We start from the raw sequence: 144,179 nt of genomic DNA, 5'->3' as shown, positions 1-144,179 counted from the left end.
TGAAGAAAACATGCTCAAATGTTTTCCAAATTGAAAAAATCTGTATGAAAGCTTCATTACTTATTGAAGATAAAAGCGTAGTGTGACTTGCAAAGTGACCTTTTCTTATCCAGCAAACTGATTTGCCATTGGGAGTTACAATTTTTAAACAGCTTTACTGAGATATAATTGACAAAATCAACTACATGTGAAGCGTACAATTTGATACATCTTGACTTATCAGTAAGCCCCCCAATTTTTCTTATGCCCGTTTATAATTTCTCTCTCGGATCTTCCTGGTCTCCAGACACCTAGCCATCTGAGTTCCATCACTAAAGATTTGTTTTCATTTTCTAGAATTGTATGTAAATGGAATAATATGGTAGGTACTTCTTTTTTGCTTGATTACTTTCACTCATCATAATTATTTGAAGGTTCATCGATGTTGTTGTGCCTATTAATAGTTCATTTCTTTTTATTGCTAAGTAATCTAATTGGTTATAGCCAATTACTAGAACGGATAAAACGAAGCTATGGTGATAGAAATCCGGAAAATGATTACCTCTGCAGGAGGGGTGAGGAAATTGATTGTAAAGAGCCATGAAGGAAGTTTCTTTGGTATGGGCACTGCTGATATGGATGCACACATTTGTTGCAACCCACTGAACTGTAAACTTAAGATGTGCGCTTTTCACTGTAAATAATTTATACCTTGATAAAAATAAAAGAAGAGGCAGGGTATGAAAAAAAATCACCAGATGTGGTTTTAGTTCACCTAATTGACAAAATACTTGTGGATATTTTCATGTGCTTGAGTCAGTGATTTATTTTTCATATATCTGGTTACTCTGAGTACCATCTTTGACATAACTTTAAAGCATTTCCCTATGATTTAACTCTTTTGTGAGGGCAAATTTATGAAAAGTTTACTGTAGGACAAGCTTTCTCAAAACATTCCAACTAAATCAATCATTACCGTCTCCAAATTATCTTTATAAAAGTAAAATCTATGCCCCAAACTGAGTATACCTATGATATTGCCCAATATATCATGTATTAAAATGGAGTAATGGAGTTGTTCATGATAAGGCTTCATTTGTATATATAATTTTTCCTTTATCAATAAAATATAATATGTACCCTTCATACTAGACATAATTAAATTTTATCATAAAAACTAAGAAAAGTTATTCAAATGAACTTATAGCTCAAATAATTTCAATAAAATAACATTTTTATTGAACGACAAATGATTAGAGTCTAGGTATTAACTTATTTGTTCAAACATTTATTGACTACCTATAACATTTCTGATTTATATGCTTTTCCACTTCTAAATATCTTTGGTATTTTCATAACATAATGAAACACATAAGCTACATTATAAATGGTAGCTTATATGGAAAAGTGGTTACTTTTTTTGGTGTGTTTTGGTATACACAATGCAATATGAAACTATGTATAATTAAGCCATACTCAATATTGAAGCATTATTGAATATTCAATATTACACTTAATATTTACCTCTATATAACCTAACTAGAGGATGCTGGGGTCAGAGCCCACTGGCACATGAACCACCACTTGTAACATTCTTTTCACAGTATGTTCAGTCTTCCATTTTGTTTCGGTACCATTCATTATAGCAGAGCAAAAATGTACAATTTGGTGTCTGAGTGTCTTTGAAAAATAATTATTCAGACAGACAAATGTAGCATTACCGGTTTGGGTTTGCTTCTGTATGGTTTGGATTGTAATTTTTCAATTAGAACCTCAATGAAATAATCATCATTCAATTATAGTTTATCTCCCCTACTTGCTCTTCTTATCTTCAGATCCCATCATCTGAGGCTCTGAATCATCCAGGACAAAACAGGAGCACCCACGCTGGGCTGCTTTTGTGCTACATGAGACTCCAACATCATTCTCCTGATTGGAAGGGACTCTCCAGGGGCTTCCTTTTGTCCTTAGAAAGATGTCAAACTCCTTGGCTTGTCAGCCCCTCTGAAGAGTGGCCCCTCTCTTACCTGTGTCCTTCTTTGACCCACCCTGCCCTTCCTGGGCTCAGCACTCAGTTGCTCAGGTCTTCTCTCTGATCCCAGTGGCTGCCAGGCTCATCTTGTGTTTGCATCTTTAGAATGTTCTTCCTCAGATCTTCACAAGGCGAGATCTTCCTTATCATTCCAATCTCAGCTTAAATGTTACTTCTTAGCAAGACTGTTCTTAAAATCCCTTATGACGTGGCCCCTCTTCTTATCCTTATCCTTTATAGTGCTACCTGTGGGTTTTTATTTTCTACATTGAATTCTTACTCTTATCTAATTTCCTGTTAGTTTACTTGTACATTTTCTGTTAGACCACAGGCAGGGCTGTGCATTGCCCAACTCCAGGCAGACCCCTCACATTGTTGTCTATGTGGATGTTCTTCCTGGAGTGACACAGGGTAAACTTGCCAGCCTCACACAGCGGGCTTGGTAACAGAAGCTCCTGGTAAATGCTGTTATTCCTAGTACCTAAAACAGTGCCTGACACACAGCAGGTGCTCCAAAAATATTGCTAGAAAATGAACTCTTAAATTTAATGGTTTCTAGAGGCCTAGGGGAGCTAGAGAATTTATTTTAGCTGTAATCTTTTCCATTTCTATTGCTCTGGTGAGTTCCTCCAAAGAAAACCTATATTTAAAATAGTAAATATGACTACATTTCTGATATAAATTACAAAGAAAGGAATCAATCATTTACCTGAATTGCTTAAGAAATTGCTTAAGGCTAATATGCTTATGTTACTGATAGTTTAATTTTAATGATTATAGGCAGAATTTTTAAAAAAATCTTTTTCATTAACATTTGTATTTGTATATTAATCATAAATAACTAATGTGCTACCAGTATGGGATATTACCCATCTCTATAAATCTTTTGGGATAAGACCACTTTGCTAGGTAGACTAGATTTCACAATAATTTATATGAGTCTTTGAACTAAAAAATATTCCTCATTCTCAAACATTAAATATGCTGATGAGAAGTCATAACACATTTTATTTAAAAGGAAATATAACATTTTCTTCCAAAAATTCAAGCAAATGCAATCATATAGATAAATGAAGAAAATCTGAATTTGTGAACTAAAAATTAAGATGACCAGGATTATAAAATTTAAAATAGATTCTCCATCATGTATCATACATTTATTCAGTTTTAGTATAAAGATCCTGCCTAGGAAGTATTTAAACACTGCAGGGTTAGGTTTTCCTCACTGTGACTCATCTTTGGACTCAAGGATGAATGTACACGAGAGCTTTGGTCAGATTAGGTGAACGTGGTCTATTTGATTAGTAATTGATCCTGCGTGCATGTTACATTCCCTGGAATTGACAGCAACCACAAAAAAGCCAACCGCTTTGCCTTCAAACCCACCTATGAAATAAAAATGCTGCAGCTAGTGTGTTTTTTAAAAATAGACATTTTATTACACTGCAGCGTTTCCTCCTTTTTCTCTGTGGTATCATTTGAAGTCTGTTTTTTAAAACAGAAGTTGAACAAATGAATCCTTCTGTCCTCACTTTCAGTTGTCAGCAGTGCTTCAGTGTGAGATGAAATAAATTGCCAAGCCCTTTCATCTTCTATAATCAGCTCTGCACAGCTGAGTACACCCACAGCCCTGCACGCCGCCTCTGCCAGCACTGATTCTATGCGGAACAGGAAGTCTTTGTTAGTGCCACATTTCCAACGCTCTACACAGGAGTGGGTTTATTTTGCTTCCCTCCTTCCGTTCTTGCTCCCTTGCCTCTTCCACCTCCTTTCTCCCTGCCTGCACAGCTGATGTGCAGTTCATTTCCTGTAGGAAAGAAGTTTGGGGGGATTGACATTTTTTTTTTAAAAGATATGTCTGAGGTAGGTTTTTTCCATCCTGCAACACAATCATGCGTATCATTCCTTTAGTCATGTACAAATTGACGAGCTTTACAAATGGGAAGTTATTTGGAGAAGTCCTAAACAATGCCTTTACTAGGTCAAGATGTTATTTTATTTTGTTTTGTTTTATTTTATTTTACTTATTTTATTTTATTTTACTTATTTTATTTTATTTTTTAGAGACAGAGTCTCACTCTGTCACCCAGGCTGGAGTGCAGTGGTGCGATCTTGGCTCAGTCTCCCAAGTAGCTGGGATTACAGGCTCATGCCACCACTTGTGGCTAATTTTTGTATTTTTAGTAGAGATGGGGTTTCACCATGTTGGCCAGGCTGGTCTCCATCTCCTGGCCTCATGTGATCCGCTCACCTTGGCCTCCCAAAATGCTGGGATTACAGGTGTGAGCCGCCGTGCCTGGCCCAAATGCTTTATTTTTAAAAGCAGAGAAGCAGCACATTTATAACACCAAGGATATCCACAGAGATTTACTTATCACAGTCCAGGTTTTATATTTCTAGCACCCAAACTATGTGGACTTCTATTAGGGAACAGAGCAGAGCATAACAGGTTGGTGTAGGGGCTACAAACAAATATCTGCTAGTTATTGTGGGTTTTCATTGTTGTTGTTTTCTGCCATGAACCCGAGTTCCTTTCAAGATCGTCCTTCTTTTAGTCCATGTAGTTCTGGTGGGGCTACCAGTCCCTGACTGCTCCTTCTTTTCTGCATCTTCTTCCTTCTTATCCCTACCACCATCATTCTGCTCTTCATCATAGTTGTCAGCACGGTGGTTATTAGGTGTCAGGTGCTATTCTTAATGCCTTACATGTATAAACTCAGTTTAATCCGTTTGGCACAGTTTGGCTAAATGATTTGCCTAATGTCACACAGCTAGTTAAGTGGTGAAAGTGAGATCCAAACCTGGCTATTGTGTCTCCAGACTTCTGTTCTTATCTAGTTCCCAATAGTGCTGCTCTAAGGGTGGGTAGATGACTTAATTGTACCCTACCTGCCTGGACACAAAGATTAGCTCAAGGCTGGGCACATGGTCCAAGAGAAGGGAGATGGTATGGGTAGAAGTTGCACATTTTGTCTTTCTGCAGGCTTTACAAAGCCAGCAGGATGGGACTCTGGGGCTGTTAGGGGATATACCCGTCATGTGCAGAGATGGAGCCTTGATATTTACTGAGTTCTGTCTGGTCCAGCTGCTGCTGAATGCAGTTTATCCAGATTTTTTTTTTCTTTTTTGTAATGTGAGCCAGTAAGTTCTCTTTGTTTGCTCAAGCCAGCTACCTTGGAATGTCTACCACTGTTAGAAGAAGGGTTATCGAGTGACAGAGGAAAAAAGCAAAATGTCAACAATTCCCAAAGAATGCCAGATGTCCCCCATCTACCTGTGCCTACCGTAGCCCACCACTCCCCTCCCCCAGGGCCCTATCCAAATGCAATTAGCCCTGTAAAAATGATAGTGTCTACTCAGTTAAGCCACTGGCTTCTTATACATAAAAAACAAACCCATTTTAAGATGAGAGGATATGCTGGCCTGGAAGTGTGTATTGATCTTTTAAGGCTGAATTTATAAACTCAAATTCTGTCTCAAGTGGGAAAGGACTAGAAATGAATTATTGTTTTCCAGCCACTTTCTGGTGAGAAGGATCGGTAACACTTGGAAACCAATTATAACAATAACAGACCAGAAAAGTAATTCCTGGGGAATGTCTTTCTCTGGGGTGCTGCTGAACACCAATAGAAGGAAAGTTATTTCTTCTTAAGATTCAAATTAGCTCTTTCCTCAAGACTAAGTTCTTTAGGAACTTATGATATAAGGGAAGTATGTAAGTTGGAAGTACAAAGTCATCATTTCCTCTTAGAGTGGTCCTGTAGTGTGCTCCCAGGTGGCTTTATGAAGACCAAGTTGATGTCCATTTGCCTGAGGTTTGCAGAATTGCCTTGTTTTATGGAAGGAGATTGTGTTGTATTTATCCTGTAAGCCCAGCACCAAACACAGTGCCTTTCACATTACAACAGCTGACATTTATCAAGCACTCCTACATCAAAACTTTTTAAAGAAGCTCATGTACTTTTTTTTAAACTTACTTTGTCTGCTGATATGGGTACTGTAATGACCAGCATCCCTATTTTACAGATAAGGAAACTGAGGCACAGAGTTGTTAAGTAACTTTGGCAATCAACCAGGTTCCAAGTGGGTAAAGCAAGGGTCTGAGCAGGCAGTTAGCTCCTGAGGCCATATTGTTAACCATTGTGCTGTACTGACTTCTCTTGTAGAAGGTGCCTAATACGTATTTCTTGACTGGAACTGAAATTGTTGAATTTCCCACGTGGCCCAGCTAGCAAGAAAACAGGCTTTTTATGTTGTAAAAAAAATAAATAGCTACTCTGAGTTAAAAGAGCCAGCCACAATCAAAATTCCTTCATTTTCCTGAGGCTTTGATTACCCCAAGATAATTCTAGTCTGTAGAATTACTTTGCTGTCATCAGCATACATAACTAAATATTTAGTAGGAAAATTAATATATTTAAATTTGTTTAAAATTAAGCTGACCACTAATAGCTCTGCTTATCAGTAGAAACTTTATATTTTTATATGACAACTTAAGAACATTTTAATGGCCAATAAAATTGCTCCCTAGATCCTAGCAGTTTTCAGATTCCAAAATTGTAGCTGAAGATACTGTTAGTCATTCCTAAATTACTAACTGCTCATTACTGACTTCTAAATTGTCTAGTTTATCTTTACATATGAGAAAAATAAAAAAAATGACTTCCCTAGAGGTAGATTACATACAAGGTAGGTATACTTTATAAACGTATGTATACATTTAAGACATAGGTTGCTATAGAATAAAAACACACTGCACTATATTTGTATAAATATATCTGAATATAACTAAGTCTATGTATTATCTAATTTGGGGAGAAGGGATCAAAAGATCATACCATTATAAAGTTGATTACAATAATGGTATGATTCAATTGTTTCCATAAATAAATGGATTTTTTTACCAAGTTTAAAAAATACTTACATTAATTTCTATTTTATTTACTTACTGTACATTATCTATTTAGGGACAGATGTTTAATTATGCATTTCTGCCACTAAAATGTCTAGAGTAGTAGACTTTTGAATAGATCTGATCACTTGGAGATTAGACATCAATTAAGACTATTTATCTAACTCAAGTTATTTCATCAAAAACTTTCTAGCTATAAGTAAAAATGAAAGCAGGGCAAAAAACCACAGTGATGGTAAAAAGATGTATGGCCGCTACATATAAATATAAAGTACTATATTTTGAACTCTCAGGATGGAGAGGATGATGATCTTGAATTATGCTTTTCAAATACATTTAAATATACTGACAGCACTGTGCAGATCTGGGCTTCTGATCTAGGTAAATCCTGGCTGAAACTGAGTAACTCTAACATCCTCTTTGGGAACTATTTCTATGACTTTTTAAAAGCAGACTAAATACACCTTATTTTATCTGGCTAAATGTATTTACTCTGAAAATTCCATGATCATTTTTATGACTTCTTTAAATTCAGTCAACTAAATAATATCAAATGCCAATTCTGTGCAAGGTAATGTCCTTTGTGCTGTGGAAGATACAAAGATAATCAGACATGGACTTTGTCTTTCAGTTTAATTAAGGGGGACAGACAGGCAATAACTTCATCATGAAATGTGTATGTGCTATGAAAGAGTTGCAAAGTCTATAAGGAAAAAAGCAGAGGCTTCAAGAAAATAATTCTGATAGAGCGAAGGCAGGGTGGCTTCAGGGAAGTAGCAGTATTTGAGGTAGACAGAAAGACTTTGACATGGGAAGAGGTGGTGGGGAGGACTTCCCATGAATGTGATCTCTTTTCACCTGAACCCCAATAATCTAGAGATGAGGAGGGGGTACATAATGTACAAATTAAGAGTCCAGTCTAATATGGAGGGCTCATACAGCAACAATTTCTATTTGTGTGACCTTAATTTCCAACATCTACTAATTGGGTACTTCCTATGACTTCTTTAAATCACAATAAATACACATTATTTTATTCTGCTTATTAATGTTGTTTCTAAGCCTCCTCTTCTCATGTACAGTTGAAGGTGAAGTATCACACAGAAACAGCCTGCCACTATTAACTCATGGTTTAGGCCTTGCACTCCCACCAAAAGCTGGCTCACCATTCTGTGCAGACTTGACTTGGCAAGGCGGGGCAACATAAATTTCCAAATGTCAGGTAGAGACCCTCACACCTAGGGACTCCAGCAGGACACAGTCTAAGCTCCCAAGTCCAGGGTTATTCCCTTAAAACTCACCAACTGTCCTCTCCTACCTGACTCTGGTATACTAGTGAGTCAGTGGATGAAGAGGTGCTGGGGGAACCTACCATATACCCAAAGGAAGAGGCACATTTAACCCAATCTGTTTTCTCCTTGTGCTGATGATGTGTTCCATTTAAAACAATATATTTTATTCTGTTGTTTTTTTAGACCTAGCCTTTTTCTTTTTGTAGCATCTACACTATCAGTCGCTTAGCTCAGTGAGCTCAAAGTTTGTATTTAACCTATAGCTGTTGATGTACAGACATAAATGCCTATTAGGTTATCATAGTGCTAATTTTGTTTCTTATGATTGAGAAATTTTAGGTATAAAAATATAAGTAATTTCTAAAGCCTTGGCCAGGAGCAGCCAGGTTCTTTTCTGTTGGTCACTGTGACCTCCCTGGCCCTTTAGTTTTGACAGTTTTAGGTCCATAAAGGCTTAGTAGCCTGTAGGAACCTTTCTGTGTAATTTATTCTGCTACGGTTTTGTTCTTAAGTTTCTCACATTTAAAAAATTAGATTATAAAAATAATTGTTTCAATGAGGGCTTTAGGCTTAAGATCATTAGATTTTTTTCCATTGTAAAGCATTCAATAGTACATTTTCCAATATATTTTTTATTGAGGTAAAATATACATATAACATTTACCATCTTTATGATTTTTAAGTATACAGTTCGCTGGTAATAAATACATATATCTATATATATTTCTCCCCCTTCATGCGCACTCCTCCCTCCCCTTCCCAGGCTTTAGTAACTGCCAATCTACTCTCAATCTTCATGAGATCCACTTTTTTAGCTCCCACATGTGAGTGAGAAAATGCAATATTTATCTTTCTGTGCCTGGTTACTTTCACTTTGATTCATCAAAACCTGGTAAAACAGATGCCTGGCTGCTTCCTCATTCACTCTTCAAACCACTTCTCAGAAGTCTTTTGGTTTTCTTGATCATCTTTGAATGTGACCTTATAATTCTGATTGTAGCTCAGTTCACCACACCAAAGATAAACAGAAGAATGAAAGAGGTTGTTACCAACAATGCAGTCCACAGTCAAGCAACACACTAGTGTGTTCTTAATTTTATGAAATATATTTTACTGTCCAGGTAAAAATCCATCCAGAGGGGCAAAGACGTAGCATTCAAATCTTGGTATACATAAGAATCACTAGTCTGTTTAAGTTAGATTTCTGGCCTCTTCCTTAAATAATCCAATATAGATTTGGGGTGGGAAGCAGGAATCCGCCTTTTAAGTTTTTATAACTTTTTCAGATACTTCTGGGGCAGCTGGTTTGCAGAACACTTTAAGGAAAAAAAATGCAAAAGTGGCTACTCATAGTTAGCCCCTTTATATCTAGTTTGAATGGTTTTTTTAAAATCAAAATTAATGCTATAAGAGAAGAACAATGATGATTGTTGTGACTTTTAATGCTGCTCTAAATCTGAAATGGAGAAAAACACTAAAGTGCCCAGAGTTTCCTGTGATTTGTGCCTTTAATGAATTCATGAACCACGTGGAAGACCTTTAAAGATTACCAATAGGCTGTGGCCCACACTTTAGGAATTACTTTTCTCAGCTGTCTTAAAATTATGGCAGAATGCCCAGAAGCTGATATTTAACATCCAAAGAAATATATCTACTTGCAATCTTACAAGTGAAAACAACTTTGAGAAGCCAGTTCCCACTTCAGTATTTGGCACTGGATAAAAGTTTCACATGCATAGTAGAGATCCACATCCAAAGACAGAGACACTTCAATATTCGCAATAATTTCATTTACTAAAAATGCCAGCAAAGGAATGTGCAGCTGATGTTGATCCCCGGCGGCATTTAGTTTGTTTATACTCTGTCTTAGCTGTGCCCATAATCATGTCTGCAACCTTTGGATATACCTAGAAGAGCCACACAAGGTTCTCATCTATTATAGAGAAGTATAAAAGCAAAAATTTCTTCAAACAAATACTTAAATATTTAAAAATGAACCAAAAGTCTATTTGCTCAAATTTAAAAGCAGCAAGTAGATAAACAAATACATATAAAATTATAAAATTATCTGACCTCAGGTGGTTTCAGTATGTTTCATTTTTATGCTTTGTTTGCTTGTTTTAGAGACAAGCAAGTGCTCAAGGCTGAGCACTCTGTTGCTCAGGCTGGAGTGCAGTGGCACAGTCATAACTCACTGTAGCCTCAAACTGCTGGCCTCAAGCAATCCTCCTCCCTCAGCTTCCTGAATAGCTATGGCTACAGGCATGTGCCACTAAGCCTGGCTAATTTTTTTGTAGAAATGGGGTCTCTCCATGTTGCCTAGGCTGGTCTCAAACACCTGCCCTCAAGCTATCCTCCTGCCGTGGCCTCCTAAAGTGCATGAGCCCTGAACCTGGCCACATTTTTATGTTTAAAAAATATTTTTACTGTAGAATAATTTATGTACAACAAACTGTACAAATTTAAAATACACAGTTTTATAAGTTGTAACTGTGACATGAATGCCACTGATATGGTTTGGCTGTGTCCCTACTCAAATCTCGTCTTGAATTGTAACTCCCACAATTTCCACATGTCATGAGAAGAACCCAGTAGGAGTTAATTGAATCATGGAGGTGGGTCTTTCCCATGCTGTTCTCATGATAGTGAATAAGTCTCATGAGATCTGATGGTTTTAAAAACAGGAGTTTCCCTGCACAAGTTCTCTCTCTCTTTGCCTGCTGCCATCCATGTAAGATGTGACTTGCTCCTCCTTGCCTTCCACCATGATTGTGAGGCCTCCACAGCCATGTGGAACTGTATAAATTTTTCCTGTATGAATTACCCAGTCTCAGGTATGTCTTTATCAGCAGTGTGAAAATGAACTAATGTAGTAAATATATATGTTTCCTTCCCAGCCCTTTGGTACTCTTTCCCTCTCCTCCTTATCTTCTACCTCTCTGCTCATCTTCAAGCAACCACTAATTTGCTTTCTATTTTTCTGTCTCTATATGTTAATTTATACTTTCTACAATTTCATATGAATTGACCATATACTATGTATTTTTTTGGTCTCCTTTCACTCAACATAATTATTTTGAGATTCATCCAGGTTGTTATACATTTGCTTGTATGCAGTAGTAGGCTTTTTCCAAGTTTTGGGCTATTTTACTTTTACATATGTTATAAATGACAAATTATGTTGTCTTTATTATTGTTTAAACAATTACCTGCTACAGAAGTTTAAAAGATAAGAAAAAAGTTTATATTTATCATTTCCAGTGCTCAGCATTTGTGTAAACCTATATTTCCATCTAGCATCATCTTCCTTGTGCCTGAATGGCTTCCTTTAAAATTTCTTGGAATGTAGGTTGACTAGTGACGAAGTCTTTCAGCTAAATTCTGTCTTAAAAAAGTCTTTATGTTACCTTTGTTTCAGCCTCATGAAAGATACTTTTCTGAATAAAGAATTTTAGGTTGACAGGTTTTTTTTTTTCCCTTCTCTTTTGAATACTTTAATTATGTTGTTCTACTATCTTCTCACTTGCATTGTTTCTGCTGAGAAGTCTGCTGTCATCCTTATCTTTGTTCTGTCTGTAATGTAATGTGTCATTTTCTTTCCTTTTTTTAAAAAAAAAATATACACTTTTTTACTGCATTTGAGAATTATGCTTTTAATTTGCCTTGGCATTGTTTTCATCATGTGTATATTGCTCAGAGATTGTTGAGTTCCTTAGATCTATGGGCTTATAGTTATCCTTGAATTTGGAAAATGTTCAGGCATTACTTTTACAAAATGTTTCCTGTCTTCTTCCTCTCCCTTCTTTTGGGCACTCCAATTACATACATATTCAGCCTCTGAAATTTGTCTCACATCTCATTGATACTCAGTTTATTTTTTAAATATCCCCTTTTTCTCTGGGTTTCATTTTAGATGGTTTCTATTACTTGGTTTCAAGTTCACTAGTCTTCTTTCCTTCAATGTCTTATCTGACATTAGTCCCCTCAAAAGCATTTTTTAATGTCATACATTGCAGTTTTAATACGTAGAAGTTAGTTATAGGTCTGTTATTAAAATATTAAATATGGTATTTTGAGATAACTGTAGATTCACATGCAGTTGTATGAATTAATACAGACAGACCTGTGTACTCATTATCCAGTTTCCTCTAATGATAACAGCTTGCGAAATTATGGTACAATATCACAACCAAAATATTGACATTGTATAGTCAAGACACAGAACATTTCCATCACCACAAGAATCTCTCACATAGTCCTTTTATAGCCGCAACAACTTCCCTCTCATCTCCTCTTTAACTTCTGGTAGCCAGTAATTTATTCTCCATTTCTATAATATTGTTATTTCAAGCATGTTACATAAATGGAATCATATAGTATATAACTTTTTAGGTAGGCTTATTTCACTCAGCATATTTCTCCAGAGATTTATACAGATTGTTGCATGTATCAGTAGCTCTTTCTATTTCTTTCTGAGTAGTGTCCCATCATGTAGACATACCACAGTTTAACCATTTACCCACTGAAGGACATCTGGGTTGTCTCCAGGTTTGGGCTATTATAAATAAGGCTGGTATAAATGTTTGGGTAAATGTTTTTGTGTGTGTGAACATAAGTTTCTGTTTCTCTGGGATAAATTCCCAGGAGTGCAATTGCTGGGTCTTCTGGTAATTGCATGTTTAGTTTTTTTGAGAAACTGCCAAACTATTTCACAGAGTAGCTGTACCATTTCACATTTCATCCAGCTATGTATGAATGATCCAGTTTCTCTGCATCCTTTCCAGAATTTGATGTTGTTACTATTTTTTAACATTGTGATAGATTCTGGTGTTATCTCATTGTTGTTAATTTGCATTTCTTTAACGGCTAATGATGTTAAACATCTTTTTATGATACATAAATATATTTGAAATCTATATATCTTCTTTGATAAAATGCCATTAGTGTTCATGTCTTTTGCCCATGTTCTAATTGGATTTATTTATTTCCCAGATAATAGTTCTTTGTCACATATGTGGCTAACAAATATTTCTTTTCACTCTGTAGTTTGTCTTTTAAAATTTTTATTAGTTTTTGCAGAACAAACATTTTTAATTCTGAAGTGCAATTTATCAATTTTTCTTTATATGGATCATGCTTTTGGTATCAAGTGTAAGAATTCTTTGTCCACTTAGGTCCAGAAGAATTTCTCCTATGTTAATTTTCTAAAAGTTTTATACTTTTGCATTTTACATTTAAGTCTCTGGTCCATTTTGAATTAATTTTTGTAAAAGATTGTGACACTTAGGTTAATGGATGTTCATGCTTTTGCTTATGGATGTTTTATTGCTCCTAAACTACTTGAAAAGGCTATCTGCTCTCCATTGAATTACTTTTGCACTTTTGTCAAAAATCAGTTGGATCTATTTATGGTTTTAAGTTCTGTTCAATTAACCTATGATCTATATCTATCCCTCTGCAAATACCATATGATCTTGATTACAGTAACTGTATAATAAATAGCAAATTTCTCACACTTTATTCTTCCTTAAAAATTGTTTTAGCTATTCTAAATATTTTACCTTTCCATATCAATTTTAGAATTTTTTTCTATATCTACAAAAAGTTTTACTGTGATTTTTATAGTTACTGCAAAAAAATCCATATATCAATTTAGGGAGAATTGACATCTTTACTATGTTTAGTTTTTCAATCCATGAATGGAATGACTTTCTTTTTAGTTAGACATCCTTTGATTTCTTTTATCAGTGTTGTGCAGTTTTCTTTTTTTACCCAAGAATTCGAGTAGCTTTTATTTGAATATATTCTTCTGATAAACATTTCATATTTTATTATTTTATTTCAATAGTTTTTTTTGGTGAATGGGTAGGTTTGGTTACATGGATACTTTCTTTAGTGGTGATTTCTGAGATTTTGGTGCGCCTCTCACTTAGGCAGTGTTTACTGTACACAATATGTGGTCTCTTACCCCTCATCCCCCTCCCACCCTTTCCCCTAAGTCCACAAAGTCCATTCATTATATCATTCTTATGCCTTTGTATCCTCATAGCTTAGCTCCCACTTATGAGTGAAAACATATAATGTTGGTTTTCCATTGCTGAGTTAATCCAGTTAGAATAATGGTCTCCAATTCCATCGAGATTGCTGCAAATGCCATTATGTCATTCCTTTTTATGGGCGAGTAGTATTCCATGTTATATATGCATATATACACACACACCATATTTTCTCTCTCTCTCTCTCTCTCTCTCTCTCTCTATATATATATATATATATATACACCATATTTTCTATTTCCACTCATTGATTGACAGACATTTGAGCTGGTTCCATATTTTTGCAATTGTGAATTGTGCTGCTATAAACCTTCATATGCAAGTGTCTTTTTCATATAATGACTGTTTTTCCTCTGGGCAGATACCCAGTAGTGGGACTGCTGGAACAAATGGTAGATCTACTTTTAGTTCTTTAAAGAATTTCCACACTATTTCCTATATGGTTGTACTAGTTCACATTCCCACTAGCAGTTTAAAAGTGTTCCCTTTTTACCATATCCATGCCAACATCTATTTTTTTTAAGTGTTTTGATTATGGCCATTCCTGCAAGAATAAGAAGGTATTGCATTGTGGTTTTGATTTGCATTTTCCTGATAAATAGTGATGTTGAGTATTTTTTATATGTTTGTTGGCCATTTGTATATCTCCTTTTTTAATTTTTTTACTTTAAGTTCCAGGATACATGTGCAGAATGTGCAGGTTTGTTACATATAAATGTGCCATGGTGGTTTGCTGCATCTATCAACCCATCACCTAGTTTTAAGCATTAGCTATTTGTCCTGATGCTCTCCCTCCCCTTTCCCCTGACTCCAACAGGACCCAGTGTGTGTTGTTCCTTTCCCCATGTCCATGTGTCCTCATTATTCAACTCCCACTTATGAGGGAGAATATGCAGTTTGTTTTGTTTTCTGTTCCTGAGTTAGGTTGCTGAGGATAATGGTGTCCAGCTTCATCCATGTCCCTTCAAAGGATGTGATCTCCTTCATCTGTATGGCTGCATAGTATTCCATGGTGTATATGTACCACATTTTCCTTATCCAGTCTATCATTGATGGGCATTTGGGTTGGTTCCATGTCTTTGCTATTGTGAATAGTGCTGCAATAAACATGCATGTGCATGTATCTTTAAAATAAAATGATTTATATTCCTTGGGGTATATACCCAGTAATGAGATTGCTGGGTCAAATGGTATTTCTGGTTCTAGATCCTTGAGGAATTGCCATACTGCCTTCCACAATGGTTGAACTAATTTACATTCTCACCAACAGTGTAAAAGTGTTCCTATTACTCTGCAGATGTGCCAGCATCTGTTGTCTCTTGACTTTTTAATAATCACCATTCTGACTGGTGTGAAATGGTATCTTGTGGTTTTGATTTGCATTTCTCTAATGATCAGTGATGCTGACCTTTTTTCCATGGTTGTTGGCCGCATAAATATCTTCTTTTGCAAAGTGTCTGTTCATATCATTTGCCCACTTTGTGATGGGGTTGTTCTTTTTTTCTTGTAAATTCGTTTAAGTTCCTTGTAAATTCTGGATATTAGACCTTTGTCAGATGAGTACATCAGAATTGTCTATTCATGTCCTTAGCCCACTTTTTCATAGGATTGTTTGTTTTGTTCTTGCTGATTTGAGTTCCTTGTAGATTCTGGATATTTGTCCTTTGTCAGATGCATAGTTTGCAAAGATTTTCTCTCACTCTATGAGTTGTCTGTTTACTCTGGGTTCTGGGTCCTGAAGTCTTTGCCTAAGCCAATGTCTAGGAGGATTTTTCCAGTGTTGTCTTCTAGAATTTTTATGGTTTCAGGCTTTAGATTTAAGTCTTTGATCCATTTTGAGTTGATTTTTTTATAAGGTGACTGATGAGAATCCAGTTTCATACATCTACATGTGGTTTGCCAATTATCCCAGCACCATTTGGTGAATAGGATGTCCTTTCCCCCACTTGATGTTCCCCAAAGATCAGTTGGCTGTAAGTATTTGGGTTTATTTCTGGGTTCTCTATTCTGTTCCATTGGTCTATGTGCAATTTTTATACCAGTACCATGCTGCTTTGATGACTATAGCCTTATATTATAGTTTGAAGTGGGTGATGTGATGCCTCCAGATTTGTTCTTTTTGCTTAATCTTACATTGGTTGTGTGGGCTCTTTTTGGGTTCCATATGAATGTTAAGACTGTTTTTTCTAGTTCTGTGAAGAATGTTGATAATATTTTGATGTGAATTGCATTGAATCTGTAGATTGCTTTTGGAAGTATGGTCATTTTCACAATATTGATTCTACCCTTCATGAGGATGGGATGCGTTTCCTTTTATTTGTGTCATCTATGAGTTCTTTCAGCAATGTTTTGTAGTTTTCCATGTAAAGGTATTTCACCTCCTTGGTTAGGCATATTCACAAGTATTTTATTTTATTTTTTGCAGCTATTGTAAAAGAGTTTGAGTTCTTTATTTGATTCTCAGCTTGGTCATTGTTGGTGTATAGCTGTGCTACTGATTTGTATATGTTAGTTTTGTACCCAGCAACTACTGAATTCATTTATCAGTTCTAGGAGCTTTTTGGATGAGTCTTTATGGATTTCTAGGTACATAATCACATCATAAGCAAACAGCAACAGTTTGACTTCCTCTTTACTGATTTGGATGCCCTTTATCTCCTTCTCTTGTCTGATTGCTCTAGCTAGGACTTCCAGTATTATGTTGAATAGAAGTGGTGAAAGTGGACATCCTTGTCTTGTTCTGGTTCTCAGGGGGACTCCTTTCAACTTTTACCTGTTCAGTATAATGTTGCCTTGCCGTAAATAGCTTTTATTACCTTGAGGTGTATCCCTTGTATGCTAATTTTGCTGAGGGTTTTAATCATAAAGAGATGCTGGAATATGGAGAAAAGATGACAGATAGGAGGCAGGACTAACTTGCAGCTTCTACTCAGACAGACAGAGCAGTGTGTGGAGACTCACGTTGTGAACTTTTGCTTCAGGAACTACCACAGGGACATACCAGGAAAGCCAAGACAATCCAAGGAACCTTGGAAGGAAGTGGTTTACCACTGCAGGGTCCATGAATCTGCTGAAAAACTATGAGTGCCCAAAATGTGAGGGGGAACATCTGTCCCTGAACACACATCCCCGTTCAAGAACCTATAGGTTCAGTTCATGGGAGAAGCATTTGAACTTACCTGGATCTGAGAAAAATTTAGAAAGCTGAGCAAAATATAGGGATAGAGAAAGCAGCAGAAAGTAAGTTCCCTGTGGACACTCTTGGTCCCCAGGGAAGTCATTCCTGACTGTCTCATAGGTGTTCTTGGGGAGGGCTGCCAGTGGGTTAGGGAAAGACCACAGGGAGAAGGAAACTTCCAGCTGAAATTTGTAATAATTTCAACCAAATGTGAAGTTTCCTGGACAGAATCCAAGGGAGGAGGCAAACAGGGAGTGCAGATATGAGTATGGAAGCCAAGACAGGTGGGGAGGACTGAGACCTGAAAGCCCTGCTTGCTTTCTCAGTGGGGAGGCTTGTAGCCTGGAACATGTTCTCAGCCCTGCTCACTGGTTGCCTGGAAATAAACTCTGGGCTGTTGAAGGGGGCACCCTGGGAATGAGACTGGCCTTTAGTGCTCCGTGGGAGCTGGGTGAGGCCTGTCACTGCCAGCTTTCCCCCATTTCCCTGGCAACCTGTATAACACAGCAGAGTTAGCCATAATCCCTCTGGGAACATAACTCCATTGGCCTGAGAACCATACACCCATCTCATACAGTGACCACAGCAAGCCCTGCTCAGACACGCCTAACTCTGACCCCATCTGATGATCTTTCTCTACCTGCCTTAGTAGCTGAAAACAAAGGACATAATCTCTTGGAAGCTCTATGGCTCTGCCCACCACCTGAGAAATGCAAATACTTATCCAGATAACCCTAGAGCAAGCTGTATCCTCCCTATACTACATCAGCTGATGCTCTCTTGAAAGTGCCACCTCCTGGCTGGAGGCCAACCAACATAAAACCAGTGCACTAAACAAAACTATAACCAAGGACCCTCGTAGGATCCACTTCACTCTCCTGCTACCTGCATTGGAGCAGGTGCTGGTATCCACAGCTGAGAGATCTGAAGGTGGATCACATCATAGGACTCTACAGACACTCCTCAGTACCAGCCTGGAGCCCAGTGACCCCCACTGGCAGCTAGACCCAGAAAAGCAATAACAATTACTGCAGTCCAGCTCTCAGGAAGGCTCATCCCTAGAGGAAGGGGGAGAGCATCACATCAAGGGAGCACTCCATGGGACAAAATAATCTGAACAATAGCTGTTGAGGCCCAGATCTTCCATCTGACATATTCTACCCAAATGGGAAGAAACCAGAAAAACAATTCTGGTAATGACAATACAAGGTTCCTTAATACCCCCAAGAGATCACACTAGCTCACCAGCAATGGATCCAAACCATGAAGAAATCTTCGAACTGCCAGAAAAAGAATTCAGAAGTTCAAATTATTACACTACTTAGGGAGACACGAGAGAAAGGTGAATACCAACTTTAAGAAATAAAAAAAAATGTTACAGAATATAGACGGAAAAATCACCAGAGAAATAGGTAGCATAAATAAAAAAGACAATCACATCTTCTGGAAATGAAGGACATACTTAGGGAAATGCAAAATACACTAGAATGTCTCAGTAATAGGATTAAACAAGTAGAAGAAAGATCTTCAGGGCTCAACAACAAGGCTTTCGAGTTAACCCAATCCAACAAGGACAAAGCAAAAAGAATTTTAAAAAATGAACAAAATCTTCAAGAACTTTGGGATTATGTTGAATAACCAAACCTAGGAATAATTGGTGTTCCCAAGGAAGAAGAGAAATCTAAAAGTCTGGAGAATCTATTTGAGGCAATAAATAAGGAAAACTTCCCTGGCCTTGCTAGAGATCTAGACATCCAAATACAGGAAACACAAAGAACACTTGGGAAATTCATTTGCACAAAAAGTCATCACCTAGGGACACAATCATCAGGCTATTTAAAGTCAAGACGAAGGAAAGACTCTTAAGACCTGTGATGCAAAAGCTTCTAGTAACCTATAAATGAAAGCTTTTCAGATTAAGAGCAGATTCCTCAGCAAAAGCCCTACAAGCTAGAAGAAACTGGGGTCCTATCTTAGCCTCCTTAAACAAAACAATCATCAGCTAAGAATTTTGTATCCAGCAAAACTAAGCTTCATAAATGAAGGAAAGATAAAGTGTTTTTTAGACAAATACTGAGTGAATTCACCACTACCACTACCAAGCCAGTACTATAAGAACTGCTAAAAGGAGCTCTAAATTGAAACAAATCCTCAAAATACAGCAAAATAGAATGCCCTTAAGGCATAAATCTCATAGGACCTATAAAACAATAACACAATGAATTAAAAAATAAGGTATTCAGGCAGCAACTAGCATAATGGACAGAATAGTACCTCACTTCTCAATACTATCATGGAATGTAAATGGCCTAAAGGTTCCACTTAAATGATACAGAATGGCAGAATGGATAAGAATTAACCAAGTATCTGCTGTCTTCAAGAGACTCACCTAACACATAAGGACACACATAAACTTAAGGTAAAGGTGTGTAAAAAGATATTCCCTGCAAATGGGCACCAAAAGCAAGCAGGCCTAGCTATTGTTATATCAGACAAAACAGACTTTAAAGCAACAACAGTTAAAAAAGACAAAGAGGGATGCTATATAATGATAAAAGGGCTAATTCAACAGTAAAATATGAGAATTCTAAATATACATGCACCCCTAACATTGGCGCTCCCAAATTTATAAAACAATTACTACTAGACCTACAAAATGAGATAGATGCCAACACAGTAATAGTGGGGGACTTTAATACTCCACTGACAGCACTAGACAGATCATCAAGACAGAAACTCAACAAAGAAACAATGGACCTCAACTATACCCTACAGCAAATGGACTTAACAGATATTTACAGAACATTCTACCCAACAATTGCAGAATATACATTCTATTTATCAGCACTTGGAACATTCTTCAAGATAGACCATATGATAGGCCACAAAACAAGTCTCAAAAAATTTAAGAAAATTGAAATTATATCAAGTACTCTCTCAGACCACAGTGGAATAAAATTGGAAATCAACTCCAAAGAGAACCTTCAAAACCATAAAAATACATGGAAATTAAATAACCTGCTCTAGAATGATCATTGAGTCAACAATAAACATCAAGATGAAATTAAAAAATTATTTACACTGAATGATAATAGTGACACATCCTATCAAAACCTCTGAGATATAGCAAAAGCAGTGCTAAGAACAAAGTTCGCACCATTAAATGCCTACATCAAAAAGTCTGAAAGAGCACAAATAGACAAACTAAAGTAACACCTCAAGGAACTAGAGGAACAAGAACAAACCAAACCCAAACACAGCAGAAGAAAACAAATAACAAAGATTAGAGCAGAACTAAATGAAATTGAAACAAACAATATAAAAGATAAATTAAATAAAAAGCTAGTTCTTTGAAAAGATAAACAAAATTGATAAACCATTAGCAAGATTAACCAAGAAAAGAAAAGATCCAATAAGCTCAATTAGAACAAAACAAGAGATATTACAACTAATACCATAGAAATACAAAAGATCATTCAAGCCTATTGTCAATACTGTTATGCGAACAAACTAGAAAACCCAGAGGAGATAGATAAATTCCTGGAAATATACAACTCTCCTATATTAAACCAGGAAGAAACAGGAACTCTGAACAGACCAATAACAAGTAGCAAGATTGAAATGGTACTAAAAAAAATTGCCAACAGAAAAAAGTCCAGGACTAGATGGATTCACAGCAGAATTCTACCAGACATTCAAAGAAGGATTGGTACCAATCCTATTGACATTATTCCACAAGGTAGAGGGAACCCTTCTTAAATCATTCCATGAAGCCAATATCACTCTAATACCAACATCAGGAAAGAACATAACAAACAAAGAAAACTACAGGCCAGCATCCCTGATGAACACAGACGCAAAAATCCTCAACAAAATGCTAGCTAACCAAATCCAACAGCACATCAAAAAGATAATCCACTATGATCAAATGGGTTTTGTATCAGGGATGCAGTGATGGTTTAACACATGCAAATCAGTAAATGTGATACACCACATAAACAGAATTAAAATAAAAAATCACAATCATCTCAATAGATGCAGAAAAAGCATTTGACAAAATCCAGAATCCCTTTATGATTAAAACCCTCAGTGTTGTGCGGTTTTCTGCATACAAGTCCTGTACATATTTTGTAAGATTTACACCTAGGTATTGTATTTGTTTGAATAATTTTATACAGTGTTGTATGTTCATTTTTGGTGCCCACATGTTTATTGCTAGTATATAAAAATTCAATTGATGTTTATATGTGTATCTTGTATTCTGAGATCTGCTGAACTACCTTATTAGTTCTTGGAGTTTTGTTTTTATAGATTCCTTAGCATTTTCTATATAGATAAATCATGTCATCTACAAATAGGAACAGTTTAATATCTTTCATTTCAATTGATGCCTTATGTTTCCTCTTCTCATCTTCTTTCACTGGCTAGAATGTCTAACATTGTCTTGAATATGACTTCTGAAAGAAGACTTTTTTTTTTTTTTTTTGAGACAGGGTAACCTGGATTTGAACTTCTGGGCTCAAGTAATCTGCCTCAGCCTCCCAAGTGGCTAAAGTAGCTAGGACTAAAGGTGTGTGTGCCACTAGCCCAACTCTCATATGTGCTTTTGGCCTGATTTAGGGAGAAAGCATTTAGTCTTTCACCATTAAGTGTAATATTAACTCTAAGTTTTTTGTAGATGTTATTATCAAGTTGAGGAAGATTTCCTCCATTTCCATTTCTTTCCTGAGAATTTTAAAAATCATGAATAGGTGTTAAATTTTGTAAAATGCTTTTCTGCTGACTGATACCAGCATGTGATTTTGTTTAGCCTGTTAATAGGGTGAATTACATTTATTTATTGACTTCTGAGTATTTAGCCACCTGTCTCTGGAATAAACCCTACTTGGTAATGGTGTATAATTTTTTATGTGTTGCTGAATTCTATTTGCTAAAAGTTTTATTAAAGGCTTTTGCCTCTTATTCATGAGGGACATTGGTCTGTAGTTTTCTGTTACTTGTACCATCATTGTTTATTTTTGACAATAGAGTAAAACTAATGTCATAAAATGGGAAGTATTTTCTCCTTTTCTATTTTCTAGAGGAGATTTTATAATGCTGTTGTGAATTATTCTTTACACATTTGGTAAAATCCTTTAGTAAAAGTATCTGGGTCTGGAGATTTCCTTTTTGGGATAGTTTTAAATCAATATTGAATTCTTTAATAGTTTTAGGGCTCTTCAGTCTACCTGTTTCATGTTAGGTGAATTGCGGTAGTTGTTCATAGTGTTCTTTTATTCTTCACTTGAAGTCTGCAGGGTCTGTAGTAATATGTCCTGCTTCATTTCTGAAATTAACCATCATTTGTTTTTTCTCTTCTTTTTTCTTAGTCTTGCCAAAGGTCTGTCAATTTTGTTGATCTTTTCAAAGAACCATCTCATTGTTTCATTGATTTTCTCTGTTGTTTTTCTGTTTTCGATTTCACTGATTTCTCTTGTTTATTATTTTCCTCCTACTGCTTGGTTTGTGTTTATTTTATTCCTTTTTTTTCAGGTTCTTTAGGTGGGAATTCAGATTATTTTTGTTATTTCTTCTCTATCTAATGTATATATTTTATGCTATACATTTCCCACTCAGCAGTGCTTTAGCTGTGCCCCACAAATTTTGATACATTGTATTTTCACTTTTATTTCTCAGTGTATTTTTAAAATTTCCCTTGAGTTTTTGTATTTGACCCTCAGACTATTTTAAAATGTATTGTTTAGTTTTCAAGTACTTAGAGATTTTTCTGTTATCTTTCTGTTACTGATTTCCAGTTTATTCCATTGTGGTCAGAGAACACAATCTGGATAATTTCTTTTACATTCATGATTCAGGATATGGCATATCTTGGAATATATTATGTGGACACTTGAAAATAATGTATTCTGCTCTTGTAGGGTGTGTGTTTCATAAATGTTGATTAGATTCTGTTGGTTGGTGGTGTTATTGAATTCCATATAACTGCTGATTTTCCATGTAGCTGTTATATCAATTTTGAGAGAAAGTTATTGAAATCTTCAAATATAATTTTGGATTTGTTTATTTCTTCTTTCAGCTTTGTCAGTTTTATTTCATGTATTTTGCAGCTCTATTGTTTGGTGTAAATACATTTAAGATTGCTATACCTTCTTGGTGAATTGACACTTTCATCATTACATATAATCTTCTCTGCAGCTGGTAATTTTCTTTGCTCTACAGGGTACTTTGTTTGATATTACTATAACCACTCTTGCTTTTCTCTTGTTTGCATGATATGTCTTTTCCACCCTTTTATTTTCAACTGGTCAATATCATTATATTTGAAGGGGTTTCTTGTAGCATATAGTTGGGGGGAGTTGTTTTTAAAATCAGTTCTGCCTATCTCTGTCTTCTATTGATGTAGTAACCATTTAAATTTGATGTAATTATTGATATGTTAAGGCTCGATTCTGCCATTTTATATTTTGTTTTTTTGTTTATTCTCTGCGTTTCACTTCTTTGCTTTCTTGTTTCTGTTTTTATGTGGATTATATGCACATTTCTAAAGATTTTGATTTATTTATGCTTTTGAGTGCTTTTTTTAATAGCTTTTGTAGTGGTTGTTCTAGGTGTTACAATATACATAACTTATTGAGGTCTACTGGTGTTGTCATTTTAACATTTCTAGTGAAGTATAGAATTATCACTGACCTTTATGCTCTTCTACCATCCCCTACTTATAATTGTCTTAAATATTTTCTTTACATACATTTAGGACCACATCAGACACTGTTATGATTTTTGTTTCAACCATAAAGCAAACTTTAGAAAACTCAAGAAAAGCAAAATCTCTTCTATTTACCCATATTTTTATCACGTTCTCTCTTTCTTTCTGATGTTCCAAGCTTCCTTTTTTATGATTTCTTTTCTGTTTATTGAATTTTCTTTAGTCATTTTAGGGTAGGTCTGCTAGTGACAAATTATCTTAGTTTTCTTTCATGTGAGAACACTTGATTTTTCTCTTCTTTCCTATAGGATATTTTTTACTGGGTATAGGATTCTATGTTGACAGTTCTATTTTTTTCTCTTTCATCACTTGAAAATTGTTGTGCCACTTCTTTCTGGTTTCCATAAGTTCTAATGAGGAATCTGTTGTCATTTGAATATTTGCCCCTATAGGTAAGATGTCAATTTTTTTTCTGGCTGTTTTCAAAAATTTCTTCTTTAATTTTCAGAAGTTGTTTTGGAACATATTTCTTTGGGTTATCATGCTTGCCATTCACTTTGCATCTTGCAACTGTATGTTCAAATGTCTTGCTAGATTTGGTAAGTTTTCAGCCATTTTTAATTTGAGCACTTTTTCAGCCCTGCCTTTTTTTCTCCTTTCTTTCTGGGACTCAATGACAGAAATGTTAGATCTTTTGTTATAGTCCCACAGGTCACCAAGGCCCTCTTTATTTTTGTGTTTTAGTCCATTTCCTCTCTGCTGTCCAGATTGGGCAGTCTCTATAGTTCTATCTTCCATTTCACAAATTCATTTTTATGTTCCCTTCATTATGCTGTTGAGCCCATTAACAGAGCTTTTCTTTCAGTTACTGTAATTTTCAGTACCAAAATTCTAATTTTTAAATATATCTCCTATTTCTTTACTGAAACTTTCTATATATTGGGTGAAGCTTTCTATTTTTTCATTTTTTTCAAGTCTGTTTTCTCAGGAAAAGGACTCTTGTCAGGGCTGCTTTAAAATATTTGCCAGATAATTTTAGCATTTCTGTAATTTCAGCATAGTATTTATTGATTTTTTTTTCATTCATTTTGAGATTGTTTTGGTTCTTGGCATGATGAATAATCTTCAATTGAAATCTGAATATTTTCATATTATTAGATTCTAGAAATTATTTAAACCTTCTGTTTTCAGTAGGTTTCTTTGACACCACTCTGGCAGGGGAAGGGGCAATGCTGCTTAATTAGGATGGGGGGCGGGTATCTTGCTTCCCCCACTGGTCTTCACGACACTTCAGGGAAATGAGGACTTGCTGCCAGTTTGCAGTGTTAAAAGACCTGGCTCCAGTCTTGACCTTCTCTGATACTACCCCAACAAAGATCTTGTGATACCCCATTAAAACCTCACAAAGGAAAAAATACTCACTGGTCCTTTGCTGGAATGGAAGGGGTGGGAATGCTGTTTTTTTCTGTGATCTCTGATTGAAGACAGCGATTGTTTTCTAAAAGTTTTTTGTCTTGCTATGCTGCCCTCATAGACCTTTGGTTAGAGACAGAAGGCTTCTGTTAAGGCTGATATTTTGGCTTTCCCATTTGTATAGCACCAAATCTGGGCTATCTGAGGGAAACAGAAAACCCAGGGAACTCACCAACATATTCCTTGAGTCTTGAGTTCCCTAGCTGGTTTGCCTTCTTCTCTCCACCTTCAGAGTCTTACGTTTGTTTTATCTATAATGTCCAGGGTTTTTAGTTGTATTTAGTGAGAGGAATTGAGAAAAATCTGTGTCAGTTTTGATTGACTATGTTTCCTGTTATGGGTCATATTTTCCTGCTTCTTTGTATGCTTGGTCCTTTTTTATTGTATCCCAGACTTTGTGGTTTTCACGTTATTGGCTGCTGAATATTTTATATTCCTATACGTATTCTTAAGTTTTGTTCTGGGACTCATTTAAGTTATTTAGAAACAGTCTCAGCCTTGTGCGTTCTGCTTTTAAGATATTTTAGGCAGAACCAGAATAGTATTCAGTCTAGGGCTACTTATTCTCCATGAGTCAGAAAAGATCCTTTTGTGTACTCTACCCCAATGCACCATAAATCTTGTTTTTTGTTTTTTTTTTTTTCTTTTCATTCTGGCTCATGGGAACAGGAGGCACAACTCCCAGTCCTGTGTAAGCACTGGGTACTTTTCCTTTTCATTCTTTTGAGTGTTTCTTTTCCCAGCCTCAGGCAGTTTCTTCACATGCATGTATAGATAGCACCCAACTGTACACTCCAGGGGATGCTCTGCCGATCTCCAAAGTCCCATCTCTATGTATGTCTCTTCTGTCTAGCTCTCTGACTTGCAAACTCTATCCACTTTGGTCACTCTGTCCTCTTATCTTCCTATCCACAACTCAAGGACTTTACCAAGCTCTGTCTGTATTTCCCGTCCTTGCCTGGAAACTTTCTCAAGTCAGTTAACTATGGCAATCATAGGGCTTACCTTTTTGTATTCCATCTCCTTGATATCACTGTTCTTCATTGACTGATGTCCTAGTGAAAACTGTTTTATAATATATTTTTTGGTTATTTCAGGTGGTAGGGTAAATCTGGACCCTGTTACTCCTTTATGGCCAGAATCTTAGTATCTGTTTTTGATATCTACAAAATGTGTGACTGGAAAAAATCATCTCTCAGCCTGTTCCTAGCTCTATTATCCTATGATTCTGTAACTTGAAGTTTATGGAGCAGATAGGGTCACTGATCTCCCTTTCTGTACGTGGAACACTTAGTGAGAGGACAGTCTTTTAAAAGCTAACACTTAAATAGACTTGCTAAGTGCTAGTTACTGTTCTAAGTCTACAATTCCTTATCTGCAACCCTAGGAGCCAATTTTGTATTTTCCTATTTTAGAAAGGTGTGTATACCAAATATAACCTTATATCTCAAGCTGAGTCTGAGGCAGCACTCTGTAATCAAATACATTTTCATATTTCTGTAGCAAAATATGAATATTAACACTAAGTGGGATGAATAAGGATTATACATAGTCTAATTTCAGACCAAACCAAGCTTTCCTGCCAAATAAGTTTGTCAGTTTTTGTCTCTAAAGGGGCACAAAAATCTTTTAGGTTTTCACTGCTTTGGTTTGAGAATTTTAAATAAGTGATAATATATGTGTACTCATTTATTTAATCCTCACAATCAATCTGAAATAGGTAATATAATTATGGCCATTTTTAAAATGAGAGAAATGAAGCATAGAATGTTAAGTAACTTGGCCAAGGTCATACAGCCATCACAGGGTAGATCTAGGATTCAAATCCAGACAACCTGGCCTCAGAACCTGGCATCTTATCCATTGTACAACACTGGTTCTCCTTAAGGAGCCTCCAGCCAGGGCAATCCAGGGGGTCAAGCCTGACCTCTGGTACTTTTCATGAATGAAGTCTTCTCAGGGACTAGGTTGATTTTTATTAGAAGCTGCTCTCTGTGCTATCATGATCTAAATATATAGATGTACTTAGTTTGGATCCCAGGTAGATTTCTGCTTGTGTTATGGATGCTCCTATGTTTTCCTCAGGTATGCATCAGGGTGCTTGGGGGTGTATTCTGATCTAAACCTGAGTCTGGTGGAATCTAATTTCTATGTCTGGCATGCTGGATTATCTAGTAACTGTCCAACATGGAAGTTAGATATTTTAGGATAGGTTTTTATTGTACCAATATTTGAAAGTTGGCCTCTGGTTATCTCTGCTGAAGGCTCTTTTTGTCATTATTGATGTCCAAAGTTGCCCAAGACTCCTCTTTGGATTCTTCAAATTCACTTTTGGTTGAACAAGTTGTACCCTGCAAAGAACTTATGACTAACAGGGTAATTAGGGGCCAGAATCAAATCTGTAGCTGTCCACCCTAATGGACAGAACTACATCTACTGAGAGTAAGGAAGGACTTGTTCTAGCACATCCACATGTGGCCCGTGGGCTACCTGTGGTCCCATCTTAAGTGTTCCTTAAACCTGTAATATAGCCTGAATTTTGTTCCCCCAAAATTCATATCGGAACCCCAACTCCAATGTGACTGTATTTGGAGACAGGATCTATAAGGAGGTTATTAAGGTTAAATAAGTTCATAAGGATGGGATCCTAATCCAATAGAATACATATCCTTATAAGAAGAGGAAAAGATATTAGCAAGCAAGCTCAGAGGGAGGGCCATGTGAGGACACAGTGAGAAGGCAGCCAGGAAGACAGCCCTTACCAAAACTCAAATTTGCTAGCACCAGAACTTGGTAAAAATAAGTGTCTGTTGTTTAAGCCATTCAGTCTGTAGTATTTTGTTATGGCAGCGCAAGCTGACTAATACACCCTGCTCCCATGGAGGCAAGGTGGAATGACCCTGGCAAGGATTCTACAAAATATCTGGATCCTGAGCACCTAGCAGCTATAAGTGTGGCAAACTGAGATAGCTCTTAAAATTATCCTGACTTTTCCTTATAATAGGTTGTACTAATTATTTAAATTCAGTTTATGTCTCTTTATTTTACACTAGTTTTTGTTTATTTATTTATTTTTTTCAAAAACCTAGCTAAACATCAGGAGGGCTCTCACATGTCATATTCCTAGATACCTATCTTCTTCACAAAGCTCTAGTATTGTGCCTAATCCACATGTAATACTACACATTATTAGCTACTGAAGAGAGAAGTAGAGAAAATGTGAGCAATGTTAAAATCCATTTACTTCTGGAGGACTATTTAGACTTGAATTTAATATGTTCAGGGAAAAGGGATCTATCTTCATCTTTCAACACTTTAAATCAGATAAGAGAGCACATTTTCTGTTTGTTTTCATCACTGTTAACAAAACTTTAGCATAGACATTGGTTTTTATAACAATCCTTTTGCCATAATTTTATCCTTATAACTCATTTGCTTGAATTCAATCTTGTTCTTTTGAAATTTATTTAGCAAACATATATTTCCTTTTGGTTCTTCCTATCTATCTTTCTTAGGAGAAAAAAGATACCATTTTAAATTTCTTCCATTAGGAAAATGTTTATAATCCTCTATTCTACCCTCAAGGAACACATCACTTTATCATAAAAAATACTGGACCTTTCTTCCATCTGTGAGTTTGTGTATAAGGCTAGACCTATGAGAAGAGTCAGATGATGAGGGAATACAAGAGATGTTATTGTTATAAAGCTTTTCCTATCTTTTTCAGGCAGAATCATAATTCTCTACCAGCTGCTTATTTTAGAGTCATCTGGGTCTGGGGACGGTTCTGGACAAAAATACAAATTTGGAGCCCCATTTTGTAGGATCAGGTAAAAGTCCAAGAATTACTGATTTACAATTCAAATACCAGGAAGGCAATTGAACAAATGTCTTGTTTGACTTTATTTTTATTAATGTTAGATAAGATAGAACTATTTTTGTTTTATGAATAAACAAAGTATGTTCTTTGTTTTAAGACTGAGTTTTAGAGGTCTCTTAACTTCCTCCTGCATAATGAGTGCTGGAAAATATCCTTTACTGGCTCACCACTATTGACAATGACAAAGAAATGTGCTTTTTAATAATGTATTATCACGGTACGTGCAAGTGTTTGGAGGGTGGGGAGCAAACAGTTTTCTCTTCCAGACAACAATGCCTTGCCATAACCTTGACATGATGCACATTAATTTTACATTATGCCTGGTAGTCAGAGAGAAAGTTAAAGCTGCAGATATCTCCCCAAAAGGCCTGATAACCTTCTGGCACAGGGCTCAGGCATGCCAAGACTGTGCCTATATCATCCATCTCTTACTGCTCTTTTAGCCAGATGCCAGCACTTGGATTGAGAATCCCTAACATATTCATCTCAGTGGCTTCCATTTTAATGAACAGTTAGCTTGCCTTTGGTTAGAAAACATTTTAGTAAGATCAGTGCTACGAAATCTGATTTTAACCTAAACCCTATGACTTTTTTCTACACAATTCCATATATATCTAAACTTTATTTTAACCTAGGAAACATGCAGTATTAGGAACCTGAGAAATTGTAATACCTACATTTCTAAAACTAAGCCTAAATAAATCAGCTTCATGAAAAAGAAAAATTGAGTAGCCTGCACATCATTCACCAGAAGTCAAAATGTCTGTAGTTAAAAATAAAGTAAAACAGATAATTTGGTCACTCAAATCTAAGCCCAGATATTTGCTGAAAAATAGTAACAGATACATTGTTGTACTAGGGTTCTCTAGAGGGACAGAACTAATAGCATAGATAAATATATGAAATGGAGTTTATTAAGTATTAACTCACGTGATCATAAGGTCCCACAATAAGCCAACTGCAAGCTGAGGGGCAAGGAGAGCCAGTCTGAGTCCCAAAACTGAAGAACTTGGAGTCCGTTGTTTGAGGGCAGGAAGCATCCAGCATGGGAGAAAGATGTAGGCTGGGAGGCTAGGCCAGGCTAGTCTTTTCACATTTTTCTGCCTGCTTTATATCCTGGCCATGCTGGCAGCTGATTAGATGGTGCCCACTCAGATTAAGGGTGGGTCTGCCTTTTCCAGCCCACTGACTCAAATGTTAATCTCCTTCGGACCCTCACAGACACATCCAGGAAAAATACTTTGCATCCTTCAATCCAATCAAGTTGACACTCAGTATTAACCATCACAATGGTAAAGGGAAGAGTTAATATTTTATAAAAACTGACCCCAAATAATTAGCAGTTAAGAAGATTATAGTGTTATGCAGTTTTCCACCAACTATTCAGGTAGCAAAAGTTTCTTTGAATATCTGGTAGTCAAAGTTCCATGTGAGGTATCAAGGATTTCTGAATGGAATGCGGCTTTACATTAAGGTCCTAATAATAATTTCTCAGAATAAAAGATAAGTTAAAAAATGTAGATATTATGAAAAACATGTTTACTCATTCTAGTTTTGAGTTAACATATTACAAGAGCATTCCTTTTGTCTAGGTTTTCTTGTGTGTTGAATCTGTCTATTATAGACCTATACTGAAATGTTTTATAATCTCTCCAGATTAAATATAATTATTTATAATCTATCCACATTATCAACATGGCAAAAAGAAGTTTGGAACAAGTTTGTGAGCTCTTAGCCTGGGAACAGACAAAACGGCTCCAGCAAGAGAAACAGAAATGGTCATCTCCTCAAAATGCATTTATCCTGTGTATAGTTCAAGAGCCACTTCATAAAATAGAATTATTTATTTTCTCATGAAATAGAGTTCCTCTTCTTTACTTTTTTATTTAAAACTGATAAAGTTGTTTGTATCTATATTGGATGTGCCAGATGGAAAGGTTTACTCATTAGAGGCAGCTGTTTTAGCAAATTACCTCACTACAGCATAATGACAGTTACAACAGACTATTGAATAAAATTCTTTCTCTTCCCAGTGAGATCATGAAAACTAGAAGTAATTTCAACGCGACTTTTTTTATTTACTTTGGAAATGGTTCAGTTGGACACGTGAGTGATAAGATGAGGTATTTTTATTCATATTTCATTCAATATTTACATACATCAGTGTAAATACAGGATATAAATTTACAATTTGATTTCTCTTTCAAGTAACGGATTCATTATCTATGTGCATGATCTCATTAGTTCCTTAAGTATGAATGATTCTACTGGGGAAGATTTTTGCTTTGACAGTATCTCATTTCAAATATATGTATGCCTTGAACATGATCATAGATGTATCTTTCATGCTGAAGTTCACAATTACAGCATTACTCTGGAGATTCTTACGAGGAGGAGCTCTCCCATTCAAGGTTTCCTTGCTGAGCAAAATCTTCTTAGTTCCTCAGGTAAATGTTCCTTAATAGAATGCACTAAAGTCCTGCTTTATACTGAATTTCCACTATTGCACATAGAATTTTAACAAGGAGGAATAAATATATGTATTCATATGTATATATTAGACATAACAATTTATAAAATGCTCATATATGTGTATATATTTCTATTCTCATTTTATTCTAATAGCCTTTTAAAAAAAATTTTTCCCATTTAACAGGTGGACATTTCAAGTTCAATTATGTTTGATGACTCATTAGGTTAAAGAAGCTGTCAGGTGGTAAAGTCACCCCAGGTAATTTTCAACAATGACACCCAATTTAAACTATAATACCAAAAAACACCCACCAGAAGTATAGAGACACTTTAAAAAAAATTAACAGATATGCACATTATTGCTATGAGAACTACGATAATTACATGTATAAATTTTCATGATTATGGTCCCTTTTGTGTTCCATAACACCTTGGGGGGGTGTCCATGTCCATATTATAAAGTTTAGTGGAAGGGCTGACACCTGTGTGCCATAACTGAACAATTATGCCGGCCTGTATCATGCACAGCAGGGTTTATCCCCACGGCTGTGTGTGCTGAACCTTGGATACAAGAATACTATTATTCAGGGCTCATTGTTATTTTCATAAGTTCAATTACTGTTGAAATAATTTAGACTCTAACTTTAGTTACTTTCTGTGATGACATTCAACTGAAGAAAATTTTACAAACCATATTTTATGTGAAAACAAGTTTTATGTGATCTCTCTGCATATATAGAAGCTTCCTTTTTAACATGTTTTTATCCAAGTGATCTTACCTCCTGTAAGAATATATACACATACATACACATATATATGCTAGGGATTGAATGTTTGTGTCACTTTAATGGTCACATGTTAAACCCCTAATCCCCAATGTGATGGGATTGGAAAATGGGGCTTTTGGGAGGTAATTAGACCATGAAGGTGAAACCATCATGTTGGAATTAGTGCCCTTATAAGAAGAGACAATAGTAAGATTGCCTCCTCTCACTCTCTACCATATAAGGAAAGCAAGAAGTGGGCCCTTCCCAGGACCTAACCGTGCTGGCACCCTGATGTCAGACTTCTAGCCTCCAGAACTGTGAGAAAAAGATGTTTTTTTTTTGTTTTGTTTTGTTTTGTTTTTGTTTAAGCCAACCAGTCTATGTAGTATTCTTATTATAGTAGCCTGAGCTAAGGCTCTGTACATACATATATTTTAAACATATATATATAGGGAGAGAGTATATAAAATAGTATGTATATATTCTATTTCTTACAGTTCTATATTAATACATATAATATATACTAAAATATATTTTCTGAATGTATATTCTGTTTCTTAATATATATGTATTCAGAAAATATATTAGTATATAATATATAATACATATATAATACCTAGTTTGTGTGTATATATCAAGGTAGCAGGGGGAGAGAGACAGAGTCAGAGGGAGAAGGAGACAGCGTGCCAGAAGATCACTAGCTAAGGGTATTAAAGTTCTATTTTCCTTTGACATCTTAATGGACTTTAATCTTTTGGGCTTCCATCCAGAAAAATGAAGGGTATTCTCCAGAAAGTGTGGAAACCCTGCCACTGCAGGCTAATCAGCTGTGTTGACACATCAGTGAGGAGCTGGCTCACAACACCTGGAGAAGCAAGCCATGGAGGTGGAGCAGAATCAAATGAGCCTCCCACAAGGCACGAAGATTCTCAGCAAGTCAGGACATGTTACACATGGAAATTCCTACTCACCCAAGACAGATGCCTATTGCTGTGTCTCTCTCTTCCCATACTTTTTCACATTGTCTTGAAATATAAGCAACATGTGAGAGCCCACAGTGCTATGGTAGGAGCCATCTGCAGTGCCACGGTCACCTGTGTCAGTGGTGGAACAAAGAGGGAAAGATGGCTTCCACATCCAGTGGTGACTTGAGGGGAAAAAGTAAAAAAAAAGCTCCTACCCCTGCTGGCAGATGCTACTGATGGGACTATGAGCAATTAGAGGAGGTTTCACATTTACTCACAACTTGGAATTGCTAAGCAAATTTTCACAATGCAAGGCAGCTGTACATTCTGTGTACCTAACACTTTGTGCTTTCGCTTCTTGCTTGATCATTCAGGAAGCAGGTGGTCCATTCTTTTGGCTCTAAATATTTTGCATGTGAAGGGCATAGGTAGGTGCACCACTTTGGAGATTGTTAGCTGTGTCTGGTTCCGGGTGTCACAGTTAGTTAGGCACAAATTAGTAAGGCTGGAGGGGTTAAGAGTTGCAGAGAAGTCTGACATGATGGATAAGTTAAGGAAGAGTTCTAAGAGGCCAGAAGTGACAGGGCCCTAAAAACCAGAATGGGCTGGTCATGGCATGGCAGAAGCTGACTTATTTTTATCTCATACAGAATGGGTGCCTACTAGTTCAGTCTGTGCTTATTTATTAACAAAATTATTCACAGCAATTCTCAGAGTCCTTCATCAAATTCAGTCTGCTCTTGAATATTCAGAAGAGATTTTTTCTGAATAATGCACAATAACTTTCATTCTTTTTTTTTCCGAGAGGCTCCAATGTGTCCACGCTTCTTTTTTTTCCCCTTATTTTAGTTTAATATGGGGTTTTCTCAGATTTTTTTCCTATAATAGTTTACTATCTTCCTAAATCTTTCCATTTTATTATCAAATTCAACTATGTCTCACCTCATTCATCTTACAGGTTGTTAATAAATATACCGGAGAATAATGGTCCTGCTATTGATGGATCCCAAGGGAGATTTCCTATTAATCACTTCAATCTTAGGGTGAGCCATTTATTCTTACTCTTTGTATTTTCCCCATTAATGATTCCCCTTTCCATGTGCAGTTTTAAGTATTCACACTGTAGTAGTTTATTTTTATTATCTTCTTAGCATTTCTCATGAAACAGAGATCCCATAATTGATGTGTATCTTGGACTCTGAAACTCTGTCTGTGTATAATGAAGGGGTTGGCCTGGATGACCTCCTTCCTCTATCATTCTAGAATCTCTCTTTGTCCCAACTTGAAACCAAACAGGTGCTAGGGTCTGTCGCAGAGAAGAATAATTAGCACATCCATTAACATGGGCCCTGTTAACACATCCAGTGTTGACTCTAATTACTGGTAGATTTTAACTGAGCTCTGCTGTCTGTAAGTGACTGTTAGCAAATGATAGTATATTTGATTTGACATACATCATACGTACTGAATAGTAAGCTTCAGTCAACTTTTACACAAGTACTCGTAAAGAAGCTGAAGATTCTAAGCTAACAGATTAAAAGTGGGAACAAATGATATAAGTGCAAGAGCATGAAATTAAAGCAATTGTTATTTTTGATGCTTCAAAATGTGGGATTTATATGTAGTCCTTTACTTTTCATAGTGTTTATGAAAGTGGTTCAATGTGTTTTCTTTTAAGAGATCATATATCCTAGTATTAGTAACACAAATCTATAGACTTGTCAAATATATATATTAATAAAAAAAATTTAAAACCACTTTTTCTACATCAATTCCAGAGAGTATATGCACATTTCTGCCATCACACAAAATCCTATTGTTGCCAGATGGCACAATCAGGTTCATGTGATGGCAATGCCATGTGTCTCCCCTGCAGAGAGGCTGCTGCTTGCTGAGCCCTGGTGTGATAAAGGGCATAAATCACAAATCGTGTCACCCTGGCCAAGAAACAAGACATCTCTTAGTACTACCTCCCATAAGCAGATGCCACAGAGACTGCCAGATTCAAAGTCACTCTTGCCCTCTCTCTGAAACAGCATCCCTTTGAAGAGAGCCCCCGGCCCCATGTGTGTTTGCAGCTCCCTATTTATAATCTGCAGGTTATTCTACCAACTAACAATATCATTCTAGTAGTTACTAAGAGTAATAAAGCACCCTCTCTGTCGTGATCTGCCTATTTTATGACACTGGCTGGCTGGTGTCTCATAGTTTAATTACTATAAGTCAGTCAGTCATGTACATTGTTATGTTGATACTACTATTACTACCAATAAGAAGCATCAAGTATTGAGGCCTATGGGCTAAGGCACTATACATTATTTCAATATCCCTAAAAACCTTACAAGCAAAGTATTGTTATTACCATTACATGAACTTGAGTGCAATGAGGCACAAGAATGTTAAAGTGTGAATCTTAGCCCTTGGTGGGACAGGGCCTGGACCTCCAGCCAGTTTGATTCCAGTTCCAGGTATTTGACTCTGTACCAAACTACTTGGGGCTTTTAGAAAAAAATCCTTATAAGAAAAGGTGAATTACAAAACATAATAGTACTTACATTCTTCCTTTCTTAAAAAGTATCATTAGAAAAACTTGATCATTTTTCATAAAAAACTTTAAAAAATATATTGCCAACTCTCTTGCATTGTTAAACAGAGACTCTTCAGGGCCATCCCAGAAAGAGCATCACATTTTCTGGAGAAACCTGGGCTTTTGAACGAGCCAAATCAGGGCTTTAAAGCTGAGCTTATTGACTTACCAGTTGTGTGACCCTGAGCAAAGATTTAACCTCTTGGAACCTCAATTCACTCATCTGTGGAAAATGAAAACAATACTGACAACTTTGTGGCACTATTCATTCTGATGAAGAAGTGAGATGATGTGTGTCAAGTACCAAAACGAAAATAGCAATTATGCTTCATTATTGTGAGTCTGAGATACAGTGATTATTTCCTTCTGCCTTATGTATTCTTTTGTTCTGAGAAAGCAAGAGAAAGAATAGACTTAAGTGTTCTAGTGTCAGAACCGGTCAGAATGAAATAGATGGTTGCTGTTTGTTGTGAGCAGTCTGCAAAGTCAGAGCAGCACCCAGAAAGCAGGCAGGACGGACCGTGGCATCCAATGCCCCTTCAGCCTCAGGATAGTTTGCTCTGCATAAAGCCAGCCGAGAGATGTCTATCCCAGGCATTCGGGGCCTTGGGATCCCCCAGCTAGTCTACCTGAACACTGCTGGTCCCAGGAGCCCTTCACAGTGGCAGGTCTGAGCTGGAGAGAAGGGCCAGGGACTTAGGGGATGTGATCAGAGGTCCTGCAGCAAGTCAAGTTCAGGGCAGTGATGCACTTCTGGGTCCACTGGGTCACCTGCGCCTACTCCTGCTGTTCAAATAGGGAATGGTGACTTTTCAAGTTTTATAGTTCAGAAAGTATATCAGAAGGGAGGCTTAGGGGCCAGTCTTAGTGTTTCTGTGATCTAGCTGTGCGACCTGGGTTAAGTAGCTGTGCCTCACTTTTCTATTCTATAAAATGGGCATAGCAAGACCCATGCACTGTTCTGTGGAGAGAATAAATGAGAGAATGATCATAAACGCACTCCAAAAGTTTAACACTGCTGAAACACTGCTCACCTTTTTGTCATCCATACTCCACCTGATCCATTAAATATGTTGTAATGTAGTTCATTGTTATTATGATATCATCAACTGTTTTACAGGCTAGAGAATAGGGACAAAAGAAATTAAGTGATTTGCTCAGGGTTGCATGGCAAGTCGAGGCAGGGAGGGTTTCTGGCCTTGGAGGCTGTGCCTGCTCTTGCCAGAGCATGGAGACCCTCCTGAAGCCGGCCTTGCACACTTAGTCAGCTGGCATGCTCCATGTGCATCTTCCTGGAGCATGTGGTCTCTTGGTGCTGCTCATGGAAGCAGTTGCCTTGCACAGATGTCTGAGAACTCTCTCTGTGGGTCTCACTCTGAATCCTTGTGCAGTAACCCTCCCCTAATCTTTCCCATAAGTAACGATGAGCCAGACCCTGACTTTCTGTTTGACTGGCCCATCTCCCCAGTTACCCCCTCTTCCCCATAGTGCACAAACTATGCAAAATTACAGTTTATTCACACTCTAGGCCCTGGGTAGCTGAATCCAGTGCCTTCAACACTTAGCCCTCTTTGTTCCTCCACCACACCCCAACCTGCCTGCACCCTCTTTGTGTGTATATGTGTGTTTGTGTGTTTCTATTTAACTAATAACCTTTATGTTTTAGAGCAGTTTTACGTTCATGGCAAAACTGAGTGGAAAGTACAGAGAGTTCCACATATCCCCTGTTCCACACACCGCTTTCTTTTTTGAAGCTATGATAACAATGCAACTTTCCTAACGGGCGCTTTGTACATGGAAGGCTCCTTCCCAATTGAACTGCCATAGCACAATGCAGTAAAGAATCTGTAACAATAGCTGATGTACTGTACATTACCATTCTAATCATATATTTTACTGGAAGCTGTATACCTCTTAGAACCAGCATTTCATTTGCCTCCTTTGCCTTATAGAAACCCTGCTGCTGTGACAACGGGCAGCAGTAAAGCTAATGGTCTTTTCCAAATTCCTTCTTAGATTCAAACGGAGAAAAAGTGTGAAGGAGAGGGAAAGAAAAAAATCACACAGTCATTTCCAGCTATTTGTGTTAAAATACAAAGAAAACAGTGCACATTCAAAAATGGTGTGCCGGGAAGCCTCCATTAATATTTATTTTGGCATTAATATTGATAAGAAAGTACTTTGTAGCTGGGCTTTGTTGCCTCCCCCAGTGTCCTCAAGCTCCCTGTTATTCAAGCTGGTGGCCATTAGCTCGCGTCTTCCTCTGTACCCAGAGCATCTGAGAGACTTGGCGGGCCTCCAGCTCACTTACGCTTAAATGGACACTCAAGCTCCGACGGACACACAGCTAAATAGAGGCCAATAATTCAATACAGTATGACTGTACTGGGGCTGCTAGTAAATCCATCAAGCAGTAAATATCATCTGAAGCCAATGCAAGCTTTTATCTTTCCAATTTTTTTGTATGTCTGAGCGAAGCCCAGGCATTCAGCGAATCATGTAATTTATTCTGCAGTGCCGAGCCTGGGCTGTCTCAGACATCATATTGACTTTTTTTTTCCCCCCCATCTGTCAGGGGCAGTCAGCAGCTCTGCTATTGTGAGAGCGCATCACATTACATCTATTTATTTATTTCCGCTGCTTCTTTGTAGCATGATTGGGCAAGAACGCATTATCTCAGATCAGCGAATACTAAGAAAAGCATCTGAACATCATTACGACAGCATGTTAAACATTTGTCCTACCCAGTTTGTTAAATCAGCAAATGTATTTCCAGCAAATGCTTGTAATTGTTCATAAAGGGCTCCCTACTGCAGGGTTTTACTAAGCTGAAAATATGGCCTGTTATTTTCTTCAGCTCTTTAGGTCAGCGGTGATTCCAGTATATTGTAAATAATGCTGAACAGCTGGTGTACTGACTTGGTGTGTGTGTGTGTGTGTGTGTGTGTGCCTGTGTGTGCATATGCATGTGTCTGCACACAACCACACACCTGGCTATAGCTCTGCATGTTGCACACATATTTTGTGCACATGTAAATTATTGTATAGGTCAATACACTATAAAGTACTGTATATGGCCAGGCAGGCCCAACACTTTGGGAGGCTGGGGTGGGAGCATTGCTTGAAGCGAGCAGTTCAAGACCAGTGTGGGCAAGAAAGTGAGACCCCTGTCTCTACAAAAAATAATTTAAAAAACAAAATTAGCGGAGTGTGGTGGTAGGTGCCTGTAGTTGTAGCTACTCAGGAGACTGAGGTTGGAGGATCCCTTGAGCCCAAGAGTTTGAAGCTGCAGTAAACTATGATCGTATCACTGCATTTCAGCTTGGGTGACAGAGTGAGACCCCATCTCAAAAAAAAAAAAAAGTGCTGAATATTAACTTCACAAAGTTAATGATTAGGATATGGTTTACAATGGTTAGAGAATGTCTTGCTTCCTAATCAATCAAAATTTAGCCTGAGAACAAAGCTCTTTTGGTTATGGTTGCTGTCTTCTTGAAAACTTAAAAAGTGTAGCTCCTAAATTTAAATGTTATTTATGATTCTCTTACTCTTCTTCCTGTATAAACTTCAAATCGAACAGACAAATAGGAGGATTAATTTCTCCAAAGCCCCTCCTTTCACAGTGGGGTTTGAGACTGCTACTGCTGGACAGAGCCATCAGACATCTACTCATTGGATGATGACACCCCAAGTACAGATGTTTCCCCCAGGATACTCCCCAAAGCTACTAACCCTTTCTCAAAAGCCAGGTGTGCTTCTGAGACTCATCCTGATTGACTTGATTCCATTTGAATTTGATTCGTGTCCTACTCTAGATGCATGCATTAAAGAAAAGTGTTTTAGAAGTTTCTTGATCTTCTTTAATAGGCATCATAAATGTACTTCACAGAAACACCAATGCAGGATGTGAAAATGGAGCTGGACTTAGAGTCAGCCACGTTGTTTGCCCAACTTCTCTTTACAAACAATGTTTAAAACCAAAAAATCCCACACCTTTTTATAAATGGCTGTAAGTAAGGCAATTGATATTTTAAAAAGCAGTGAAATCGACATTGTTTTAAGAACTTGGCTCTTCTGTATATGTATGATCAATTTTTAAAAATAGCATCCTATTCCTTTGGATAACTGCATTCAATGAAAAGATACTTGTGGTTTGTACTTGATAAAGAATATCTTTCTATGGACTGATTGTGAAAAATGACTTTGTATTTTATACTCCATTATTAGTGTCACCACCACCACCTCAGAAAATATCAAATTGGCTTTCCCATCTACACCTGACCAGGAGAATCTGGGTAAACATGAGCTTTATTCCAAGATTGGATAAAATTATGGCTCACATCCTTGGGTGCATAGTTGGGCACATTCTCCCTCTCCACACAGCAGAGAGCATCAATGCATATGTTCAGTTTCCCTTTATTAACCTCCAGTTAGAAAGTCCTGCACAGTACATGTGGCTTTTAGTATTCTAAAGAGCAGACACACTGTCTTTCTAAAAAAAAACATATTAAAAGGCAATTCACTGAGTCTTTTTCTAACACCTGAGAGCAATTAATGTAAGCAGAGACAGGAAACATCATCAATTATTTAAAATAAAATGAATATGTAATGCTGACCTTCTCCAACTGCCATCAGTTTTATACTTACACCTGAATCAACTCAGGGGAACACGAAACCCACAAGGCACTTCATATTGCAATCTGCAGAGAGGCAGGCGCTGGTCACAGGGCAAGCTGCCTGGCTGGCTGTGTCCAGCCCTGAGAGGGAGCTGGAGAAGCCCCCGATACCTGATGAGGGAAAAAGGCTCCTCCAGCTCCCTGAGTGCATCACCACCTGGGACCAGCAACTTTATGTACGAACACTCCTGGCCCACCAGTCTTTCCCAAATATTTTCACTTGTTTCCAAATTATTTTATATTCCTACCATCTTAAGGAGGAGGGCTAAAATTTCTGTTATTTTATATTTCTGATATAAGTATATATATGGGCAGTGTGTGTATATGTATATATATATATACATATATATCCATATATGTATGGATATATATATATATATATATCCATATATGTATGTATATATATATATACATATATATATCCATATATGTATGGATATATATATACACATATATATATCCATATATGTATGGATATATATATACACATATATATATCCATATATGTATGTATATATATATACACATATATATATCCATATATGTATGTATATATATATATACATATATATATCCATATATGTATGGATATATATAGACACATATATATATCCATATATGTATGTATATATATATATACATATATATATCCATATATGTATGGATATATATATCCTATGTCTGTTTATTTGTTAATATAAATTTATTAGCTTTTTTCTTTTTTAATTCTTCCTACCCTGAAAAAAAAGGAAGTGGGGAATGTAGGCCATGCTTATTTGGGAAGCCTAGAGAGATGTTTATATAGCTGTAATAGCCAGTTGCTGAAATTAAATGAATCCTCTGCTGTCTGAACAGAGGGTTTCTCTGCAGATATGAAAGCTCAGACATTCTCTAAGGGCAATGTCACTGACTGGAGATTGGGGGAGGGTACATCAAGGGAACATGCAGTTTATTATCTAATGTAATTGCTGTGCATGACATATGGCATGAGCCAGGATTTGGCACAGCAATGGATGAAGATTTTCAGAGCAAAGCCTATTAGACACAAAGTACAAAAAGTCCTTTGTGACTATTCAAGCTAAACAAGGCTTGAAGTGCTGGTATCTATTTTTCTCCTGACTTGTATTAGTGATTCCAAGAAAACTCACAGAGGGCCTCATGCAAAATGACCCAAGCTTCCAACTGGGTCATCCTCTTACTATCCTTCTCCGGACATTCTGAGACTTTGGCAAATAGTCTGTTTGTGAGTCTTAGTAAGGACTACGAAAGTAAAGTTGACTGTTTGTTAGTTTCTGGGACCAGATTTATCACAGAGCTACTCCTCATGGTGTTATTAAGATTCTGACTTCCTGTCACAAAGCTTTTTTTTTATGTTTTAGAAGGTTGCCCTTTCAAATTGGCACACAGCCTAATCACAAACAGGTTCCATTTGAGAAACTTAAGAAAAGACAAGGGGAATCATTTGCTAATGCTAATTACAAAAGAATGACAGTAAGTCCTTTATGTTTATCTTCATAATCCTATGGCCAAAAAAGGCTTTGCTCCTTTTAATATGGCATTATACATCTTAAACTTTAAATGGCTTTCAGGGGAGAGCTAACGTGAAGAATGCTTTTCCATTGCCTTCTTTATCACCACCATATCAGATTGTCCCTTTTACACAAAGAAAGGATGCTGGATTTAGGAAATCCATGCCAAGAAGCAGAGCTAAGGTAGGGTAAGCAAAATTCAAAGACAGCATGAAACTACCTTTTCACCCAGAAATTTTTGACTAATTAGACATCCATGCAACCAAGAAGCAGGGTGTCACCACTGCTGTGTTATGAATTACCCTTGCTGTAGGTGGAAGCACAGCTGCGGGTAAGTGGTGGACTCTCAAACACTATAAATCCAGTTATTTCAGTGAGATGTATATATCCACAGCAGTGTTTATACTTGGGCATGGACAGTAAAAAGAAAGTGAGCAAAACTCTAGGTTATTTTGGTCAAAGAATAAAATAAATGCACTTTAAATATGATAGAAACAAAGTACCATAAGATTCATGATTCTGGGCATCAGGGGAGGTTTATTCAGGAAACAACCAGGAAGGTATAGCCCTATCCAAAAGCCAGAGTTTAAAATAAAATCCTCTCACAGATCCTGTGTTACTCAGAGCTACTAAGCCTAGAAAACATGGAACTGGAGAGGGACATTTCCCAGGTCATGGCATCACAACCAGAATTTCAAGGGACACACTGAATAAAAATTCAGCTTTTTCATTGCTGTTATTGCAGAAATCTCTGCAAAAACTATTAATTAAAAATGCTTAGGTTCCTGAGACTCTGCCCTCGAGTCAACTTAGAACAACTGCACATGAAAAGACTGTGAATTATGATTTGCAATCAAAGTCTTGCCAATGCAGAGCATGCACATGGAAAGCAGAAGGTGTGGGTCGGGATCTGATGATGAGTAGGTGAGACAGAGATATATCCCTTAGTCACACCAGGGAAGAGTCTTTCCCATAACAAGAAGGTGTTACCAAAAATTTCTTGCCAACTAGAGCAGGGGCTTAGCTTGGTCTTAATATTATAGGAAGTAAAACTGGGTAGTAGAGAGATGAGGTGGCAGGGCCTTAGAGGCAGGAGCCAGAATTATTTGCTTGACATTTATGAAGGAGCCAGAACTAGAAGACAGACACCATCCTTTGTATCTCTTCAGATTTGAGCTTTCAATGGTGTATTTCATTCTGCTTCATGTAATATTTTCTTCATCCTAGTCTTTATATCATATATGCATATTTGATTTTTATTTTTGAAAAAAATGCTGCTACTTTTGGAAAAGGTGTCTCAGCCTCTCCAACAATACTTCTGTCCAAGGAGTTATATCCCTAAAAAGTATTCCAATTGGTAAAATCACCTTGACAAGATTGAGATCTCCTAGAGAATAGGAGTTTAAAGGAAAAAACAAAAACACACAAAGGTTCTGGAAGGCATGCAATTTGAAAACTAAACAGCTTTAGATCATTGTGAATCTTCCCTGATCTTCCATACCTCTTCATTGGTTTAGGAACTCTGACACCGTGGCACTGTTATTCTATCAGCTTTCCCACAGGTTTTATTTTGTGCAGACTAAACCACTTCTTAACCTGTCTGCAAATATGATGGCAAACTGCACATTTAAATTGTTTTATTGTAAAATATAAAGCTACATTATCTCAAAACCACAACTAGCAACACTTTAGTGGATGAGGGATTACCAAATATTTTTGGTAGCTGTGGCATATACAGCTGTTTATAGTCTATTCATGCTTATAATAATTGCCTATTAAACTAACATAGCTCTCTTTTCAAAGTATTATTTAGTCATTCTCAATTAATGATGCTGTCTTTATAAAGTTCTGAGTTAGAGACCTCCTCTACGTATTGCTGTAGAAGATCCATTCACATACAGAAATATTCCAAGAGAGTGAAGAACATGTGTGGAAAGACACTGTTGAGAGAGATAGCATGGCACATTGGAAAAATTAAAGGGAAGCTATATAGAATAGAGCTTGCCTCAAGCAGAGTGAAGCAAGATGAGGCTTGAGCAATAGGCCATGTCGAGACCTTGGGAAAATCCAAATAAGACTTTGTTCTCCTTATAGCAATGGGAATTATTGAAAGGATTTCAAACTCAGGCTTGGAGAAAGATATATATATATATAGTACTTGGTCACGGATTGAATATAGAGGACAAAAGAGAAAGACAAATGCACAGATTTCTAGCTTGATTAGCTAAATACATGGTGTCATTATTCACCACAATAGAAAATGGAAAGTAGGCTTTTGAAGAAAGTTCATGACTTTGGCTTTGGATGTGATGGATGGCTTTGGAGTATCCAAGAAGACATACCAAGGAGGCAGTTGGAAAATAATGAAGACTATCAATCCCCATAACACACAGAGCTACACATCAAGTAACCTGCTAGACAAAGAAAAATTCTCTGAAAGATAACAATCTTAACATGTTATTTGACAAATACTGTGGAACTTTCAAGTGCATATCAAATCTCTTTTCAAACAGCCTCTTTGAAGTATGCTAAAATGTAGGTCCACTCTTTCTCTCGTTACTTTGTGTCACCAGATTTCTCTCCTCAACTTATTTCACAGCAGTCTCTCTTCCTTTGCTTATTACAGCTCATTTTTCAGAGAGTCTTGGTTTTACCTGATGAAAGGGAGCCCGTAATTTTAAAGCAATTGAGATGAGATAGCCATCAGACTTTTGGCTGATGAAGGTCCCTCTTATTTCCTCACCAAATGAAGAGATTCAAAATCTTATTTTGAACTCTAAATCTGGCTTTATTTTCTCACACAAGGAAATCAGCCTAGAAGCTCAAAAGAGAGATAAAATTTGTAAATCACCTGCATATAAGTGGTAATTGAACCTGTGGCCAAGGATGAAATTGCCTAAGAGAGACCAGCATGGTAAGAAAGAAGGCTCCACTTAGAGTCTATTACCAACAACTTTTAACCTTTACTATTTAAATGTTCTGTTGGCAGATCTCCATGTATTCAGAGCACCTGCTCACCTTGATCAGCAGTCTGACTCATCCCATTCTTCCTGTGCATAGACTGTGGTACAGTGGGTCTTGCCCACTCCCCACCCAGGCAAATCTCCAGACTTTTGTAGCAACTGCTTACCTGGTTCAGCAGTCTGAGTCACACACCCTGTGCAAGAAACATACTCCAGGATCGACAAAATGGTTGGCCATAGGGCAAGTCTCAGTAAATTAAAAAAATCGAAATCATAACAGCCATACTATTGGAACACAGTGCAATAAAAATAGAAAACACTACCCAGAAGTTCTCTCAAAACCACAAAATTACAGGGAAATTAAACACTTGTTCCTAAATGACTTTTGAGTAAACAATGAAATTAAGGCAGAATTGAAATTGTTCTTTGAAATAAATGAAAACAGAAACATAATATATCAAAACTTCTGGGATGCAGCAAAAGCAGTGTTAAGAGGAAAGTTTTTAGCACTAAATGTCTACCTCAAAAAGTTAGAAAGACCTCAAGTTAATGATCTAATATCGTACCTGTAGAAAGTAAAAAAATAAGAACAAACTAACCCATATACTAGCAGAAAAATAGCTATAGTCAGAGCAGAACTGAATGAAACTGAGACACTAAAATCCATGCAAATAATTAACAAAACCAAAAATTGCTTTTTTGAAAAGATAAACAAGGTGGATAGACCACTAGCTAGATTAATAGAAAATAATATGTCCAAATACGTACACTCAGAAATGACAAAGGTGACATTACAACTGATCTCACAGAAATACAAAAGATCCTCAGAGACTATTATGAACACTTCTATGCACACAAACTGGAAAATCTAGAGGAAGTGGATAAGTCCCTGGAAATACACAATCTTCTAAGATTAAATCAGGAAGAAATTGAAACCCGGAACAGACCAATATCAAGTTCTGAAATTTAATCAGTAATAAAAAAACCACCAAAGCCCTAGACCGATGGATTCACAGCCAAATTCTACCAGACATACAAAGAAGAGCTGCTACCAATTCTACTGAAACTATAAAAAAATTAAAGTCAGCATTACCCTGATACCAAAACCTGGCAAACACATAACAAAAAAAGAAAACTACAGGCTAACATCTTTGATGAGCATAGACATGAAAATCCTCAACAAAATACAAGCAAACAAATCCAGCAGCACATCAAAAAGTTAATTCGCTGTGATCAGCTAGGCTTTATTCCTAGGATGCAAGGTTGGGTCTACATACACAAATCAATGAATGTGATTCACCACATAAACAGAATTGAAAATAAAAACCGTATGATCATCTCAATAGACACAGAAAAATCTTTCAATAAAATCCAATATCCCTTCATGATAAAAAACCCTCAACAAGCTAGACATTGAAGGAACATACCTGAAAATAATAACAGTCATCTATGACAAACTCAAAGCCAACATCATACTGAACAAGCAAAAACTGGAAGCATTTCCCTTGAGAAATGGAACAAGACAAGGATGCCCACTCTCACTATGCCTATTCATCATAGTACTGGAAATCCTGGCCACAGCAATCAGCTAACAGAAAGAAATAAAAGACATCCAAATAGGAAAATAAGAAGTCAAACTATTTCTCTTTGCTGAGAATATGATTCTATATCTGGAAAATCCTAAAGACTCCACCAAAAGGCTCCTAGAACTGAAAATTGACGTCAGCAAAGTTTCAGGACACAAAATTAATGCACAAAAATAAGTAGTGTTTTTATGCCCCAATAATGTTCAAGCTGAAAGCCAAATCAAGAACTCAATCCCATTTACAATAGCCACACACACACACACACACAAACTAGGAATACATCTGACCAAGGAGGTGAAAGATTGTTACAAGGAGAATTATAAAACACTGCTGAAAGAAACCATAGACGGCACAAACAAATGGAAAAACATTCCATGCTCATGGATTGGAAGAATCAATATTGTTAAAATGGCGATACTACCCAAAGCAATCCACATATTCAACACTATTCCTATCAAACTACTGATGTTATTTTTTCACAGAAGTAGAAAAAAACTGTTCTAAAATTCATATGGAATCAAAACAGAAACCAAATAGCCAAAGCAATCCTAAGCAAAAGAACAAAGCCAGAGGCATCACACTCTCCTACTTCAACTGTACTATAAGGCTACAGTAATTAAAACAACATGGTACTGGCACAAAAACAGTCACCTAGACCAGTGGAACAGAGTAGACGACCCAGAAATAAAGCCACTCACCTACAGCCATTTGATCTTTAAAAAATTTGGCAAAAGTAAGCAATGGGGAAAGGACTTCCTATTCAGTAAATGATACTGGGATAGCTGGCTAGCCATGTGCAGAAGAATGAAACTGGACACCTATCTTTCACCATATACAAAAATTAACTCAAGATAGATTAAATACTTAAATGTAAGATAAAAAAACCTAGGAAATACTATTCTGAGCATCCGCCTTGGTAAAGAATTTATGACTATGTCCTCAAAAGCAATTACAACAAAAACAAAAATTGACAAGTGGGTCCTAATTAAATTAAATTGCTCCTGCACAGCAAAAGAAGCTATCAAGAGAGTAAACATACAGCCTACAGAATGGGAGAAAATACTCACAAACTATGCATCTAACAAAGTTCTAATATCCAGAATCTATAAGGAACTTAATTCAACAAGCAAAAACCAAATAACACAATTAAAAAGTGGGCAAAAGACATGAACAGATACTTCTCAAAAGAAGACATACAAGCAGCCAACAAACAAATTAAAAAAATGCTCAACATCACTAATCATCAGAGAAATGCCAATCAAAACCACAATGAGATACCATCTCACACTAGTCAGAATAGCCATTACTAAAATGTGAAAAAATAGCAGATGATAGTGAGGCTGCAATGAAAAGGGAATGATGCTTATACACTGCTGGTGGGAATGTAAAGTAGTTCAGCCACTGTGGAAATCGGTTTGGAGGTTTCTCAAAGAACTTAAAACAGAACGACCATTTGACCCAGCAATACCATTACTGCATACATACCCAAAGGAAAATAATCATTCTTCCTAAAAGGCCTGAACCCATATGTTCATGGTAGCCCTATTCATAATAGCAAAGACATGGAATCAACCTAAATGCCCATCAATGGTGGATTGGATAAAGAAAATGTGGTACATATACAGCATGGAATACTATGCAGCCATTAAAAAAGAATGAAATCATGTCCTCTAGAGCAACATAGATGCAGCTGGAGGCCATTATCCTAAGCAAATTAATGCAGGAACAGAAAACCAAATATCACATGTTCTCATTTACAAGTGGCAGCTAAACACTGGATACACATGGATGTAAAGACAGGAACAACAGATACTGTGGACTACTAGAGGTGAGAAAGTGGGATGAGGACAGGGGCTGAAAAATTACCTGTTGAGCACTGTGCTCACTACCTGGGTGATGGGGACATTTGCACTCCAAACCTCAGTGTCTCACAATATACCCATGTAACAAATATGCACATGTACCCCCTGAGTCTAAAATAAAAGTTGAAATTATTAAACTTAATAAAAAAAAAGTGAAGTATGTTCTGGTCATCGCACTGGTTAGATATAATGTCTCCATGTTGAGTTTTACCACTTTATTCAAGTTATTTGCACCATATGATGGAAGCCAATGGCCTTATCTATTTTCTAATGTATCAATCTGCTTATGTATTTTATCAAAACACATTTTTTTCATACTTCGATCTCCCATTTCAATGAAGATGGGAAAGCAAACAGCTAAATGCCCATAGATCTTTTCAAAGGAGAGGTTTAGGTACCAGTATTTCCAAAAATCCTATTTCATACAACTGCTAACGAATTGCAAAATTGACCGCAAAAATGTACTCTTCACCTCTCTGCTGAAACTGTCTTTAAAACAGAGACAGAGAACATGGATAATTTGAAAATTAGATAATCCATTATAGGATAATAAAAAAGTGACTGTATAAGCAAATATTAAGGATTTTATACATCATTACCCATCAAAACTTTTATTCTTTGAGCTTTTCAATACATGCATTCTCTTCTGTACATATACTCACAGAAATATGCACTCCCAGGAGAATCCTGTAAACTGCTTTTCACAGAAACAAATAGAGAAAGCCTCATTGGTCTCAGGAAACTGATTCTTTATGAGTGAGGCCTAAAGGCATCAAAAGAACTATTGTTGTAAAGGGTGCTTTAGTGATCACCTCTACATGAAGCAAGTTACAGTCTATGATCCAATTATTAGTGGCTCTGGATTTTAGAACTGGGCTTGCTAAAAACTAATCATTTGATCTCGGTCCTTATATATCATTTCTGCACTTGCATTTTCATCTGTTAATTGATGGGTTTTGCCTAAAGGACCTCTAAAGACCTTTCCAGTCTGTATGTCATCCAATTCTAATATTCAAATATGGAGCATGCTTGGAACATTATAATGGGCTCATGGGTATTGTAGACCAACCTATCTGCCCTCATGTTTTATCATATTTGACCTGAAACATTTGTGCAGCTGGTAGGTGAATTAGCCCATTATGTCCCCAAACATGTTCACAGTCTTGTTGGTTGATATTAATTTCCGTCTTAGAAAATCAATTGTGATTTTAAGATTTTCAGATAACAGGCCAATAATCATAGATAATATTCTTTGCTCTGATTACTTGATCTTGCCTGGAATTATCTATCTTTTTATTCTTTCTGGCTCCATTCTTTCTATACTGCCTCAACTTTCAAAATGCAAATTTACTACTCTACTCAAAAACTTTAATCAGCATTTCAATTAGAGGGAATAAAAGACCAAATCCCCGGCTTGCCATTCTAGGCTCTTTACTCTCTAATTCCAAAGTACTTTGAAAGCTTCTGACATTCCTGACCTTAGCAACCCTTATGAACAATCTACGCTGGGCTCCTCACAATTCCCAATATATGCCTCTTAGTTGTGTGTCCATTCTATCAGCTCTTCCCAAAGTGTTCGTCTGCTCATTTCCTACCAACAAAACTCTCCTTATTCTTTCAGGTTTGCTTCAAACATTGCCTCTCTGTGAATCTTTCCTTACCCACCCCTAAGAATTAATTTCCCCTTCTGCAGTTGGATACCACTTAGTCTGGATGTTCATCCCTCTGATCCATTACTTATCACAGTCTGAGGTGTCTATATTTATTGTGCTGTGATTGTTTCTTCCAGAGGAGTATGAGCTCCTTGGAGACACGATTGATGTCTTATTCATCTTTGAGCTCCCAGCACCAAAAACAAGGCTTACAAAAAAGGAAATGATTTGAATTAGTTCAGCCCCCTAAAGGGTACTTGAGGATGGGGCCAGAGTTTTATTCTCATTTGTAACAGATGCCATAGAAAAACTCAAGAATGAATCTTTCTTGGGATACTTACTAACTCTGTTATTTTGAGGGAGTTATTTATTGCCAAAACTAATTTTCATCATTTATAAACTTATTTTATAATAATGGTTATTGCCATTCACTGATCCCTGATTATTCTCTAATTCTGGGCACATGGTCTGATTGCATTTCTTAGTTCCTATGTATGTAAGTAAATGGGGACATGTGACTAATTCTGAAAAATAATTTGCGAAAGGAAGTAACATGCATTGCTTCCTACCTACACACTTAATTGTTGGGGTGAAGCTCCCAAAGCTTTCTTTTCCCTTCTATCACAATGATTTGCAGCATTTAAGATGGTGGCTGCTTCACAAAACTGGGACAACTGAGTATCTAAAATGCAAACCATTTTCTGTAATTCAAGATGTACATACAACAGAAGCAAGAAATCTCTGTTGTTTCTAAGCCCCGTGATTTAAGCCCCAGACTAACAGAGATCCCTTAACATAGGAATGGTCCCCATTCTCCCATATCCTCCTGAAATTCTGTCATGAGACTTACACTATATTGTAAGAACTTGTAGAATTAGTGTATGTTCTTGGTAGGCTACTGTCCAGCATTTCTCTATGTTTTTCCTGAACCATCTGCGCCTGTATCACCTGGGAAGATTATAAAAAGTTCAGATTCCAATATTAATAAATCACCATCTTACAAAGTCTAGCTAAGGAATCTGTATTTTCAACAAATCTTCTCACTGCTGATATAAATTTCATTAGAAACTATGGGCCTCTGGTTAAGAATGTCAATTTCTGGAGGATAGGGGCTTTGTTTATCTTGTTTGGCTCTTAACCCAGCATCTGGCACAAGGCCAGGCATATGGTAGGTAAGTAATCAATAAATATTTATTCTATATAGATGGGAAAAGGACTATAATTCCTGCTCTTCCATCTCAAGGGCATCCTGTGAGGATAAAATAGAATGATGTATGCAAAATCACTTTGTGTGCAGAAAAGGACTATATTATCACACCACACAAAGAAATTAATCATTTAACCAACACTGTTACCTTTGAACCCATAGTGGCTTTATGCATTATGGCTTTACCCAAAGGTTTTACCTAGAGCTAAAACTCATTGACCACTCTGTGCTGGGCGCTTTCCTAAGGCTTTCCATAAATTTAAGTTGCCTCTTCTATCTTCTCAAAAACCTTTTGAGAGAGAGAGAGAATGTTATTTCCCTCCATTTTACAAATTAGAAAACCAAGATTCCAAATGATTATCTTGGTCAACATCAGATGTGGTTTGGATGTTTGTCCTCTCCAAATTTCATGTAAAAATGTAATCCCCAATACTGAGGTGTGACCTTGTGGGAGGTGTTTGGGTCATGGCAGTGGATCCCTCATGAATGAATTGGTCTCCTCCTCATGGTAATCAGTGAGTTCTTGCTCTGAGTTCATGCAAAGTCCAGTTACTTAAAAGAGCATGGCACTTCCCCACCTCTTGCTACCGTTTCCTTGCTCCTGTTTCCTCACTCTTGCTCCCACTCTGGCCATGTGACACACAGGCTCCCCCTTTGCCTTCTGCTTGTTTGGAAGCTTCCTAAGGCCTTAACAGAAGCAGATGCCAGTGCCATGCTTCCTGTACAGCCTGCAGGACAGTGAGCCATAATAAACCTATTTTCTTTATACATTACGCAGTCTCAGATATTCCTTCATAGCAATGCAAACGGACTAACACAAGATCCTACCGCTAGCTGGTAAGTGCTAGATCAATTGTTCTCAAACTGTAGCAAGCACCAGAATCACCTAGTTTGTTAAAACACAGATTGCTGGGCACCCATCACCCAAAGTTTCAATTCAGTAGGTCTGGAGGAGAGCCAGATAGCTTGCCTTTTAAAGAAGTTCAGAGGTGATGGTAATGTTTTTGATCTGGAACACAGTTTGAGAATCACTATATTTGAGCTAAATTTGAATCCAGGAATTCTAACTTCAGGGTACCTGGTCTTAATTATTATTGTCTTCTGTTTTACTACCATTCTAGTCTTTATGAACACACATAGTTATTTTTAATAATGTTTCTTAATTTATTTTTAATCACAAATAATAAATATGTAGAGATGCTGGAAAGTCAACATCAACTACAATTGGACATTTCTTAATACAATTTTAGGATTGGCAAATAGCTATCTTTTTCTGTGGCATCCTTGTAGGCAAACTACCTTTGGAAGATTTTTAAAATTTTATTTTTGGGAGTGTAGGGCAAGAATCATCACTGGGAACAAATTCCTAACCAAGATTTTCAGCTATATGTTGTACCTGCTCTGCCAAGTGGATCTGTCCTTTTCATAAGATGCCTTCAGCCTAGGTGTGTTTCTTTCCCTTTACTTTCTCCATGTGTCCCTAGCATGAGAATTTTCTATGTTCTATGAGATTAAGGAGACATTAATAATATAGACATATTTTTATAAAATTTGAAAATTCTCCCCAAGTCCTAAACACTGAATATAGTTAACTTAGGGCTTATTTCATGTTTTCACTTTTTCTAAATGAAATAACTAAGGCACTGTGTAATGAATAATTTATATGTTGATGAAAAGAATGCATAGTTGGAGATAAAAATTTAAGATGACCCTTCTAAATTTAATGCTTACCAGTGAGACTTTTTTTCTTGCAAATGTCACTGGATTTTTGCCAAATTCAACTTCCAAATAGAGGCTCTTGTCTTTCTTGCAATGAGTGTCAAAGAGATGTCAATTCACATGCAATTATATATATCTCCTACCACATCCATGTTGGATCTGGCTTTTGTTGTTTTTGTAAGCTAAAATGAAAGTATGCATACTCCAAACTGTGTATTCCTGCTACTGTAATGAAATCAATGTTCTAAAATTAACATTTGCATCATTTAAAAAAACCCTAAAGGCAGTTATTTCATTTAACACTTTCTTATGGTATTCTGTCACTCAGTATTGAACAGCAACCTTCTGACATAAAAGCTATTCCTCTCTTATGTCCTGAAACAGTATTCCATGATGGACAACAACCTTCAAATATAGAAGCCATTCTGCTTTTATGTCCTGAGCCTGATGCCTAGAAAGCCTTTGCACTGCCAACAGAAGACCATGGAACTTGCACATTTAAAAGCAATTAAAAACATGTTTCATGATGGGTAAAGGCATTCAAACTCTTCTTTATAGGGTGGTTTTATGGAAAGTATTATGGAAACTTGAAGTATAGGGTTTGAAAAAATTAATTCTTTTCCTTTATTCAGATTTCAAAATGATAAAGCTCCATTCATTTGTATGTCCTGTATCTCAGCTTTTACGAAAAAAAGTTTTTCAAGTGACTTCTGCAGTAGTTTTGACCATATCTTTTCCCAAGTTAAGGGAAAAATACAGTTTTAAAAGGGTATAATATGAAATAAATTATACTGTTGATTTATAGTTATATGTTGGAATCTAAAAGTGAGATGAACATTATAAAGAAAAACAACTTGAAAAATTTTCACCATTGACAGCACTAAATTTATTCTCAACATCTTATAAATACAAAAAACTTTAAAAAGGCTATCTCTTACTTTCTTACTCCTTGTTTTCAAGTTTACAATTCAGCTCAAAACAAGTTAAATGAAATGAAATAAAATAATTCAACAATGGCAAAAAAAAAAAAAAAACAATAGCAGTGAACACTAAATGGTAATGAACCTGAAACTCTATTAAGGGTACCAATTCCACTGGTTAGGAGAGATCAAAATTACTGATGAAATTTAAAAATATAGTAATAGAAATATAAATGACAAACATTACAGAAGATTCTTATAATCAATATCATAGCATATGTTAAATGCATGTGTTAGAATGTCATTATCGAGGTAAGACAAGGATAATTGAATCTGTAAAAATAATGCTACTGAGTACTGCCAGGGACGTTACTGCAAGAGGAGTCATCATGCTAGAAAGCCCCCTGCTAGAGTCACTGCATAGTTAGGATTGCATTCAGCTGCAGAGAACAGAATCCCCTATTCAGAAGCTTAAACATATCAGGGTTGATATGCCTCATACAACATGAAATCTGCACACAAACAGCCCACGGGTGAGTCAGTGGCTCAATGGCACAATCAGAGGAAGAGGCCTCCAAGTTACTACTTCATCATCCTCAGCTTGTGACTTTTAGATGCCAAATGGCTGCTGCACTTACAGGCATTGAATCTTTGTTCCCAGAAGGAAGAAGGAAAAAAGGTGAAAGAAAAAGTTGTGCCATCTAACAAGGGGTTTCCTTTTTATTTGATAAGGGTGTCTACCCCAGGGCTTCCACAGACACTTATGGGCCAAGACTGTGGCTCAGGGCCAGTCCTGGAATGCAGTGGATTCTGGGAAGGTGATGATGTTCATCTTTCAGCCTGCTCAGCAGAGGAAAGCAAAGGAAAGGGAAGGTATGAATGGCTTTTGATTAAACAATCCATAATGCGAACGTCAATGCTAGGACACCACTATAAAAATTTTTACTAGAGATATTCCTGCTTTCTGAAAACTCCTGGTAATGACACTGCTGTATAGGAACCTCTTATTAAAGGCACGTTTGTTGAGGACAGTGTTAAATAACAGATCTTCTGGAGGTAACTCCACTTGAAACAGAACTTTTAAGGATACTCTTGCTTGGATACCTCTGCTACTGTCATACCAGGAATTGTTGGGAACAGTTGAATTAAACACACATACACATACCTAGTGCTCACAAGGACAAATGTTAATTCTCAGGGACACTGCAGCCTGAACTCCTTCAGTGAATGAGGTGATTCTCCACACAATGGAGTTTTCAGTACTTCACATAATTATGGAGAGCAATATTATTTCTTTTCTTTCTTCCCTTTCTTTTCAAATTGTTACACTAAAGGCCTGCCAGCCATGAGAAAAGGGCCCACTGCTAAGCCATCTACCCATTAATGACCTCTTCTTCCACTACACAAAGACCCAGTCAAAGCTTTGAGATTACTGTTAATAAGTATTTGATTAAATCCTTAGCCAAGGGCTCTCCAACTCCTCAATTCTTGTCTGGGGGAGGTGCACTTTTATTCCCCAAATTACATCATATTGCCCCAGTAATATATATAATTGCCTACCTGCTGAGTTAGGTTCAATTGCATCTTAACTAAGAGGACTCTTTGATAGCATTCAAAGTCTTGTAGTGATATTTGTCAACTTTGGGGCCGCCCAACATTTTCCTGTTTGAAAATTAAACGTCATGACATATTCATCTTATTAGAATTCAGAACTCTGTCCTTGGTAAAGGCGAGATAGAGTTCTGCAGTAATATTCAAAGTGCTAAACAATTCATATAGCACAGGCACCGACCAAATAGAATAAATGCTGGCCTATATTCTGTACCGGTATTTACCATTTACCAACAAGAGTTCAATGTTAGGGTTGGGACCCCTGCTTCTCCCACCTAAGGCAACTGGAAAGTGAGTTCATAACTTTGGTCTGCTAACTGGGTCCTCCTGCCTAAGACTTTTGTGTCTGGAGTGAATGATAAAAAAGCAGAGGGTGGTTTGAGTTCATCCAGGCAATAGCATTAGTGTCTGACAGGGACAGTAGCCATTGGTGGTCAGTGATCCTACAGCCAACCTACCGTGCCCAACATTTATTTGTGCCCAACATTTATTTGTCCTCACTAAACTATTCCTGCTGAAAAGATAATTTCAGGGCTTCCTGTCTCTTGGTTCTCCACAGCTGCCTTAGTTCCTGCCGTTTTCCAATCTCACTTTTCCCTGCCCATCCAGCCTGTGAACTCTTGGCACTTTCTCAGCATGTCCCTTTTCTTGTAAGAGAAGCAGATCTTGTCAGTTTTTGGTCTTTCTACCAAGAATCCCGCCTGATAATCAACTGGAGACAGGCTTACATTGCCTGCTTTATGCTTCCTTTCTTTTGGGCCAACCTGGCTTTGCTAGGCTTTAGAAAGTAGGAGGAAGACCCACTCCTGTTGTCTTTAGGAAGAGATGGAAGGCTGGCTTTCTGTGCCAGTCATATGGATTTATAAGAAAGAATGTTCTTCTCCACTTCTCTCACCTCCTCTCCCTTAGGAACTATGAACAAGAAAGACCTGTGATTTTCACAGTGAAAGTCCCACATCCTTTTGGGGAGACTTTATTTGATGTCTCCATAGACATTAGAGTATATCATTAACAGCATATACTTTGTTTTTGAGGGTTGATTGGTTAGAAAATGTTTATCCAAAGTTTGGCTATTGTATCTTATTTATTAATCATAGGCGGTGTTCTGTTGGCACCCAAGGAGCTGTTCTTTGTAAAATTTATTTTATTTCTGTATTCCCCTCTTGTGATGGAATGGATGTATATACTTCCAAAGATTAAATTAATTTGAAATAAGAAAAATGGGGTTAAAATACATACACAAGCATAAAATTGTCACACAAATTATATGCCACGAAATCCTACACATTTATTAGAAGTGGGAGATGAGTTCTGCAAGTCACTCTTACAGAATAAAGCATAGTGCAATATGCATATTAAATTATCAAAATCAATGTAAAGATTTAGGTAACAGATGTTTCCTTAAATAGACTGGACAATTTGTTTTCTTTCCCCCTACAACTAGATATCCAATAACTACCAGTCCTCAACACTGTATGAGCATTTTCCAGCACTATAAACTTTAGCTGTCTAAACTGCTTTGTGATTTAATGTTAGTAAAAATCATGAATTAAACTTTGTTTCTTCAATGTCCTTTCATATAACTCAGACATTCAATCCTCTTTTGTTTGATTTCTTTGAGGTTTTGGAGAGCCTAATAGATTATCATACCCTCAGAATCCTGCAACTTAAAGACGAAGTTTATAAAATGTAGGCATTTTTGTTGTATTGTACTTAAGGATCTCCTGGTTAAAAGCTATGTTGATTTATTTTTTAAAAATCATTCTACTACTAAGAAGCAGTTGTTTATTGCAAAGGGTGTAATTTAGTCCAAATTCTACTTGCCTAATGATAGAAATTGTTGCAATACTCCTTCTTAGCAGTGCACAGCTCTACGGTAGAGCTCCACAACACAAGTACTGATGGTTATTGTGTATATCAGGGCAAGCAGTGCGAGCTTTGATATCAAGCAACACCACAAATGAGTTCCTGTGTGACATAGGGCAAATCACTTTACTCTCTGAGCCTAGGTTTCTCTGTCCATGGTTTCTTTACAGAGTTGTGTGGACTGAATTAAATAACTTTATTAAATTACCTTCTACAGTTGCTGGCACAGGGAAGGAGCTCTTTGCTGTTTCTCTCTTCTAATTAGGTAATGAAACAAACTCTTCAATACTTTACTTATACTTAACACTGTAGTTCTATTGTGGAGGGGCTTTAATTTAAAAAAAATAATAATAAGACCAAAACAAACAAAACTCAAAACCTCTCTTGTGAGTGGTATCGTAAAACCTGTGCTAAAAATCTTCAGCTTTGATAGTGTAATCAATCTCTTCCATTAGAAGTGTAAACTGGTTACAACAATGAAATAAAAATTTCTATGAGTAATGAGGAAAAGATACATTGTAGCATGAAAACCACATCATTCTCTTCTTTGTGGGCTTTAAATATGTTGCTTAACATAAGGTAGAGTTCTTGGCTCCTGCACATTAGAATCACATAGGAACCTTTTAAAGAACACTGATGCCTGCACCCTATCCCTAGGGATTCTGATATAAATGGTCTAGGACCTGGATCAGGTGGTCTGTATCATGAAGCCATGGCTGGTGCCCCACTACATATGTTTATAGTTGCTGACTGTCTTTCATGTCTCCCTCTCCTTATTTAATTGAAGGAAAACAGTCCCTCTTAGAAGTCTTTCTGCACACACACATCTCTCCCAATAGACTGGGTGAGGTGCCTGTGCTATTTGCTTTCCTAGGACTCTGCACTTCTTGCTTCATAGCATGTAGGACATATATTATAGTTGTATCCCCCACCCACAAGCATTACTTCCCCATGGATTCAAATATTTTAGTGTAAGGAGCTTTCAAAGACGAGATGCCAAGGAGAGTGAAGATGAGGGTGAAGACGGGGATGGGATGGGGCGGAGGAAGAGGAACAGCTGTGGCAGCCGCAAAGGGAGAAGGGTGTGGAGGCAACTAATACTAACGTGTCTGGTGTAGGAAAACAGAGGTGTGGGCGTGAATTATTTATTAATTAGTTTATGGTGCTGGGAACTATGTTTTATATTCTGCAGAATGAACCCCACAGAGTGTCTCAAGACTTTCTGCATTGGTGGTATCTATGTTTGTGGTAAGTGAGGACAGAATGAAGTTGGTAAATTTTTCATTACCAACCTAAGTGCCTCTCAATACGTTGATTTAGAACCTTAATTAAATCTGCTCCACTTTGCGAAGGAGTCACCAGGGACAGCATCACTCTGGCTTATTGGGGACTTTGGTAGTCTATTTGCAAGTCAACTATTGACTCTACTTCATCAAGGGACTGAATTTTCAATGTCTCCATTTACTCATTTATAAAATAGTAATATCTGTAGTTAAGTTGTGCAAATCCAATTCACTGTTGGCAGAATACCCATAAAACTTCTGACAGATTCATTTAAAAAATGAATAACATTTTACTGATTTGATTGCAATTTAGCAGATACACACTTAACACTTCAATTATATTAATCAAAATGAAGGTTTTCATATGACAGTTTCAAGCCAACAGTCTCAGTATTTGAACCTATTTCACCCTCTTCATTAGAATGTACAGTTTAAGAACTGCAGTTGTAAAATAAAACTGGAGAACTCTGTTTTAGAAGCTTTCGTGCTTTTATTCAGTCTTTCTCTGCAAATGAAAGGGTATTTCTACTTTGTCCATGGAGAAGAATGTTCCCCTTGCTCACTTTTGTCACTCTTGCCCTGTAGTGCCCTGCTAGGTGTTATTTCTGTGCACATTTATCTTGTTAAGTAACTTAGAAGTTTTCCTAGGCCAGTATCCGTGGAAAACCCTTGTGAATCAAACTTGGAAGTTGTGCTGGACTCCTCATGGCTCCTCCATTCCTATATCCAATCAGTCATAACATTCTACCTTTCTTTTTTAAATTTGGCCAATCCCTCGGCCTCAATCCCTTCTTACAACAACCATTCCAGTTAACTTCATTTGGCCCCAATAAAATTGCAACAGCCTCCTAATGGATTTCCCTGCTTCTGGTCTTGTCCCTTGACATTCATCTTTAGCAGACACCCCAGAAACTGATCTATGATGCAAATTATAAAATATACTATGGATCTCATTAATTGCAAGATCCTTATTTGTTTTTCTTAATGAGTTTCTGCATTAGCTATTGTTTAAACAAAGGATTTGAAATTAAGACACCTTATAATCCCAGTTTCTGGCGCTGGCACAGCAAATTGTCAAATGGACCATTCAGTCTCTTAGTTGGCCAAGGGAGCCTCCCAATTATGCTAGACTGCCTGTCATTCCACACACAGCTCCAAGACAGACACTTTACTCTTTCTCATTCCCACTGCCTGAAAGAACCTTACTCTCTTCTCTTTGCCTATTTCTTAATCCCCTTCATCACTGAGCTTAGATACAATGTCTTCTAGAAAGCTTTTTATATTTACCACTCTCAGTATCTCAGACCAAGTCAGGCCAGGTCAAGCCAGGCAGCTCTCACTACACAGGTGTATGCCACCGGCTGCACTTGCCACATTGTATTGAAGGCAATTGATGACACATCTATCTCTACCATTATACATTTCTTAAGGACCCGAAACCCGGTTTTATTTCCTTCTATATCCCCAGTGCCTAATACATGGAGTTACTAAATAAATGTTGAATCAGGCTTGTTATTCACAGAGTCCAGAGCAGTATGTGAAGTTATTGTTCAATAACTATTAACATTTTAGGTTTGTGGATTTTTGCATAATGTAAGACAGAGCTGTCTTGAAGGGTAGCAACATCTTCTCATCAGTAATGTTAAATCCTAATCTGGCATCACTTGTTAGGAACAATGTGGGGGTTGATTGGAGAAGTTCAGGTTAATTTATCTCTGGTCTTTCCTACTCTAAGATAGTATGGATCTTGGAATATTCCAAATTGAAGGATATTATAATCAACTATCTTTCACATTAAGAAAGCATGTAAAAAAGAAAGCACCTGCAAAAGTGAACCATCTCTCTTCTCCTTGGACTATATTTTCATTGCAACTTTCTGCTGCTTTTCAATCCACTGACATTTCTATTTCAGCTTTTGGTGAGCTACTCCCAGCCCCTGAAATAGTGATATTCTCCTCTGCTCAATTTACCAGTTCTTTCAAGAGATTCCCAGTCATTCTTCTGGCTTCAACCAACACCTACACATCAGCAATTCCTTAATCTATACCCTAACCCTAAATATCTAACAAAGCATAAGATGGGTACTTAACTGTTTAAAGTCTTGCATGTCCTACAAGCACCACAAACTCAACATATCCTAAAATGAACTTTTCATCTCTCCCTCAAACCCTTCCCTCCTCATTTTGGTCCCTATTTTTGTGAATGGGAGCAGCATTCAATTAGTCACCACAGGCAGTTGTAACTTATTTCCTTTCTCTCATATCCTATGCCAAACTCATTTCAAAGCCTGTTAATTCTATCTCCTTAATACTTTAATTTCCTTACAACATTATTATGCCAGGGGCTGTGAACTGGTAATCTCTGATAAGATTCAACTCACAGACATGTTTAGTTTAAAATTTGGGTGTAAATACATTCAGGTGGGCATTCACTCCCCAGCTTGCCACTGGCTCAGTCTCTCCTTTATTGAGTAATACCAGATCAGTCCCCACAGTTAGGTCACCTACCTGGTCCCTTTAGGTTTCCTCTGGCTCACATTCACATTATCTCTCCTATATGACTGAGCAGTCTCTGGATACCAACACAGTGTTTGGATCACTCTACTTTCCTACTTAAAACCTGTCAAAGGCTTTCAATTGCCTAAAACAGTGGACTCAATCCATTCTGCACACATCTGCATCACCTGGGGAACTTAAAAAAAAAAATCTCATCCCAGACCAATTAAATCAGAGTTTCTGAGAGCAGGGCCCAAGTATCTGCATTTTTCAGTTTTCCAGAGTAATTATAATTTGTAGCCAAGACTAAAGCACTGGTTCACAGAATAGATCCAAAACCCTTAACTGATCTAGTGGTTGGCTAGACTCTTGTCCACACATGTGTTCCAGTATCATTGTGGGACATCTGCTTCCATCTGCTGTCCATTGACATCCCTGTGCTTCTCTAAAAACATGGAGTTGCTTCAGGCTTCTCTTGCAGCCACAGTCTATGCTTCTTTCTCCCTTTCTGTAAGCTACCTTTACTTCTTGTCTCTCTGGCAAATATCCATACTTTCGTAAGACCCAGCTCAGGCATCGCTACCTATGAAGCATTTCCTAAAATATCTATTCCCATTCTGGAAAAGCAACCTCTGCTTCCTTTGTCTTCCACAATGACACTGACTATACAGCTGTGACAATACTGCATTGCAGGACTTCTCAGACTTTACTCTGCACGCAAGTGCACCTTTGCTAAATGCAGATTGTGATTCAGTGGGTCTGAGGTGGGGCCTGCCATTCTGCATTTTTTAACAAGCTCCTGGGTGAATCAACATTGAGTAGCAAGGCTTTAGAGGACTTAACTTGTTTTTATACCTACTTCTCTTTCCTTTACTGTATATTTCCTTAGGGCAATGACCACATTCTAGTCATCTTTTTATGTGAGTTCAATGACTGACAGACAGTAGTCGCCAACTAAGTAATTATTGCCTGAATAAAAAAATACATGACGAATGATTAAGTAAGCTTTGGATGGAGGAAAAGAAGGAAAGAAGGAAGGAAGACAGAAAGGCAGGAAGGTAGGAAAAAAGAAAGGCAAGCCATTATTACGAATGTCTCTCAATTCAGGCAAACAAGTACACCTTCTCAAAAGGCACATTTTTGCAGAGCCCTTTTCAGTAATATTTTGACAATCATGCCACAGTGATAATCTCTGAGAAAGAAGCTTCTTTCTGCTCTCCAAAGGAAATAGTGGCAACATTTCTGAGAAAGAAATACCCAGGATTATGGAAATCAAGGTCTTTATGGCACAAGGTATTTTATGACTCTGGAGGAAAAGTATATGTTTCAGGAAAATGTGAATGGTAATAAGGTATATGATGATAACTCATAGCCAGACAGCTACATGGCCAGTATTTTTAATGCAATGCCTGCATTTTTCCTGGAAGAGTTACTCATTCTCTTTGTGTTTATGTGGTCAGATGGGTGGCAGTGAGACAGAGGGGCAGTAAGACGGAGTCCCTGAGGGCACCGGCTTTCCTGCTTCTGTGTAATTTTTGATTGAGCAAATTACTAGCTATGTGACTTTGAGCAACTTACTTTACACTACATGTTTTTTGTGTGTACAACACAGTACTATAACATCAGTATTAAAGACTTTAATAAAGATTAAATGAGATACTGCATGCAAAAGACAGCACAGTGTTGGGCATATTTTTAAAAAAGAAATCTCTCAGTAATGTTAGCAATAGTAACTGTTAGGATCCAGAAGTAAAATCACACTGATTCCTCATTCTATGTGGACACCTTGGGAGCACATTTTTTATTTTTATTTTTTTTGATATTGAGCCTCGCTCTGTCCCCCAGGCTAAAGTGCAGTGGTGTGAGCTCTGCTCACTACAACCTCCAGCTCCCAGGTTCAAACATTCTCCTGCCTCAGCCTCCTGAGTAGCTGGAATTACAAGCGCCCGCCACCATACCTGGCTAATTTTTGTATTTTTAGTAGAGATTAGGTTTCGCTGTGTTAGCCAGTCTGGTCTTGAACTCCTGACCTGAAGTGATCCACCCGCCTCGGCCTCCCAAAGAGTTGAGATTACAGGCGTGAGTCACTGTGCCTGGTCATGGAAGCACACTTCAGTCAAAGAAGTACAAGCTTTGGGGCCAGGCAAATCCAAGTTCCAATACCACATTTTGCTATTTATTCCCTGTACCATTGTAAGCAAATTCCTTAGATTCTCTGAATCTCAATTTCCTCATTCATAAATTGGGCAAAATAGAATCTATCTTTCAGAGCTGTTGCAGAAAAAAAAAAATAGCCAGCATTATAAAGGTTTGATTTATTTGTTGAATTTGAAGTTGTGTTTGGAAAAGTTTAAATGTATCTTTCTTGCTACTTACAGCCCGAATAATAAATGTATTTTATAATACAATGATATAATATACTATAACATACCATACAGAAAGTGTATGTTCAATACATCGTGATGATTGTAACTGAGGACCGGCTACTCTGCTAGTAGTTAGACTAGTAACGTATCCACGATATGTTAAAGACTAGTAGATAGACTGCTACTAGATATACTTGTAACATATCCATGATCTACAAATGAAGATATCTGGCAATCTGAAGCATGAATCAGCAAACTACAGCCTATAAGCCAAATCTGGTCCACCCTTTGTTTTTGAAAATAAAGTTTTATTGGAACACAGCCACACTCCATTTGTTTATGTATTACCCATGGGTACTTTCTTGCTAAGAGGAAGAGCTGAGTAGTCATGACAGAAACCATCTGCTGTGCAAATCCAAAAATATTTATTGTTTTACAGAAAAGTTTGCTGGCCTTTGATCTAAATTAATAAAGCATATAGAAATATTTTTATAAGACAGAGAAATTATGGGCTATAAACCGGTTAATATTAAAATTCCTAAAATGGCTAATTTTATCTTTTTCTTTCATAAACAGATGTTCATCATCACCAATAATCAGGTAAAAAAATTAAGCTTAAGATAAGAGACAATGTTCACCCATTCAATCTGCAAAACTAAAAAGTCTGACAATATCAAATTTTGGGAGGGTTTAGAACAACTAGATCTTTTATGCATTATGGGTGGATATACAAATGATTCAACCACTTTGGAAAATGTATTTCTCCTAAAGTTGAACACTCATTGCTTATGACCTGGCAATTCCACACCTAGATATATATTCCAGAGAAACACTTGCATATGTAGAACAGGATAATAAGATTGTGACATAGATGTTCACAATAGGGGAAAAACTCCTAACCTATGATCTAACAGGGGAAGAGTAGATGAACAAACCTTGGATATAGAATTACATAGTACTCAAAATAAATGCAATGCGGTGACATGTAAAAGATAACCTATCTTAGTAGTATTGTATTAAGTAGAAAAACTAAGTTCCAAAAGATTACACATACCCCGCTATACGTTTTCATAAAGTGAAAAATAATGATACAAAAATGTTTATTGTTTTAGGAATAAGGATGGAATAAAATCATTTAAAGAGAAAGGGAGGGGCTGATGATCAAGAGATTCAAGATCATGTTTACTTTAGTCTCAGGGGGTCAAGGGGAAGGGACAGGAGATCACATGGTTATTTTGTTGTTATTCTCAAGACCTACGCTTTTGTTTTAGATAGTGGAGTTACAGGTGCTTATTTCATTATTAAAAGTAAACAAACAACCAATTAAACAAGTAAAAGCTAGCCACGGCCATGTTGGACAACAAGAGTATGTTGTGAATCAAAAAATTATGGATATCTATTTTGTGCATTTAAATTTAAAAAAAAAACCCTAAAAATGAAAAATTGCTAGAGTATCACATGGTTACAGTACTGACTTTGAACTTCACAAATAGCAGCTTGCCACCTTCCCAACTAAAGATTTATTAAAAATATAAAATATTTTACACTTGTATTTGTAATTGCCTCCCCCATACCTCCCAATGTCTTTTCCAATCTCATGCCAAAAAAAAAAAAAAACTAACTAAAAACAAGCGATACATACTAAAGTTGAGGGAATTCATGCAAAACCATGTTAATTCTTATGACTATGTTTGAAAGCATCTTTATGAACCTAAGTTAATAATGACCTAAGGTAAAATTGCCTGTATTCCTGACTTCTTTCAGATGCATGTCCCATAGGAAGCAATCAGAATAAGGTCATTTGAACATCTGTCATCTCAATCAAGTGCAAGGCTAGGGTACATCAGTGGTTTGGTAAACATCACTGAGGAATTTGACTCCTTCGGCCAATAATGACTTACAATGGCATTCTATCAATTAAAAATACAGGCAATTTAGCTTTTAGAGATATCAATAAATGCTTCTCATACTGATTACCTTAATTAAAGAATGTGGTTCAACTTTTCTTTTTTTTTTTGAGTTGATATCTCACTCTGTCACCCAGGCTGGAGTGCGGTGGTGTGATCATGGCTCACTCAGCCTCGACCTCCTGGGCTCAAGTGATCCTCCTGCCTCATCTTCCCAAGTAGCTGGGACTATGGCTGCTGCATGCCACCATACCCAGCTAATTTTTATTTTTATTTTTTGTAGAGACAGGGCCTTGCTATGTTGCCCATGCTGGTCTTGAACTCCTGGCTTCAAGCAATCCTCTTGCCTCAGTTTCCCAAAGTGCTGGGATTACTGATGTGAACCACTGCCCCTTGTCAGTGCAACTTTTTTTTTTTTTTTTTGGAGACGGAGTTTCACTCTTGTTGCCCAGGCTGGAGTGCAATGGTGCAATCTTGGCTCACTGGACTATCCACCACCTGGGTTCAAGTGATTCTCCTGCCTCAGCCTCCCCAGTAGTGGGGATTACAGGCATGTACCACCACATCTGGCTAATTTTGTATTTTTAGTAGAGACAGGGTTTCTCCATGTTGGTCAGGCTGGTCTTCAACTTCCGACCTCAGGTGATCCACCTGCCTCGGCCTCCCAAAGTGCTGGGATTACAGGCATGAGCTACCATGCCCGGCCATCGGTGCAACTTTTAAAAGTCATAAAATACTCTGAATGTCTTCAACTTGAGTTCAACAGAAAATTTAGCTGTACATCCTTGATTGGAAATTTTTAAGTTTCTGACAGCATTTTTTGCTTTCCTTTATATCACACAACACTATAGTATTTCACTTGTAAAAATGTTATCGTCTTTGAAAATAAATAGCAAATGTAATCATTAAGGCAGCAGGTCTAAAAACTAAATAGTGAATAGTGGCTATAAACTTGGATTCTACAGCTTGCCTGACTGAGTTCAAATCCTGAAACCACTGCCCACCAGCTTTTGATTTAACGCCTGTAATTTAAGTCTCTCCGCCTAGGTTCCTCATCTGTAAAATTGGATAATAATCAGGTTACCTACTTAATCAAATGGTTGTGAGGATTAATGAATATATGAATATCTATATGTATGTATATATGCCTGTATTCATATATCTTTATATATTCCTACACATATATCTGTCTTAGAATAGTGTTTAGTGCTCTGTAAATATATAAGTGATTACTATTAAGTATATGTTTTCTGTTAGCTTCTGGGGCATAACTATAAAAAGAAATATAAAAATTGGAAAATGCCATTTCTCAATACATACCAATAATGCAATGATAACATGGAGGTAGGGGAAAGAAACTAACAAACAAGGCTGTTAACAGTACCTAATTTATAAGGCTATTATGAGCATGAAATGAGGTAATACATGTTCACAGCAGAAAACCTGGCATATAAATAATACAGAGTACATGATGGCTAATAGTCTTATTTTGATCATTATTATTATTATTTCTCCAACTTCATCTCTTAACAGGTACCTGCAAAACCACTCACACATACATGTGCACATGCATACTCCTTTGTGCACACACACGTAGACATGCACATAACCTCTTCTATCCAGATGGAAAACTCATACTGTAGATGCAAAATAATTAAACAATGAAACTGGGTTCTTGGGGGACCAAGAACATGGGATGGTGAACAACAGAGGACCTGATAAAATATTAATGACTGTTATGCACTAGAACTTTTTTTTTAAGTTCTATTAAGCCTAAAAGTTGCTCTTTTCTTTTTCTTTCTTTCTTTCTTTTATTTTATTATTATTATTATACTTTAAGTTTTAGGGTACATGTGCATAATGTACAGGTTAGTTACACATGTATACATGTGCCATGCTGGTGTGCTGCACCCATTAACTCGTCATTTAGCATTAGGTATATATCCTAAAGCTATCCCTCCCCCCTCCCCCCACCCCACAACAGTCCCCAGAGTGTGATGTTCCCCTTCGTCTGATTGGTGCACCTGAAAGTGACGGGGAGAATGGAACCAAGTTGGAAAACACTCTGCAGGATATTATCCAGGAGAACTTCCCCAATCTAGCAAGGCAGGCCAACATTCAGATTCAGGAAATACAGAGAACGCCACAAAGATACTACTCGAGAAGAGAAACTCCAAGACACATAATTGTCAGATTCACCAAATTTGAAATGAAGGAAAAAAATTTAACGGCAGCCAGAGAGAAAGGTCGGGTTACCCATAAAGGGAAGCCCATCAGACTAACAGCGGATCTCTCGGCAGAAACTCTACAAGCCAGAAGAGAGTGGGGGCCAATATTCAACATTCTTAAAGAAAAGAATTTTCAACCCAGAATTTCATATCCAGCCAAACTAAGCTTCATAAGTGAAGGAGAAATAAAATACTTTACAGACAAGCAAGTGCTGAGAGATTTTGTCACCACCAGGCCTGCCCTAAAAGAGCACCTGAAGGAAGCCCTAAACATGGAAAGGAACAACTGGTACCAGCCACTGCAAAATCATGTCAAACTGTACAGACCATCGAGGCTAGGAAGAAACTGCATCAACTAACGAGCAAAATAACCAGCTAACATCATAATGACAGGATCAAATTCACACATAACAATATTAACTTTAAACGTAAATGGAATAAATGCTCCAATTAAAAGGCACAGACTGCCAAATTGGATAAAGAGTCAAGACCCATCAGTGTGCTGTATTCAGGGAACCCATCTCACATGCAGAGACACACATAGGCTCAAAATAAAAGGATGGAGGAAGATCTACCAAGCAAATGGAACACAAAAAAAGGCAGGGGTTGCAATCCTAGTCTCTGATAAAACAGACTTTAAACCAACAAAGATCAAAAGAGACAAAGAAGGCCATTACATAATGGTAAAGGGATCAATTCAACAAGAAGAGCTAACTATCCTAAATATATATGCACCCAATACAGGAGCACCCAGATTCATAAAGCAAGTCCTGAGTGACCTACAAAGAGACTTAGACTCCCACACAATAATAATGGGAGACTTTAACACCCCACTGTCAACATTAGACAGATCAACGAGACAGAAAGTTAACAAGGATACCCAGGAAGTGAACTCAGCCCTGCACCAAGTGGACCTAATAGACATCTACAGAACTCTCCACCCCAAATCAACAGAATATACATTCTTTTCAGCACCACACCACACCTATTCCAAAATTGACCACATAGTTGGAAGTAAAGCTCTCCTCAGCAAATATAAAAGATCAGAAATTATAACAAACTGTCTCTCAGACCACAGTGCAATCAAACTAGAACTCAGGATTAAGAAACTCACTCAAAACCACACAACTACATGGAAACTGAACAACCTACTCCTGAATGACTACTGGGTACATAATGAAATAAAGGCAGAAATAAAGATGTTTTTTGAAACCAACAAGAACAAAGACACAACATACCAGAATCTCTGGGACACATTCAAAGCAGTGTGTAGAGGGAAATTTATAGCACTAAATGCCCACAAGAGAAAGCAGGAAAGATCCAAAATTGACACCCTAACATCACAATTAAAAGAACTAGAAAAGCAAGAGCAAACACATCCAAAAGCTAGCAGAAGGCAAGAAATAACTAAAATCAGAGCAGAACTGAAGGAAATAGAGACACAAAAAACCCTTCAAAAAATTAATGAATCCAGGAGCTGGTTTTTTGAAAGGATCAACAAAATTGATAGACCACTAGCAAGACTAATAAAGAAGAAAAGAGAGAAGAATCAAATAGACGCAATAAAAAATGATAGAGGGGATATCACCACCGATCCCACAGAAATACAAACTACCCTCAGAGAATACTACGAACACCTCTACGTAAATAAACTAGAAAATCTGGAAGAAATGGACAAATTCCTCAACACATACACCCTCCCAACACTAAACCAGGAAGAAGTTGACTCTCTGAATAGACCAATAACAGGCTCTGAAATTGTGGCAATAATCAATAGCTTACCAACCAAAAAGAGTCCAGGACCAGATGGATTCACAGCTGAATTCTACCAGAAGTACAAGGAGGAACTGGTACCATTCCTTCTGAAACTATTCCAATCAACAGAAAAAGAGGGAATCCTCCCTAACTCATTTTATGAGGCCAGCATCATCCTGATACCAAAGCTGGGCAGAGACACAACCAAAAAAGAGAATTTTAGACCAATACCCTTGATGAACATTGATGCAAAAATCCTCAATAAAATACTGGCAAACCGAATCCAGCAACACAACAAAAAGCTTATCCACCATGATCAAGTGGGCTTCATCCCTGGGATGCAAGGCTGGTTCAATATACGCAAATCAATAAATGTAATAAGACAAAAACCACGATTATCTCAATAGATGCAGAAAAGGCCTTTGACAAAATTCAACAACTCTTCATGCTAAAAACTCTCAAGAAATTAGGTATTGATGGGACGTATCTCAAAATAATAAGAGCTATCTATGACAAACCCACAGCCAATATCATACTGAATGGGCAAAACCTGGAAGCATTCCCTTTGAAAACTGGCACAAGACAGGGATGCCTTCTTTCACCACTCCTATTCAACATAGTGTTGGAAGTTCTGGCCAGCGCAATTAGTCAAGAGAAGGAAATAAAGGGTATTCAATTAGGAATAGAGGAAGTCAAATTGTCCCTGTTTGCAGATGACATGATTGTATATCTAGAAAACTCCATTGTCTCAGCCCAAAATCTCCTTAAGATGATAAGCAACTTCAGCAAAGTCTCAGGATACAAAATCAATGTGCAAAAATCACAAGCATTCCTATACACCAATAACAGACAAACAGACAGCCAAATCATGAGTGAACTCCCATTCACAATTGCTTCAAAGAGAATAAAATACCTAGGAATCCAACTTACAAGGGATGTGAAGGACCTCTTCAAGGAGAACTACAAACCACTGCTCAACGAAATAAAAGAGGACACAAACAAATGGAAGGACATTCCATGCTCATGGATAGGAAGAATCAATATCGTGAAAATGGCCATACTGCCCAAGGTAATTTATAGATTCAATGCCATCCCCATCAAGTTACCAATGACTTTCTTCACAGAATTGGAAAAAACTACTTTAAAGTTCATATGGAACCAAAAAAGAGCCCGCATCACCAAGTCAATCCTAAGCCAAAAGAACAAAGCTGGAGGCATCACACTACCCGACTTCAAACTATACTACAAGGCTACAGTAACCAAAACAGCATGGTACTGGTACCAAAACAGAGATATAGATCAATGGAACAGAACAGAGCCCTCAGAAATAATGCCGCATATCTACAACTATCTGATCTTTGACAAACCTGAGAAAAACAAGCAATGGGGAAAGGATTCCCTATTTCATAAATGGTGCTGGGAAAACTGGCTAGCCATATGTAGAAAGCTGAAACTGGATCCCTTCCTTACACCTTATACAAAAATTAATTCAAGATGGATTAAAGACTTAAACGTTAGACCTAAAACCATAAAAACCCTAGAAGAAAACCTAGGCATTACCATTCAGGACATAGGCATGGGCAAGGACTTCACGTCTAAAACACCAAAAGCAATGGCAACAAAAGCCAAAATTGACAAATGGGATCTAATTAAACTAAAGAGCTTCTGCACAGCAAAAGAAACTACCATCAGAGTGAACAGGCAACCTGCAGAATGGGAGAAAATTTTTGCAACCTACTCATCTGACACAGGGCTAATATCCAGAATCTACAATGAACTCAAACAAATTTACAAGAAAAAAACAAACAACCCCATCAAAAAGTGGGCGAAGGACATGAACAGACACTTCTCAAAAGAAGACATTTATGCAGCCAAAAAACACATGAAAAAATACTCACCATCGCTGGCCATCAGAGAAATGCAAATCAAAACCACAATGAGATACCATCTCACACCAGTTAGAATGGCAATCATTAAAAAGTCAGGAAACAACAGGTGCTGGAGAGGATATGGAGAAATAGGAACACTTTTACACTGTTGCTGGGACTGTAAACTAGTTCAACCCTTGTGGAAGTCGGTGTGGCAATTCCTCAGGGATCTGGAACTAGAAATACCATTTGACCCAGCCATCCTATTACTGGGTATATACCCAAAGGATTATAAATCATGCTGCTATAAAGACACATGCACACGTATGTTTATTGCGGCATTATTCACAATAGCAAAGACTTGGAACCAACCCAAATGTCCAACAATGATAGACTGGATTAAGAAAATGTGGCACATATACACCATGGAATACCATGCAGCCATAAAAAATGATGAGTTCATGTCCTTTGTAGGGACATGGATGAAACCGGAAATCGTCATTCTCAGCAAACTATCGCAAGAACAAAAAACCAAACACCGCATATTCTCACTCATAGGTGGGATTGAACAATGAGAAAGTTGCTCTTTTCTTATCAAAATATATGGCTAAAGCAATTTTAAAACTATGTATTTTTTAATAATGTTAGAATTTTGGAAATGTAGCAAGGATAATACAAAGAGTTCAGTACGCCCTTCGCCCAGGTTGCCCTGATGTTAACATCTATATATCCATGATATATTTGTCAAAACTAAGAAATTAACATTGGTAAAATACTGCTAACTGAACCACAAACTTTATTTGCAATTTACCAGTTTTTCTATTAATGTCTTTTTTCTGTTCCCGGATCCAATGCAGGACACTGCATTGCATTTAGTATGGTTGATTTTGAATCAACCTTTTTCTCCTGTTTTTCCCTTCTTCCTTCAGCTTACCTCTGACTTTTCAGAACAGAAAGCACCCAGTGCAGGGAGAGCAATACATTCAGGTGGAAGAGGTCCTTCCAGTGAAACAGATAGCTAGAACAAGTTTTGTGAAGTACCTCTATATTGCAGCTTTAGTACAAAATTTTACGACAGTCTATTAGAAAGAAGTCTAGTTTGAGCAAAAGAAATACTGTTGAAATATGAGAAGTGAGAGGAAGTAATTTACTGAGTAACGCTAGGTATTATTTCTAAAATTTATTTAAATGTTCATGTTAAAATTTTAACATAGGGGTAACCAATATTAAAGATGAGGTAAGATCCACATCTTTTCAATGACAAAAGGACAAAAACAAGAGGAGGGGAAAATTGGGGATCAAAGCTATAAGAAACAATACAACACACACACAAAAACAGTAAATGGAAAGAATCAAAGAACAGTAAATAGAAAACATAAAATGATATGGTCAGAGTAACCTAAATATATCAGCAAATCATATAAATATGACTTGAAAGTGGTTATTTCAGAAGAATGGGAAATATGTCAGTAGGGATAGCGGTGAGGAGGAGCAGTAGGAACTGCTGTTTTCCCTAACAAACCTCATAAAATTTGTCGCTACTTAAACTGTATAGAAACATAACCTTGGTAAAGGTTAAAACACACAAACAAAAAGACTTAATAACAAGGACATGTGTGAAACTCAAATGGTTATGTAGGCAAATTCTGTTTCTAGACATTGAATAGTCAATACACTGGATGTTTCTCTGTTATATAAACTGTTCCATGATGTGGAAACTGAAGGAAAACATGTTAACCTCTTTTATGCAGCAAGTGTCACAGGCACACACACACACCAGGCCAATCTTATCTCTTATGAACTAAGATGCAAATAGCTAAATAAATTATTAGCAAACTGAATCCAGCAGAGTATTTTAAAATCACATTATGACCAAATAAAATATGTTAATGGAATGTAAGGATGAGTTAACATCAGTAGATCTTTTGATGTAATTTGTCTGTTAACAGATTAAATAGATGATTAACTTGGGAAAGTCATATTACCCACCTGAATACCTGCCTTAAAAATCCATTTGATAAAATTTGGCTGTCATTTTTTTAATTTAAGAAGATCTACTAAGGGGGCAAACAAACACATTTTCTGAAACTAACAACTATGTGCCAGAAACCTATAATAAAATATTTGATAATAAATCATTAAAAGCTTTCCTACTAACGTCAAGAAGAGCACAAAAATATCTGCTATTACCCTCAGTTTTCACCGTTGTACTCAAGGTCCTAGCCAATGTAAGAGAAAAAAACAGACATATCAACTTCTTTGGAAAGGAAGATAATAAACTTTCAGTATTTGCAGGTGTTAATTTTGGACCTGGAAAACTAAAAATATTTTTTAAAAAGTATATTAGAAATAGGAGAAGAGGCCAGTAAGTTGTTGGATATAAGATGCATATATGAAAACAATTTTTTTTTATATATCAAAAGCAATCAGTTAAAATGATAATGAAAAAAAGCCTATTCATAGCTGCTACAAAAATAATATCCCACAAAATATCCAGAAATAAACTTAACAAAAAATGCGTCACATATGTAAGGAATATCACAATACTTTACCAAATGACCTAAAAGAAAATTAAGCAAATTCAAATGCTTTTTCTTTTAATTATTCACTCCCATAAAATTCTATATATTTAAAGTAATTCTAATTCATGTTCTTACCATTTTTATAATGGACATTGATAAATTTTTAAGTTTATATGAGAAAATATACACAACTAGTCTGTGATGTTTTGAAAATCAAAGAGAAGGAATGGTCCCTCCAAATATCAAAACATACTTGAAAATAAGAGTAATTAAAACAGTGTGATCTTGGTACATGAATAAATACATATATCATAAATGGAATAAACAGCCTGAAAGCAGACTGTGTATGTGGGAATAATTTCATGATAAATGTGGCATTTGAAACCAATGAGGACATGATGAAGTATTCAATAAGTGATTTGTGACAAATGGATAATGCATTTAGACATTTAGTTAATACACAAATATCTGATGAATGGAACAACAAAGCATGAGGAAATATAAAAATATAAGAATATCTAGAATAATAATAATTTTAAATCAAGAGATGATAAAAGACTTCCTAAGTAAGACAGAAAATCAGAAAATATGATAGATTTGACTGGATAAAAATTGTAAACTCCTTTACAACAAAAAATCATAAACTTTAAAAGCAAAAGAGATATTGAAAGGAACAATTTCAACATATCTAAAAGATAATGGACTAATTTACAGAATATACACAGAATTCCAAATATATCATTTAGAGAAGGATAAACAATAGAAAAAAAGGTCAAAGAATTCAAAGTGCTCTTTGAAGAAGAAATACAAATGAATGGCAAACTTATAAACAATTCCTAACTAAGTAATCACTAAAGTGAAAATTAAAACAATAATTAGTTAATGACCCCCACTGTATTGGTTGATAGTATCCTGGCTGATGATAATGTGAAATAACAGATAGCTCCATAACATCACTGATAAAATGAACAGCAATTTGGTAAACAAGTCAGCAGCTCTACCAACAGAGATTGTGACTCAGAAGCTCTCATGGTGAGAGGATACTTTTGTAATTTATCCCTTATATGACTTTTCAAATGTTTTCTGAAAAGCCTTTTACTCCAAAACTAGCAAAAAGGAAATGTGACCTCATAACTTCTATTCAAGCTAAGAAAATTATTTCCATAAGATGTTGAAGGAAGGGAGTGAGAAATTTGTGTGTCTCTCTGACTACACCTTTGGTGCAGAAACTATAGATTCATGTTGACATCCACTGATAATTTTCTTTTCCTTTATTAGCTACAAATAATAATTTTTACCAATTGGATGTCCTTTACTTCCTTCTCTTGCATGATTGCTCTGGCTAGGACTTCCAGGACTATGTTGAAGAGAAGTGGTGATCCTTGTCTTGTTCCAGTTCTCAGAGGGAATGCTTTCAACTTTAATGTGCACAAATCAGTAGCTCTTCTATACACCAACAGTGACCAAGCAGAGAATTAAATCAAGAACTCAACCCCTTTTACAATAGCTACAAAAACAAATAGAAATAAAATGCTTAGGAATGTACATAACCCAGGAGGTTAAAGACCTCTGCAAGGAAAACTACAAAACACTGCTGAAAGAAATCAGATGACACAAACAATTAGAAACACATCCCATGCTCATGGATGGGGTAGAATCACTATTGTGAAAATAACCATACTACCAAAAGCAATCTACAAATTCAATGCAATTCTCATCAAAACACCACCATCATTCTTCACAGAACTAGAAAAAACAATCCTAATATTCACATGGAACCAAAAAAAAGCCTGCATAGCCAAAGCAAGGCTAAGCAAAAAGAACAAATCTGGAGGCATCACATTATCTGATTTCAAACTATACTATAAGCCCATAGTCACCAAAACAGCATGGTACTAGTATAAAAATAGGCACATAGACAAATGGAACAGAATAGGGAACCCAGAAATAAACCCAAATACTTACAGCCAACTGATCTTCAACAAAGAAATCAAAAAACATAAAGTGGGGAAAGGACACCCTATTTAACAAATGGTGCAGGGATAATTGACAAGCCACATGCAAAAGAATGAAACTGGATTCTCATCTCTCACCTTATACAAAAATCAACTCACGATGGATCAAAGACTTAAATCTAAGACCTAAAACCATAAAAATTTTAGAGGATAACATTGGAAAAACCCTTCTAGACATTGGTTTAGGCAAGGATTTCATGACCAAGAACCCAAAAGCAAATGCAATAAAAACAAAGATAAATAGCTGGGACTAATTAAACTAATTAAACTTAATTGAACTAAGGAGCTTTTGCACGGCAAAAGGAAGAGTCAACAGAATAAACAGACAACCCACAGAGTCAACAGAATAAAGGAAGACTCAACAGAATAAAGGAAGACTCAACAGATTAAACAGACAACCCACGGAGTGGAAGAAAATCTTCACAATCTATACATCTAGCAAAGGACTAATATCCAGAATCTACAACAAACTCAAACAAATTAGCAAGAAAAGAACAAACAATCCCATCAAAAATGTGCTAAGGACATAAATAGACAATTCTCAAAAGAAGATATACAAATGGCCAACAGGCATATGAAAAAATGCTCAACATCACTAATGATTGGGGAAATGCAAATCAAAACCACAATACAATACCAACTTACTCCTGCCAGAATGGCCATAGTCAAAAAATCAAAAAATAATGGATATTGGCATGGATGTGGTGAACAGGGAACACTTCTATACTGCTGGTGGAAATGTAAACTAGTACAACCACTATGGAAAAGAGTGTGGAGATTCCTTAGAGAACTAAAAGTATAACTACCATTTGATCCAGCAATCTATTGCTGGATATCTACCTGAGGAAAAGAAGTCATTATACAAAAAAAGATACTTGCACACACATGTTTATAGCAGCACAATTAGCAACTGCAAAAATGTGGAATCAACCCAAATGTCTATCAATCAACAAGCTGGATATATATATGTGGTGTATATATATATACACAATGGAATACTACTAACCCATAAAAAGGAATGAATTAATGGAATTTGCAGCAACCTGGATGAGATTGGAGACTATTATTCCAAGTGAAGTAACTCAGGAATGGAAAACCAGACATCATATATTCTCACTTATAAGTGGGAGCTAAGCTATGAGGATGCAAAGGCATAAGAATGACATAATGGACTTTGGGGACTCAAGGGGAAAGGGTGGGAAGGGGGTAAGGGATAAAAGACTACAAATTGGGTGCAGTGTATGCTGCTTGGGTGACGAGTGCACCAAAACCTCACATATCACCACTAAAGAACTTACTCATGTAACTAAATACCACCTGTTCCCCAATAACCTATGGAAATTAAAAAAAAATACTTAGGTGATGGATTGTTAGGTGAAGCAAACCACATGACACATGTTTACCTATGTAACACGCACATCCTGCACACGTACCCTGGAACTTAAAAAAATAAAATAAAATAATTATTATTACAAAACCAAAGTAATAATTTTCTCTCCACTTTAATATAAAGATCTCTGTACCTAAAGGTTAATCAAGAATTTCTAAACAAAAGGGCTGTAAGCAGAGGTTTTTGGGGGTTTCTCGAGATTTTCCTCAGTGCAAAGATAGAGGTTATCTCTTAGCAAGGACAAGTTACTTAGGCATATTTCACCTAAAAATAGTGATTTAGGCATATTTTACTTAAAAATCACATTATACTGTCTCGTCTGTTTCCAAATGTCTCATTTTTACATAGTGCTACTGATTGTTCCAAGAATTTTTCCTAATAGTTGATTTTAATAAATGCAGGTCAAATGTTTTACTGACTTCCATATCTCCAGTGCTTGATAGAGATGATTAACAAATATTTGTTGAATATGTGTTAAATTGATGAAAAACTGAATGAATGAGGAAAAGAGGAATAAAACCTTAAACAAATTGATTTATCGAATATAAGTATATAAGGATATACATATTCACATATATCTCAAAATATTAGTTTACTGTGTTAGGTGAACCATATATAGTTTATTCCTTATTTATCCTCTTTGAAAAACACATGTTAGAGAACTCCTTCAGGCATTGTTAAAGATAGCTCTCTCTCAGGTGCATCGAAAGGAAAACTGTCAGGCAAGAATTCTCATACCCAGAGTGGGCAGATTAGTTGAGCAGTATTCCACAGTGTCAGGAATCATTATATTTTATTTCTATGGTCTGAATGTTTTTGTCTGTCTGAATTCATATGTGGGAATCCTCACTCCCAAGTTGATGGTATTAGGAGGCGGAATCTTTAGGGGTTTATTAGTATTAACCTCCAGAAAATCAGTATTATGTTATTAATTCCCTTATAAAAGAGGCCCAAGAGAGACCTCTTGTCTTTTCCACCATATGAGGTTAGAATGAGAAGATGGCTGTCTATGAGGAAGTGAGCTCCTGTCAGACACCCAACATACCAGCACCTGATCTTGGACTTTCCAGTCTCCAGAATTGTGAGAAATAAACTTTTGTTTATTTACTTTTTGTTTATAAACTTTTTGTTTATAAACTACTCAGTCTATGGTATTTTGTTACAGCAGCCAGAATGGACTAAGACAATGGAAAAGCATCTCTGATTACTTTACACTTAATAGATTTCATAAATTACCAATGTGAATATGTCTCACATTGATAAAATACAATAAAATACAACAGATATTTTTTATCTTTTACTTATTTGAAAAATATTAATAAGGGAATATTTTCCTTTCATAAAGCAGCACTGACAGAGGGAAATATGTGAAAAGCAAACAACATGAGTTCTCATGGTTTTATTTTAAGATAACTATGAAAATCACTCAGAGAAAAAGGTGGGTTTGAGTATATCTCAAATCCTTTAGTTTTTAACATTCTAAGACCAGCTGACTACCTCAATTACTCAGACCAATTAGCAATTATTAGATTAAAATCTACATATAAAGTTTACATTTAATTGTTCAACCTTGTCCCCAAGGAACCATTCTCAGTATTTAGTCTAACTGTGGACCAATATTGGATCAGTCCTCTATTTGAGCTCCAACTTGAAAACCCTGGTTTAATTTCTCAATGAGGATACATCTCTCTTTAGGAGATAGACCAAATTTCTGTCATCTGGAAGAATCTGGATTCTAATTTAAGGTTCATTGCTAGTTTGGTACATGGCTACTGAGCCTTGGTTTCCTGCCCTAAAACAGTGGATATGGTGACACACATTTTAGAGGCATATTGTGAGCATTTACAGTGTATTATAACTGCAAGAAGCTTTGTAGATCTTTGGATTTGAACATGAATTTTAAGATTAGTGTTCTTGTTCTCAGCACTGCGTGGGTTGCAAAAATACACAATGGCTAAACAGAACCACTCCAAACCCACCCCACCAATGGAATCATGGAAAGTAATGACAGGAGCGGCTTGTGTCATTAGTTTATCTTGACACCTGTTGGCCCATAAACAATCCCATTTGTCCATGCAATACTGAAATTTATCTGAAAACATTAGTGACATATCGGTGACAGATTTTAGTTCTGAGAAACTCTATAAATAACTGTTGGTTAATAAAAAAGACTAGGTGTCTTTGAGGAGTTTTATCAAAGAACCAGAATCCAGCCATTTACTTTTCGTACCAGTGCCAGCATTTTTCTGCCTTTTTTGGGTTTAAGTCACCCCTAAGAAATATTCATCAATTTGTTTTGGTCCATCTGGGTAGGTTTTTAAAATATATGCTAAGCTAAAGTTTAAGATTAAGAAAGAAATAATTTTAAAGTTATTTCAGAAGTTATGTAGGTCAACTACATAACAGAAATTTGAGTATTTAAAGTCAGCATTTAATTGAGACAATAACATTAGAAATGGTCAATGGTTATAATTGTTACTTCAGTAGCATTGATTGTTAAGAATATCAAACTTTAATAAGAATTATCTATAGGGCTGTCCCTTAATTAAATAAAATTATATAAGCAATAAATGTATAATCATATCTCTATTAATTTATAAAAATTGTATAATTTGTTAAAGGCATGTTTCACTTAACAAGATAGATGAAGGCAAATTAATGTCATAGAGTTATATTCCCAATATTGACAATAAACATATTTACTGAGGTGTTATTTTAATATTAATAAGATTTGGATTACATAGGCAATGATTACATAATCTGGGATTTGTTACAAAGTAATGAGACTCACCTTTTAAACAATATATAACACCAGAGTTTTTAAATCTATTGGATGTTATCTACATCTGGTCTAGTTATAGCACAATGTTTTAGGAGCCTGTTCTCCCAACTGAGACTGTAAAAATGCACAATACCTTTTTTACCTTAGCCAAAAAGCACATGTAACTCTAATAACTTCTAATCCTTGCATAACAATACAGTATGTACAAAGTACTTAAAAATTCTTAACTAAAATCTTGTCATACAAACTTTAATGAACACACAGCATTATTAATCATAGACGTGGCACAACCAAAATAAATGCCCCTAATAAAATGTATCATGGTCTAATAATTCAGAAGTATTATTATGTTGCTTTTATAAACTCTGGCTTTGTTCCATTTATTTATACATATTGTATATATATACATAACATGATATTGATCATACTACTTGTATTCTCAACCTCCTTTAAGCTACCTGTAAAGTTATTTAGAGATTCAGACTTACTCATCTCTGCAACTCTGTGGTTTCTAGAACAGTGTCTTCCAAATAATTGGAGTTCAATATTTATCTGTTGAATTGAATAAATGATTCAAAGTATTTAGGAGACGAAACTGCACATGTGGTTGTCAAAGCAAAGCTAAGCATGGGCTACCTTTTGATCAGTGCCTACATACATGTATCTTTTATGGGTAGATTCTATTTTTATTCCTTTAACATTAATTATATCTGAGGCAAATCTGAAGGTACACTTTCCAGTGGCAGCCATGAATCATTCCCAACAGTATGTGTTTGTGTATGCGTACGTACAGTATCTGTGCACACCTATAAAATCCTGCAGCTCTGCTGGTTCCTGCTAATGTGGACTCTGAACACAGAAGAAATGTTATTTTTAGAAATCAAACTGCAGAGTGAGTGATTTATTTGGAATTCATGCTTCATTTCCGTACTTTTCCTCTAATGTCTAAGGTATCACCTTGTATAAGGTGCTGCTTCCTCCCATTGGTTGTCAGACATTCTCTTGAGACTGAACTCTGTGATAACTGCTTGAGGGAAAGTTTCTCAAAAGTAAAAGAATGTGTGTGTAAGACAGAGTTGGGAGGCAGGGGATGGAGAGGAAAAGAGAGAGAATTTATAAACGTAACAGGCCGAAAATTTCAGATTAAATGAAAGACTTTCCTTCTTTTGTGTGAAAATACACAATCAGGTTGATTTAGGTGAAGATCCTCAGCTGAGTTGAAGAAGCCTTTCTGTTTTCTTATTGTGTAAAATTTACTAGCATTTCATCATCAGCCATTCATTTCAGTCACAGAATCTGAACATGCACATGCTTTCACGTTATCTGCCCAGTAGGAAGGTGATTACCATAAAACTGAAGAAGCAGCAGCAAATGGAGTGATTATAAAATGTATCATGTTCTTCATAAGATGAATAATAATACACACATCTAATGTCACCTAAGAGGAGAGGGTGGTGTTAGCACTAGTCTTGGTGGACAGATTAAATTATTAGCAATTGAGGCTGTTAATGCAATGTACTCACATCCTCTTCACAAACAACATGTAAGTATTATTATTAAATATCTGCTCACCTTTCTTTGCCAGCTTTTTATCTGGTTATATATAATCCTAGCGGTTTTCTCCACTGAATGGCACAAATCATTTAGCAAAAGGCTCTTAAAAAAAGATGTAAGCAACCCTAGATTTGGCACAAAATTGTTCCGTGTTTCCATTCCTGTGGAATAATATCAGGGACCCAAACTAGGACAGGCCCCTTTAATGCACAAAGTAAACAGAGGGGAAAATCTTTTCTTAATAAAAGCTGTGGTTCAGCTATACTTGCTGAAACCAAATAAACAATCGCAAATTGACACTCAGACAGAAATGTGTATAAATTATTCAGAATGAAATGTTCAAGTAATATTAACCTAAAGGTATAGTCATCAATTTTGTCTTGACGGATGGCATTGGGTAGTTAGTATTCAAGTGTTACTACATAAATAAAATTGATTTATGCTAACTGAGAAAACTGAGAAAAATTTTTATCAGGACGCCCAAATTCTGTTCCTTCTGGCTTGATCAATCACCTCTCTACTGAACTGTGTATCGTTCTCTTGCAAAATTCTTAGCTGAGAAATTGGGCTAAGGCAAAATGAATAATACATTAGCTGCAGTGTTAGACTAATGACCCTTAAGTGCTTTTAAAAAATGAGCAGCAATGACTGCTTCCCTCATGAACAGATTTTTTCTCTCTCTCTCTCCCTCTCTTCCTCTCCCCGACCCCCACCTTGCTTTTGCTCTCATTCCCTTGCTCTCTCTCTCTCTTAGAAAGAAAATAATTAAGTCTTGAGTGGGCTGACTGTTTTGGAGGTAGAAGTGATGAGAGGGTGAGGAATCAATAAAGCCAATCGAAGCATGCATGGAGTGCAAGCATTTGGTTTCCTTTCTTACTCCCTCCCCTCATCATCTTGCTTCCTCCACCCCACCCTGCACTTTGCAGTCCCATTTCAGGTTGCAAAGTTCTCATTTGTGTTAATCATTTTCATATTTCCTTTTACTGTTTTCATAACGCTATTGTGTTATATAAAGACATTGATCAAATGGTGACAGGCAAGACAGAATGCTATTTACTTTGTAAAGGTAGGAGGGATCTCTGACAGGGCTGCATGGTTAAAATCTGCCTTGGCTGGCATTTCTGATACAATAACAATTTTTATCACTCCCTGAGTGGGTCCCTAAAGAGACACAATAGTGACTCAAGTTTCTGTACCCAAATGTCTTTTTAAAATCTGCATAAAGCAGCAAAGATAAGACAAATGCCTACATTAAACATGTTTAAAAAGGAGCTTGAGCAAGGATAGTTCAAGAGAAAGGCAAAAATTCTGGTTGAATAATGTAGGATTATTTTGAATTAAATTGCTCTAAAACCATTGAAACAACACTTGAGGTAGAAATCAAGAATGTTTGGGTTTAGAAAGGAAGGAGGGTACACCCACCATTTTCTCGTGTGGGTGTGTGTGTGTATGTGTGTGTGTATTAGTCGAGAATGTAATTGTTAGACAGCTGTTGAAAATAGAATTGTTCAGTAAGAAAGTAGTCATTTACAAACTAGCATGGGGTCAGGTAACCTCATTATTCCCTTTGCAGTTCCCATTAGGTCAAAATAGCAATCCCCCTACCATCACTTTCATCTTAAGAAGCATGGGCTAGTTTTGCTCTTTTAACTTGAGCTTTTTATTCTAAGGAAGGATTAGACTCTACATAGTCACTGTTTCTTTTTCATTTCATTGCTATTCTATCTTTAGGGGAAATCAGCCTCACATTGTGTTATTCTTATGTCCTTAAGTAATGTTTCTTTAAAAAAAAAAAAAAAAGATGAATCCCTTTCAATAAAGCGGCCCCAGTTTGATGGAACTACCAAAGCGAATAGAAAAGAAAAGAAAAAAAAAAACTGTTACTTAAAAAGGGCCCATGGCATTACAGCAGTCAAATCCCTAAAGTCTAATGGTGAAGTCATTGATGCATTATTATTCTTAGGCGCCTCTTCTTTCAAATAAAATGTAAAGGAAATGATTTAAAGTCTAAAGGATGTCACTGGGCAGGAGCTAAAAGACATGCCTTCTATTCCCTAATGCTGAAGCTAAGAAAAAGTTCACCCCAACGTATATTTAGGTATCAGGCCTCAGAGTCAGATTTTTCCAAACTAGAAGCACTCATTTACAAGCAGACACACATTCACACAAAACCAGTCAAATATGCACACACTGCCTTTCAGATGGACCCACTCCCAAACCTTCCCAGATTCCATTGCCCTACTTTTTACCTGTGGATGACTGAGAGAAACATATTACCAGGTATTAAATTGGATACACAGTAAGACCTTCTAACTAATAGTAACTTTGCAACTGACACCCACCATTCTGCAGAGCTACATAAATAATTCTGAAACACCTGTTTCTTTCTGCCGCCTTCCATTTCATCTGTCATTATGGTCTAATGATTTTATTATAAAGATGAGCTTCTCTATACAGGTTAAATGAATCCAATTTACATATAATGATATCATGGGAGAGGGTAGTGGTGGAGGGAAGTGGTTTGAAAGAAATGGTTACCAGTAGTAATTGACTTACTAAAACTCCATCCAAAGTGCCGGAAAAAAAAAAACAACAACAACAAAAAAAAACTACTCTGCTAAAGTTATTACTGGCAAAAAATCTTACGTATTTACTGATGTAAGTAAGTAAGTATAAGTATTATCCAATTTGGATAATAGTTTTCCATTATAATACATTATAAAAAGTCAGTTTTATTTTGGGTTCCAAGCACAGAATTTTTGGGCAAAGATAGACTCAAAGTAGGTCAGACATCAACCAGTTGCCATATACAGCTGGCTATGGCAAAGCTAGGTTTTGGGGAGTGGGAGGGTAGAGAGAAAAGACCTAAGCCTTGACAGCTTTTTCTAAAAATCTGACACATCTCAGCATTTCTAGGTTTTGTTTTGTGATTGCAGTTACCCAAGAAGGAGGAAGGTCAGTGTATCTTCTAAGCCTAGGAGCAATGGTTTGTTTATTGCAAGGTTTTAATGTTCAATTAAAAAACACATGAATTAATATAAGTCAATAAAATTGTAAGGGAAGGCTAAATAACTTTCATTATTATGATTGTTCTTATCAAAGGAGTGTCCTCAATGAGGATCTTGTGTAGTAGTGAGTGTCCTGTCTTTTTAGGGAGTAAGATATTAGTCTGTTTTCTCACTGCTGAGAAAGACATACCCGAGACTGGGAAGAAAAAAAGGTTTCATTGGACTTACAGTTCCACGTGGCTGGGAAGGCCTCAGAATCATGGCGGGAGGCAAAAGTGCTCCTTACATGGCAGTGGCAAGAGAATAAATGAGGAAGAAGCAAAAGCAGAAACCCCTGATAAACCCATCAGATCTCGTGAGACTTATTCACCATCATGAGAATAGCACGGGAAAGACCGGCACCCATGATTCAATTACCTACCTCCCCCTGGGTACCTCCCACATGTGGGAATTCTGGGAGATACAATTCTAATTGAGATTTGAATAAGAACATTCCAGCCAAACCATATCAGCCCCTAACTTGTAAAAAGAAGGTGTGCTTGCCTTCCTCATATGGGATTTTGAAGCTAGGTGAAATTTGATGGAGAGATGGGCTGCTGGTAACTTGACAAATGTCTGTGTCAGAAATAAGCTAGCAGTCAAACATATCTACTTCCCCACCTCTTTGCCACTCCCATCCCACCCCATGCAGGGATGTTCTGTACTGAAAGCATCCTCTTGGCAGACAAAATTATATATCTTATCTTATTTTAGCTTAATATTTCCCAGAGGGGAATTATAATAACTTCTAGTATTGATAAGATTTAGGAGACACCTTAGGCTTAGCAGCAAAACTCTTACAAATCATTCCCAGGAGCTTCAGTTACTTCTCTATAGGGCTCATCTTTGCCTTGTGTTTTGATGGTCATTGGCTTCAATTTCAGAGATGTTTTAAAATCTTGTTCCCAATTCCAGGGGCACCCACTATTTTGCCTTATATTTTTCCAATTTATAGACACACATGAAACTGTTAGAATAAGTGAAAGAATCAATGGAGGGCTTTGTGAAGCTTGGAGGCAGAAAGAATAACATCAAAAAGCACTGTTGGTACTATTTGTGGATCAGGATTCAGCGCAATGTTGTTGACTTCCACATGGCCTCTCCAGTTGAGATAACTGCAGCTTCCCACTGCTCTCTTCTGCATACCCAATTTTGCTGTTAATGGTCTCCAGCTGTAGTTGGCTTATTTTAACAGTTAGTTTTGAGCTTTCATCGCTCATCTCTGAAGTAATTGCAAAGACAATGGAACTTGAAACATTGCTTAAGTGAGTAATAATAATGTTAGTCCCTTGGCTAAGTAGCAAGCCACCCTACAACTTCACCTGTTTTTATAAATTGTACAAAAAAGCAGAAAAATGCAAGCAGCTTCATCCTTACTTCACAACATGCATATTAAAATAGTGTATCAGTAGTACTTAGATCAGACTTGACTAAGTGAGTTCCTTTGACAGTCATAAATTAAATCTATTCAACAAGTGAGTGTGGATGCTTACCCCCATTGATACACAGATGATCTCAGATATTTCTTTCCATAGTTTAAGACTGCACCCTTGGAAATCAAGTTTATCAAACTCCCTTTTCTCTCCTAACTCCTGAAAAGTCAGTGAGATTATTAGTTTCTATTGTTTTATTTGATAACCGTTTACCAATCTACTATGGATTGTGGCCCATTCTCAATATGGGTGATACAGAGGTGAATAAGTGACCCTGGAACCCTCCTCCAAGATGACTATGGACTGGTAAGTCATATAGTGAACTAATAAGGTGATAAATACACACAGTGATTTCTGGTAGTTTAAGTGTTAAGGAGAAAATGAAACAAGTTGATGTCAGACAAAGCGACTTCAGGGGATGAGAAGGAAGGCTACTTTAAACTGGATGGCAGTAGAAGGTCCTGCTGAAGAAGTGATACCTCTCTGAAAAAGTGACACCTGAATGACCAGAAGGAGGAAGAATAGTGAAGATCAGAAGAAAGAATTGTTGTGTGGGAAACAGCTATGTGCAAAGAGTTTAAAGCAAGAAGAATCAGTTAAAAATAAGGAATATGGCATGTGAAGCAGGCTTGTAAGGGGAGAGTGATAAAAAATGAGGTAGAAGAAAAATCAGATTAGGAACCAGATCATGTAGATCCTTAAAGTCTTGTTAGGGAGTCTGAGTTCTACTTTTTAAGAGTTAGAAGCCATTGGAATGCTTTAAATGGAGATGTGCTACCATTTGAGTTAAGCTGGCGAATGTAATGCTGACCTCTGTGAGACTGCAGACTGGTGATACACTGTGGAAGTAATCTGGCAGGGGATGATAGTGGCTTGGACAACAGCTAGTGGTGACATAAAGGGACAGAAATTGAATGGATCTGGACATGTTTTGGAGTCAGATTCCAGAGGACTTATAGTTGGGTGGATGGATGATCGTGCTGTTTACTGAGATGGAGAACACTAGGGAAGTAACATGTTGGGGAATGGGGAAAGGGTGGGAGCAAGAATTTTATCTTGGACATATGTATCTGAAAGTACTCTTAGATGTCTAAGTGGAGATGACAAGCAAGCATGTATGTAAATCTGGAGTTTGGGAGCTAGGTCAGTGTAGAGGTATATATATGAGTCATTGGCATAAATCCGGACTAAATGAGATCCTTTTGAAGTTTTCTTTTACTAATTCTTCATCTTCTTTGTTTTTTTACTATATGCTGATCTTCCTGCATTTGTACTCAGGATCCTCTTGAAAACCCATTTTACCTATAAAGCTTTTCCTAGTTAAATGGGAAGAAAGTGCAGGTGATAACTGCAATTAAAAGTCTTGATGATGAGGGCTGGGTGTGGTGGCTCATGCCTGTAATCCTAGTACTTTGGGAGGCTGAGGCAGGAGCATTGCTGAGGCCAAGAATTCAAGACCAACCTAGCAAACATAGCAAGACCCCATTTAAAAAAAAATAAAAAAGAAAGTCTTGATGACAATACGACAATACAGTCACTAGCCATCCCTCAAATACCAACACAGTGAAATCCAAATACAGGATAATCAATAATTACTCACATAATCACGTCTTTAGATGTTTCAATTGGATATTTAACTATATCCCATTCTGGGTATGTTTTCAATGGTGTCTGTTGCAGTGCATGTGATCCTAGTAGATAGAAATCTATTTAGTTTGCTTTGTGAAGGCTTGTACAGGCTTACATGTGTGATGAATTATATTAAATATTACTGAATACAGAAAATAATAAATGAATCTTAAACAGCTCACATTTTCCAAAGGATATTCAAAATATTTTCTTTATCAAATGTAAAATCCAATTTGTTTTCAATATTTTTTTTACTATGAGTTGTTCATAGTTTCTATTAAAATTTTGTTAAAGAAAAAGTCTTTTTCATTCTCACATTCAGAGGAGCGGAATTGTTCTTAGGTTATTTACTGAAATAGTCACTTACCTATCTACTTTATCAAATAATGACTTATTCCAAACCAGAAAGAAAGAAAATATTACTGTAACACCTGCACATTTTATGCAGTTGAATAAACTGAAAGATTTTTTTTCACATTTTAAATTTATTTGGCATCACTCAATTCTTCTCATCTTATTGCTTTTGTCTCATCTTTGTTGCAAATTTCTAGTGAATATCATATGGATTATAATTTTCTAATTAAAAAATTAGCAAACAACATTTTGACATAATAAAAAGCAAACACAATTTTTTAAGCTGTCTCCCTGTCCACGTATTTATTTATGAGGCCAATCTGATTATGGTATCCATGAAGAATGATAAATCAATAATGAATTTAGCATCAATTTCTGCTGAGGTTGTTGATGTAATAAGAATTATCCAAAACATATACAAATAAAAAAACTGCATTTGCAGGAGTATTTATCTCAACTATGGCAGATGATAATATCACACAAGAGATAGTGTAGTGAAGCCTAAACACTCAGTGAAAGAAATCATCTGACTTAAATATAAACAGTCTGGTCTGGAGACTTCTGAAGAGTTCTCAAATCTTAGGAACTGTATGGAACATACATTTTGTAAACCCATCATATTTATTACATTTAACTTGCAGCTATCCTAAGAACACTGGAAATGTTCCAACCTAGCATGGAAGGAACTGAATTTCAGGGTAGGTATTCTGAAAAGAGAATTGGAGATATGCAGCCTGAAGATAGCAGAACATCTGGGTAAAGATCCTGTAGTTAGAAATCTACTAAACCTTGTCATTTTCACTTCCTTGGAAAGAGTCACCCTGCACCCTTCAGAACCTCACTAACTTGCTCATGTACAAGATGAATGAAATACTAGTAATGAAATACTTCACAGGGCTATGAAATGGCTAAATTAGATATTGCAATACATTGCTTATCACAGTGCCAAATAGTAAACACTCATAATTGTTATTTATTATTATCCTTATTAATTATTTTGACTGGTCAATATAAGAGACATGACTTTGAAAATGACCTTAAAGCTGAAGAACAGTGAAAAAATAATAAAAACTCCAGACAAGAAGTATTTTTCCTATATATTGTATAAATATTTTTGTTTATTTGTTGCAGACTGCCCACTAAAATGTTTCCTTCACTGCCACCAAAATTATACATCGCTCAATTAATATTTGTGCGTCTACTCTGTTTGTTAAGGAAGACCAGGCAGTTGCTTCACGCCTAATATAGAAAATTAAAAAGAGCATAGTTTCTATTATTTAGGAGCACAGAGATATGGAAGGAAATTGTTTGAGTAGTATGATAATTGCCCCAATTTGACACAAACAGACACAGGAAGACAAGTGCTTAATTCTGCAAAGGGAAGTAAAGAGACCCTTCTAAGGGAAGCGATATTTAAGCTGAATATTGAGGTTTGATAAGCAGACAAGAAGAAAGGGCCAGCTCTTGAAGATAAAATATCACAAAGGTGAAAATAAAAGAAAGAAGGGTGCTTTCAAAAGCTGCAGTCAATTTAACATAGCTAGAGAGTCAGGTGGGAAAGGAGGAAGGCAAACTAGAAAGGTGAGAAAGGACAGTCTGTGTGATGCTCAGAGTTTTCAATTCTGTCTTGTAGGCAATGCAGAACCAATGAAGGACTTGAGCAGAGCAGAGACCAATGAGTACTGAATTTTGGAGAGAGCATCCAGGCCACTGGATAAAGTGTGCATTGGGAAAAAGAGCTAAAGGAAGCAAGGAAACTAGCAAGAGAGTTCAGGTAAGAGTTGTTGAAGAGATTCTAATTGAAAGCCACAGTGGTGGGAAAAGAAAAGAAGTGGTAATTTGAGATAAATTCAGAGATAAAACTGACAGGACTTAGTCATTCTTAAGATATGATATTGCAAAATAGTTAAATACAGTTGCCTCTATTATTGGGTACATGTGCAGCAGACTTGCTTGAGTAATCCATTAGGGTGTGGGTAAAATATTATAATTTTATTCAAAAATTATTTTTATCATCTTATTCATTTTTAACTTTAATTTTTATGCTTTATAATGTATCAAGTAAAAGTAACATATGTGAATAATCCATAAAGATATGTCTGTGTATTGGGACTATACATTCCACTTTTTTTACTAATAAAGATGCACAGTTAAAGAGGCTTGGAGATCACTGCCTTATTAAAACCTCTGTGTTTGGACAAGGTAAAATATGGCGATATTAAAGGCAACATTTTTCCAAATATCATTCTAAAATATATAGCAATATATTTTAAAAGTGTTACTCTGCACTCCCTCAAAAGCTTATAGTCTAAAATAGAGATCTCTAACTTCTCACTGCCTTACTCATCTTACTGACTAATATAAACAGTAAGAAGGGCAGACAGACCCCCTTCTACTTTGTCCATGGCCTGGCTCAACTCTTTATTTTTACAAATGTCAACTTAAACTAAATCAAACTTGATTTCTGATTGCTTTTTTCCCCTTGCTCAACATTTCTGATAGACAAATGTGCTATACATTTGAACACAAGCACAAAGAACTAAACCGAAGTACACACTGAATGCATAAACTATCATTTTATATACACATTAGCTAGTGGAGTGGGAGAGAGAAACAAGCCTTGACAATGTCCACAGAATGACTCAGGAAGGAAGGGTAAATAGTACTGCCAGGATTAAAGTTGGTAAGTTCAAAAGGAAAGGAGGATATTACTGAGGAAGGCTCAGAGGGAGATGGGTCTTTGATAGTCTGTTCAATGGGATTCTGAAGAAAGAAGGGATTGGCTGAGGTTTCCAGAAGATGAAATGTGTAATTTAGGTCTGATATCTCCACCCCTCACCTCCATATTCTTCTTTGCTTTACCCCTTCAGGTACTAGTGAAGTCTTTTGACTTATTGCTTTGAAACAATAATCTGAATTTTTGACATATGCCATTTTTAAAAGATATGTACTATAGACTGTTCATCCCCTGGTAATTCCTGGGCTCTGCTTGCTTATGAAAGTAATAATAAAATACATAAACATATACAACAAAGAAAAGCTCTAAATAGACCAAAAAAAAAAAAAGTGTGTGGCACTGCCAGAAAATAAATAAAGAAGCACTTTCAACTAGATAGGACCTAAACTAGGTCCTAGTTTAGGACCATAAGGAGAGGGTTAATGAAATAGTCAACAGTTGACTGAATATAGCAGTGCAAAGAAAAGGAACTTTGTCTAAATGACTACACATATGAAAATCTAGATAATGAGGAAAATGCATCAAAAGACCAGAAATGTACATTGTGTATACCCATTCTAGAAACTTTTTCAAGAAGTATGTGTCAGAGTGAAAGGATCCAGTTCCATCAACCTTCTTTCTCAGTGGATACCTACCCTGGATGAAATTGTCTGAGCTACTATGACAAGGAGCAAGAGCTGCTGAATGGATTCAATGTAAGGACAGTTCAAGCAGCTCTTTACCAAATCAACCAATATGAGGATGTCAGAAGTAGATGACCCCATTTACATATAAGTAGACATTACATTTATGTTCTTAATACTCAGAGAAATGAGATTATCAGAGAGTTAAAAGAGAAGAAATGCTTAAAGATTAAGATCTTTTTACTTTTTGGAGTGATGCATGGCTTTTGAGGACTCAGCAATAGACACTCAATACACTACTTGGTAAATTTTATCCTTCACTTCTATCTGCATCTGGGGAAACAAAAGAGAAGAAAAAAAATCTTGTTTTAAAAATGTCATTAAGTATACACAGTATTGAGAAAGAAGCATGCAGTGTAGCTCTTTATCTTTTGGAAAAGGAAGCAACAGAGGGTAATTTGAGAATTTGGAAATCACATCCCCTGGGAGACAACCAAAATGTTTTCAGAACTTCAGCAAGGGAAACATAAATACTTAAGAAGTGCTTTGCTGGTTTATATAGTCTTATAATAAGTGCTGAAGTTGTTAATATTGCCAACATCTGAGGAGCTACAAAAACATGAGCTTAAAGTGGATGGGACTAAATCTTTTTTCAATCATTAATACTGAGCTGTTTTTATCTAAAGATATAAACAAATAAACAATCCTCGCATCTCCTTTGATGCTTCTAAGGAAAGCCTTCAAGATACTATGTCTTGGAGTGACATCAGCAAGATGGCTGACTAGAGATAGCTGGCATTCTGGCTGACTAGAGATACCTGGTCTGCAAGCAAGGACCAAGGCAACAAATAAACAGCTAAGATTTGGCAGGAGAGTCAATGGGAGAGTACTGAAGTGGAGAGGCACCTGAGGTGATTGGAAGTCCAAGAGGGCAGAATGGAAGCACCTGGCATCTGCAGCCCCATCAACCCCATCCAAATATGATCAGCCTAGAGTCAGGAAGGACTCCCCATTGCAAGGAAAAGATAAGCAGAAAATTTTCACCAACCCCCATTGCCACTTCAAACACCCACAGTTTTTACAACAGGAGAATCCCACAGTCCTCAGAATCCCTCAGTTGAGTTTGGAGAGCTGTCAGGACTTCATGCGATTGCCTTGTTCCAAATTAGGAGCACATGGTGTGTATTCCCTACACCACCCCCCACACCCTGTGAGCCAAGCAGCTGCAACCTGGGTTCATCTTGAGACCAGAGCCACCTCTGGAGTGTGCCCTACTCTGGAGCCACTAGCCACTGCACCTCTCCAGCACTGGGGTACCAACTTTGTCATGCCAAGCCCACATGGGTGGCTGAATGTCATAACCCCAGCTATGTGGAACTTGGGCCAGTGATCAGCTATGACTCTGGTCCTGCAAAGCAGGGAAAACAATCCTTACCATTGCACTTCTAGCTGGAGGAACGGTCTGCCATTACCATCGGCCCTTAAGCTGGTCAACTTACCTTACCTTACCTATAAAGACACACAGACTGAAAGTAAGGGGATGAAAAAAGATATTCCATGTAAATAGAAATAATAAGCAAACAGGAGTAACTATATTTATATCAGACAAAACAGACTTCAAGTTAAAATCTTTAAAAAGAGACAAAGAAAAACATTATGTAATAATAAAAGGATCACTTCAACAAGAAAATATAATAACTGTAAATTCAGATGCACCCAATACCAGATATATATCCAGATATATAAAGCAAACATCAAATCCAAAGGGAAAAATAGATCCCAATACAATAATAGTTGGGGACTTAAATTCCCCACTCTCAGCACTAGACAGATCATCTAGATGGATAATCAACAAAGAAATATTGAATTTAAACTGCACCACAGAGAAAATGGACATTTATAAAACATTTCACCCAACAGCTGCAGAATATACATTCTTTTTACTAGGACATGGAATATTCTCAAGGACTGACCGTAAGTTAGAACACAAAACAAGTCTTAAAACTTTTTTTTAAATAAAAATCATATCAAGCATATTATCTAACCACAGTGGAATAAAACTAGACATTAAAAACGAGAAGACCATTTGAAACTATACAAATACATAGCAATTAAACAACATGCTCCTGAACAACCAAAGGATGAAGAAAGAAATTAAGGGTGAAACTGAAAAATTTCTTGAAACAAATGCAAATAGAAACACAACATACCAAATACTACGGAACACAGGAAAATCAGTATTAAGAGGGAAATTTATAGTAATAAATGCCTACATCAAAAGACTAGAAAGATGTCACATAAATAAGCTAACAATGCATCTCAAAGAACTAAAAAATCAAGAAGAAAGCAAACCCAAAATTAGTAGAAGGAAAGGAATAATAAATATCAGAGCAGACATAAACAAAATTGAGATAATACCAAAGATCAAGGAAACAATAGGCTAGTTTATAAAAAAAGATAAAGGGAAATAACAAACCATTATCTGGACTAAGAAAGAAAGAAAGAGAGAAGATCCAAAGAAGTAAAATCAGAAATAAGAAAAGAGATGTCACAACAGATACCACAGAAACACAAAGGATCATTGGAGACTACTGGGAACAATTATATGTCAATAAATTTGAAATGGATAAATTCCTGGACACATACAACCTACTAAGATTGAATCAAGAAGAAGAAACAGAAAACTAGAGTACACAAATCAGTAATAATAAGTCTTCCAACCAAGAAAAGTCCATAAACAAATGGCATCACCACTGAATTCTATCAAAACCTTACAGAGTAATTAATATCAATTCTTCTCAAGCTATCCTAAAAAATTGAAGGAGAGGGCACTCTTTGCAACTCATTTTATGAGGCCAGTATAAACCCTGATGCCAAAATCAGACAACTGCACAACAAAAATAGAAAACTATAGGACAACATTCCTGATTAACATAGATGAAAAATAATCAACGAAAGACTAGCAAACTGAATCCAACAACACATCAGAGAGATAATATAACATGATCAATCAAGTGAGATTTATCCCAGGAATGAAAGGATGGTTCTACACATACAAATCAACAAACATTATGTATACATTAATAAAATAAAGGAAAAAACCAATATGTTCCTCTCAATAGATAAAGAAGAAGCTTTTGTTATAATTTAACATCTCTTCATGATAAAAACTTAAAAATTAGGTATAAAAGTGAAATAAGAAAAGAGATGTCACAACAGATACCACAGAAACACAAAGGATCATTGTAATCAACACAATAAAGGCTATATATGACAAACACATAGCTAACATCAAAAGTCTAAAAGCTATTTCTCTAAGAACTGGAACAGCACAAGGATGCTAACTCTCACCTCTGTAATTCAATATAGTTCTGGAAGTTCCAGCCAGAACAATTAGGCAAGAGAAGGAAATAAAGGGCATCCAAATAAGAAAGAAGGAAGTCAAATTTTGCAGACAATAATATCTTATATACAGGTCTTATATACAGAAAACCCCAAAGACTCTACCAAAAAACTCTGAGAATTGATGAATACATTCAGTAAAGTTGCAGGATACAAAATTAATATATAAAAATTTGTAGCATTTTCATACACAAACAATGAACTAGCTGAAAAAGAAATCAATAAGGCAATCTCATTTACAATAGCTACCCAAAAAATAATAATTAGAAATAAATTCAACCAAGGCAGTGACAGACCTTTACAAGACAAACTATAAAACATTGACGTTTTGTATAGAACTACAAGTAACTAAAGAGGATACAAACAAATGCAAAGACATCTCATACTTATGAACTGGAAGAATTCATATTGTCAAAATGACCATCCCACCCAAAGCAATCTACAGATTCAATGCAATTGTTATCAAAATATCAATGACATTCTTCACAAAAGTAGAAAAAAAATCTTAAAATTTGTTTGGAACAACAAAAGACCCCAAATAGCCAAAGCAATCCTGAACAAAAAGAAGAAAGCCAGAGGTATCATATTAGTAGACCTCAAAATATACTACAAAGCTGAGGGACTAAATAGAATGATATCGGCATAAAAAATAGACACATAGACCAATGGAACAAAATTGAGAACTCAGAAATAAATCCACGTGTTCCTAACTAACTGATTATTGAGAAAACTGTCAAGAACACTCACTGGGGAAAGGACAATCTCTTGAATAAATGATGCTCAGAAAATTGGATATCCATATGCTGAAGAATGAAACTAGACCTCCACCTTTCACACTATACAAAAAAATCAAATTTAAGACTTAAAAGTGTAAAACTACTAGAAGGAAACATAGAAGAAACACTTCAGAACATTGGATTGGAAAAAGTTTATATAAATAAGACCTCAAAAGCACAACAACAAAAGCAAAAATAGACAAAAGGGATTATATCAAACTAAAAATCTTCTGCACAGGGAAGGAAACAATTAACAGGATGAAAAGACAACTTACAGAATAAGAAAAAATATTTGCAGACTACTTATTTGACATGAGACTAATATCCAGAATATACAAGGAACTAAAGCATGTCAACAGCAAAAGCTAACCAAACAAACAAAAAACCTAAACACTGTAATTGAAAACAGGGCAAGTAATCTGAATAGATATTTTTCAAAAGAAGATATACAAATGGCCAAAAAATATATGAAAAAATACTCAACATCACTAATCATCAGGGAAATGCAAATCAAAACCACAATGAGGTATCATCACACCCCAGTGAGGACAGCTATTACCTAAAACACAAAAAATAACAAATGCTGACAAGGATGCAGAGAAAAGAGAACTCTTATACGCTGTGGTGGGAATACAGACTAGTACAGCCACTCTGCAGAACAGTATGGAGGTCCCTCAGAAAACTACGAATAGAACTACCCACTACACTACAAATAGCACTACAAATAGCAGTCCCACTACTGTGAATTTATCCAAAGGGAGGGAAATGTTAATATCAAAGAGACATCTGCACCCCCGTGTTTATTGTAGCACTATTCACAATAGACAAGATGTGGATTCAACCTAGGCATCCAACAACAGATGAATGAATAAATAAACTCTGGTATATGTACACAATAGAATACTATTCAGCCATAAAAAGGATGAACTCCTGTCATTTGCAGAAACATGGATAGAATCAGAGGACATTATGTTAAGTGAAATAAGCCAGGAATAGAAAGTTAAACATTGCATATTCTCACTTATATGTGGAAGCTAAAATAAGTTGATCTCATAGAAGTACAAAGTAGAACAGAAGACACTGGAGGATGGGAAGGGTAGAGGAAAGGTAGGGTTAGGGAGAGATTTGTTAAAGGATATAAAATTACAGTTAGGTAGGAGGAATAAGTATTAGTGTTCTAAACCACTGTAAAATGACTATAGTTAGCAAATATTTCTAATACAAAGAAATTATAAATGCTTGAGATGATGGATATGCTAATTAACCTGACCTGATCACTTCACGTTATACACACGAAAACATCACTATGGGCCCTGTTAATATGTACAATTATTGTCAATTAAATATTTTTAAAGATATTATGTTTTAAAGCGAAGGGGTAGTTGCCTGCCCATGTCAAAGGCTGCAGAAAGAACTATGATCAACACAAAAGGATGCATCTACAAAGGGAGGAGAGGCATTTTGTGACAGTGAGATATTTTGCAATTGAATGCATGAATGACCTGATTTTTAAATAGAAGTTGATCTTACCCCTCCCATTATAGTGACATCAGCCAAGAATTAAGTCATATTTTCATGAACACAGAGATTGATTTTTAAATTGCTATCTGTATGAGATATGATTAGCATTTCTATGTTAGCTGAGAGGCACAAACTCAGGTGCAAATTCAAGTGGTAAATCCTGTGCCATTATGGTAAGTGTTAATTCATGTCAGATTAGTGATTACAGTGTCACCCATCCCACCTAATACTGTAGACTATAAATACGGGCTGGGCAAATTGTCACTGGTTCCTGGGCAAGACTTTCATCTGAAACACACAGATGCAGTCTGGCATCCATTTCAACATGAGCAGAAAATGCTATGAGTACTAGATATCAGACCCATAGTTAGGCAAATTCTCTCAGGGAGTCAACTACTCCCTTACTACAAGTAGATAATATAGGAAATAACATTTAGTCCTCCACTTTACCATACTAGCATTTAACAAGTTTTTTGTTTGAGTAAATTGTCTTTTCAGTGCACTAAATTGTATCGGGAGATTGGAAATAGCGAATACAGCTTCCCCAAAGTTTCTAATTGATAATCAGGTAGTAACTGAGGAATTAAAAGAATATGACTCTATTGAAGAGCAACAGAACTGAATTATTACAAAGACACCTTCCAATTGCCAGGTTTTTTCCAGCATTAGGAAGAAGGGATGATCTATTTGTTTATTCATTTATTCACTTACTCCAAGTACAGCGCTTAAACATGTGGTTTTACAGCTAAATTATCCAGTTCCACATTCTGGCATCATTAAAAGTTAGGACATGGTATTTATCCTATCTGTGCTCAGCTTCCTGAATTGTAAATTAAAACTAAAAAGTATATTCCTGAAAGGGCTATAATTAGGATTAAACTGGTTAATATATATAAGAATCTCAGAGCATAATGTTTGGTAAGTGTTGGCTGCTATTTCTCAACAAAGATTTGCTCTGCATCAATTACATACATTCCCTGACAAATAAAATTGTGCTTTATGAGTCACAGTGGATCTACTTTGTCATAATAGCCTTATCTTCTTTCACTTAAGCTTCTTAATATTTTAAGCATTTTTTTAAATGTGCATAAATAAATGAGTTAGCCTATTCTTGTGTGAGTGTTGTTATATCTGATCATAATTTGGAAGAGGGAGACAAAGACAGAACTTTCTAATCAAATGAAAACTTATCCTAATATTTAATGTTCTTAAACAGTTGTGAAGGTTCATAAGAGAAAAACAATGGTCTCCCTTGTGTTGATCAATAACAGTGCTAACCCTGTAGATAGAAAATAAGGGGGAACCATAAATTATCCTCTCTTAAAACCTCTTTCCCCATATATCAGATTTTACTCTTGCCCCTTTGGTATCTGTATTCTCACATCGTTAGCCTTGTACATATCTCTCTTACTGGAGTTTCAGTCAGGATTCTTTCTGTTGCAAAAGGCAGAAAATCTAACTAAAGGAAAGATAATTTAGTGACTTAGGTAACACGTAAAGCTCAAGGGTTGGGTGTTTTGAGAGCAGCTCAGATAACATGACCAGGACCCAGGCTCTGTTTTCTTCCACATGGGCCTGTCATTTCCAGGCTCCACATGATTGCATAAATACCTGCCTCAACCTATAACCTCCCAGATTTGGGTCTCACAAGAAAGACAGTGTGACCCACAATAGCATCAACAAAATTCCCATTGCCTTTTATTGGCTTTTCAGATCACTTATCCATTCTGAGCCAATTTTAGTGATCATGGAAAACAATTTTGGGGGTGCCAAGTCTAAGTCACAGAGTTACCCATGGATCTAGGAGTAAAATGAATTCCACCCAAGGCACAAAGCTTAGGAGAAGCGCAAGGAAAAATTACATAGAGGATAATTAATGTGTTATTATCAGCAGATAGATGAATGGATAACAAAAAGTGGTTTACTATATCTACCTTATAGTTCTAATCCTGCCAAACCCATTTTCAAAGACTCCAAATGACCTTTTTGTCTCTTGCACAAAGTCCAAAATCCTTATGTGGCATTCAGGATTTTCAACAGTCAGAATTTATATCTTACCATGCTTCCTTCTGCATTCTAGGCTCCAGTTTGTTACCAAAATGTCTCTGTTCTCTTTTGACTTTTGAATTCCTTGCCTGCCTTCCCTCTCCATTTTGTCGACATCTTTTATATTATTGAAAATTCAGCTCAAATGCCACTTGTGTCGCCCCCAGGAAAGGGCTAGGCTGGAAGGGTAGAGGTGGAAATGATGAGAAGTGGACCCATTTGAGAACTATTTGAGAGGTGGTCTCAAGAATCACATGCAGGTTTTTATTTTCAATTACCAGTACATTTGAGATACCATTTACTAAATATCATTATTTAGAATAGTCCTGTCTCTAAGGAGAAGGGCAGGTAGTCTGGGCCAAGCTAAAGAGATTTCAGAACAAATGTACTCTACTGGATTCCTCTCCTAGTTTTGAATAAAGATCGCATGCAGCAACTTCCTGTTGATTCTATGGCTCCGGGAGTGGAATCTAATCTTTCCCAAACTGATCCTTTCCTGCCACCACATTGTTTTCCTTAACAATTTCAGGCTGAGAACCAGCTGGGGAAACAGATGCTATCGGTACTAAGAGGTTTCAGTTGGAGTCTTGACATTTACTGACAGTCCGAATATTAGAACGGTCTATGGTGCTCCCACCTTCATGTTTCCTCCCTGCTCCATAAAATCTGTGCCCAAGCTTTCCAGCACTCTGTCCTTTATCTCCTGACTAGTCTCTCTGCCTAGCAGAAATAGATATGTAAAACCGGCATTTCAGCACCCTTCCAAATTTGTAACCAGACGTTCTTTGCACAGAGGACAGATAATCTTTTCCCATTTTACTGTTTCTAGAGATAAACACTTGTGGATTTATGTTGCTATGTCTGTGAAATTTTGATTTGATTTTAAGAAGATAGTATTGTAATTCTGTTCTCTCAAATAGCATCTGCTTCTTTTGAAACTTGTTCTGAATTTATAAGAGCCTATGATTGTCAGAGAACTATTAATATTGCCAATGTTGTGAAGTTTACAAATCTCTCTCGTATATATCATTATAAGATTATCTCAGAATACTGAGAGGTAGACATTGTTAAATGAGACAATTGAGACTCAGAGGAACCAAGTGAACTCTGATGTTATACTGCTGGAAAATAGTGCCACAGGTCTCAAAGTCATGGTCAAATCTCATGCTTTTATTTTTGTTTTGATACAGCAACTTATTTGATGTAAAGGGTGAAGAGGTTATATTTCAAACTGCTCCACTATATTCTATTTGAATGTAAAGTTATTTTCTATCAAGGCCTCCAGAAATATTTATAGAAAGTGCTCTAATGGTTCCAGAGCAGGTTATCCAGAGCATTACGACAAAACTTAATGACTAGAAGGGTTAGTTTTCCTTCGAGAAAACCTCTATTTCACAATAGCAGTCTTGACTCTTTAAGCAACTTATAAACTTGTTTCTTAAGTTACTACAAGAAAACAGAAAAAGAGTACAGGCTATGTACTCCTGGTAACACAATTCAGAATATAAGCTGTGCAGCCAATATGTCAATTTCATTTTCATTTGGCAAAGGCAACAATTTCTATACCAAATGTCATGGACTCCCACCTTAACTCAAGGGCACACAGGACCTGTTAGGTTGCCTCAGATTTAGAAGGCAGAGCATCGCTCCTAGGAAATCTCATCAACCCTCCTCCAATGAGAGTATATTTATATTTGCTATTTATGTTTTCAAAAGTGTGTTGGATGAAAACAAGTAAATTCTTCAAGTCGTTTGGAAATAAAGCAAAATTTTGTACCAGATCTATACATATACGTTATTATTTTGATATTTGTTTTTAAATTGTTAAAATGTTATGAATTTGAGTGATAGAAATGCATAAAGTCTAAACCTGAGATGTTTCCAACAGGGCTTATAGAGATGAAGTAATCTGCCTGAGTAAGATGGCTGAGCTAGAAGTTGAATCCAGGCATTCTGAACTCTGGTTTAACAGCTAAGAAGGGTTAGAGTATACAGCCATAATGGGTATATATTAATGGATTAAAAAATGCTCCAGTTCCTCAACTACCAAATAAATTGGCCAACCTGATTGACCTCTTAACTCTTTTTTTTATTTCTTACTTTAAAAGGTTTTATGTATAATCAGGTTGCCTTCCCACTCCTATCCTCAAAATGTCCAAGTTAGACTGAGACAAGATGTTTTTAGATCAGTCTAGATCATTTCAGGAAAGTTCACCCTAGGTAAAACCAAGCATAATATTCTAATGAGAGCTACTGGTCATCTCCTTTGTGATAGTTAGTTTTACTTATCAACATAGCCAGGCTGTAATACCCAATAATCTAATTGAATGCTCATCTAGATGTTGCAATGAATGTATACCGTAGAAATGGTTAACATCTATATATCTATATGTCTATCTTAATCTATGGGTTCTATTTTTCCGGAGACCTTGACTGATACAGATTTCAGTACTAAGAGTGGTTATAGAGGAACAGGATCTTAAGGATGAATTCTTTGAAATGATTTGGAGTTTCTGTAATTGATTCTCTAATCTGATTATATTTAAAAACACTAATGACTATTTCCAGTGGTAAAGAGGGCACTGATAGTCCACAGTGTGATATAGCAATAGAGATAGGCAAAATATCACCATTGGATACTCCAAATCAAAAACTTATAGGAAGCAAGGTTCTGGCTTTCTGTTGATTCTCCTTAGGGACCATCCATACCACTCCTTTTTTGCTTTCAGACCTATAACTTGACTGAAGTTCCAGCAGGCCCAAAAGGGTGAGGTACAACACATGGCTATAAGGACATGCACTACCCTTCAAAAGAGCTTCATGATTTTCTATTTATACAGACAGGAATCTGGGGAATACATGTAGGAATGGATATTAAGGGTGTGGAATAATAGTAGAAGAAGCATAAAGTTGGATCAGGCCAAATTTATTGATATACTCTCGCTGAGCAGATACTCTGGGTTTAATGTTGCAGCCTGGTGGATTAGAAAGGGTTTTAGCTATTTGTTTAGTTGGCAGAAACATAGACCAAAAGGTGCCCCACTGTAAGTACAGTTGACATGCCAGAACTGCCATGGTATATTGTAAAGAATCCAAAGTCTTCAGGATTGGGGTATTTTTAGGGTAGATTTATCATTTAAGACTTGCTCACCCACCGAAGAATGGTCCACAGGATATGTCTTTCATCATGACTGTGAATAATAAATTTGTGAAGGGAGTCCCAATATCCTTGAAGAGCTTTGTGATTGCTTTTCTCTGTAGGTTAGAAATTATTGTGGGAACTGCTACTACTGAATTAAGAAGCCCAAATACCATGGGAATAATTGGATCCCTGGGGTTGCAGGGGCAAAGTGGTAACATTCAATCTCAAAAGGCAAGTTTGGCATGGATATCATAATGGACAGCAGTGTCAAAGCGGCAGTCGCAATAATCTGACTCACAGAGACCTGTGACATTGGCTAGTTGATCATAGTGTTCTTAAAAGTGAAATAGGTAGGAAGCCTACTAAATTCTTACTTGACCTTGTTTAGGTCAAGTAAACAAAAGTCTAACTTGAGTAATAAAAACAGAGTCATGACCCCTCAATCAATCCCCAGACTTCAGCAAGTTTGCAGACCAGAACCCCTTGAATGAAGAGGAGGCTGAGGATCCTTGAGGAAGGACCCTACTATACTGCCAAAAACTTATACCATTAATCTTTCTTCCAGCCTTTCCCAAAGAGACCCATAGCTGTTTACCAGAGTGACTGTTCACTGGGAAAAAGGAAATAATCAGATATTTCAGGTATTACTGGAACCTGGCTATAAATTGGCATTAACTGTAGGAGACCCAAAATGTCACTGTGGTCCACTTGTTCGAGTAGGGAAATATGGAGATCAGTGTTCAACGAAGTTTTAGCTCAGATCCATCTCACAATGGGTCCAGTGGATTCCTGAACTCATTATATGGTTATTTCCCCAGCTCTGGAATACACAATTTGAACATACCTGGTAACTGGTTGAATCTCCATGTTAGCTCCCTGACCTGTGGGTTGAGGGCTATTATGCAGAAAAGGACAAGTGGAATCCATGAGAACTGCCTCTATCTAGGAAATAGTAAACCAAAAGCAATACTGCATTCCTGAAAGGATTGCAGAGATTAGTGACACCATCAAGGACTTGAGTGATGAAGAGGTAGTGATTGCCACCACATCCTCATCAAACTTGCTTATTTGGGCTGTACTGAAGACAAATTTTGGAGAATGACAGTGGCTTAACCAGATAGTGACTCTGACTGCAGCTGCTCTGGTAGATGAATTTCATTGCTAGAACAAGGTAATGTATGCATTTGTATCTGGTATGCAGCTATTGATTTGACAAATGTCTTTTCCTATTTGTTAGTAAAGTATACCAGAAGCAGTTTTCTTTCAGCTAACAAAACCAGCAACACACCTTCACTGTCCTACCTCAGGGACATATCAGCTTTCTAGCCCTTTGTTATAATTTATTGTGCAGAGACCTTGATTGCCTTTCCCTTCACAAGATATCACATTAATCTACTACATTGATGGCATTATGCTGATTAGATCTAGTGAGCAAGAAGCAGCACTATTCTAGACTTATTGGTAAGACATTTGCAAGTCAGAGGGTAAAAAATAAGTTTCACAAAAATCTAGGGGCCTTCTACCACAATGACATTTCTAGCAGTGCAGTGTTGTGGAGCATGTCAAGATATCCCTTCTAAGATGAGGAATAAGTTGTTGCAGCTGACCTCTCTTACAACCCCAAAAGTGGCACAATGCTTAGTGGACCTTTTTGGATTTTAGAGGCGACATATTCCTTATTCGAGTGTATTACTGATTGACCCAAAAAGCTGCTAGTTTTGAGTAGGTCACTGAATAAGAGAAGGCTCTGCAACGGGTCCATTCTGCTGCACAAGCTGCTTTACCACTTGGGCCATAAGACCTAGCAGATCCAATGGTGCTTGAAGTGTTAGTCACAGATAGAGACCTGTTTGGAGTCTTTGGCAGACCCCATAGGTAAATCAGCACTGGCCTTTAGGATTTTGGAGCAGAGCCCTGCTTCTTCTGCAGATAAATACTCTCCTTTTGAGAAGCAGCTTTTGCCTGCTACTGGGCCTTAGTAGAGACACAATGCTTGATCATGGGCCACCAAGTTAACATGCCATCTGAATTGCCCATCATGAACTAAGTGTTATCTGACCCACCAAGCCGTAAGTGTCATGAAGAAATGGCTCAAATGCCCATGGTCTCCACAGCTGCTACAATATATTCTTTCTCAATCCATACCTATGGTCTTAGGGGATTTTCCCTAAAATCAATGACTGTAAAGGAAAAACACTCAAGTCTGGATTACAGATGGTCCTGTACAATATGTAGGCATCATCCAAAAATAGACATCTACGGCACTATAGTCCTTTATAGGACATTCCTAAAGGACAACGGTGAAGGGAAATCTCCACAGTGAGCAGAACTTCAAGAAATGTACCTGGTTTTTCATTTACTTGGAAGGAGAAATGGCAGAAGTACAAGTATATATCAATTCATGAGTTGTGGCTAATGTTTTAGCTGGATGGTCAGGAGCTTGGAAGAAACATGATTCAAAAACTGGTGACAGGGAGGCTTGGAGAAGAGGCATATGCACACACACACATCCTATTGGTTCTGCTTTTTTGGAGAACCTCTCTGAATGAGCAAAAATGTGAAGATTTTGTGTCCCATGTGAATGCTCACCAAGAAGTAAATTGAGCAGAGGAGCATTTTAATAACCAAGTGTATAGGATTACTCTTTCTGTGGATAATAGCCTCTGTTTCCAGCCACTTCTGCCATTGCCTAGTGGGCTCATGAACAAAGTGGCCATGATGGCAAGGATGGATTCAGCAACATAGACTTCTATTCACCAAAGCTGACCTGACGACAGCCATCACTGAGTGATCAGTCTGCCGGCAGCCGAGAACAACACTGAGTCCCAATATGGCACCATTCTCTGGGGTGACCAGCTAGCCATCTAGTGGAAGGTTGATGATATTGGAATGCTTCCATCATGGAAGGGGAAGTGCTGTGATCTTACCAGAATAGACACTCTAGATACAGAATTGCCTTCCTTGCATGCACTGATTCTGCCAAAACTACCATCTGTGGACTTACAGGATGACTTATCCACCATCATGGCATTTCCCAGCATTGCTTTTGATCCAGTAATCCACCCACTTCACAGAAAATAAAGTGTAGCAACAGGCACATGCTTATGGAATTCACTGGTCTTACTATGTTTTCTATCATCCTGAAGCAGCTGCCTTGATAAAATGGTAGGATAGGCTTTTAAAGACTCAATTACAATGTCAGTTGGGTGACAATACCTTAGAGAACTTGGCCAATGTATTTCAGGAGGCTGTATATGCTCTAAATCAGCATCCAAGGTCTGGTGCTGTTTCTCCCATAGCCAGTATTCATGAATACAGAAATCAAGGAAATGAGTGGAAATGTGAGTAGCACCACTGATCATTACCCCTGGTGATACACTGGCAACATTTTGTTTCCTCTCTCCATGATCTCATACTCTGCTGACATTAGAGGTCTTAGTTCCAAAGGGAGAAATGTTTCCACCAGGAGACAAAACAATGATTCTACTGAACTGGACGTTAAGACAGCCACTGGCCACTTTGGGTTCCTCATGCTTCTGAATCAACAGGCAAAAAATATACCTGTTTGTATACTGACTGATGTGATTGATCCTGATTACCAAGGGAAAATTGGCCTGCCACTATGTAATGGAGAGACGGAAGAGTACGTCTGAAATACAGGAGATCCCTTAGGGCATCTCTTAGTATTATCATGCCTTGTGATTAATGTTAATGGAAAACTGCAACATCCCAATTCAGGCAGCACTATTAATGACCTAGATCCTTTAGGAATAGAAGTTTGTGTCACTCCACCAGGTAAAGGGTATAGTGGAAGAAGGTAGTTTAAATACCAGCTAAAACCATGTGACCATTTGCATAAATAAAAATTGAAATTGTTACAAGCCTTTCTTCCTTATTTTCCTATTTTGGTGTTTTTTTTGAGGCAGAGTCTCACTCCTTCACCCAGGCTAGAGTGCAGTGGTGTGATCTTGGCTCACTGCAACCCGTGCCTCCTGGGTTCAAGAAATTCTCATGCCTCAGCCTCCTGAGTAGCCAGAATTACAGAGGAGTGTCACCACACCCAGCTAATTTTTGTATTTTTAGTAGAGAAGGGGTTTTGCCATGTTGGCCAGGCTGGTCTCAAACTCCTGACCTCAAGTGATCTACCTGCCTCAACCTCCCAAAGTGCTGGGATTACAGCTGTCAGCTAACATGCCCCCTGCCTATTTTCTTATTTTGTTATAAATTTGTGTGTATGTATGTGTGTATGTGTAGGTGTGTTTGTGTGTATGTATGGCAAATATCTCTGTTTTCTTTTCTCTCCTCTTATCATAATGACATAAGACATATTAAATAATAGCTACCTTTCTACCACAGTATTTAAGTTACAGGATATCAAAGAGAAGAGTGAACATTATCCAAGGACTTTGCATCCCTTTGGGGAAAGAGTATATTTTTTTGTCATACACAAGATAGTTGTATCATGTTAGGTGGATAGAATAAAAGTGTGACTTGTTACTGTTTTATTGTTTTTATTTTGGAGATTAAGTGTGTTGTAAGGAGATGTGTATGGCTGCCAATTTGACAAGAGGTGGACTGTGATGGTTAGTCTTATGTGTCAATTTGATTAGGCTATAGTACCCAGTTATTTATTGAAACACTACTCTAGGTGGTACCATGAAGATATTTTTGTAGACAAGGTTACTCTCTACAATCAGTTGACTTTACATAAAAAAAATTACCGTCAATAATGTGGGTGGGCCTCATGCAAGCAGTTGCCTTAAAAAAGCAAAAACTGAGGTTTCTCAGAAAATAAGAAATTCTATCTCAAGACTCCTGCTTGAGTTTCCAGCATACTAGCCTACCCTGCTGATTTTGGACTTGCCAGCCCCCATAATCAAATTCCTTAAAATTTGTCAGTCTGTCTGTCTACCTATATATATATATTCATATAATTGTATTATAGTTACACGTTATATATTATATAGTTATATATAAACATCTACACACATACATACACACACACACACCCTATTGATTCTACTTCTTTAGAGAACCCTAATTGATATACGCCTGTAAATTATAGCTCTAAAATTAATTGCCCTTTTTTCTCCTTTTAATTTTATTAAATTTTGTTTACAAAAATAATACATGCTTATTTTAACAAGCTCAACAATACAGGCTTATAGAAGTGAAATGTTAATATTCTTCACTTTTCTTTCTTCTAAACCTATTTCTGTTTTTGTATACCTTTCTATACTTTCCTTAATAAAACACATACATACACAAATGCACATTCATGTTCACATGTCTATAATTTATTTTGTTTTATTTAAAGGTGGCTATACTCTACATAACACTCTATAATTTGCTTTTTAAATTAAGTAATACATTATATAACTGCCTCTAAGCAAATATTTATAGGGCTCATTTTAAAATAGTTGCATACCAGTCACTATATTGACCATAACTTAACCAAGCATTTCCTTATCAATAGCATTTTGGGTTGTTTTAATAATTTTTGTAGTTTAAATATGACTGCATTAAACATATTTGTACTTCTGACTTTACCTACTCATTTTTTTGTATATTTTCAAAATTGGGATTTCTAGGTCAATGGGTATTGATAGATTCTTTTCATAAAGATTGTAGCAATTCATTATTCTACCAGCAAAGTATGTAGCCCTATATTCTCACCAGCACTGGATATTAGTTTTCAATGTGAAGACTAGAAAGTGAGATCTCATTTATATTTTATTTTACATTTCCTTGCTACCAACATGTTTGACCATATATTCATATGGTTAAGAGGTGGTTGGCCTTTCTTTTTCTATTACTTGCTTCTTCATTTCATTTTCTATATAGCATTACTTTCCTTTATGTTTACTTACTAATAAAAAATAATTTATTTTTATGAGACAAGGCCTCACTTTGTTGTCCAGGCTGGAATGCAGTGGCATGATCACAGCTCACTACAGCCTCAGTCTCCTGGGTTCAAGCAATCCTCCCACCTTGGCCTCCTGAGTAGCTGGGGCTACAGGTACATGCCGCCATGCTCAACTAATATTTTTTATTTTTATCTTTTAGATATGGGGTCTCACTATGTTGCCCAGGCTGATCTCAAACTCCTGGGCTCAAGCGATCTTCCTACCTCAGCCTCCCAAAGTGCTGGGATTACAGGCAAGAGACACTGTGCTTGGAATTTTTTGTTTGTTTGTTTTCAACAATCTCCAAGAAAGTTTCATTTTGCTGCATACGGCCTTTCAATTTACCTAATGTGGCCACAAGCATAAAGGAGTCGAGTCAATGTTTATATAGATTATTGCAGTTTATTGCACTGACACCACCACTTACCCTCAGTGAGAAAAACAAAGGATCAGCAAAAGGTGATGATGTGGTAGACCTTGAAATTTCTATCAGTGGCACATCAACTAAAGAAATTCTAAAGAAAAATCATCTTGTCAACTTCTTAAGACTAGAAATGTATTTAGACTGCAATATAGATCTAATGCCCAGCTTGCAGAATTGCAGAATTTTCCAATTTGGTGTTGCTCTAGGTTAAAAAATGTACCAGCTGAAAAATGTGAATTGGAATCATTTGCCATTCGTTCCTAATATAATGACTGATTTCCCACTCCGGATTTAGCAAGCTGCAGGCAATGGGTTTGAACTGAGTCCAGGTGGAAAGGGGCCAGACATATTAAATTTAAGGCCTCTATTGCACAACTCCCTACAGAAATTGTACAAATAATGTAGCTGAAGTGCTTTCTGCATGCTGTGTAACCCAACTCTTTTGGCAACCTGATTAATTCCTTGCCCTTTTCTGTAGTACGCACAGTTAGGAAGTATACTAAAAGGTGACAGAAACCATAATAGAAGCTGTCAAGTATTACATTCAAGATGTTATCCTCTTCATTTTCAGTTTGGAAAAAAATTTTTCAAAAAAAAGGCCTCATAAAGCTTGGATATAATGATTACTCCTCGGTGCTATTTTCCTTTTGTTAATACCACTAATATTAGTAATAAGTCCAACCCCAGAGACGATTGTTATTCTAAATTTATCCTGTATTCTACAGAGTTGAATATAAATATATATGCAGACTTAGTACAAACTGTCTTAGTTAATACAAAAAAGCTTTTAATTGTACCTCCTTTAAGTTGGACCACAATGTCAATGCGTATTTCTCTGTTTAAGTGTCTGCATAGCCTTCAGGGGTTAAACGTTCATTCACTCCCACTCTGCTTTTTGCGCCTTTTCTCAAAAGGGGGCCTGTGAAACAAGGATAACTTTTGAGTGTAAATACTGAAAAACATTTAATCCAAGATTTGCGGTAACTCCAGTTTTAGTCTTCTCAAAGATGGAGATGTTAATATTGTCAAGGTTCCAGTGAGAACATGATGCCAAGAATGACACACTGAATTCTACCCAAGTCATCTAAAACTAAAGCTTGTCAGAAGCAACTAATGTGTTAAGTAGACACGATTTTTTTTTTCCAAAATGAAAACATTTTAGAGGTAGTCTTTATACTATTTTTTTACTTGTAAATTCTTTTTAAATTGCACACTAGGAACAAGGGGGTAGTTCAATAACTGGCTAATGAATTCTAATGTGTGACTTAGAAGTCAAACTGGCAAACACAGAGGGAAGAGTGACTTGGTGCATTTACAATCTAGAGTACCTGAGAAACTCAAACAAGGATTGTATTATAAATTCTGGGAGAACTTGGCACAGCATTGGGTCAGAATATTTTATCAGGCAACCTAGAGCCAGATTTGAATTTTCCTTTTGTTTTCTGGATTTTGATTTCTAAATGTTTCCTTAGAACAGGTACTTGGTTTAAATGGGATTTAAATAAACTCAGCTCCAGGAATTAGTAACCAATTTGCTTTTAAGAGTCATATTTCGTGTTTCACTTAATAGGTATCACATGTTTTCAGTTGGTCTTTTTTCTATATATTGATGTCAGCTTAAGTGGAAAGAAATTCAAATAATCAAGCACCATAATACTTAGAGATTACATCCATAAATCAGGCTTGGCTATAATATCAGTATACGCTTAGGAAATAATCATGTTGCATGCCATAAAATATTTGTGTGTATGTGTGTCATTCATGTCTGAAAATATTTTTGGGAGGCAGCAGTCTAGTTGTTGGCCTGTTAATCTAAAAAAAAACACCTGGCAATTAAATGGAAACAATCATAGGGTTAATTGATAGGGGAAGACTAATAGGATTCTGACTGTGCTTGGGATCATGATGTGACCTCTGAGATATCATGGATTGGAAACTGGAAAATATTTTAGATCTTGCACTTAAAAAAATATTTGAAGTGGCACCACATGCCAGAGTTATTCATTGTCAAAATGTATTGCTTCAAGTCTTTGGAAAACATTAAGTAAGAGGTAAGTGGAATAAAAATGTTTTCCTGTTTGTTATGGACTAAATTGTGTTTCCTCAAAATCAATATGTTGAATCCCCAACCCCCAATGTGACTGTATTTGGGGATATGGCCTTTAAGGAGGTAATCAAGATTAAATAAGGTTAAAAAAAAAAAGGTAGAACCTTAATCCAATGTGACTGGTGTCCTTATAAGAGAAAGAAACACAAGAGAACTTTCTCTCTCTTTCTCTCTCTCTGCAGGAGCACAAAGGAAAGGCCATGCGAGGACACAGGGAGAAGACAGCCCCCTACCAGTCAGGAAGGGAGCCCTCACCAGAAACTGAACTGGCCAGCACAATGGTCTTGGACTTGCAGCTCCAGAACTGTGAGGAAATAAATTTCTGTTGTTGAAGCCACCCAGTCTGTGATTTTTTTTATGGCAGTACTAGCAGATTGATATACCTTCCACCTAGTTGCCTGAAAATAGGCTCTAAGTTACCATGAGTAAATAAAACATATGTGTGGTACCTGTGGTGCCAACGCAGACATTTTGTATTTTTGTGGATTATCTGGGGACAGACACAGCTCTTACAGCTGACTGGAAATTCTCCTGATAGTGTCTGAAGTTGTTGTAAAAGTTGTCAGAGTGAGGGGAGTGGACATCTGTTATTTTTGTTTTCCTACATTTATTTCTCCTTTCCCTCTAATATCACAATGGCTTTCCTAGAATAAGTGAATCCTCCCTCACTCTTCTCATGCTTAGTCCACATGATTTGGGTATGGCTGACTCCACCCCACGGCTCTAAGTTGGGCAGGTGACTCAGACCTGGAAGGAGGAGTACAGTAGCCCCTGCCAGAATGATTACTTAGGAGAGAACGTGTGACCATCACAGCCATTTAACATCCACTCACGCACTTTTTCTGGAACTGCTGGGAGAGAAACATGAAATTTCTGCTGGATTTACTAATGTGAGAGCCTGTTAGTATGGAGCTGCTGGGGACCATTTCTCAAGGAATTATGTCAAAACAGAGGAAGCCCAAGTCAAGAAGAGACTAGTGTATTTCTGAAAGCACTCTTACAGGAGCAACATCCAGCGATTCTTGGGCCTAGAATTGGACTTTTCCATTACTATCGCTGATACATTAGCCCATTTTTGCATAAGCCTGCTTGAGTTGAATTTTAGGCCCTTGCAGAAGGAAGAGACATTTTGGTTATCACTATGGCTGACGCTTAAAAGAGAGATTTAAAATTTCAACTCAAATGCCCTCTCCCTTCTCGCAATCTATCCAAACTTCTATTAAGCTTCTATTAAGGCTGAGTTCAAGTTCCACATTCTCTGTGGATGGCCTCCTCCTCTGGACTGTCATGTGAACTGCACAGCAAAAGAAGCAATGTAGAGGCACTGGGTTTCACAACACGTGCAGTCAATTACCTGGATGGAGGCTAGGGGTCGCCAGGAGTTTAAGGACTACTTTTTAGAAATTTGTTTGTCATTTACTAATTGTAGTGAGTTGAACAATGTTCCCCCCCAAATCTGTGTCAAACCAGAATCTCAGAATGTTATTTGGAAATAAGATCTTTGCAGATGTAGTTATTTAAAAATCTCAAGATGAAATTATCCCAGATATAAGGAGGGCACTAAGTTCAATGACTGGTATCTTTATAAAAGAGGAAAGGACACAGAGACCCAAGAAGAAGGCCACTTGGAAGGAGAGGCAGAGGTTGCAGTTATGTTGCCAGAAGCCAAAGAACACCAGGAGCCACCATAAATTGGGAGAGGTGAGGAAGAATTCTCCCCTAAAGTCTTTGGAGGGAGCATAGTCCTGCTGACATCCTGATTTCAGACTTCTGGCTTCCAGTGTTATGAGAAAATAATTTCTCGTTTTTAGACACCAAATTTTTTATTATTTGTTATGGCATCCATATGAAATGAATACGCCAGTGAAGCTATAAAGTATGAGAAAGTGGGGAGAAAGCTGAAAACTCTAAGAAATGACTTTGCTGGAGAAGGGGAAGTTCATGTCAAAGTTCATTAGCATTGAGATAAAAAAGATCAGTGCTATTCCCCATACACTGTACATTCTCCCTTGTGCCTTTATCCTAATGAATCAGATGCTGACCAGGCTTTGTATGTTATCTGATGGCCATTCTCAGGAAAAGCAAGGATTTGCTGAGCTTTTGCACTTTTCTGAGATGGGGAAGGCACTGAGAAAAAAGGGAGCATGACGATTTTACTACAGAAATTCTGCAGTGTGATTTGGCATCATGACAATTTGGCCATCTGCTTCATGGAGGGAGTCCAGCACCATCAACGAGACAGTGTAATTTCTGTCACTTCTTAGAGAAGCATCCTTGTAACACAACAGTCCTTTGGTGGGTTCATTGTGTGGCAGTGTACATTTTCATGACTAGGGTCATCGTCCATCCTGGTTTGCCTCAGACAGCCCCAATTTATGCCTGTTGTCCTAGCTGAATTAATTATAGCCCTCCCTTTTTCACTTTGAAAAGTGTCCCTGTTTGGATGATAAATTATATAGCCACCTTAGCTATGACACAATCTCTCATTTAAAAAAAAAAAAGCTGTAAAGCTTTGCAAATTGATTTACTTTCATTTTCTTGCCAACCCCACAAGATTACTTACAATGTTTTGGAAATAGTAATTACATTTTTTTTTTTTTTAAAGAGAGTTTTGCCTGGGAGTTAGAAAAGGGAAGTTCAAAAAGGGAAGTCTATGCTGTCTGTTTCCTGAAGACTGTTTCGCTCCTCCACAGCAGGTGCCCCCACCAGTTCCTCCCTACCTGCTCCTAGCTTTGGTGGCAGAGCAATGCCTCTATCCAGTGAAAGGAATTTGGCTGCTTCAGCGGGGTGACAACTGCACACATCCATATCTGCAAGGCAGGTGTAAGCTGGCATTTTGCCCAAGTCTGGCCAGACAGCTTCATAAATCCTGCCCTTACCACAGCACAAATTACTTTTCATGACACAAAGCCAAGCTGTGTTATTCACCTAATGCCCCGATTTACAGTTCCCAAGACAAAAGAACTACAGATAAAGTTTCAGGGCTCTGTTTGCCTTCACGTTTATCTAAAGGTCAGTTTCAGGTCACGCTCAAGAAACCTGACAAATGGTGGTGAATAAACCTAAAAATAAATTAAGTGCAAGTGGGAAACTTAAGCATTCCTTATTCTTGTGCCAAAAGAAAACTCAACCCAATTGACATTCTTTTAATATCTGAAATACACAGCTGTTCTCTTATTCATGGCATCATAGGGAATTATCATGCTTCCTTCAGCTCCTGCGCACATGTGCGTGTGTGTGCTTCCACATAAGGTACCCACATTTACACACATACACACGTCTTGGCACAGTTCCCATTTAGGTATTTGTTCTTGTGTCTTTAAGGACCTGAGTTCATGGAAGACTTGAGGGTCCTCAGAGTGAGAACTGCTCTTATCTGGAACAGTGCTGTGGTTGCCCAGGAGTACCACTCATGTCCTGCCAGGCTCAGGGGCACTAGGACGTCAAGAAGAAATCTCATCACTCTATGAACAAGAAAATCAGACCAAAAAATGCAGGTCCTTGGAGAGAGATAATTGCTCATATGCCAGATTCATGAAGGTGAAAGTTGAGCAGTTAACCTGAAGAATGCTTCATGCAAATAGGCTTATAACTGCGGAACAAGAAAGTGCTGGAGCCCCACCAACTGAAAATACCTCTGCAGAAACCTCAAGACACCAAGAGTCCATTGCCGAGTTGTTGACCATGACAGGGCTTCTAGAGCAGCACTTAATTTACCCTTGGGTAAAGGGTGTTTCTAAGGAAAACAATAGACAACAACAAAAAACCCACCTTCTGCCCTTCAGAAAATTGCAATAGACTTTGAGATTTACCCCACTATGCTATATTTTTCTATATGTAAACGTTCTCTATGATGTATATTTTCCTTCCTCCCACTCCATCCCCAAACCCCCAGCCTCGCTTTTCTATTCACAAGATTGGGACAGAAATTTCACTAAGAGAAGTAAGACACTGCTGGAGAAGAAACACACTGAGCCCATCACATTTCATAGTGGGTTTGTAAATTCCAGCTGCCTCTGTTAGGGTTACAGAACAAGCCCAGAGTTGTTTCTAAAGACATAGTCAAGTAAAACTCATCACTGTCAAGCTTCTGAATGCAAGGAGGAAGTGTGGCAAATGAATGTGTTTCTGTGACTGGTTTGAAAACCTGCCATATGGTTTGTGGACAGTAGCATTTGGACAACTGAGGTAAAAAGGAGTCTTATGGCACCATCAGCAGCCACATTTGCTCACCCACACCCTCTCAGCTCTCACTTGTCCCGCACGTACAGATGGGGCCCTACTGCAAGACTTTTTGGCTTTCCTCCTAACAGCTTCCATTGACTTATAAAGAGTGCAGGCTGGAAGCACTGGGATTTCGTTCCCCCAGAGAGCAGCCAATGGCACATGGGAGTTGGTGGATATACACCCCAGTGGTGAGAACTCTGAGATGTGTTTTACACTGGCTCTCAACAGTCCCCATTGGGGTTATGGCCCCATTGCCCACCATGATAACTGGCTCAGTAGGGCACCATTTAGCGGCTTCTTTACCTTCCCTCTCTGAATTCCTCATCCCACTACTGGTGCTACTTGGATCCCCTCACAAATAAAGCACTTGTATTAAAATCCTTATCTGGAGTCAGATCCTGGGGGATCCCAGCCTAAGAAAGCTCACTATGAGGATATCTGTGAAAAGGCAGGTGGAACTACATAGATTACGTGACTTGTCTCTGAAGAGTGAGCCCCACAGGGCATTTGGAAATGGCACAGAGGATGTGCCCTGGAGTATCCGCATGTATTGATGGAGGTTATAGAATGTGAACTTCCAGATGCAAATGTACTAGTAAAAAGTGCATTATTTATGTGCATGTGCAAGCCAGGGAGTGGGGATTGTGGGGAGATACTAGGAGGTAAGGATGTCTCATCTTCCATTATTATTAGAATTATGACTGAGAAGACAAAGCATCACTTTGAGATTTGTCTGTGTGTTTGAAAAGGCGGATGAATGTTATTAATGTATTCCAGGAAGTACTGAACACCAACTTGAAGCTTTTATCCGCTTTTCTTTGCTCTAATTTCTAAAGCAAAAATGTCTTTCCGCCAAATACTCTATTAAAAGAATGTATGAAATTAATGAAACATATCATTACTTTTACAATGGCCAAATTGTAGATTTGTCACAGTACAGAGATGGAAACTCATTAAGCTATTGTGTTTCTGCTTCACATTTTATAGTGTATTAAAAGAAAAAGAATTTTCCAAACCTACCAAACCTTCTTCTTTTCTATTGTCTTTCCAAAACTTCTTTTATAGTTTGAGCTGCAAATCATCTGACTTATCTCTCTATGCCTATAGTATCGGTAGAACAGAAATTAAGAATAGCTGTGGCTGAAAATGAGAATCTCAATTTGGGGTTGTAAATTTCATGCTTTATTTGAGAACTAGGATAGAGTTGACAAGTCTTTCCATCCTTTGAAAGCAGATGAGTAGAGCAGCATTCTTCTTTTATCATCCTGTCAAACCCCTTCCCTCATATCTTTCAGGGAAACTGTGAATTATTTATCCCACTGGGTTTGGGCATTTTAGCAAATGTCAGCACTGTTGCAGTGTGAAGCCAAGCTGATCGTTCAGTTACCCTCTACATTATATTGAACAATGCTACATCTTTTGGCTAGATGCTATGTATACAGGAAAGAATGATATGAGAAATGGAGCATGAATCAAAGTAGAATCCATCAGTTCTCCTTCTAGACTCTACTCCTGCACTTAATTAACTACAATTACATTCTTTGTAAGAATAAGAAAATCCTCTCATGCTTATCCAAATGAACACTTCTTAGTTTCCTTTTTTTTTTTTTCAGAGTGAGTTTGCATTCTAAAAATTACTGCACTGGGACAATTTGAAAAGAATTATTTTTAAACATTCACAAACTTTTTTTCACCTCGAAAAAATTAAGCATACAAAATTTCTTATGAGGCACTTTACAGAAAAAGCATCTTTCTGACCTTGATCATGAAGTTATGTGCTTCTTGTCGTATTCTGGAAAGTCGTCTAGGAAATGACCTATTGAGGGAGAAATACATTTCCTTTGACTCTTTTCCACATTCTCTTGGGTAAGTTTCAGTTACTCTTTGTCTCAGTCAGGGTTCCCTAGAGAAACAGAACCTATTATATACATATATTAATGGAGAGAGATTGATTTATATTTATGTCCCCTCAATTATATGTATATATTGGAGATATCATATACATATTTATATATATATAAAGAGAGAGAAAGAAAGAGAGAGATTTATTTTAAGGAATTGGCTCATGTGATTCTGGGAGCTGGCAGGTCTGAAAAATATAGGGCTGGCTGGCAGGCTAAAGACTCAGGCAGTATTTCTGTGTTATGGTCTTGAGGCAAAATTCCTTTTTCTCTGGGAAGCCTCAGTTTTTGCTTTTGTGGCCTTCAACTGATCTGATGCGGCTCACCCACATTATGAAGGATAAACTGCTTTACTTAAAGTCAACTGATTGTAAATTTTATTTATTTATTTATATATTTTTGTTTTTTTGGTGACAAGGTTTTGGTTTTTCATCCAAGTGGAATGCAGTGGTGTGATGGTCATTACTCACAGAAGCCTTGACCTCCTGGGCTCAAGCAATCCTCCTACTTCAGCCTCCCAAGTAGCTGGGATTATAGGTATATGACACCATGCCTGGCTAATTTTTATTTTTATTTTTGTTGAGACAGTGATTCACCATGTTCCCTGGGCTGGCCTTGAACTCTTTGGTTCAAGTGACCTTCCTGCCTCGGCCTCTCAAAATGCTGGGATTACAGGTATGAGCCACTGTGCCCAGCTGATTGTGAATGTTAATCATATCCACAGATACTTTCATAGAAACATTTAGACTAGTGTTTGGTTCAGCAACTAGACATCACAGCCTAGCCAAGCTGACATAAAATTTACCATCACACCCCTCAAAAGGAAACCATTGCCTTCATGCCTCATGTTGCATTAGAAAAAACATATTTTGAATGAGAAAAACTTGGATTCAAAGTCTAGGTCTGCAACCTACTGGATACATTTGGACAAGTGTAAAACTTTTTGAGCCTCAGTTTTCTTATTTATAACATTATGTAATCAATTAATATTCTTTCTATTACAAGACACAGAAAACTCAATCCAGTCAAGCTCAAGAAAACGAAAGGGGAATATATTGGCTCAAGTGCCTAAAATCAGTGTTGGACTGAATTCAGGGTTCAGTTTGATTCAGAATCCAAAAGATGTCATGAATATTCAGTTAGGGTCTCATTTATCTTTCCCATATATCAGCTCCCCTTGCTCTGTGTTGGTTCCATTCTCATATAGGCTCTGTCTCTGTGGTGGCAAGTCACTTCTAGCAGCTTCGGTCTATGACCTTTGAGGTTAAAGATCACCTTTCAGCTTTCCAAAGACAGGCCATTACTAACCACTTTCTGTGTCCCAGGGCATAAAGTGTTACAGCATAGCTGAGGTTGACACAAACTATTTCCTGGAGCTGAAGATAGAGCCTGTCATAGTCTGTTTTGTGTTGCTATAACAAGATATGGAGATTGGGTAATTTATAAGAAACAGAAATTTATTTCTCACAGTTCGGGAGGCTGGGAAGTCTAAGATCAAGCTGCTGGCAGATTCAATTGTCTGATGAGGACTGCTGTCTACTCCCAAGATGGTGCCTTATTACTATTTCCTCCAGAGGGGAGGAATGCTGTGTCCTCATGTGGCAGAAGGCAGAAGGGCATGCTAGTCAAATGCTGTGTGAAGCTGCTTTTGTAAGGGACTTAATCCCATTCACAGAGGAGGAACTCTCATGGCCTGATCACCTCTTAAATGCCCCATTTCTTAATACTACGACATTGGCAACACCTGAATTTTGTAGAGGGCACACATTCAAACCACAGCAAGCCCCATTCAAACAGATGGACAGAGAGCGGAGCCTGCTTACCCAAGAAAAGGAAACAGTTACTAGGGAGGCAAAGACAAATGTCCACTGCATGATAATTCTAGTACTCAACTCACAGAGTGGTTATCAGGACTTAATGTGTGTTTGTAAAGCCCATAGAGAATTGCAGAATTCTATGAATGGTGGGTATTGTATTTGACATATTTCTATTGGTACAAACTTGGGAGAACTCTAAACTGTACAGACTTTGTAGCATGTAAAAACACTGCTCCCATCTTAGCTTTAACTCTCTCAGGTCTTTCCCTTTCTTACTCACTGTATGTTTTTCTGAAAGACCTGGCCTTAGAATAGTTCACTGAAGTTCGGTCTCTTGCCAGTCAAATGTGCTCTGATTTATGTAGGTAAGTACCTGGCTAAATAGTCTCAGGCATTGGAAACTGTGTTAGATCAGGAATACAAATATATATTTTAGGAAAAAAATTTCAGGTGAATTTTTAAAAATGATGAGCTATTAGAAGATTTATCTTAGATAGTCTTATCCAAAGATGGCCAACATCATCTTGATATATCATTTTTGTGTAATCAAGCTGTCCTAAAGAAAATGAATAGAAGTGATTCAAAGTGAAATTTTGGCAAATTGAAATGACAGTAGGATAAGTTTTAATTAAAATTCAAATGATGGGAGTTACAAGAAGGAAAAAAAAAACAACCATAATGGAAATTCTGAAAGATTCTATAATCAGCTTATCGTGCATGACAGAATTAAAAGCAATTAATGAAACAGATTGGCACTTGGGGTAAAGTTACACACAACACCCACTACTCTAAGCTGCTTATTTCATTGTTTTAGTTCTATGCCCAAACTTTCTTCTTTCTTCTTCTTTCTAACTTCTTTTTCATCATTTTTATACTCTATTTTCAATGAAACTTTTGGGCTTGTCAATGACATCTGTGCTTGTAACTTAATTCAGTCTGCCTGGGGCAAAACAAAGTCATGAGTGTGTGTGTGCATACACACACAGTGGTGATAGTGGTAAGGTGATATTGGAGCTGTTGGAATTAGAGATTCTGAAAATAGAAGTTATTCTATTGGCAAAATCATTTTAAGCACATTGGAATTTTAAGAGATTGTCAGGAAAGAATATCCCTAAAAATCCACTGTGGCAATCCAAGTACCAAACAAAATCTTGGATCCTAGCTTTGATGGAGACTGAGAACGCTGTTTTTATTAATGTAAAACAGAGTGTTCAATTCTTGCAACTGCATCTTAAAGGAAAGAATGGGAAAATCACTATTAGGAGAGAGGAAGGAAGATGAAGTAGCAAAGACAGTTAACTCCTAAGAAGGGATTTATAGTAGCCACAAAAAAATTATGCCCAAGTATTTCTGAATAGTTTTTCAAGTCACTCTATTTTATGTTTTTAATCCCAATTTTTTTGAAAGTTGAGGATATTTGCACAAATGTTTTTCTCTGCTATGCCAACTGCCTGGTTAGACAGTTGAGGATTACTTCTCATTCTTTGGCTGCTGGCATTACCCTTCAGTGGGTAGGGGAGGCAAATGTACTGAAATACTGACTTGGAAAAACACTAGAAATTTTCGAACAAATATTTAGTGGTAAGTCACATTTCAGCCCTCTAAACTCTGGCAGAGTTCCATGTACATGGAACTAAATGAAAACGGAATACAAATCAAATGAGGGAGAAAAGAAGAAAAACTATTCAAGCCAAAGACTACGTAGGTATTATAAGAGTGGCATTTACTTTCTTATCTACATCTTGAATCATAAACAATGATTCATTTAAATGATGATCACTCCTTAAAATGTTAGTCTTCTAGTAAGCACTCCCAATTCTTTATATTTTTCTAAACATCACAGCAAGATTTTTGTCCATTAGTACTGTTACAGATCATCATTATGAGCATAAGCCAACTTGGCTTCAGCCCCTTTAATTGGAGCTAAGCAGAGAGGTTAATATACTGACAATAATTGAATTTTACCCATGAACATCACTGCCATCTAGACAGAAAGACAGAAAATGATTTTTAATATCAACAATAATATTTATGGAGTGCTTGCTAAAGGCTATGTTTTCCAGAGATTATTCCAATCAATATGTATATATCAACCCTCTCAAGTAAGTGTAATTACCCCCACTTTTTCAGATGAGGAATCTGAGCCTCCAAGAGATGAAAGTAATCTGGCTACTAACAGAATTTCATCCCAAGACTTCTGGCTCCAAAGCCATATTTTTAACCACTCATGCTATAATCAGGGGTGAACCTTGGTTAATACTGGATTTTTAAACAAATTGACATTCTTATGCCCTGTTTTGGAGATGAGACATGTCCATAGTCACTTTAAAGTCTTCACAGTCTTCTTAAGCTGTGGAGTGAGGAATAGAAGTGCTTTTTCCAATTGACCTGAATGCATTGTTAGCCTACTTACTGAATGTTTTCATTGCTGCTCCCCCCATTTATGCTTTATTGACAATTTCCCTTTTCTAGAATGGAATCTTGGACAGATTTCTTAACTTTCCAGCCAATTTTGTTTCAAGACATTCTCGGGTATTTTTGTAAAACTTGATTTTGTTCATTTTATAAAATCAGTCTCAAACTCAATTCCGAGCTTATCTTCTTTTCCTAACCTTTCCCCACTTGCCTCATTTATGCTCACCCCCCTACTCCACCAGAACCAGCCTTGGTTTCACTTTAGTGGCTTGAATTGGGTGGAGGAGAGGTATGATCTATTCCTTACTTCTCTCGTAGACCTTCCTTGCAATCTTTCTGGGCCACCTTTTTGTTCAACACCAATGAGGAAGAGGAGACTACTTTATGAGGCCACAGCATGTCATTCATGGAACTGTCTCTGGATTGCTCTAGTTTAATCTGGTTCTATTTGATACTGGAGGCTATGTTCGATTCACAGCCCGCTTATTTCTTGGAATAACTATTCTTCCCCACAGCATTCTCTATTGCTAAACAACCCCCCTTCCCTCAAAAGGGCAGTGAGCTGCCTCCTTCATCTCTGCCAATGCCAATCAGTACATGCCATAATCCATTTCCTGGGTTGAGGATCCCTATGCTTAGCCCAGTTGGCCACATGGTCTCTACTCTCTGTTCCCACACTTTGTCACCCTAAACTCTCCAACATATGGAGGCATAGTACCTCCTGTAGTATTTTTCTGTATTCTGGGGCTAGTGAAAACTGGGAGGGCACCCTCCTCTTTCCAGGCACCTGGCATTATGGTTCTCTCAAACCTTGATGCAAGAAACTATTCCAGCAGGCCTCCCACTTTTAAAAATCTCTAGACAATGCTTTGTATTCTCCAGAATGTATTCTCCAGAATGTAATGACACCCACTCCAAACACCCCTTTATCTTCCCCATAGGACAGAGGGCATGATGGTTACTTATAATGACAACCTTCTAGAAACTGAGGCTTCCAAACATTTTTCCCAAAAAATGTCATCACACTCCGTTCTAGTATTTACTTTCTCCATTCTGGTGGCAGAGTCACCCATCCAGGGGATGAGATGCTAGTCTCCCATTCTTTCTGCAACTCATCCTTTCTCTCTGAGTGACTCTTTGAGACTGCCCCCACCCCTCCCCATAAACAGTTCTCTGGAAGAAAGCACTCTTTCCACAACTATTAAACTCAAAGTCCAACCATACTGCTCTGTTTCTTGTATTAACCAAAGTGGGGATGAAGGCAATCATGTCGGTAGTGGGAACATACCAGTGCCTCTCCTAGCAGGCTCCATAGGCAAACAGCTGGTCTTAATTGCTGGGGGCTCACTGGTATCTTCCCAGCTTAGATTGTAGTATTACTAGCAACCTGGCCCTCAACTTTGGGCCAATTAAAAGATGTAGAAAAATCCAATTTGCCATCTTGTAACACGTATATACAGGTTTCATTTTGTACTTCAGTACTTGAGGGTTTAGAGTATTTCCCAAGGAATTGTTCTCTAAGTCTGGTCACGTCAGTCAGGACATACCTACTAGATATTTGCCTAATAAGATACATAATTTAGGGGCCTGTTCACTCTTTGAAAAATGACTTTAGGAAAGTAGATGAGGCACAAGGCTAGATTTACTGTGTTTTAGTTTATTTTAAAATAATCAACAATCTAATAAGAGTGACACTAAATGGAAAGGTGGAAAGGAAATATTCCTTTATGTTATTCTTCTTTATTCATGAAGGCCTTAAACATGTCTTTAAATCAAATGGACTTTAGCCCTATTCACTAGCATTATTTTTCAGAGGATATACAAATAGATACTTTAGGTGCGATTAAATGTGCACCTATAGCTGGTTCTTGTTTTTCATTATGCTCAACTCCAACTTAAGTTACTATGGCCCAAGAAAACACGCCAAAGACCACAGGCCTATATTCTCAATGGCTTCTTCATTAGATTTTCTATATTGTCAACTTAAAACTACTTACCCTGAAGTTTGTGAGACTTCCGGGGAAGACCATACTTTCTAAATATGATCTTCCACTAATCAAATCCACTGTTTTAAACTGCCTTATTTCACTAGGGCCATGGATGTGTTTTCCTCTATGATCTGTCTATTCAAACTCTTGTTTTCCATTAGGATACAGGTCAAATGTCACCACCACTGCTAGTAAGTAGAACCCACCTCTCTGACAAGGTTACTGAAGTTCCAATGGAAGCAAAGTACAAAATATTTATTGAAAAAGTGTGTGATTCATAGGAGTCACTACAATCCTTTAAAAAGAAAGATGAACATGTGTGTATCTGCATGGCATTTTTGTCTTATTGTTGATGATTTTTTTTAATTGCCCTATAAATAAAAATATGGGGTACAAAACAACTAATCAGAATTTGTAAAGACTTGTAGAAAAGAGACAAGAAAATAAGAGACTGCTTGAAAGACAAGAAAGGGGATTAAAAGGAATAAGAAAAAGTCAAATTAAAAAATTGCAAAGAAAGAAAACTTAATTTTTATTCAAATTGGAGTAAAGTTTTACATAAACTATAAAAGAAGATAGGAGCATTAAATAGATTATTGATTTTAGTAGGAAAAAACTGACGAAAACAGGGAAAGGAGGCTAATCAAATCCTGTTAAAAAATAGTAAGAATGTTTGAAAATTTAAAAATGTATAAATTTGTGACTGCAAAGTAAACAAGCAGTCAGTCAGTAAAAATAGTACCAAGTAAATGTTTTTAATTCAGAGAAAATCAGATATATGTACAATATACCTGTTATATCAAATATAGACATGGAACAAAAATGGCATTGTTATCAAAACCTAAAGAAGAAGACAACTCAAACTGTTGTGGATGCTTGGGCAGGAGTTCAAAGAAGTCTATTTATGTCTGCCATTGTATAAGATCCTTCCTTGTCTTCGGGAATCCAGAACTGGTTTTGTTTAATGAGTATAATTTAAATTCCAATAATAATAATAATATAATACATTTGAAGAAAATAAAGCTGTAACCTAAGAACACAAAGAGATTATTGTCAAATGATGGACAGCAGTAAGACAGACTCTCCAGAATTCCAACTGGAAATGTACCAGGTGTGTTAACCTTTGAAGAAAAAAAAAAAAAAAAAGTGTTTATTTTTATCAGTTGACTATCTTAACCACCAGGGAGAATTTTTTAAATATCTTTTTGTCTTACTCTCATTTTTGTTGCTGTTGTTGTTAGAAAAGCATGATATGACTAATAGAAAGCCTAGAAATATAGTCAAATACAGTTTTCTCTTAAACATATTCAAACAATTCTAAAAGTTCTGTCTTCTGCCCCATTTTCTAAGTAATACATTGTAATTGGTATGTCGTTAAATATTCAATAAAATTCAGTTGAATAAGCTATCTCCCACTATTTTTGGGAAATCAGATTGTTTTTACTCTTACTAAACAATAACAACAACCACACAGCAAAACAACAAAACGCTCAGATTTTTGTACTCTTCTTTGATTATTTCTGAAAGCCAAATTACTCAAAGGATAAGAAAATCTAAATGTCTTTCAGATTTTTACTTTAGTTTACACACATATTCATAAAAATCTCAATTTGGTGTGTGATTTAGAAAGGTTTACTATTTTCTGAGACTTTTCGGAGTAATCTGAAAATAACTGAACCATGAGGAACCTGGATGCCTGACTACACGTGGCATTCCCTCATCTCTGTTTCTCTTCACTCTAGTAGACAGGTTTATTAGGCTCTTTTGGAGGGTGTGTCGATTAGCAAGTATTCCTTTTCAGAAAAGGGAAGGCTTAATTTTACCTGAATGCACAAGATATAGCACTGTCTATATCTCAACATTTTTGCTTGTGGATAGTAGTAGCCCCGGATTTCAGAGTTAATATAGATTTTGATCTCCCTGGCTTTTAAAATATTCTATTGATCATTAAAATGGAAGTCTTGAAAGATGTATTCAAATTCATTAATTATCTGTAATTTCCTCTGAAATTAGGTATTCGAAAACACAGGAAGTTTAATGGTGTAAGTTAAAAAATTGTGTCTTTAAAAGATGTGTCTAAAAACATCATTATATAACCAGATTATGGGATATGTGTAATTTAAAAATACCCAGAATTAATTTGTCATGAACATAACAAATTAGAAAAACCATATATCATTTCTGTGTTCCCACAGAATGTGTTTTGGACCTTAGTTTGTCCTAAAATATAAATTCAGAGATAACTTTGTACTTAGTGAAATTTCCACTTAACTCCAATCCTTTGACACACCAGGTTTTGGCAAAATGGCAAGACATTCTAAAATGAGACCAGTTAGGCTCAAAAACCACAAGGCCTACACTACAAAATTCTCTCCTCAGAACTACCAAAATGCTAATAATCCTGTCTCCCTAAGATTGGTAATTGTTAGTTGGTTGATTGGTAATGAATTCAGGAGTCATTAGAGTAACAGGAAAGTCAAAGCAATTATTCAGGTATTTTAAACTAAAATAAAGAAACATTTTGCTATGAAGGGATAAAGGATGAAAAGAAACTCCATGCAACCCATTATATAATTGCTCATATCTGCACTTCAGGAAACTCCTGCCTGTGTGTCCCTTGTCTCATACTGAGGCTTCTTTCAGCCAGTTTGATTTCCTGCCCTGCTCTCTGCCTCTCCTACCTATTTATCTTCTTTCCCATGTGAAATGCCCACTTACACGTCCCTCCAGACTCCCCTCTTGTCTCTTATTCTTTGGAAAGCTGTACATTTTCCTGCTGCAAGTCTTTGTGTGTATTTTCTTTTTCTCATTCTTACGTGAATCTCAAGACGTTGCAAAAATTCCCTATGTTTTTCTGTAGAGTGGAGTAAATCATCAAATGGAGAATGCTTGACCTTTCTAGGTGAAAGACGACTTCCATCTTGAAGAGAAAAAAGTCTCCTATGAATTTTCTGTCTTGTATTTCTAACTGCACAAGCAACTATCTAATTTCCTAGACTAGCTAAAATTAAGATGTGAATTAACAAAGATGTTGACATAGCGAGTTATAAAAAGCAAGATCTCTGCTAAAATTAAGAGAACATTATAACCTGACCTGCTTATATCAGAAGAACTTTAGTTTCGCTGGATGTAGTATCATGTATCTCTGAGAGCATATTTTCATAGAACATTTTGCATTTTTTATGTCCACTATGTGAGAGCTCTTTCAAGAAAGCTGGCTCATAAGGTTACTTCAATGCTTTTGAAATTCAAGATGCAGAGCGAGCTTTGCCAAACAGAGTACTGTCTAGTTCAATGATCAAACACTGTGTATTTGGAAAGCAGAGATGAATGTCCGCTAATTGTTTGCCTACATTCATGACAACCAGGTATAGCATTATCAGAACCTTTTTTGATATGACTTATTGCGTTCATTTCTTCTTTTTGAATAATTAATTCTCTACATATTTACCTGTAAGGTTTATTCCACCAAAAACCATGTTGATAAAAATCATCTCTCCTGCAGGAGCTGGATCAAAAAAAAAATCTTCATAAGCACATGTTCTAAAATGTACATCATTTGTGAATTTCAGGACAAATTCCTTCGGTGACACTCTGATCTCCTATGGATAGTACATTAAGCCAATCATATAAATTGATTTATTGGTTTTATGCCTGTCTGGCAATCCTTTTTTGCAAGTTTGCTGTTATTAATTCCCAGTTTCACTCTCTTTTTTCCCTCAGTTGCTAAATAGGCATACAATTATTGTCATATTTAAGAAATAAATACTAAGACTATGGGTCACAAACAGGCAGTCTGTTGACTGAATCCAGCATGTAGACATGTTTTATTTGGCTTGTAGCACATTAGAAAAACTTTTTAAAAATCACCAAAAAAATTCGAAATCTCCTAGCTTTGTCCTGAAAAATTCAAAGATCTGCCAATCCTCAGCCCACTTCCATGTATGCTGCATGGTAGCTGCCTGCATTAGATGAAGCCAGGATTCTCCAGTTGAATCTTGCCAGCCTTCACCTCATCCTTCCCACTCATTAATTGCCCATCTGTCCCCTGTAGGTTTGCATAGGCTAGTCCTGATTTTGAATACTTGGAGAGGCTTGGATAGAAGTCCCAAAAGTAAATCATAATTTTTAAAGTAGTCCAGGCTTTTCCAATTAGCATAAGTATGATAGTGCTGACATGAATCTTCATTTATGTCAGTAATTACAGTCAATTCCTACAATTTTCTGACCAAAAAAGGGGGAAAAATGCGTTTCTATTAGTTATTTGCATTATAAATATTCATAAGCATTTAGCATTCAGAGCCATCTTTTATACATCTCTTATGTAGAATTAGAAATTAATTTTATAGGATGGGATACCTAAAGTTTTATAGCTTTTGCAGATCTTTAAAGAAAAATGTATAAGGCTGAAAAGAGAAATGCAATGATCAATTGGGCCAATTAAGCCTATGGGCCTATGGGGGGAAAAAGTCCCTGTTCCCTATTAAACTGAATCTCAAGTGTATTTTATGTGGAATGCTTTTAAAAATACATTTGTTTCCTTGGATAATAAGTTCCTAGAGAGATTACTGTACATTTATTCAGCAAACTTTCCCCTGGCATACCTAGATGCTATCCACATTGAGAGTTCCTAGGCAATTCCATGTTCTTATTCAATATATTGCTTATCTTTGTATTTTCATTAGTTTAGAAGTCCCGGAAGATATCCATCAGCAAACAGGAAATATGTATCTAGGTAAATATGTCAGGACTCAGCATATAATTTTAAAAACAATAAATGCACACAAAATTGATCACTTTTTAACTAAAAATTTCTATGTACAAGAATGGTTATCACAGACTTATAAAAATTTTTAAATTAGAAACAATCTAACTGGCCTTATTAATAAGTGCTTGGCTAAATAAATCATAATGTATTCCTATGACGAAATACTTTTAGTATTACTATTGCTATGTAACAATATTACTTAGTAGCTTAAAACAACACACATTTATTATTTCACAGTTTCTGTGAGTCAAGAGTGCAGGCAGAGTTTAGCTGGGTCTTTTGCTTAGAATATCACAAGGCTGCAACCAAGATGCTGACAGGGGCTGCAGTGTCACCTGTGGCTTGACTGGGGATGGATCTGCTCCAGGCCCACTCAGGCTGTTGGCAGAATTGCAGCTATAGGACTAAGAGCTTCAGTTTCTTGGTGTCTGTCAGCTGGAATTCTATCCTCAGCCACTAGTGGTCACCTGCAGTTCCTTGCTATGTGGGGATTCTCAACATGACCATCTGCTTCCTCAAAGCCAGCAAGGGAAAGAGAGAGACTCCTGAAAGATGGGTACTCTCATTTTATGTAATATAATGTCATTCATATACAAGTGATCTTGCACGTCCTATCAAATTGACATATTCTGTTCGTTAGAAGCAAGTCACAGGTCCCACACAAACTCAAAAAGCACACCAGAATGCGAACACCAGGAGGTGGGGATAATGTGGGCTACTCTTAAAGTCTGTCTACCATACTCTGCAACATCAAAATTATGCTTTTGACAAAAAAGGGCTTGGATATAAAAAAAAATTCTAAAATTATGGCATTGAGTTCAAAGATATAATTGCAGTATTAGCTTTTATATTAAATATATGTGCAAGTTTTATTAACATATATACAAACCTAAAAAGAAGAAAATACATATACATACATACACACACAGAGCAAAAGTTCTAAATAACAGATATTGTTTGTTACCAGTTTATGGGGACTCTACTTTGTATGTTTCAATGTATTCCAGCATTTCCACAGTCAACATGTATTTCCCTTATAGTTGGAAATAAACCAGCTTTTAAAAGTTTCATACTTTTGAGCATGCATAACATTTATTTAATTATAAATTTTCCTTATTTTCATTATCAAAATAAACCAAGGATTTTGTTTCTTTTTAGGAGTTTTTCTTCTTTTAGTTTATGATGAAATCCAAGCACTTGTTTTCAGTAGACTGCTTGGTTGGAACACAGTTTTTCATGAGCCGGAGCTTGTTCATCATTAGCTCTGAAAGCCCTTACAGGATTCATTTTTGTTGTTTTTTTAAGAGTTAAATAATTTATTTAAAAGAAAAAATAATCTTTCTTTAATACATGATTGTTTGTGGCTGCTGTTATCTCTTATTCCTATGTTGGCTCTGAAATGGGAAATGTTCCCTTTTCCCCTTCACAGGGCATCCAATGGGTGTGTGGCTCACTTCTTCAGTGCCCAGCTGCTCAAACCTCTAGGGGAGCATACAGATGGGCAGGCTGTGGGGCTCCAACCCCACGGCAGTGTCTAGGGGTGAATTTTTATAGCTCCTGAAGCCCCAGTGGGCATGTGTTACAGGGTGCTCTTTCAGTTTGCCTGTAGGTGGCTTGTGTTAACAAGCTCAGTTAGACCCTCTACCTTGTTGCAAGGACAGAGAGCTTTCTGTATCCTGAGTTCTTGCCTTGGTGTGCTAGAAGAATCAGATCACACATGGGCTTTAAGAATGAGTGCAAAGTTTTATTGAGTGGAAGTAGCTATCTGCCAATTGGGGAGCCAGAAGGGAGATGGTTTCCCCCTGGAGTTGGGCTGCTTGGTGGCCCCAGCTCTTCTCTGACTGCCCCCACCAAACTTGGCCTCGTCCCTCCAGTTGATGGCCTGCTGGCATGCCAGTGCCTGTCGGCATGCTCTTCTGCTGGGGTGCTCCTCTCGAGGACTTGTGTCTTCTTCTGCCACTGTGTTCTCACAATGTTCAGCCACTTGTGTGTCTGTCCACTAGGGTCTTGGGTTTTTATAGGCACAGGATGGGGGCATGGAAGGCCAGCATGGTCTTGGGAAAACATTTGGGCAGGAAATGCCTGTCCTCAACTAGGTCCATGGGGGTGGAACCCTAGTCAGGGACCACAACCTCCTCACCTCAGCACTTCCCTTACCCCTTTTCATATTATTTAAAGGGACCACACTCTTCCCTCCCCAGCACTTTCATACCAGCTCCATCCTTATGCCACCTGACAAAAACAGGATCATAAGTTCCTCAGGTCCCTTCACGCAGGACATATATTCTCTTTGGAGAAGATGGAGTCAGGCAGACCAGGACCCAAAGCCACCCTAAGCTCCTCCCAGAAAATATCAGTACTTTTTTGATGAGCTAATAACCTCAACACAAACAGAAAACACATAATTAAGTATACTCTGCTGGGGAAAAGAGGCATTTCAACACCCATCTTATCTACCAAAGGATCCTATTACTTGGAATTGGCAAGCTAGAAGGCCTGAACCATAAATAGAGATAGGAAATCACCATTTAAATGTTATTTAATATTATTTAGTGAAAGCCTTTAATATTCTCATTGATGCTTTTTTTTTTTTTTTTTTCAGTTCCTCAAGATGTGAAGACAAAATGGCATGCTTTCTTACTAGGAAATACTCAAAAATCTTGCAAAGCAAAATTGAATTTTATCCCCAACTTTCAAGTTAAATCTTGTGGTCTGCATATCACAAAGTAATTGTTTGATAAAACACACCATTAGAGAAGCCTTTCTGCCTAGATGTTTGGAAAGTATACTTTGCTTCTCAAATCAAGATTTTTTTAGAGGAAACATATTAGGAAAATAAAAAGCAAAACTAAAGAGGAATCCTTCCAACTAAAATGAATTTTTAGAATCGACTAAAGTAACTTTTTTTGGCTTTTGTTTTGTTTAGTTTTTCTGATGTCAGGTCAAGAACTATTATTTTTCCCCATGAAAGCCTCTTTAGAGTGTCTGACCACAGTTCTTAGAAGATACATTTGGTACTGCTGGGGAACTGACGCTTGTGTGTCAGCATTTCCTGCCAAGTCTGGTTGTTCTTGGCAAGAAAAAAAATTACTTGGATATAAACTCAGATTGAAGCTGCTGTCCAAAGTCCATGGCCTACATTTTAAAGAGAAATTGTAGAGGAACGAAAGCAGCTCACCAATGGATCCTGAATCTTGGCCTCCTCTTTTTAAACTGCAGTCTCTTAGAGGAATTGCCCTATTCTATTTTTCCTGTGTTTACAGAGCTCCAATTTTCTCAACTTTATAACAGCCACTATACGTGATACTAAACTTCAAATTGTTCCCAAATGTATGTTGAAAGGAAATTATCTGTTTGGCTTCAACTAATACCTCTGTATAATTTTCATCCTATCATATCTGACTTTTATATTCAGGTCATTATCCTTTTGGTTTAGTTAACTATGGTTCCAGTTTTATGAATTTGGGAGTTGAATTAGTCCATTCTCACACTGCTAATAAAGACATACCTAAAACTGGGTAACTTATAAAAGACAGAGGTTTAATTGACTCACAGTTCCACATGGCTGGAGAGGCCTCAGGAAAGTTACAATCATGGCGGAAGGGGAAGCAAACATGTCCTTCTTCATAAGGTGACAGGAAGGAGAAGTGGCAAGCAAAAGGGAGAAAAGTCCCTTATAAAATCATCAGATCTCATGAGAACTCACTCAGTATCAGGAGAACAGCATGAAGGTAATGCTCCCATGATTCAATTACTTCCCACCAGGTTCCTCCCACAACATGTGGGGAACTGAAATTCAAGATGAGATTTGGGTAGGGACACAGCCAAACCATATCAGGGGCTACAGTAATATTTCATTAATACATTTTAAAATAAGGGTCACTTTTTCTAGTTTGCTAGCATGTGCTAGTTCCTGGCCCATGATAGATGTGTGATAAATATTTGTTAAATTAATTATGAAAAATGAATTAATTCAATTGCCATTTTCATAGATCAATATTTCATATAATTCAACCTAATACTCCATAGTGATATTATAAAAAGTAAATAACGTATCATTTGGAAATTGCATAGGCGACAGAAAATGCAATTAACATTGGCTTGAAGAGTTAGGGATTTCTTTCTCACACATAAGAAGAAGCCTAGAATTTGGCAGCCCAAGACTGTAGCATGTACTCATGTGTGATTTTCATATTTATGGTTGCAAGGTTGCTATTCCTCCTGAAAGTCTATTATCAACATTTTATGCGAGAAAGACAAGAAGGAACCAGTATCTACCTGTTTTAAGGAAGCAAAACCTTTTTCAGAAATCTTTTTGCTAGATTCCCACTGCATCTCAGAAGCTATTACTGTGTCTCATGGCTACCACTTGCTGCAGTGGAGACTAGAACATTAAGGGGATTTTTGTTTGGACACATTTCCACCCCATACAAAATCAGTAGCCTGTTAGGAAAGAACAGACCATTAATTGGGTAGGCATTAGCAATGTCTGCCAGAAATGAAATGATCCATATAAAGTGCCTAGTGTCTGGCACAGAACAACCACTGTAGCTGTTATTGCTTATTTATCAACTAATATTATTTCCCTCTTGTAATTCTCTCAGTAAGCAAATATTGAAATCATACCAGATGTGTTTAAATTTTAATATCTTTGCATTCTATCCAATAAATTCTATGAAAGCAATTATTTTTTAAATTTAGCAAATATTGTCAATATCTCTATTTTCTCTTTTTAACATTCTAAATTATTCAAATTCTTCAATCTTATCACTATTTCCATTTTCAAAAGGTTATAAACTCTTATTAAACACATCTTATGATGTAGATGTTATACTAGGCATGAATGTACTTTCAATATTGAATAAGACATGACTATATCTTATGAGTACAGTGATCCTGTAATTCATCACCCAAACAAAGACACTTTGAGAGTAAAAGAAGGAATTAAAATAATTATCCAATGTTAACTAAACTGTAGTGAATCGAGTACAAACCCAGAAATAAGGTTACCCTACTTAAGGAGTTAACCATGTTTTACAGACAGACAGACACACACATAAATAGTTATGATATAACAGGCTCAAATTACTAATATTGGTGTATATTAGGTGCTGTAGAAACACAGGGGAGGAAGTAACTAACCTTTCCTGAGGTAATCAGCTTTCTCAAACTAGACATATTCTTTGTACAGGGTATATTTCCGCATGACCACAGATGAACACATTTGCTTGGCTTTCTGGCACAGCCCTAGTAATGACATGTGCTTGTTTTTGCAGATGTGGATCCAGGTTTAGACTGCTCTCCACTCCCACCACACACACACACACACACACACACACACACACACACACACACACACACAGTGTTGGTCCCTGCATCTGCATGTTGGCCAAACTAGAGCCCTGAGAGTGCTAGCTACACTAGAGCAGTTCGTGATAAATTGAGAAGTGTATGGATATAGTGGTAAATAGTGAATGAAAATAAACCAACATGTGTGTTCTTTTTCCTCTTTTCCCACAGACAGACTGTCATGAGGCACAATAGTTTTGTGGCCTCTCAGAACCTCCGTTATGTTCCAGGGATCAGCTGTAACTATTATCAGGGTGGCCAGGTAGATAATAGTTCCATCCCTCATATTGCTTTCCCTTCCTTCCTGCTTCACTCCCTTCTTTGTGTCCTTTTCCTCTGGGATTTTACCAAGGCTAATATATGCCATCATATCTTATTCTCTACATTCTGTCCCAAAGTAAACTAATTCATCTTCACTTTCAACAATCTACCCAGTGCCTATTTCCCAAAGGGGGCACTTTATACGAGTAGTAAAAGTCTTTTTGGTAAATAAACACATTTTATTTGCTTTGACTGAGGTCAGGAACTAGTTGTAGGCCCCAAATTGGACTATTGTAGTTGTAGATCCCAAATTGGACTATTTTCTATAAAGGCATCAAGACTGAATAAAGACACAAAGACATAGCTATAGAAGCAATGGCTGCCCCTTCAAGCCAGTCGGCTGTTTTTCTACAGTTTTAGATTTTGTAAACAGAAGAGACCTCAACACTGCAAGGATACTCCTGGGTCAATTCATGCCAGACTGTAGTATGTTCAGACCTGTAAGAAGCAAATTCAAGAGGCATATTTTTGGCTATTGAAATGTCAGTTATTGGGATAGTTTAACGCTCCCTTTTCTGGCACAATATTCTTTTTGTTAGCAACAGACAACAGTACTGTATTTCAGAGATTGATAACTTAATAATGTAGGACATCAAGATTATAAAAAGCAGATGTCCAGTGGCTATGTTAATTTAGTACTATCATTCCTAAAACTTATTTTGCTCCATTGGCAAAGATATCATTACTAGTGATACATAGCAAAAATCAAGAGAGAAAGTGAGGTACCAAAGTTATGTAGTATTTCATTACTCTATATCTTATGGAATGTATACTCTTTACATTATTTTCAAATGAAGTAAATTATTTAAAATTTTTTAGGGGCAGAATATCACCTTGACTTGCAAGGAATAATTTCTTATTATGTGTATTATGTGTATTCTGGTCAAGTTTCCAAATCTTAAATTTATTTCCTTTTATATGAAATGTGAAAATAGCATTTTAAAATTTTAATTTGAGATGACACAATTGGTATAATATAATCATACAAAAAATACTATTAGTATTTTGTGAACTTAAATCAGGCAAAATTTTTAATCAAACAATTGAGAAGCAGAGTTGGTTTTAATTTTTAAATGGACCTAAGCTCTTTTTAGTAGCTTCCAAACTTACGTCAAACTCAGCCTGAAAAAGAGAAAGAAAAAAGAAAAGGAAAGAAAGCATAATGAAAAAGAACAAGAACATTACTTTGAAACTATATCTTAGTGAAGAGGAAAATATAGAAAAATACAAAAAGGAAACCGGATATTTGCTTTTAATTAAACTTGAATACTCTTCTTTGCTACCTGGTGTACATTTTAGATAAGTCACTTAGCTGAGTTCTTTTATTGGTCTTGGGATCTATTTCATTGCTCACTACAAATTCCAAGGTGGTTTTAATATGATTCATGTATCTGTTACATTGGAGGTTAACAGCCTCCTAAATTAAATTACTCTTGCGTTACACTGAAAGGGAAAAAAAGACTCCTTTCAGGTAAAATTGCATTTTCTTTAAGTGAAATAACTCATTTACAGGTTTTGTTTTTCAAGTAGGTTTTTGTTTCTACAGGTTTCCAACACTGTAGAAACAAAGAAAGGTGATCAAAGAAGTATATTCTCTGTGATTTCTTCTAAATATGCTTTGCCAAAAACATCTCTATTTTTAGGTGTTATCTAGGGTTTGCCTTAGGCTTAGAGTTTTCTTTATTTCTTTAACAGTGGCTTGCAAGACAGAAAGAACTAGTTTAATTTCTTTGAAGAATAATTTTCATAATGGGAAGGTTTTCCCCATAGAAAATTTGGAAAACTCACTCCAAGCAGACATAAGGCTTTTTTAAACAAAAGTTACAAAACTTTGGATAGCTCAATGGGTAGAGGGCAAGATAATGAATCTGAGGCTCTTTCAGGGATTTTTATTTTCTTTCTAGAAGACATAGTAACATCACAGATGCTGATGCAAAACCTGGCACCTAAGAGATTATTGAATGTATGTCCAATAAATGAATGTATAATGAGAAAACATTCAGTAAATGAATGTCTACAGTTTATCTCTTGCCACTGTCACCTTCTAGGGACCTAGTCTCTTTATTAGGAAAAACAGGTGATAATTCAGAGGACATTCCTGCTGAAATAAAGAATTTCTGATAGACATGTTGCTGGCTAGTTGCCCTTCCTGTGTGCACACATGATAACCTGTCCTTGTCCTTGTCATGGCTGTTTAGCTTCTCTGCTTCACTAGAATATACAGGGAGAAACAGCTTAGGATGTGATACAATACATACAACTTGGATGGCATAGTGACCCATCTCTCCTAAAGCTTGTAGTCATAAATTGTGAATGTATTTTTCTATCTTGAAAAATGCACACATTTTTTAGGCTTAGTTGAAGGCATCATGAATGTGTTTCATAATTTATATAGCTTATTTCATATTTTTCACATAGTTATTACACTTTCAATGCTATAATTCTTTTCATCTGATATATTGGGGCGCCATATTGAAACTTACTGAGTGGATAGGGGTTAAAGAGAGGGTATGAGATCAAACTTATGGTGAATCCCCATTTCTAGAACTTCCTGAGGGTATTCTCATCTTTTAAATACCCCAAAGCTAATAGCAAAGTCAGTGCCTATTAAATATTTGTTGGATTAGTTAATTAATATTTTTAAAAACAGGGTAAAATGGATTACAGAGAAGATTTTTTAAATTGAGTGCAAGGCATCGCTTTAGCCAGGCTTTTCTAGGACTTGTCTTTGTGGATAAAACCCATTTGGTAATTGCTCAGCTCTCTCCTTAATTTCATCTCTAAAGACAGAGTCAGAGTCCTCAGAAATATTATACTGATTATTAATATTTGCTCAAGTATTTCCACTAAATATAAAGTAGATAATGATGGTGGAAATACATGGACATAGTTTTGATTGGTAAATAGAAAATGATTCTGTTATTATTTCCCATGCTACTAAATTAAATCTATCTTTTGGAGACCAGCTATATCTCTTGCTGTGAAAATTTTCTTAGTATTCTTTTTATCAGGGTCGACTTCAAAGGCATTGCCAGATTTTCAGGCAGACTAAAATACATACACTGCTGTATTTTTTTAATGTGAGTGAACAAGTGAATGCAAAATAGGGAAATTCAGTAACTAACATGATAAAGTGGTGAAACCATGAAAAACACCAGATTGGAAAAAATAGCTGAGCTGGTGTTTTCAGTTCCCTTAACAACCAAGTAGGCAACTTGATTAATGGTGCAGATTGCAGGCAATTCAGTGGCCACCTGAATGAACATAAGCAGAGCATAATCACCTGACAAATAGTGGCCTGAATGTTCTGCTTTTGAAATGAGAACTGAGTAAAACTCACATCCTAGTTGAACCAAATCACCCAGCAGCCTCAAATTAGACACATACAGAAAGAAGTTTTTAAAGTTTCTAAAACATAGTCTAAAATATAGTACTGATTTACTACATTATCAAAAAGCAAATTAAGAATATAAGTTTACTTGTAAATAAGGAGTTCAGAGTGGGAAAATAGAGAAATATTCTCATTAGATTATTGCCCTCTTTCCCAGAAATAGATGAAAGACTTCAGTTCTACATCAGGATCACTATTTGTATAATCTATAGTTGTTGTTTCTTTTGTTCCATTTTTATGTTCTCAACCATTTATCAACAGCTAAAGAGACCTATTAATCATTTTCTCTAACTGCTACACTTCATAGTGTATCAATTGTAGTCTTGAAATAAAAATAAGATAAATGGTTTGGCATGAATTGTGGCCTGATGAACCAAGAACAAAGATCTGACACATGGTAGATCTAATAATTCCTGCCTTATGTTTAAAATGCACACTTACTAGACTCTTCTGATTTGCCATTTCCTTCCTATTGGCATTCGGAAAGAAGTGTAGATTATAGAATAGGGAAGTTAAATCCAAATTAAATTGCATAGCTTGTAAAACGAGAATAAATGTGCCCAGTAACAGTAACACTATTCTTTTTTCTGTCTTTCAGTCTTTCATAAAGGAAGTACCAAATCTTGCCCATACAGGGTACATCACAATTATTATTGATCTTATGTATGAGGCAGGCTTCTCTGCAAGGTTACACAGCACCATGGGATGAATGATAACATTTTACTGAGTGACCAAGGGCTTTTAGTAAAGCCGGTGTTTTGTCTGAGTAAGCCCAGAAAGGAATATGTTAATATAAAAACCTTTAGAAAGGTTATTTACCCACCATCTGTTTATAGGTATTAAATGGGCAGTAAAATGATTAGGAGATGTCTAAAAATGTGAAAGAAGAAACATAATGATGTAGTTAATTTATAATGTTTAACATATGAGACTACATTTTGATCCTGATTTGTGCAGAGGGCCATACAATTGCCCAATGCAAGTGTGACTTTCTAGTGTGCAGACCTGGGTCACAGAGCGCCAAAATAGGGCTGTCATTTTATTATTCCCTTGATATTTTAGTATGAAACTGACAAATACATTTATGACCACTCCCCACCCTGTACCCACGCATTGTCAGTAATATTGCCCGGAGATTACGACCTTGGTTCTCACTGTGCCCAAACAGCTTCAGCATTCTTCCCAACACACTCCTATTTAATCACAATCAGCATAGGCTTAAGGGATCAATTCCTGATTATTTATTGTGATGTGGAGCAGCTAATTCTGTATGCCTGTTTCCTCATCTTTTAAAAGGCTAAGAGAGGATATAATAAAATAAATAATAAAATAAATACCATATGCAAACTGCATGTATTCAGTATTTGCTCAGGAACACAGAAGCTCTCTGTGTACTCTGGGTATAAATGGTTTTAATATAACCATTAGGGGCTTACATGTGAAGAACTGGGGAGGTGAAGATCAAAAGAGCCACCCCTGATAATCTCAGCCTGAAGTTCTGAAGCAGGTGGTCCTCAAGAGCTCCTGGGAAAGCTGATGTGAATCTCATGTCTGTCCATATGTCTGGGTGCAAATGTCTCAGGAGAATAATGCCTATCCATCCCTTCCACCCCACATTTTCATGTGAATGCCATTCACCAGTGAATATTAACCTGAAATCATGGAGGAAAGGGGATTCTGGGGACGGTAGTTCCCGACTTTTCTATGATGCAGAGAACTTGCAAGGCGGTGCCTCTGGTTCTCAACTGCTCTTTGTTTTATATCTCTTCATGATACATTTTTGAGTGAATTCACCAGTTCTTAAAATTTACTAATTCTCTAATTGTGCTTACTTCAGCATTTTTGTAACTTAAGAAGATTTTTTAAGTTCTTTTTTTTTTTATTTTCACGGTTCCTAATAAGCTTTTTCACATAGCCCACATTTTTCATGTCTCATTTCTCCACATCTTATTTTATAATTTCTTTTCCACTTTGAAAAAAGATGAAATGAGCCTCATAAGTATCCTCACTTTAAAGACTGTCGAAGTGCTTTCTAAAATTAATTTCATTTGGAATAAATTGATGGTCTCATTGTTGATTTTCTTGGTTGTCAATAGCTCTTTTCTTTGGCCTCATTTCATGGTGGGTTTGAAGAGAGTCCCTGGCTTCAATTAATAAGACTGGATCGTGCCTCCCAGCTTAGGTGAGGCATTTCTAGTCCCTGTTAACTTTTCAATAGCCAAGATTTTGACCAACCTCCCCCAGAACCAGAAAGCTCTGAGTTTCAGCTTATTATTGGTCTGTGTTTTTGTTGCACTTCTAGTGCATGTAGATGTTTATATAGTTTTTTTGAGCTCAATTACTCTTAATTGATTTTATCTGCCATTGCTCTGTCTTTGGAAAAGAAAGAGGTGATGTGTTTAAGTGTGAAATTATGGAGCCATTTTAACCAAAGGCCTGTTTGAGACATATTTAAATATCTTAGTTTTCTGTATTTCACCTCCTTCTTCAGAAATTTTAATAATTCATGCCCAAAGATTTCCTGTGGAATGTATAAAATGGTCTGCAGATGTTCTGGGACAGTCTGGATTTTAGGTACTATATGTCAATAAAGAATACACATGTAGTAGTAACTAAATTTGCTTATTTATATCATTTTTTGTTCCCCCAAAGATTTTAAGGGCAATACAAATGCTATTTAAGTTGCATTCCTTTCTGAGAATTTTTAAAATAAATTCAGAAATTAGAAATAATTTTTAAAAGAATATGTAGTGTGTTTTTTGGTTCTGCAAAAATAACTTTAAAATCAAGAACAACTCTACTCAGCTCTCACGCCTCAGATAATTATTTTCTCTCATTCCTCACTCAAGCTTCAGCCATTTCCACACCAAAATAACCCATTAAACTAAAAATTGGAGTATCCACACTTGTACCCCGACTGCCCTGACATCTGAGGATCTTCCCACTTCACCAGCACTGAAGGATTTGCCACCATGAATCATGCAATCAGTCAACACTGTTCAGAATATCTGAACTTGAAAACCTATTTAGAAAACAAAATCAATTTTCAATGCAACCCAGGAACTGTTCAAACCAAGATTAGGAAGTGTGAAAAGATGCCCTCTGGGACTTGTTGGTTGTTCCCAGTTTAGTGTTCTGGAGGAAGTTGGTACATATGAAGAACTTTAATTTGTGCTAATAAAGATGTATAACTCATTTGGATCAAGCCTCTCTTTCATCTTCTCTTTTGTTCCATACTCAATTATTTGGACCATTCATAATTTTTAAAACTTAAAAGGGTTTTGAGGCCGGATGCGGTGGCTCACGCCTGTAATCTGCACTTTGGGAGGCTGAGGCAGGTGGATCACCTGAGGTCAGGAGTTCGAGACCAGCCTGGCCAACATAATGAAACCCTGTCTCTACTAAAAACGCAAAAAATTGGCTGGGTGCAGTGGCACATGCCAGTAATCCCAGCTACTGAGGAGGCTGAGACAGGAGAATCACTTGAATCCAGGAGGCAGCGGTTACAGTGAGCTGAGATCACGCCACTGCACCAGGGCAAAAAGAGCAAAACTCCGTCTCAAAAAATAAATAAATAAATAAAAATAAAATAAATAAAAGCTTTTTGAGGTGTGGGTATCATATGGGATGAAAACATTGCCCAATTCAACAAATTGATTGTTTAGCAAATTTTGACAGGCAACGTGAACTGATCTTATAGGAGAGATTGTTAGGGTTTTTTTCTTTTTTTCTTTTAACTTTAATATAACTTTCAATTTTTTGATTTGTTTTTCTCTTTGTGAGTTGCTCAATATCATAATAAATGGATACATAAGTCCTAATGAGAAGAAATCAGGGAAATATTACTTTGAATTTCTTGTAATAAACATTAATCTCAGCCAGAACTTTTAGCTTCATTCTTTTGTGTATAAATTTGTTATATGAAATATTTTTCCTTTTGAATACATGTTTCTAATTCATCATGCTCTAGGACTTAAAGCAGAAAAATCTAGCTGAAGGCCCCAAATTAAGCAAAGTATATAGCATTTTTTTAATTTTCATATTGTTTAGAGTATTTTAAATAAATGTTTCATAAGAGTAATATCTGCAGTGGAATGAAGCTTCGACGAAACTCTTACTGTGCATCCATAGGCCTTTTCTGATAGCTTATCCTTTACAGAAATGGGAATCCTCATTACTAGACCCAGCAGGCAATAAGCAACTGCCTGACTGATAACATTTCTGTTATCTCTTTTAATAAAAACTTAATTTCCTTTCTTTCTTCTTATACTGTCAGATATCGGCACGTTATTTATTTTCCTGACAGTTACTGGTCAACTTGTGAGCACCTAAGACTTGCTGTTTTGACTCCCACCATCTCTTCTGTCTACCTTCCCATCCTTCTTTCCCAGGTAAACCATAGAAGAATGGGTTTGGGGCTGTTTCCAGGCAGGGCCAGCAGAGTTTCCATAAACACATCACAGGCTGGCACAAAGGAGATGCAGAAGGAGCAGCCGCAGCATGTATAGTCGAAAGCATTGGTGGAAATCTGAGGATTGTTAACCAAAAGACTTGCTTCAAGTCCCCAAACGCTTTCCTTATGGCACACTGAGCGCACTGTGTGTCTGGACAGACAGCTCTTTCAGCTGCCTGGAGCTTTCAGCCCAGGGTTTGAAGCATGACAGGATGTGGCAGCCCTGACTCTGGATAATGTAGAACGATGCAACAAAATGCATCAAATTAGAAAATGGAAACTTTTCCTTCCCTGAACTGTAATTTAGCTGTCACTTGGCTTTAAAGCAGCTGAAAACAATTTCTTGAAAGTGAATGTTTATTTCCTGAAGTTTCGGGAATAATTATAGGCCTATTCTCTACATGTTTGACATTCCACCCGCATTTCCCATAACTATGTGAGCAGTGCAAGTTCCTAGCACGTGCATATGGTGATCCTTTGCATTAAAAGATGCTGTTGTTGAATGCATGGCACCTTTTATCTGTGGCATGTCACATGCTTTACCTACAACTCTCTTATCAAGTTCAATGCATTCTGTCAGTGTGTGTGTGTGTGTTTACGTGTGCGCGTGCTTCCAAGTTCATTTTCTAAATGCTATGAGAAGGATCTACTGGAAAAATTCCTGATTTTACATCTGTCTTACTACAGGAAAAGAAGGGCAATATAATGAATTTTTATGAACTACGTTGCCTAGTGTTCACTGAGAAACCTTTGCCTTTTCAGGGGAAGCTTTTGACTTCGCCTGGTGAGGGAGTTGGTAACCTGATGCTATTGTTAGAATAATTATAGTCAAAGGTTTCCATGTCAGCACAGAATTTAGCTCAGTAAGGTTATATATTTTGAAATTCTTGTGCCTCTTCCTCTTAAAATATATGCTCTGCAGAATCAGGTGGGTGAAGGCCAATGAGTTGGTCATAAAACAACTTTTACATTGCTAAAAGGAATGTCTTAGATGTCTACGTGCGTAAGTATCAAGTTTTACAGAGACAAGTGTTATATACATGAGTAGAATTATTGACAGGCTACTTACCTGAGTTTCCTGATATAGGAATTCAGTTTATTCTATTGAATATTAGAGTTAATATTTGGAAATAAAATATTTATTATAATGAATAAAATAACTTTTTTTTTTTTTTGAGATGGAGTCTCGCTCTGTCACCCAGGCTGGAGTGCAGTGGCGCGATCTGGGCTCACTGCAACCTCTGCCTCCCGGGTTCAAGCAATTCTCCTGCCTCAGCCTCCTGAGTAGCTGGGACTACAGGCATGCACCACCACGCCCAGCTAATTTTTGTATTTTTAGTAGAGACGGGGTTTCACCATGTTGGCCAGGATGGTCTTGATCTCCTGAGCTTGTGATCTGCCCACCTCGACCTCCCAAAGTGCTGGGATTATAGGCGTGAGCCACTGCGCCCGGCCTAAAATAACTCTTTAGTTTGGAGTTGCATGATACTTTAGAGAACTGTTTTTACCAGGTTCTGTAACACAACCTCCATTTTTCACTACCACCTTTCTGGACAAATGTTGTTATAGTCTTATTTTACAGACGGAAAAACTAAAATGCAGAAAAATTTTATAGTTCTTAGACTGAGCATGCCTATGACAAGATTTTCAGAGTGCTCCTCTTAAAATATTAGGTTGGTTTCGAGGCAAACAGCCTTTGCGTGTCACCAGATTCAGCATTTGATTCCTGATGTTAGTCTTATGAATAAGCAATCGTAATTTCCTACTTATTTTCCTACCCAGGACAGTGATGTTTCTTTATTACTATCTAGGAACATTTTATATAGCTCCTAATTATTTAGAAAATAATTTTATTTCAAACCTCCTACATTGTGTAGATAATCAAAATTTTTGGCAATACAAACTTTATACTAGAGTTTGTTGTCTTGTGTTATTCTATGAGGCTAAAGGTACCTAAGAATTAGCACAAGTCTACTAAATTTCGTACAAGCACCATCTTTAAGCTGGTAACGTGAATAAGTACACTTCAGAAAAATCAGCTGAAAAAATCCATCAGTAAGTTTTATTCCCATATTTGTGAATGACAACAATATTTTACTTTTGCAAACTGATTCAATTGTAGTAAACTAGCATTTAAGGCATTGTCTGCAAAGACATACATTTGTTATACACAAGACAAATCAGATAGCTGTAGATCTAAGATACTAGTATACAATTATGAATGCAAACTTCTGACTATCCCTCAAGAACACCTATAAAGGAGAGACAGAGTGCTGTGTTTCATCCAAATTTATCCCATAGGGCCCAGAACTCTTAATTGCAGGGAAATATCCTTTTATCATGGTTC

The 144,179-nt window shown here is 36.8% G+C and overlaps 1 long non-coding RNA gene across 1 annotated transcript; it reads left to right on the top strand.

The window, feature by feature from the left end:
* The first annotated feature begins 34,704 nt into the window (after positions 1-34,704).
* On the top strand, positions 34,705-111,527 carry LOC129037007 (uncharacterized). Its single transcript, XR_008502714.1, has 3 exons — positions 34,705-34,755; positions 90,152-90,292; positions 111,385-111,527. It is a non-coding gene; the product is annotated as an uncharacterized LOC129037007 (long non-coding RNA).
* The last annotated feature ends 32,652 nt before the right edge of the window (positions 111,528-144,179 follow it).

Source organism: Pongo pygmaeus, chromosome 4 (genome assembly GCF_028885625.2).
Source record: "Pongo pygmaeus isolate AG05252 chromosome 4, NHGRI_mPonPyg2-v2.0_pri, whole genome shotgun sequence".
Classification (NCBI taxonomy): domain Eukaryota; kingdom Metazoa; phylum Chordata; class Mammalia; order Primates; family Hominidae; genus Pongo; species Pongo pygmaeus.
Note: the sequence above shows the minus strand (reverse complement) of the source record. Positions and strands in the feature narration are given on the sequence as shown.